Genomic DNA, 144,179 nt, shown 5'->3' with positions numbered 1-144,179 from the left:
CATCTACATCTACATGATTACTCTGCAATTCACATTTAAGTGCTTGGCAGAGGGTTCATCGAACCACAATCATACTATTTGTCTACCATTCCACTCCCGAACAGCGCGCGGGAAAAACGAACACCTAAACCTTTCTGTTCGAGTTCTGATTTCTCTTATTTTATTTTGATGATCATTCCTACCTATGTAGGTTGGGCTCAACAAAATATTTTCGCATTCGGAAGAGAAAGTTAGTGACTGAAATTTCGTAAATAGATAGACGTAAAACGTCTTTGCTTTAATGACTTCCATCCCAACTCGCGTATCATATCTGCCACTCTCTCTCCCCTATTACGTGATAATACAAAACGAGCTGCCCTTTTTTTGCACCCTTTCGATGTCCTCCGTCAGCCCCACCTGGTAAGGATCCCATACCGAGCAGCAATATTCTAACAGAGGGCGAACGAGTGTAGTGTAAACTGTCTCTTTAGTGGACTTGTTGCATCTTCTACATCTACATCTACATTTATACTCCGCAAGCCACCCAACGGTGAGTGGCGGAGGGCACTTTACGTGCCACTGTCATTACCTCCCTTCCCTGTTCCAGTCGCGTACGGTTCGCGGGAAGAACGACTGTCTGAAAGCCTCCGTGCACGCTCTAATCTCTCTAATTTTACATTCGTGATCTCCTCGGGAGGTATAAGTAGGGGGAAGCAATATATTCGATACCTCATCCAGAAACACACCCTCTCGAAACCTGGCGAGCAAGCTACCCCGCGATGCAGAGCGCCTCTCTTGCAGAGTCTGCCACTTGAGTTTGTTAAACATCTCCGTAACGCTATCACGGTTACCAAATAACCCTGTGACGAAACGCGGCGCTCTTCTTTGGATCTTCTCTATCTCCTCCGTCAACCCGATCTGGTACGGATCCCACACTGATGAGCAATAAATGGCTCTGAGCACTATGGGACTCAACTGCTGTGGTCATTAGTCCCCTAGAACTTAGAACTACTTAAACCTAACTAACCTAAGGACATCACACACATCCATGCCCGAGGCAGGATTCGAACCTGCGATCGTAGCAGTCGCACGGTTCCGGACTGTGCGCCTAGAACCGCGAGACCACCGCGGCCGGCGATGAGCAATACTCAAGTATAGGTCGAACGAGTGTTTTGTAAGCCACCTCCTTTGTTGATGGACTACATTCTCTAAGGACTCTCCCAATGAATCTCAACCTGGTACTCGCCTTTCCAACAATTAATTTTATATGACCATTCCACTTCAAATCGTTCCGCACGCATACTCCCAGATATTTTACAGAAGTAACTGCTACCAGTGTTTGTTCCGCTCTCATATACTCATACAATAAAGGATCCTTCTTTCTATGTATTCGCAATACATTACATTTGTCTATGTTAAGGGTCAGTTGCCACTCCCTGCACCAAGTGCCTATCCGCTGCAGATCCTCCTGCATTTCGATACAATTTTCTAATGCTGCAACTTCTCTGTATAATACAGCATCATCCGCGAAAAGCCGCATGGAACTTCCGACGCTATCTACTAGGTCATTTGTATATATTGTGAAAAGCAATGGTCCCATAACACTTCCCTGTGGCACGCCAGAGGTTACTTTAACGTCTGTAAACGTCTCTCCATTGATAACAACATGCTGTGTTCTGTTTGCTAAAAACTCTTCAATCCAGACACACAGCTGGTCTGATATTCCGTAGGCTCTTACTTTGTTTATCAGGCGACAGTGCGGAACTGTGTCGAACGCCTTCCGGAAGTCAAGAAAAATAGCATCTACTGGGAGCCTGTATCTAATATTTTCTGGGTCTCATGAACAAATAAAGCGAGTTGGGTCTCACACGATCGCTGTTTCCGGAATCCATGTTGATTCCTACAGAGTAGATTCTGGGTTTCCAAAAACGACATGATACTCGAGCAAAAAACATGTTCTAAAATTCTACAACAGATCGACGTCAGAGATATAGGTCTATAGTTTTGCGCATCTGCTCGACGACCCTTCTTGAAGACTGGGACCACCTGTGCTCTTTTCCAGTCATTTGGAAGCTTCCGTTCCTCTAGAGACTTGCGGTACACGGATGTTAGAAGGGGGGCAAGTTCTTTCGCGTACTCTGTGTAGAATCGAATTGGTATCCCGTCAGGTCCAGTGGACTTTCCTCTGTTGAGTGATTCCAGTTGCTTTCTATTCCTTGGACACTTATTTCGATGTCAGACATTTTTTCGTTTGTGCGAGGATTTAGAGAAAGTACTGCAATGCGGTCTTCTTCTGAGAAACAGCTTTGGAAAAAGGTGTTTAGTATTTCAGCTTTACGCGTGTCATCCTCTGTTTCAATGCCATCATCATCTCGGAGTATCTGGATATGCTGTATCGAGTCACTCACTGATTTAACGTAATACCAGAACTTTCTAGGATTTTCTGTCAAGTCGGTACATAGAATTTTATTTTCGAATTCACTGAACGCTTCACGCATAGCCCTCCTTACGCTAATTTTGACATCGTTTAGCTTCTGTTTGTCTGAGAGGTTTGGGCTGCGTTTAAACTTGGAGTGAAGCTCTCTTTGCTTTCGCAGTAGTTTCCTAACTTTGTTGTTATACCACGGTGGGTTTTTCCCGTCCCTCACAGTTTTACTCGGCACATACCTGTCTAAAACGCATTTTACGATTGCCTTGAACTTTTTGCATAAACACTCAACATTGTCAGTGTCGGAACAGAAATTTTTGTTTTGATCTGTTAGATAGTCTGAAATCTGCCTTCTATTACTCTTGCTAAACAGATAAACCTTCCTCCCTTTTTTTATATACCTATTAACTTCCATATTCAGGGCTGTTGCAACGGCCTTATGATAACTGATTCCCTGTTCTGCACATACAGAGTCGAAAAGTTCGGGTGTGTTTGTTATGAGTAGGTCCAAGATGTTATCTCCACGAGTCAGTTCTCTGTTTAATTACTCAAGGTAATTTTCGGATAGTGCACTCAGTATAATGTCACTTGATGCCCTGTCCCTACCACCTGTCCTAAACATCTGAGTGCCCCAGTCTATATCTGGTAAATTGAAATCTCCACCTAAGACTATAACATGCTGAGAAAATTTATGTGCAAATGTATTCCAAATTTTCTCTCAGTTGTTCTGCCACTAATGCTGATGAGTCGGGAGGTCGGTAAAAGGAGCCAATTATTAACCTAGCTCGGCTGTTGAGTGTAACCTCCACCCATAATAATTCACAGGAACTATCCACTTCTACTTCACTACAGGATAAACTACCACTAACAGCGACGAACACTCCACCACCGGTTGCATGCAATCTATCCTTTCTAAACACTGTCTGTACCTTTGTAAAAATTTCGGCAGAATTTATCTCTGGCTTCAGCCAGCTTTCTGTACCTATAACTATTTCAGCTTCGGTTCTTTCTATCAGCGCTTGAAGTTTCGGTACTTTACCAACGCAGCTTCGACAGTTTACAATTACAATATCGATTGCTGCTTGGTCCCCGCACGTCCTGACTTTGCCCCAACCCGTTGAGGCTGTTGCCCTTTCTGCACTTGCCCAAGGCCATCTAACCTAAAATACCGCCCAGCCCACGCCACACAACCCCTGCTACCCGTGTAGCCGCTTGTTGCGTGTATTGCACTCCTGACCTATCCAGCGGAACCCGAAACCCCACCACCCTATGGCGCAAGTCGAGGAATCTGCAGCCCACACGGTCGCAGAACCGTCTCAGTCTCTGATTCAGACCCTCCACTCGGCTCTGTACCAAAGGTCCGCAGTCAGTCCTGTCGACGATGCTGCAGATGGTGAACTCTGCTTTCATCCCGCTAGCGAGACTGGCAGTCTTCACCAAATCAGATAGCCGCTGGAAGCCAGAGAGGATTTCCTCCGATCCATAGCGACACACGTCATTGGTGCCGACATGAGCGACCACCTGCAGATGGGTGCACCCTGTACCCTTCATGGCATCTGGAAGGACCCTTTCCACATCTGGAATGACTCCCCCGGTTATGCACACGGATTGCACATTGGTTTTCTTCCCCTCTCTTGCTGCCATATCCCTAAGGGGCCCCATTACGCGCCTGACATTGGAGCTCCCAACTACCAGTAAGCCCACCCTCTGCGACCGCCCGGATCTTGCAGATTGAGGGGCAACCCCTGGAACAGGACAAGCAGCCATGTCCGGCCGAAGACCAGTATGAGCCTGAGACAGAGCCTGAAACCGGTTCGTCAGAGAAACTGGAGTGGCCTTCCGTTCAGCCCTCCGGAATGTCTTTCGTCCCCTTCCACACCTTGAGACGACCTCCCACTCTACCACAGGTGAGGGATCAGCCTCAATGCGGGCAGTATCCCGGGCAACCACAGTCGTAGTCTGCTAACGTTTAGCCCAATGTCCAAGTTCGCTGTACATTATCCGCTACTTTAATAGTAGTAGTAGCAGCAGTAATAATAATAGTAGCCGAGCGGTCTAAGGCGCTGCAGTCATGGACTGTGCGGCTGGTCCCGGTGGAGCTTCGAGTCCTCCCTCGGGCATGGGTGTGTGTGGTTGTCCTTAGGATAATTTAGGTTACGTAGTGTGTAAGCTTAGGCGCTGATGACCTTAGCAGTTACGTCCCATAAGATTTCACACGTATTTGAACATTTTTGAATAATAATAATAATGATACACTAACGGCAAAAATCGTAACACCAAGAACGAGTTATGCGACGTGGACGAAAGTTGTTAGGTTTATCTGTACATCTGAAACATAATGTCTATTCAAGTCTCATAACCGGGTGCTAGTATCGCCAATATGAGTAGCAGGTTTGCTTTAAATTCACGCTGTAACGGCCGCGACCGTTAATTAATTTTGATACTGGACGTGGTGAGTTGATGTTAGTTAAGAATGCTTTTAAGGTGACAAAGATACCATTATCAACACCTCATTGAGTCTGAACGAGGTCTTGTAATAGGGCTACGAGAAGCTTAATGTTTCTTTTGCAGTATTGCAGGAAGACCTGGCAAGAATGCAGCCAGTGTGCGTGATTGCTGGCAGTGGTGATCACGAGAAGGGTACTGGGTTCTGGACAGCAATGTGGCACTACAGAGAGGGAAGACCACCGTGTTTGGCGTATGGCTCTGGCGCATCGCACTGCACCTGCAGCAGCAATCTGGTAAGCAATCTGAACTATTACAATGGGTTTCTTCTAGGATAGCTCTGAGTCAGGCTGCCCTGTAGCGTGCGTTCCACTGACCCCAAAACATTTCCATGTGCGACTTCAAGTGGTGTCAAGTGAGAGCTCATTGGAGGGCACTGCTGAGGTCTATTGTGTTTTGTGGTAAAAGCTGGTTCTCCCTCGGTGGTGGTGATGGCCGAGTCTTAGTTAGGAGGCGGCGAGTTGAGGGCCCGCAACCAAACCGTCTGCGTGGTAGTTACACTGGACCTACACCTGGAGGTGGTATGGTCTTGGGTGCGATTTTGCATGACTGCCGGAGCCCTCCCGTGTTTATCTGACGCATCATGATTCAAAATGTGAACATTAATCTGGTGATTCGACCTGTTGTGCTGCCTCTGTGAACAGCATTCTAGGTGGTGCTTTGGAAGAGGATAATGCTCGCCCACATATCGCTGTTGTAACCCACTATGCTGTGCAGAGTCTCAGAATGTTGCCTCGGTCTGCTCGATCACCAGACCTGTCTCCAATTGAGCACATATGTGACATTATCGCACTCCAACTCCAATTCACCCACAACCATCGTTAACTGTCCTGTATAGACCGATCAAGTGCAAGAGTCACGCAACTCCTTTCCACAAACTGACATCCGGCACCTGTACAACAGAATGCACGCATGTCTGCATGCTTGAGTTCAACATTCTGGCGGTTACGATGATGATTTCAGGTGAGCGGGGTTCAATATCACGATCATCAAAAGTCAGCATTCCAATCTCATGGGTGGGGACGAAGGCTGTCCCCACATGTGGAGCAGTTCATACTGTACTATAGTCTGCTTCCCTTCCCCACCAGTTTAGGGATGAGACCTGATAGTTCATAAAATTTCACCACTCTTGTAACGTTGGTAGCAGTATCGGCGAGGATGGTGTGCACATCTCCATTGAGACTGAGGGCTGCCCTAATATCAGTATATAGGATACACGTTGCCAAAATATCCTCAACTGAAAGTTCCACACCACAAACTTCACAGAGTGGTGGAACCTGCTGCTGGAGGAGGAAGCCGTGTGTTAAAGGGCTCGTTTGATGCGCTGTCTGGTAAGTAGAATCTCCTTTCAGCGGTGAGGCTGACATGAATTCCGCTACGCTTGAGTGATCGATTTGACTGACTGCATTTTGGTTTCTGTCACCTGCAACCATACCGTCTGCCACTGACACATGATGCATCTGCCAGAAAATGCGTCGATGGCATGCAACGGGATGGGTCATTGAGTGGAGCTGCTATAAGGAGTCATGAATGAGTTAAATCAGCTGGTCTCCTGGATAAATTTAGTGAAGAGCTTGTAGTGAACTAAGCGGGTCAGAACAGACGAGAAACCATGTACGGTAATGTCTGTGATCCTCTCCAGAGCCATCAGAATACCATATAATTCTGCATCATAATTTATGGATTGTCCCGGAAGATGCACTTTAAAAACCCTTTAGTGAAAACAGCAGAACAACTGAGGACATTCTCTTGCTGGGATCCATCTGTATAAACAATGATAAAACTGTGGTACTTACTTAAGATGGACGAAAACAAAGTTGTAAAAACATAACATGGAGTACAAGTTTTCTTGAGCAGTGGCAAGCTTAAAATCACTTTGGGCCTCTTTGACAACAAGGTGGAAATGTGTTCCATCCCTGGTTGTGTATTTGGTACTCTGACAGATTCAGATTCTTGAGACAGTCTGTGCTTTGGTCAAATGGCGCCGATTCCTAAACAACCGTTCAGGGTTGGGTTGGACCACTGCACTAAAGGTCAGTTACTGAGGTGACGCTGAGTTTTTGAGTGCCTGTCAAGTCAAAAGGATAAATCGCCGAATCCAGTGTAGTGGCTCGCCAGCCTCTGCATATAGAATCGGAACTGGGATGGTCCAAAATGTTTCAGTCGAAAACTGAATGACCTCATGGTGGACAGGGTCTAACATCTTCAGGTAGGAAATATGGGCTGATTCGTAGACCACGCTGCCATCATCTAAACGTGATCGAACAAATGCCCTATAAAACAGCAGCAGGCGGACCTGTCAGCTTCCAATGTTTTTCTGTTAAGCCATTTCAAAATATTCAATGATTGGAAGCCCTTTGCACATAGGTCTTTTAGGTATGGGAACCAAGTTAATTTTGTGTCAAGTAATAAATCCAAAAAGAGCACATTTTCTTGAAAATGTAAAACATCGTCCCCCATTGTGAGAACTGGGGGACGATGGTGAGAACTGAAAAACAGTTGTCCTGGCCCAAGTTTCCAGATTCTTAATGGTCATCTGTAGCTGATTCGTCGTCGTTGTAAGACCAGAGGAAGAGCAGAGGATTGTAAAGTCATCGACAAGCAAAGAGTATTAAACGGGGCTCCTGACTGCAGAGGAGATGCCATAGATAGTGATGGCAAACAATGTGACGCTTTGGGGGAACACATTCTCTTGAATATAGCAGTCAGACAAGGCATTGCTAACGTGATATCTAAAACTTAGTTCTTGGAGAAAGGATTGGATAAGAAGTGGCAGGTATCTGCGGATCCCCATTCATGAAATTGGCGAAGGATGTTGTACACCCGTGTAGTGTTATATGATTTTTTGAGGACAGAAAACACACAAACCAAATGGTTTCGCCGTAAGGAGGGCTCCTGTATCGCCATCTCTAGTAGAATTAAGTTGTAAACGGTGGAACGGTAGCACCTGAAACCGCACTGGGAGTGGCTCAGGTGACCTTGGGGTTCGAGCAGCCTGACGAGACGGCGGTTGATCTTGCGTTCAGGAGTATTACCCATACAACTGGTAAGGGCATCACTCTGGTGACAGCTGGGGGCGTCACATTCCTTGCCTGGTTTCCAAAAATGAGTTAATATTGCTTCCTTCCAAGTCGTGGGACACTGTCCGTCACTGACTGAAACAAGACAGGAGCTGTCCTTTATCGTCAGGGCACAGATGACGAAGAGTGGCATAATGGACCCAATCAGGTCCCGAAACAGTGTCTCCGGCCACAGACAAAGCTGATTACAGTTCCCACATAGAGAATGGAAAGTTGTAGACTTCTTCATGATGCGAGAAGAAATTGAACTTCCTCATCTCCTGGCATGTCCACCAAGACCGCATTACTTGACGAGACCATTAGGGGATGTGTACTGCCCTTGCCTGAAATCCGCCTTATTAAGTCCCAGACTTGCACAGTGGAAATGGACCGATTAATGAAACTCGTCAATTCCTTCCAGGAAGCCCTTTTCTGTTCTTTTATCACTCGCCTCACATGTGCTCTTTGCATATCTGAAGGCATGAAGGTTTTCTGTAGCTGAACGGTGTTTGAAGACCTGTTCGTCTGGCCCTGACTGCCAGTCGACAGTCGTCATTTCACCAAGGTACAGGCCGTCATCTGAGATGGTTACTAGACTGGGGGATCGATTCTGTGGGGTTCACAAGTGATGTGGGCCACCGTCTCCTGTGCACAATTCTTTTGTTAAACAATAGCCTGTCGACTGTACTGAAACCAGTTTGGTATTTGCATCATCCATCTTTGTGGTGTCCTGTCAGTCAATGTCCTAGTTGGCAGATGGATACACACTGAGGACGGATCAATAGAATTGTTGCGGCCACATGTAGTAAGGGTTGCTTCACACAGTGGATAATGGCAAAACAGAGGCAGCCGGTGACCGAGGCGCTGCGAAGAAGCGCAGCACAGATAACCTTGCTGACAGAAGCAGTCTACCAACCGGCTGACGCAAGGATGCATGCAGACTGAGCGCCGAGCGAAGCCTGGAGAGTGCTGAGTAAGGGGAAGTGAGGCCAGCACGCTAAGTTACGCTGCAATATACTGCGGGAGTAATAACAAAAAGCTACCACCGAGGGTAAAAAACGTCCTCTTGCCGGATATAAATAGTGGAGCACAGGCAGCAAGAGACAGAAGCCATTAGAAAGCAGTTCGGATCTGAAGACGGACGTGATTCGTGTCCGAATGTTCAATCTCCGTAGGTGACGATTCCGGAGGTCTCTTCCAGCTCACAGGAGTCATCTGTTCGTCCCCAGATGTCAAATTCAACTCTGGAGGTCGGCCCGATATTGGTCCGCACCATGTCTGACTGACTACACCGAGAGCTTCCGGCAGTACCGGCCGCTGTTCGGTCTTGGTCACAGGCGCCACCGGGACTGACGCCCGGACTTCACGGCAACCAGGCCACGGCGCGTGGTCCGTCCGTGACTGGACCTCGCGGACATCGCGACTGACGGCTTCCCAGCCGCCGGTGCGGCAGGCGTCGGCAGCTGACCTCACGGCGACGCTGCTCCGTGGGCGTGCCCATACTGGGGCGCCGAGCGGCGACGAGTTCATTTCAACCACTGGGCATCCTGGCTTCAGCGGAGCACTGGTGGCCTGAGGCTCCGAGTGCGATCAGCGGCGCACGTTGTGCGCATTGTCGGAGAATCTACACAGCAGCAGCCAGGCGGAGGGATCCGCAGGGCTGGGCAGCGACGACGAGGGAGAAATTGTAAAGAAAGCTCAATAAATAATTGTAAAACTCCACGCCATCTCAGTCATTGGCGCAGCCACTGTGTTTGCTGCTAACATGTAGCAATCGGGCCGTTATTTCAGTAACTGCCAATGCCGAGCGCCATCTGTTTGCCAACGTGCACACTTCCTCCCCTTCGGTTTTGCGCTATTTGATCGCGAATTATTTGACCACGAATAATGAATACATTGACTACGCGATGTTCGTACTAGCATGTAAATAACTGACGAATAACTACTAATACTGGGCATCACCTGTTTACCGATGAGTGTATTTTTAATTCGATCTCGCTCTATCTGGCCGCAAACAAATTGCAGTGATGTTGCGATATTCGTACTAACATGGAAATTACTTATAGAATAACAGGTTATTTCCAAAGATATACAAATACTAAAGGTTATGTGTCACCGATTAGTGGATAACTGGAGTTTGTAGAACAAATATTTTCTTTTCTCAGCTGCATCATCCCAGAAAATTACACTGTGTACAGTGCTGAGTGACTTTTTCCAGTGTATGCAGAAATGGTAAGTTATATACTAAAATTTAATGCCTCGTCAGCTACACTAGTTTTGCGAGCAAAAGGGGAACTCTTCGTATGTCGCTCTCTGACACAGACGAAAGGGCGAAAGAAGAGCGGAAAAAAGGAATACTTATTTTAACTGAGGTGCCAACACTCATTAGTTTCCGAGGAAATAAAAGTTGAAGTTTCAACGTTAATTTATAGATCTATCAGGCGATTTAGAGTAAGTGGGTTAGTAGCAAAGTAGTTAAAAGCACAGATTCACATTCTTCCGCCTTCAGGTTGAAGTCAAAACTTAAGTTACCTATTCCTTTTTCTTTACTTTTGTTGTTGCAGATGTATGTGACGCCATTATCTTTTGTGATATCGTGAAACACATGGAACTGCTGATAAAAGAAGCAAGTTTTTCAAATCTTATTAAGACAGATTTTACCATCATAAAACTTTTATCATCTTACATCAGTTAACAGTAATTGAAACTGAGAAACATATAAATTCTGGTATTTCAGTTTTTTCTTTGATTTTGCCTTTACACTTCAAGATAACTAATACATCCCCCATAGCGACATGTCCCACAAAAACATTCAAAGTATAAAAAATCGGAGCACCACGAGCAACGTGCGAAGGCGCTTATGGCGCAGTCTCATTTTAAGTGATAATATCAGCAGGAAAAGAAATGTCGTTAATGTTGCTAAATACTTCGCGATCTGGCGATAATCTAGTGGTAAACCACAGTATCGAGGCATTTTCTCGAAAGATGGAGGGTGCAACTGATAATGAATCAAGAGGTGCATTTTAATTGCAACGCTTCTACTTGTGATTTCCCTTTGCTGTGCGATGAGGATAGGGCACGTCTGTAATCAGAAAACGTAAATCTTCAGCTGTCGGTAAAAGTACCTGTATGGTGCAGCGTTGGCATCACGGCGTACACTTCAGCAGAATCACTTTTAATGAACACGTCAGTTTTCTGATTTGATAGACAAACAACCCATCGTACAAGAAAACCGAAATACTAGAATTCGTAAGTTTTTCTTTTTCAATTACTATTGATAATATTAAGTTACATAAGATTTCTGATAGTAAATCTATTTTTAAATAGGTTTGAAATAGTTGATTCTTTTGTCAATAATTCAGTTATACTAGTATTAATGACGTCATGAAAAATATTGGCGTCACATACTTTCACAATGAAAGATAAACAAAAAACTACCTAAGGTTGGATTTGAACACACGTGGCAAAAATTTGAAGATGTGCTCTTACCCACTACGCTATCAACACATGTCCAGCTAGCGTCCGCGAGGAAACTAATACAGTGATGTCGAAATTTTAACCGTTATTTTCTTGGAAGTTATTGACTTTCACCGCGCAATCTTTCGTCAGTGTCAGACACCGACTTACGAAAGATTCCTCTTGTTGTTTTTCCCAGAAGTAAACCCTGTACAGGAAATAACGACTATCTCGTTAGCACTAGTAATTCGATGGTATTTCACTTTGCCAAACTGTGGGAATTCGGCTTCGAATTTTGCCTACATAACCGATTAATCACGCTTCAAAAAGCGCTTATTAAAAATTTCGCTTTTTAGTTGCACAATGAAATTAACTCTCTGAAGCTTCTTACGAAGCTACATTTTACATTACGTCACGATCATCCCCTTATACGAAACACCCATAAACTCGGACGCATCATAAACTGAAAGATTCTGGAAACCTGGTCAATTGAAGATTGCATGTATGTAGTCAACTCAACTTGACAGTATTTACCGGTTCAGCAGATACTGCTGCCCGTCACTAATACCGGCAGTAGTTTCTACATCTTCTGTGACTGCTACACTAATAAATAACCGCATCCATATTAACTTATGACAGATGCAGAGCGATGCTGTTCGTGCATTTGGTAGCACAAGTTGGTTATTTTTAACTGTTATTTATAACCCCATCTACAACCTACTGCCACACAAACGTTCGTAGTGAAAGTCCAGGTTGTGGCCTACTGCAAATAACAATGTGCAACTTAGATTATGGGGATTCAGGTCCCCCTACAACGCAAATAACATGTTTTAGCCCCTTTGTGAAATCATGAGTGTGCACTTTTATTCAGTTCTGTCAAACGTAAACGTGTTTTAAGTAATAAGTAGTCTAACGAAATTAGGTCTAAAAACAGTTTATGGATGTTGTCGTTATTACCGTACTTTTTTATGCGTTGTCTGGTTCTGTAGTACCCTCGGTGTATTACAGACTTTGCTGTATCCTGGTAGCTTACAGTCTGCATTTACATGATGTTACTGTGAGCTTGGTTGGCGAGTGAACGAAATACCTTATACATAAGCGTAATTATGTGTTGCAAAAAATTTTTGAGACTACATTTTGCTATCACTTACAGTTAGTTTCGAAATATCCGTTCACATCTGCACGTTCATCTGTTCTGGAAACGCACACACAAACACGATAAATACTTAGAGGATCTTCAGTCCTTAAGTTACACTTTTTTACTTTACGAAACAATGTTTACTTCCCTACCACGCCACTGTGTGTCCTGTACTAGAGAGCCTACACAGAGAGATTCCAGCCTGCTTGGCTCTATTGAATCCCTGTCCATGTTAGCTTCGCTTGTTTTCGTGTCAGTTTGACGCCAAATTCAAATTTTGTTTCTTTCTATCTCTCTCTCTCTCGCTCGCTCGCTCGTTCGCTCGTGTGCGCGAAATTTGTTAACATCGAGTATAGATTTAAGTGTCAGGAAGTCGTTCCCGAAAGTATTTGTATGGAGTGTAGCCATGTATGGAAATGAAACAAGGACTATAAATTGTTCGGACAAGAAGAGAATATAAGCTTTCGAAATGTGGTGCTACAGAAGAATGCTGAAGATTAGATGGGTAGATCACATAACTAATGAGGAGGTATTGAGTAGAATTGGGGAGAAGAGGAGTTTGTGGCACAACTTGACTAGAAGAAGGGATCGGTTGGTAGGACATGTTCTGAGGCATCAAGGTATCACCAATTTAGTATTGGAGGGCAGCGTTGAGGGTAAAAATCGTAAAGAGGGACCAAGAGATGAATACACTAAGCAGATTCAGAAGGATGTAGGCTGCAGTAGGTACTGGGAGATGAAGAAGCTTGCACAGGATAGAGTAGCATGGAGAGCTACATCAAACCAGTCTCAGGACTGAAGACCACAACAACAACAACAATATTTTCTGCGAAATTTTATTTACTGTGTCCTACTTATAGGCAACCCTAATACCATATTTCTCTAATGCCACATGTAATCCTCAGAGAACTATCCTTGCGCTACGGACAAATAACGATTCTCGGAAAACGATGATACATAATATCCGGAATTTTGTAGCTAATATTGTTGCAATGAGAGACGGAAAATTATCGCCTGCTTTAGGACGCCCCGACACTTAATAATAAGCCACAAGTAGTTATTTTTCATCACATCTCTAATGGCATTTTTTTATATTTTCTTGTTGGCTCGTATTTAGTGTGACCGATGCATTGCAAAAATAACGCTAACACTTTCATTACTAATTTCTTTTATAGCGTTAATAAGTCTTGATAACTTGTATTAATGTGAAGTTTAAAAGTTTTTGTCAAAATTCAAGACCACTCATTTTATGCAGCAAAAGTATGTAAGAGATACAGACAACTGATGCTAACATCACACAACTCTGATAACGAGTGACACACGGCCCACCACACGGTGGAGGATTAAGCCTCACACGCAGAAACTGCTGCTCCGCATCTACATCTACATCTACATGATTACTCTGCAATTCACATTTAAGTGCTTGGCAGAGGGTTCATCGAACCACAATCATACTATTTGTCTACCATTCCACTCCCGAACAGCGCGCGGGAAAAACGAACACCTAAACCTTTCTGTTCGAGTTCTGATTTCTCTTATTTTATTTTGATGATCATTCCTATCTATGTAGGTTGGGCTCAACAAAATATTTTCGCATTCGGAAGAGAAAGTTGGTGACTGAAATTTCGTAAATAGATAGACGTAAAACGTCTTTGCTTTAATGACTTCCATCCCAACTCGCGTATCATATCTGCCACTCTCTCTCCCCTATTACGTGATAATACAAAACGAGCTGCCCTTTTTTTGCACCCTTTCGATGTCCTCCGTCAGCCCCACCTGGTAAGGATCCCATACCGAGCAGCAATATTCTAACAGAGGGCGAACGAGTGTAGTGTAAGCTGTCTCTTTAGTGGACTTGTTGCATCTTCTACATCTACATCTACATTTATACTCCGCAAGCCACCCAACGGTGAGTGGCGGAGGGCACTTTACGTGCCACTGTCATTACCTCCCTTTCCTGTTCCAGTCGCGTACGGTTCGCGGGAAGAACGGCTGTCTGAAAGCCTCCGTGCACGCTCTAATCTCTCTAATTTTACATTCGTGATCTCCTCGGGAGGTATAAGTAGGGGGAAGCAATATATTCGATACCTCATCCAGAAACGCACCCTCTCGAAACCTGGCGAGCAAGCTACCCCGCGATGCAGAGCGCCTCTCTTGCAGAGTCTGCCACTTGAGTTTGTTAAACATCTCCGCAACGCTATCACGGTTACCAAATAACCCTGTGACGAAACGCGGCGCTCTTCTTTGGATCTTCTCTATCTCCTCCGTCAACCCGATCTGGTACGGATCCCACACTGATGAGCAATAAATGGCTCTGAGCACTATGGGACTCAACTGCTGTGGTCATTAGTCCCCTAGAACTTAGAACTACTTAAACCTAACTAACCTAAGGACATCACACACATCCATGCCCGAGGCAGGATTCGAACCTGCGATCGTAGCAGTCGCACGGTTCCGGACTGTGCGCCTAGAACCGCGAGACCACCGCGGCCGGCGATGAGCAATACTCAAGTATAGGTCGAACGAGTGTTTTGTAAGCCACCTCCTTTGTTGATGGACTACATTCTCTAAGGACTCTCCCAATGAATCTCAACCTGCTACTCGCCTTACCAACAATTAATTTTATATGAACATTCCACTTCAAATCGTTCCGCACGCATACTCCCAGATATTTTACAGAAGTAACTGCTACCAGTGTTTGTTCCGCTCTCATATACTCATACAATAAAGGATCCTTCTTTCTATGTATTCGCAATACATTACATTTGTCTATGTTAAGGGTCAGTTGCCACTCCCTGCACCAAGTGCCTATCCGCTGCAGATCCTCCTGCATTTCGATACAATTTTCTAATGCTGCAACTTCTCTGTATAATACAGCATTATCCGCGAAAAGCCACATGGAGCTTCCGACACTATCTACTAGGTCATTTATATATATTGTGAAAAGCAATGGTCCCATAACACTCCCATGTGGAACGCCAGAGGTTACTTTAACGTCTGTAGACGTCTCTCCATTGATAACAATATGCTGTGTTCCGTTTGCTAAAAACTCTTCAATCCAGCCACACAGCTGGTCTGATATTCCGACGCTATCTACTAGGTCATTTGTATATATTGTGAAAAGCAATGGTCCCATAACACTTCCCTGTGGCACGCCAGAGGTTACTTTAACGTCTGTAGACGTCTCTCCATTGATAACAACATGCTGTGTTCTGTTTGCTAAAAACTCTTCAATCCAAACACACAGCTGGTCTGATATTCCGTAGGCTCTTACTTTGTTTATCAGGCGACAGTGCGGAACTGTGTCGAACGCCTTCCGGAAGTCAAGAAAAATAGCATCTACTGGGAGCCTGTATCTAATATTTTCTGGGTCTCATGAACAAATAAAGCGAGTTGGGTCTCACACGATCGCTGTTTCCGGAATCCATGGTGATTCCTACAGAGTAGATTCTGGGTTTCCAAAAACGACATGATACTCGAGCAAAAAACATGTTCTAAAATTCTACAACAGATCGACGTCAGAGATATAGGTCTATAGTTTTGCGCATTTGCTCGACGACCCTTCTTGAAGACTGGGACCACCTGTGCTCTTTTCCAATCATTTGGAACCTTCCGTTCCTCTAGAGACTTGCGGTACACGGCTGTTAGAAGGGGGGCAAGTTCTTTCGCGTACTCTGTGTAGAATCGAATTGGTATCCCGTCAGGTCCAGTGGACTTTCCTCTGTTGAGTGATTCCAGTTGCTTTTCTATTCCTTGGACACTTATTTCGATGTCAGACATTTTTTCGTTTGTGCGAGGATTTAGAGAAAGTACTGCAATGCGGTCTTCTTCTGAGAAACAGCTTTGGAAAAAGGTGTTTAGTATTTCAGCTTTACGCGTGTCATCCTCTGTTTCAATGCCATCATCATCTCGGAGTATCTGGATATACTGTATCGAGTCACTCACTGATTTAACGTAAGACCAGAACTTTCTAGGATTTTCTGTCAAGTCGGTACATAGAATTTTATTTTCGAATTCACTGAACACTTCACGCATAGCCCTCCTTACGCTAATTTTGACATCGTTTAGCTTCTGTTTGTCTGAGAGGTTTGGGCTGCGTTTAAACTTGGAGTGAAGCTCTCTTTGCTTTCGCAGTAGTTTCCTAACTTTGTTGTTATACCACGGTGGGTTTTTCCCGCCCCTCACAGTTTTACTCGGCACATACCTGTCTACGCATTTTACGATTGCCTTGAACTTTTTCCATAAACACTCAACATTGTCAGTGTCGGAACAGAAATTTTCGTTTTGATCTGTTAGATAGTCTGAAATCTGCCTTCTATTACTCTTGCTAAACAGATAAACCTTCCTCCCTTTTTTTATATACCTATTAACTTCCATATTCAGGGATGTTGCAACGGCCTTATGATAACTGATTCCCTGTTCTGCACATACAGAGTCGAAAAGTTCGGGTGTGTTTGTTATGAGTAGGTCCAAGATGTTATCTCCACGAGTCAGTTCTCTATTTAATTGCTCAAGGTAATTTTCGGATAGTGCACTCAGTATAATGTCACTTGATGCCCTGTCCCTACCACCTGTCCTAAACATCTGAGTGCCCCAGTCTATATCTGGTAAATTGAAATCTCCACCTAAGACTATAACATGCTGAGAAAATTTATGTGCAAATGTATTCCAAATTTTCTCTCAGTTGTTCTGCCACTAATGCTGATGAGTCGGGAGGTCGGTAAAAGGAGCCAATTATTAACCTAGCTCGGCTGTTGAGTGTAACCTCCACCCATAATAATTCACAGGAACTATCCACTTCTACTTCACTACAGGATAAACTACCACTAACAGCGACGAACACTCCACCACCGGTTGCATGCAATCTATCCTTTCTAAACACTGTCTGTACCTTTGTAAAAATTTCGGCAGAATTTATCTCTGGCTTCAGCCAGCTTTCTGTACCTATAACTATTTCAGCTTCGGTTCTTTCTATCAGCGCTTGAAGTTTCGGTACTTTACCAACGCAGCTTCGACAGTTTACAATTACAATACCGATTGCTGCTTGGTCCCCGCACGTCCTGACTTTGCCCCAACCCGTTGAGGCTGTTGCCCTTTCTGCACTTGTCCAAGGCCATCTAACCTAAAATACCGCCCAGCCCACGCCACACAACCCCTGCTACCCGTGTAGCCGCTTGTTGCGTGTATTGCACTCCTGACCTATCCAGCGGAACCCGAAACCCCACCACCCTATGGCGCAAGTCGAGGAATCTGCAGCCCACACGGTCGCAGAACCGTCTCAGCCTCTCATTCAGACCCTCCACTCGGCTCTGTACCAAAGGTCCGCAGTCAGTCCTGTCGACGATGCTGCAGATGGTGAACTCTGCTTTCATCCCGCTAGCGAGACTGGCAGTCTTCACCAAATCAGATAGCCGCCGGAAGCCAGAGAGGATTTCCTCCGAACCATAGCGACACACATCATTGGTGCCGACATGAGCGACCACCTGCAGATGGGCGCACCCTGTACCCTTCATGGCATCTGGAAGGACCCTTTCCACATCTGGAATGACTCTCCCGGTTATGCACACGGATTGCACATTGGTTTTCTTCCCCTCTCTTGCTGCCATATCCCTAAGGGGCCCCATTACGCGCCTGACATTGGAGCTCCCAACTACCAGTAAGCCCACCCTCTGCGACCGCCCTGATCTTGCAGACTGAGGGGCAACCCCTGGAACAGGACAAGCAGACATGTCAGGCCGAAGATCAGTATGAGCCTGAGACAGAGCCTGAAACCGGTTCGTCAGAGAAACTGGAGTGGCCTTCCGTTCAGCCCTCCGGAATGTCTTTCGTCCCCTTCCACACCTTGAGACGACCTCCCACTCTACCACAGGTGAGGGATCAGCCTCAATGCGGGCAGTATCCCGGGCAACCACAGTCGTAGTCTGCTAACGTTTAGCCCAATGTCCAAGTTCGCTGAACATTATCCGCTACTTTAATAGTAGTAGTAGCAGCAGTAATAATAATAGTAGCCGAGCGGTCTAAGGCGCTGCAGTCATGGACTGTGCGGCTGGTCCCGGTGGAGCTTCGAGTCCTCCCTCGGGCATGGGTGTGTGTGGTTGTCCTTAGGATAATTTAGGTTACGTAGTTTGTAAGATTAGGGGCTGATGACCTTAGAAGTTACGTCCCATAAGATTTCACACGTATTTGAACATTTTTGAATAATAATAATAATAATGATACACTAACGGCAAAAATCGTAACACCAAGAACGAGTTATGCGACGTGGACGAAAGTTGTTAGGTTTATCTGTACATCTGAAACATAATGTCTATTCAAGTCTCATAACCGGGTGCTAGTATCGCCAATATGAGTAGCAGGTTTGCTTTAAATTCACGCTGTAACGGCCGCGACCGTTAATTAATTTTGATACTGGACGTGGTGAGTTGATGTTAGTTAAGAATGCTTTTAAGGTGACAAAGATACCATTATCAACACCTCATTGAGTCTGAACGAGGTCTTGTAATAGGGCTACGAGAAGCTTAATGTTTCTTTTGCAGTATTGCAGGAAGACCTGGCAAGAATGCAGCCAGTGTGCGTGATTGCTGGCAGTGGTGATCACGAGAAGGGTACTGGGTTCTGGACAGCAATGTGGCACTACAGAGAGGGAAGACCACCGTGTTTGGCGTATGGCTCTGGCGCATCGCACTGCACCTGCAGCAGCAATCTGGTAAGCAATCTGAACTATACAAAGGGTTACTTCTAGGATAGCTCTGAGTCAGGCTGCCCTGTAGCGTGCGTTCCACTGACCCCGAAACATTTCCATGTGCGACTTCAAGTGGTGTCAAGTGAGAGCTCATTGGAGGGCACGGCTGAGGTCTATTGTGTTTTGTGGTAAAAACTGGTTCTCCCTCGGTGGTGGTGATGGCCGAGTCTTAGTTAGGAGGCGGCGAGTTGAGGGCTCGCAACCAAACCGTCGGCGTGGTAGTTACACTGGACCTACACCTGGAGGTGGTATGGTCTCGGGTGCGATTTTGCATGACTGCCGGAGCCCTCCCGTGGTTATCTGACGCATCATGATTCAAAATGTGAACATTAATCTGGTGATTCGACCTGTTGTGCTGCCTCTGTGAACAGCATTCTAGGTGGTGCTTTGGCAGAGGATAATGCTCGCCCACATATCGCTGTTGTAACCCAATATGCTGTGCAGAGTCTCAGAATGTTACCTCGGTCTGCTCGATCACCAGACCTGTCTCCAATTGAGCTCATATGTGACATTATCGCACTCCAACTCCAATTCACCCACAACCATCGTTAACTGTCCTGTATAGACCGATCAAGTGAAGGGGCATGGAACTCTTTTCCACAAACTAACATCCGGCACCTGTACAACAGAATGCATGCATGTCTGCATGCTTGAGTTCAACATTCTGGCGGTTACGATGATGATTTCAGGTGAGCGGGGTTCAATATCACGATCATCAAAAGTCAGCATTCCAATCTCATGGGTGGGGACGAAGGCTGTCCCCACATGTTGAGCAGTTCATACTGTATTATAGTCTGCTTCCCTTCCCCACCAGTTTAGGGATGAGACCTGATAGTTCATAAAATTTCACCACTCTTGTAACGTTGGTAGCAGTATCGGCGAGGATGGTGTGCACATCTCCATTGAGACTGAGGGCTGCCCTAATATCAGTATATAGGATACACGTTGCCAAAATATCCTCAACTGAAAGTTCCACACCACAAACTTCACAGAGTGGTGGAACCTGCTGCTGGAGGAGGAAGCCGTGTGTTAAAGGGCTCGTTTGATGCGCTGTCTGGTAAGTAGAATCTCCTTTCAGCGGTGAGGCTGACATGAATTCCGCTACGCTTGAGTGATCGATTTGACTGACTGCATTTTGGTTTCTGTCACCTGCAACCATTCCGTCTGCCACTGACACATGATGCATCTGCCAGAAAATGCGTCGATGGCATGCAACGGGATGGGTCATTGAGTGGAGCTGCTATAAGGAGTCATGGATGAGTGAAATCAGCTGGTCTCCTGGATAAATTTAGTGAAGAGCTTGTAGCGAAGTAAGCGGGTCAGAACAGACGAGAAACCATGTACGGTAATGTCTGTGATCCTCTCCAGAGCCATCAGAATACCATATAATTCTGCATCATAATTTATGGATTGTCCCGGAAGATGCCCTTTAAAAACCCTTTAGCGAAAACAGCAGAACAACTGAGGACATTCTCTTGCTGGGATCCGTCTGTATAAACAATGATAAAACTGTGGTACTTACTTAAGATGGACGAAAACAAAGTTGTAAAAACATAACATGGAGTACAAGTTTTCTTGAGCAGTGTCAAGCTTAAAATCACTTTGAGCCTCTTTGACACCAAGGTGGCAATGTGTTCCATCCCTGGTTGTGTATTTGGTACTCTGACAGACTCAGATTCTTGAGACAGTCTGTGCTTTGGTCAAATGGCGCCGATTCCTAAACAACCGTTCAGGGTTGGGTTGGACCACTGCACTAAAGGTCAGTTACTGAGGTGACGCTGAGTTTTTGAGTGCCTGTCAAGTCAAAAGGATAAATCGCCGAATCCAGTGTAGTGGCTCGCCAGCCTCTGCATATAGAATCGGAACTGGGATGGTCCAAAATGTTTCAGTCGAAAACTGAATGACCTCATGGTGGACAGGGTCTAACATCTTCAGGTAGGAAGTATGGGCTGATTCGTAGACCACGCTGCCATCATCTAAACGTGATCGAACAAATGCCCTATAAACAGCAGCAGGCGGACCTGTCAGCTTCCAATGTTTTTCTGTTAAGCCATTTCAAAATATTCAATGATTGGAAGCCCTTTGCACATAGGTCTTTTAGGTGTGGGAACCAAGTTAATTTCGTGTCAAGTAATAAATCCAAAAAGAGCACATTTTCTTGAAAATGTAAAACATCGTCCCCCATTGTGAGAACTGGGGGACGATGGTGAGAACTGAAAAACAGTTGTCCTGGCCCAAGTTTCCAGATTCTTAATGGTCATCTGTAGCTGATTCGTCGTCGTTGTAAGACCAGAGGAAGAGCAGAGGATTGTAAAGTCATCGACAAGCAAAGAGTATTAAACGGGGCTCCTGACTGCAGAGGAGATGCCATAGATAGTGATGGCAAACAATGTGACGCTTTGGGGGAACACATTCTCTTGAATATAGCAGTCAGACAAGGCACTGCTAACGTGATATCTAAAACTTAGTTCTTGGAGAAAGGATTGGATAAGAAGTGGCAGGTATCTGCGGATCCCCATTCATGAAATTGGCGAAGGATGTTGTACACCCGTGTAGTGTTATATGATTTTTTGAGGACAGAAAACACACAAACCAAATGGTTTCGCCGTAAGGAGGGCTCCTGTATCGCCATCTCTAGTAGAATTAAGTTGTAAACGGTGTAACGGTAGCACCTGAAACCGCACTGGGAGTGGCTCAGGTGAGCTGGGGGTTCGAGCAGCCAGACGAGACGGCGGTTGATCTTGCGTTCAGGAGTATTACCCATACAACTGGTAAGGGCTTCACTCTGGTAACAGCTGGGGGCGTCACATTCCTTGCCTGGTTTCCAAAAATGAGTTAATATTGCTTCCTTCCAAGTCGTGGGACACTGTCCGTCACTGAAACACGATAGGAGCTGTCCTTTATCCTCAGGGCACAGATGACGAAGAGTGGCATAATGGACCCAATCAGGTCCCGAAACAGTGTCTCCGGCCACAGACAAAGCTGATTACAGTTCCCACATAGAGAATGGAAAGTTGTAGACTTCTTCATGATGCGAGAAGAAATTGAACTTCCTCATCTCCTGGCATGTCCACCAAGACCGCATTACTTGACGAGACCATTAGGGGATGTGTACTGCCCTTGCCTGAAATCCGCCTTATTAAGTCCCAGACTTGCACAGTGGAAATGGACCGATTAATGAAACTCGCGAATTCCTTCCAGGAAGCCCTTTTCTGTTCTTTTATCACTCGCCTCACATGTACTCTTTGCATATCTGAAGGCATGAAGGTTTTCTGTAGCTGAACGGTGCTTGAAGTTCTGCAGACCTGTTAATCTGGCCCTGACTGCCAGTCGACAGTCGTCATTTCACCAGCCGTCATCTGAGATGGTTACTAGACTGGGGGATCGTTTCTGTGGAGGTCACAAGTGATGTGGGCCACCGTCTCCTGTGAACAATCCTTTTGTTAAACAATAACCTGTCGACTGTACTGAAACCAGTTTGGTATTTGCATCATCCATCTTTGTGGTGTCCTGTCAGTCAATGTCCTAGTTGGCAGATGGATACGCACTGAGGACGGATCAATAGAATTGTTGCGGCCACATGTAGTAAGCGTTGCTTCACACAGTGGATAATGGCAAAACAGAGGCAGCCGGTGACCGAGGCGCTGCGAAGAAGCGCAGCACAGATAACCTTGCTGACAGAAGCAGTCTACCAACCGGCTGACGCAAGGACGCATGCAGACTGAGCGCCGAGCGAAGCCTGGAGAGTGCTGAGTAAGGGGAAGTGAGGCCAGCACGCTAAGTTACGCTGCAATATACTGCGGGAGTAATAACAAAAAGCTACCACCGAGGGTAAAAAACGTCCTCTTGCCGGATATAAATAGTGGAGCACAGGCAGCAAGAGACAGAAGCCATTAGAAAGCAGTTCGGATCTGAAGACGGACGTGATTCGTGTCCGAATGTTCAATCTCCGTAGGTGACGATTCCGGAGGTCTCTTCCAGCTCACAGGAGTCATCTGTTCGTCCCCAGATGTCAAATTCAACTCTGGAGGTCGGCCCGATATTGGTCCGCACCATGTCTGACTGACTACACCGAGAGCTTCCGGCAGTACCGGCCGCTGTTCGGTCTTGGTCACAGGCGCCACCGGGACTGACGCCCGGACTTCACGGCAACCAGGCCACGGCGCGTGGTCCGTCCGTGACTGGACCTCGCGGACATCGCGACTGACGGCTTCCCAGCCGCCGGTGCGGCAGGCGTCGGCAGCTGACCTCACGGCGACGCTGCTCCGTGGGCGTGCCCATACTGGGGCGCCGAGCGGCGACGAGTTCATTTCAACCACTGGGCATCCTGGCTTCAGCGGAGCACTGGTGGCCTGAGGCTCCGAGTGCGATCAGCGGCGCACGTTGTGCGCATTGTCGGAGAATCTACACAGCAGCAGCCAGGCGGAGGGATCCGCGGGGCTGGGCAGCGACGACGAGGGAGAAATTGTAAAGAAAGCTCAATAAATAATTGTAAAACTCCACGCCATCTCAGTCTTTGGCGCAGCCACTGTGTCTGCTGCTAACATGTAGCAATCGGCCGTAACAGAATGTAAATCTGTAGCCACTTCCCACTGAACTGAGTCTGCAATATCTGGGGAACAAAAACAAAGGTCATTGGCTGAAAAAGACCCTGTTGCTGCGGCAAAGTGTGTCATCTGACCCGTACTCAGAAGGCTGATATTCTCAGAATGTACGAGCCAGTTGATCATCCGATCCCTGTAGCAAGTGGTAGCCAATACCCACAGCACACTGTGTGCATTGAAGTCCCCCACGAGGAAGAATGGCTGTGGGAGTGCCTGGAAGAGTTCTGTCAGTGCGTCTGCATCCAATGCACCATTAGGTGGAAGATGCAAAGATCACACTGTGATGTTAAGGGGTGCTAGAACTTTCACGGCAATTGCTTGTATGGTCATGATAAGAGGGACAGGAGAGGAGTGGCATCTGTCATTAATGAAACCAGCTACTCCATCTCTAGCCCTGTCTCCAATAATGTCATCCCTCTTTTAGGGGTAGTAACCCCATAGTGCAGGTGTGTAAGTGACTTTAAGAAGAATTTTCTGTAAGCAGATGCAGAAGCATGAACAGCTGGGCCGTGGGGTCCCCACGTTTTCCTGCAGCGTTGACCGTTGTTTCCGCTCAGTTAGCGGGCACAGAGTGGCTCTCCCAGTGTGTATCTGGTTAGGAAGAACATCAGTTAAATGTGGTGTGGTAAATACGCCAAGATGTATGGAACAACTTGTTAGCAGCTACGATCAGGAGTGCATATTATCCGGTGCCTACCTGGCGTCCTGAAGCTATTGGCCTCCTTGGCATTTATTTGAAATTATCCATAATACTGTTGGCGGGCAACGGCCTTGCCGCAGTGGATACACCGCTTCCCACGAGATCACCGAAGTTCAGCGCTGTTGGGCGTGGCCGGCACTTGGATGCGTAACCATCCAGCCACCATGCGCTGTTGCCATTTTTCGGGGTGCACTCAGCCTCATGATGCCAATTGAGGAGCTACTCGACCGAATAGTCGCGGCTCCGGTCAAAGAAAATCATCGTAAAGACTGGGAGAACGGTGTGCTGACCACACGTCCCTCCTATCTGCATCCACAACTGAGGATGACACGGCGGTCGGATGATCCCGATGGGTCACTTGGGCTTGATGACGGAGTGCTTTTATTGTACTGTTGAGTACGTACTGTACTTAAAGACACAGTGTGAGCTGGCCAGGAATCTGGTTCTTTTATGCCTTTCAGTGACTCTTTTTGGGGTTCTACGTGTCAGCTTGGAGGTTTCTGTAAGCGCCAAGCTAGTATTGTGTAATGTTAAGCTGGTACTTGAAATCATTGTTGTCACTGGATATTTGATACTCTGGACTGTAATTTATGTTTGTTGTAGACCTTGTGGCCCTTTCCAGGGTGAGTTACTGGTTTTGGCCTGTAACTAAACTTGAGTGTGCTCAACTGGAAGGTACTCATGTGTAGGTCATGTCTGTCTTTATGTATGCTTGTACATGCACACACTTACTCCGTGTTGAGGAGCCCTTTGGGCTATGGGTGTACATTTTTACTTGCCATCTGCCATTTGTTGCACATCCAAATTGCAGTGTTTATTAGTCCACAAGAGGCCCCAGTAAAGGTTGTGAATTAACGAGCATTTCGCTCTCATTTAAATATATGGTCGATAGAATCAGCCTTCAGGAATTGTGAAACTAACCCTGTCGTCCAGGACCGTGTGCCACAAAGAGCGCAGATTCGCCACCAGGTGGGGAAATTCACAGAGGTTTATTATGCTGAATGAGGTCTAAGCGCCTTTGTGTGTGAGTGAGACAGACGAGAACCTACGCCATAAGGAAATCCCGTAGAAGCCATTCGAGGCCAGGGAGACGTAGCAGTGTTAAATATGGCAGACCTAACTAAAATCGGCAATAAAGGGAAACATTTATGAAAACTGTTTAATTCTGTAGTAATTCAGGGAATGAAGCCTCAGTAATTTCAATCTACCATCCTTCATAAATTTTCATGGTGATCCCAATAAAACTTGGATATTGATCATATCTATAATAGTTTAGGATTTACTGTTAAAGTGAAATTAAAAGGTTTTGTAACAAAAACCTGAATGCTAAAATTTGAACGCTTTGGTCGATCTTAACGATCGACATTTCATATAGGACATCATTAAAATGACAAATGTTGTAAATATCAACTCTGTAACTTAATTTTTTTAAAGATATAGTAAATTTAAATTATCAGTATTTTCAGTTAAGCATCAGATCATCATTTTCCCCACACAAAACGCATTGAACGATGACGGCATGGCAATTTATTGAATCATTAGGTAACAGAATATTTGTTGTAAAGTTTAGTGCATAATAGTTACTTTTGTTCTATATTTATTTATCAAAAAGAGCATTGGTGCAAGGCTACAGGTCGTGGAATTTAAAGCTAAGAAGGAAATTGTATTGGTTTTATGTAAAAGAATTTAACGTTTATTATGTAATGGATGTTATCGTCGCTTTATTTAGAACGTGAAACTGGTCAAGCTTTGTTTCTTTAAATATGTTCAAATGTAATGTAGAATAAGCTGTAGCCAATCAGATGGACGGCTTCAGGGTGGGAACTACACTAGTCAGTTGAGCGACGATGTTCAGCACGCCGGAAACGCGGCCGGGGACGCACAGAGGAACAGTATTGGTGGAGACGCGAAAGCGGGCAGTCGGTCTTTAGGTAGCTAGGAAGTGAAACGACTTAGAAACTTTCGCGTTGTGTGGTATCGTGGAACTTAGTCTCTGAGCGGTGAGCAGCCGCGCCCCTGGTGAAGACTAACTTTTCGCATAGTTAACAGGTGGAATATCGAACTTTTAATTCGCGATGAGGTTGTGAATTACCGAGCTATGTCAAATGGATATGCGCTCGATTATAATAGCATTCTAAATACGACTACTTTTGCTTTGTTTGCTTTCTGAATAAACATTATTCTACCCAAAACTCAGCTGTGTGGCATACATCATTTATGGGTCGTTAATTTGGCACACGATATTGTTATTACTGTTATATGTTGTATTAACGTTGTGTAAACATACAATTTCGCAAACTTGCCATCAGCCAGATAATTTAACCAAAAGGTCACGAGTGTCTAATTTAGGGCGTGTAATGCGACACGTGTGGTTCAAGACCTAGACGGGTTTGAGCCAAGACATTTCGACGAAGAGGAACTGCATGTGAGCCCGAACATCTATGGGATGTTAGCTCGAAAGGTATATCTTGACTTACTTAATCTTGTTTGAATTATTTTGTAATTCTTCTTCTAAATACTTTGTACGTTGTTACTTGTTATTGCTACGAAGGTTTACGTGCAATGTTTATGAGAGAGTCTTAATAGCTGGTTTTCCTTGAACATAATCTTTAATTGCCAGTTTAAGTATTGTCAGTGTATGTTAATTTCTATCAGAATTGTTTGCTGTTTGTTGATTGGTATGTGTTGGCAGCCTTTTATCGGCAGCGGTTGACGCCTTGCTATTCTGCTGGTCCTTGGACAGGGACAGGTTTTCCTTCTGCATCGGCGCTTTTCCCATCTGGCAGGTTGCACGCGCTTCTACGGATCTCACTTTCCCGCCACAGGTTGAGTAGTTTATTTCCATTCTTCCGGTATCGTGCTGCCGCGGGGGTGGTGCCTGATAAGGACTTTACTTTAGTGATTTTGAGGAAGTAATTTACTCAGTGTTTTTGTTGTTGTAAGGTCCTTGTGTGTTGAAAGCCTTTGGGAAAACTGAGCACTGAGTTTCTTGATTTCTCTAAGAAAATGAGGGCTTTTATTGCCATTATCATTTTATAGTGTTTTGGGGGCCCTGTAATTTATTTAAGTACTTTATTTATGTGTAACTACCTTGTGGCCGATCAGTTAAGTATTACTATTTGCCTCGTTTTTTACATGTGGATAGCGTTTGTCCAGCTGCTGTTGCAGTGGACATGCGTGCGTTTTAATGTATTTGGTTTAACGTTTGTTGAACTTATATTCAAGACCTGTTCTGGGACTGCCGCCACAAGTTTATTTAATCCATCAACTGTTCGTAGTCGGGCTGCCATTGTATTGCACAGTCGACATGTTCTTAGAGTACCATATGAAATTTTTTATGTATAATGTAAATGTCCTTATGCATTTTAATTTAAAAACTGTAGCTATTTGTATGAATTTGGCAAGAATCTTGGTAACTGTGTTGGATTATGACAGAATTGTTATTAAATACAAATCTTTGTTTGGGATTGATAAATGACGCATCAAGTTGGACCTCCCTTGGTCTCACTGAGGATGTGTTTTTCCATAAGCTGTTGACTTACCTTGTCCTAAGTTCCTAATTTAAGAAACTTAATACACCACCATTTCAGAATTATTACAATTCCGTCTGTACAACGTGTTAGTGGGGCAACATTGTGCAAACTCTGCTGTATTTTGGCAAAAGAAGCAAATTTTAACTCTGCAACAAGAGAAATGTAGGTTTTACTCAATTCGCTTCTCATGACGCTTCTCTGAAAATAGTTGAAGATGATTAACAAGTACGGTGAAATTAAATCGCTACTTTTGTTGCACTTTCAGCGGAATTCTTTTTAGATACCAACCAAAGAAACAGTAACAGCAGATGTTTTTGATGGTCACCATGCAACTGTAGGCATGGGGGGGGGACTCTACTCAATATTTACAATAAAAATGAGCGTAAGCTCCAGTTTAGAACGGCACTTCGTCTTCAGCGCTCGGGATTTTCCTCTACAGCTTGTTGACCGCCTATTTGCAACCCTCACCACCACCGATCTCCCCACACTTGGCCAGCCGAGTGCGCATCTACCGGCCTCGTTATTCTGTGCACACTCCCCCTGAGGACTTGAGACTGGATGTAACTAGCAGGATCTATGTGGCCAGCTATACAATTAACGAATAAATTACACCATTAAATCAAACTGTTCATGCTGAGCCATCTGCTCATACTTGTGGTGGACTTATTTTGCATAATACACATGTCAAAAAAAGTTTTGCATCACCTAGGTTCCGAGAGTTTCGGAACCCGTACAGAATGGTGGAATAGAATCAACATAAACATTATTTCCGCCCTTTTTATTGCTCATGAAAACCACACGTTGCATGTTGTACGACCACATGGTGAAACCTTCAGAGGTGGTGGTCCAGATAGCTGTACACACTGGCACCTCTAATACCCAATAGCACGTCTTCTTGCATTGATGCATACCTGTATTCGTCGTGGCATCATCAAGGTACTGTTGGTCCAGACTGTCCCACTCCACAACGGCGATTCGGCGTGCATCCCTCTGAGTGGCTGGTGGGTCACGTCGTCCATAAACAACCCTTTTCAATGTATCCCAGGCATGTTCAATGGAGTTCATGTAGGGAGAACATGCTGGCCATTCTAGTCGAGCGATGTCGTTATCCTGAAGGAAGTCATTCACAAGATGTGCACGATGGGGGCGCGAATGGTCGTCCATGTAGACGAATGCCTCGCCAATATGCTGCCGATATGGTTGCACTATCGCTTGGAGGATGGCATTCATGTATAGTACAGCCGTCACGGCGTCTTCCGTGACCACCAGCGGCGTACGTCGGTCCCACATAATGCCACCCAAAACAGCAGGGAACCTCCACCTCGCTGAACTCGCTGGACTGTGTGTCTATGGCGTTCAGGCTGACCGGGTTGCCTTCAAACCCGTCTCCGACGATTTTCTGATTGAAGACATATGCGACGCTCATCGGTGAAGAGAACGTGACGCAAATCCTGAGCGGTCGATTCGGCAGGTTGCTGAGCCTATCTATACCGCGCTGCATGGTGTCGTGGTTGCAAATATGTACCTTGCCATGGACGTCGGGAGTCAAGTTACGCATCATGCAGCCTATTGCACATAGTTTGAGTCGTAACACCACGTTCTGAAGCTGCACGAAAAGCATTCTTCAATATGGTGGCGTTGCTATCAGGGTTCCTCCGAGCCATAATCGGTAGGTACTGGTCATCCACTGCAGCAGTAGCCCTTGGGCGGCCTGAGCGAGGCATATCATTGACAGTTCCTGTCTATTTGTATCTCCTCCATGTCCGAACAACATCGCTTTGGTTCACTCCGAGACGCGTGGACACTTCCGTTGTTGGGAGCCCATCCTGGCACACAGTAACAACGCGGACGCGAGCGGACCGCGGCATTGACCGTCTAGGCATGGTTGAACTACAGACAACGCGAGCCGTGTACCCTCTTCCTGGTGGAATGACTGGAACTGATAAGCTGTTGGACCCCGTCAGTGTGATAGGCGCTGCTCATGCATGGTTGTTTACATCTTTAGGCGGGTTTAGTGACATCTCTGAACTGTCAAGGGGACTGTGTCTGTGATACAATATCTACAGTCAACGTCTATCTTCAGGAGTTCTGGTAACCGGGGTGATCCAAAACATTTTTAATGTGTGTACTTCTCATGAACCAGTTACATCAACTTGTAGAGTATACAGATATATTGGTCAAAACAGGAACAAATACAGGGGTGTGAGATACGACTCTACAACATCTGCTATGAGTGCAACAGTTTACAAGATGAAGTTACAAGAAGGAGAAAGATATCTCGGGGGGAGTTTAAGCAACACTGGGAAAGCGAAAGCATAAGAAAGGAGTTGAAGATAGAACACGGTTCTCATTGCTTAATAACGAAATAAAAATGGTGAAATTCTTATCTGAATATATTACAATGACAACACATCAAAAGGTGCTACCAGAATTACATACACAAGTCATATACTGTAGAAAATAGTTTGTCCAAATCTGTAATGTCAGAGACTGTCGCAGTCCTGGAATGATTACTATTGTATATGTTGAAGCAACTGCAAAAAATTCTGCTTTAATTCGCTTAACAGCGATACACGGTGAGATATCGTCGCAGCAGAAATCACACGGCCGTCGACGCGCCTCGCAGTCCGCCGCCCATCGGCGCTGGAGCGACTCGTGCACTCTAGCGGTGGCTGACCGGCGCGGCTCCACGTCACGGCCAGACGACGGACTCTATCCAGGGCACGAAGCTGGCGACGCGCGTGTACACGGCGGGGTAGCCGGGCTCCGCGCAGCCCTTGCCGAACGAGACGATGCCCAGGATGGAGTAGGTGCAGTAGGGCTGCGTGTTACGCACCTGCAGCGGCCCGCCGGAGTCTCCCTGCGAGAGCACAACACAGCACAGTAACCACCGCTGTAAGCCGACACTTGGTCAGGCGAACGCAAGCTGTGGTGGTAAGTCAAATGAAAGCCATAAATATTTTTTAAAATTTCACCGTATTTTACGGACTATAAGACACTCTTTAATTAAAAAAAAAGCGTTTACCATTTTTAATTATTAGATTGCAAAATCAGGTAAAAAAATCTTATCCATCTTTTTAATTTGCAGCTCCTTGTATTGACCGTGTCTGCAGTTAGAATTTTTGGATGAGAGGTCCGCCAGTTATGCTAAACACCGTTTTTCTCAGTACCCAAACATGTTTCGGCACCACTGTGCCATCATCAGTGGGTTTTCGTTTTTATTTATTCTTTACGTTTGGTGTGCATGAATTTTCTGGATCACTTGTGTGTTAATTACTACAGGTAGCTTGTCATGTTTTCGTGTGGCAAGCAGCTCCATTCTCCCCACCATGCTGAGGTGTAGTGATGCATACGTAACTATAACAAGTATTTTCCACAAATAACGTAGCAAAACACTTTTCACTACACCAGAACGGTACACATTCGACATCGAATAATAAAGCGATGGAAAGATATGTTTTCCTCATGCTCTTGTAGCATTTTCTGAGATATTTTCATTTTGGTTCTCATGCTAAGTGCATGACGCTTCATAAACCTGTAGTACCAACCAACTCCACCCTTAACAGCACTCACACGGTAACGTTTCATTTTTAAGCCATGAAGGATGGGTTGACATGACCTGCGAGATATTCCACGCTGCTGTGATAATCGTCGTGTTGACTTGGCCGCGCGGGATTAGCCGAGCGGTCTGCGGCGATGCAGTCATGGACTGTGCGGCTGGTCCCGGCGGAGGTTCGAGTCCCCCCTCAGGCATGTGTGTGTGTGTGTGTGTGTGTGTGTGTGTGTGTGTGTTTGTCCTTACGATAATTTAGGTTGAGTAGTGTGTAAGCTTAGGGACTGATGATCTTAGCAGTTAAGTCCCATAAGATTTCACACACACACATTTTTGTTGACTTGTAGGGACTTCTTTCACTGTGTTCCATCACGTTTGCCACAACTTCAGGTGTACGTACAGTTGGTACCTTATTTCTCTTTGAATTAACAACACTGCTTGTCGAACGCCACTTTCTCACTAGATCCTGAAACGTTGATTTTGCAGTAATATTATTTTCTGGAAACTTTTTATGCACGAAGAACTTTAATGGATTCAGACCACACATATTCTTCAACAATGAACACACGTTCTTCAATGGAGTAACGCATCACAATGAAGTACACTGTTTATAACGACTACTTTCCATATGAACTACTCACACTTTACTGCTGTTGGAAGATGGCAAAGAAAGTGACAAGCTAGTAATGCTACTCCCACGCGTTCGCAGTCCGGTTCGGACCGGTTTTATGTGCGCCACTGTGTACCAATTGTCAACCAGATGTTCGTTTGATCCAATGGTAGCATCAGGACACACATGAAACGAGATAATGTTTGCTGGGTAGACTCACATCCACAATCGCTGTGTAAACAGTCACAGACGGTGCAATATGGCACAGAGAAGATGCCTACCAGACTATCTGCGGTGGAGGGCCATAGAAAGAACGGAAGCAGGACAATCGGCAACTGATTTGGGTTGATAGTTAAATTTGAATAGTTTTATTGTTTCTCGAAAGTGGCGACTGTTTATAGAGACCGAAATTGTATCCCGAAGATCAGGGCAGGGCCGACCATGTGTGACATCAGATTGAATGGACCGTTATTTGGATGTAATGGCACAACAGTACCACCTCAGTACTGCACGGCAACTGGCATCTGAGCTCGCAGCATCCACTGGACGTGTGCTGAAGGCTTCGGCAGAGTGGTCTTTATTGTCGGAGACATGCTGACGTGTCTTCACCGTAGGGAACATCTAGAGTGGAGTCATAAAACATGCCACCTGGACATTCGAAAAATGGGCCAATGTTTTCACAGATGAGTCCCGATTTAGTCTCGAGGGTGATTCTCATTAGATTCGCATCTGGAGGGAACGTGGAACACGATTTCGGAACTCAAACCTCGTGGAAAGAGACTGATGTAGAGTAGTATTCCTAATGGTACGGGCAGGGATTACGTTTACCACTCAGAACCCTCTTCATGAAATTGTACGGTTGAATCGGCAAGGTTTAACTGCTGTCAGGTATCGTGGTGAAGTCTTGGGACTTCATATGCGATTGTAGCGAGGTGCTGAGTCCAGGCTTCGTACCGATGGACGATAATGCTCGACCGGGAAGAGCACGGGTGGTTGATGTTTTCGCAAACGGAATATGTTGCACCCATGGCGTGGCCTGCTCACTCTCCCGATTTGAATCCCATAGAGCTTGTTTGGGATGCTCTAGAGAAACAGATCACATCACGTCAGCATCCGCCAACCACTCTCCAAGACTGCGAACAGCTCTGCAGGGAGAATGGTCGTCATTGCCTCATCATGAGACCGATGACATCTTTCACACCATGCCCCTTCGATGCCTGGCCTGTGCTGCTGCCAGAGGTAGACAGTCCATGCTGCACACATTATCCAGTTGTCGGAATGTGTGTGAAATCCGTTAAGTTGGAAAAACTGGAGAATATTTTTGTCTACCGTTACGCTTGTTGCAAATGTTTACCTTCTGTGTTCTTAACATTGTTTCTACTTTGCTGACACCTGTTTTTACTGTTTTGTGGCAAAGTAAACGCAACCATTCAAAATTTCCGTTTTTTGCTTTAATTTTGTACACCAGCGTAGTTTTTTCAAAGAGTAAACATTTTTCCGTGATTCGCGTAATATTCTTCATATTAATAAGTATTTCGTACTACACGCTTTCTGAAGCAGTCTTTTTTCTTCCTCAGGGTTCAAGCTCTCCCCATACCCAATTTCACTGAAATCGGTTCATCAGGTTAGTCGTGAAACCATAACAGACAGTTACTTTCGCTTTTATTATACCAATACGGATGAAACTTTCAGTTAAGATATCTTTTTTCCGTAATCAGATTTTGAGGAAAGAAAGATGTATAGGTACCCTAATCTATGCTCAAGTTATATGCGAAAAACCCATGAAAGAAATTACCCTTTTTGAAACAGGCAGACAGACTGATACGAAGGTTTTAGATAAAACTTGAAATCACGATATCTTTTTTTCAGTGATCGTATTTCGATGAAATGAAGCCTATACGGTGCCCCAAGCTGTGCTCAAATTACCTGTGATAAATCTGTGAAAATTCTTCTAGTACTTTTGCAGAAGAGCGTTCAAACAGAGACAGACACTACAGTTTATTGTTAGTATAGCCTATAGAAGATAATCTCATTCATGGTCAAAACAATTTAGTCAACGCTTACAGGGCGCCTTCATTCCTGTAGAACAGATTTATTTTGGGAGAATGCTTAGTCAAACGTTGAGTCTTTCTTCCTCATTCGTGGAAAGTAAACACTGGTAGTCTTAATATACAGTGACTGGACAAAAATATGGCAGCACAGTGAGAAATGCATGCTTCAACATAAATAGAGAGAGTAGCCATGCCTGCTGCTGACGCTGTCGTATTTGACCGGTACATGTGATGTGTCCTCGGTACGTTGCAAGTGTCAATAGTGGTCAGAACAGTGTTAGTGTAGTTGCGAATGCGTTATGCCGGATCTAAGTGAATTCGAACGTGAGTAAATTACTGATGCTCTTATGGTGGAGGCTTCCGTAACTGATGGGACCGAAGTGTTTAGTGTGTCAACTTCCAAGTACGTTTACTCGTAAAAATGCGTACAGAGAAAGGTCGAAAAATATCATCCGCAAAGCCAACAACCAGATACACACACAGAGCACAGAACAGCATTAAAAAGTAACAGCCGTCATTCCACGTTTGCTGAACAACGTATGGACAAGAAACATAGCACAACAGACATTAATCAAAATTCTCAAATGCAGCAACAGCCCCCCCCCCCCATAAAAACTAATCATTTAAAGAAAACTATCAAATACAAAAAGTCATAGTTGAAGGAAAACAAGTAATAATTTAATACACAGCTCCCTGCAATGGAACTCTGTTCTCTGGCCTCAAAGGACTATTACATAACACCAACTTATAGAGCCCTCCCCCCCCCCCCCCTCCCACACACACACACGCATCTGAAAGATTTAGAACAATTGCCAGGAACACCTTCAACTGTTCCACTGTCAGCCATCTTGTTTTTACACCTTCAACTGTTCCACTGACCACCATCTTGTTTTTTCAGCTGGTAAACAGTGAAACAGTGACAGCTCAATATATATAAAGTCACAGTGAAGAAGTTGAGGAAAACAGAACACGTAAGTGAAACATAATGTAAATACACACACGTCTAAGTAGGCTGTTTAGGTTTTTTTATTGGTAACGCCGCCGCCACGTAGCGCTCTGTATAAAAATTACTGGCTGTGCCGTGTGCAGTCTGTGGCTGGTTTGCATTGTTGTCTGCCATTGTAGTGTTGGGCAGCGGCAGCTGGATGCTAACAGCCCGTAGCGTTGCGCAGTTGGAGGTGAGCCGCCAGCAGTGGTGGACGTGGGGAGAGAGATGGAAGAGTTTAGAAATTTGTAAGAAATGGTGTCATGAACTGATTATATATATATATATATATATATATATATATATAATGACTATTAAGGTAAATACATTGTTTGTTCTCTATTAAAATCTTTCATTCGCTAACTGTGCCTATCAGTAGTTAGTGCCTTCGTAGTTTGAATTTTTTATTTAGCTGGCAGTAGTGGTGCTCGCTGTATTGCAGTAGCTTGAGCAACGAAGATTTTTTGTGAGGTAAGTGATTTGTGAAAGGTATAGGTTGATGTTAGTCAGGGCCATTCTTTTGTAGGGATTACTGAAAATCAGTTTGCGTTGCGCTAAAAATATTGTGTGTCAGTTTAAGCAGAGTCTTGTATAATTTTTCTAAGGGGATGTTTCAGATGTCGACCCTTAGCCGAGGATACCTCACTGGAATCTTCTGATTTTTTCTTGTAGTTGGTGTAATTAGTGTAGATTTTGTTTATTGCTAGCGCGTAATCATAGAGAGAATTTCCTTTGTAGTTGCAGTCTTTCATTGTTGTACAGTACAACAGTTGTGGCATGCATGTAGATTTGCACCAAGTATTTCGCAGCTGCTCTTGCAATTAACTAGATATTATTTGCTATGTTAATGTGTTCTCTTATTTTTGCTCTTCAAATTGTGTTTTTCTGTGTTATCGTGAGAAATATTTTGACAATAATGGCGTGTGAAAAACGTAATACTAGGCTCCAAATAAACTGAGAAATGACATTGAAGACGAAAGCAGTGTGTTAGCACCACCATGTAATGAATTAACTAATGTTCAAGGTATTAATTTGATAATAGTGCATAGGGAAATGGAGCGGGCTGCAAATAATGGTGTAGGCAGTGAAACAATTAGTGAACAGGGAAGCATTATCGATCGATCGGTCGGCAACAGCTCGCGTCAGGAATCCGATATGACAGGACACAATCTTGCAAATACTGTACATTCAGGTTTTGCGTCCTCACCGTTTTCTCAAATAAGTCGAGATACATTTTCTGCTTGTCAAACTGTGAATGTTGCCGGTGCAAATGCACTGCCGAAAAGCATAGATGATCAGATTCCAGACACTAATACATTATTATTGCAATTAATGCAACAAATGAAACAAAACCAGAGACAAACACAGCAACAGTTAGACACAATGGAACAAAAATCTTCGTTGCTCAAGCTACTGCAATACAGCGAGCACCACTACTGCCAGCTAAATAAAAAATTCAAACTACGAAGGCACTAACTACTGATAGCACAGTTAGCGAATGAAAGATTTTAATAGAGAACAAACAATGTATTTACCTTAATAATCATAATACATATATATATCAGTTCATGACACCAATTCTTACAAATTTCAAAACTCCTCCATCTCTCTCCCCACGTCCACCACTGCTGGCGGCTCACCTCCAACTGCGCAACGCTACGGGCTGTTAGCATCCAGCTGCCGCTGCCCAACACTACAATGGCAGACAACAATGCAAACCAGCCACAGACTGCACACGGCACAGCCAGTGATTTTCATACAGAGCGCTACGTGGCGGCGGCGTTACCAATAAAAAAACCTAAACAGCCTACTTACACACGCACACACACACGCACACAATTTCAGGCAAAGCCATTACAGGTCCCATATCGTGATTTTTTGCTTAAATAATCTTCCTACATTAAGTGGTATGTGGTTGCAGATAACAAACTGTTAAAGAAATCAGTCAGTGTAAAAAATAACACATCAAGAAAACCACACCATGTGGTAAAAAGGTATGAATTCATAATTTTCTGTTTTTCTTTGAAAATATGCAATTATAATTTTAAAAACTAATATTTAGATGTATACAAACAGTAAAGAACATTCTATATGTTTAACAGCCATAAAATAAAAGCCCACTGATGATGTTGCAACTGCAGTGAAACACGTTTGGGATAAAAAAGGAGAGAGAGGAGAGGAGGAGATTAGTGTTTAACGTCCCGTCGACAACGAGGTCATTAGAGACGGAGCGCAAGCTCGGGTTAGGGAAGGATTGAGAAGGAAATCGGCCGTGCCCTTTCAAAGGAACCATCCTGGCATTTGCCTGAAGCGATTTAGGGAAATCACGGAAAACCTAAATCAGGATGGCCGGAGACGGGATTGAACCGTCGCCCTCCCGAATGCGAGTCCAGTGTGCTAACCACTGCGCCACCTCGATCGGTGGGATAAAAAACAAAAATGTATTTTGCTAAAGGCAGTCTCCATCCAAAAATATATGTAGTAGACTGAAGTGTATGTTGAGTGATCGTGATGGACGTTCAGTGAAGAGAATTCTACATCTACATCCATACTCCGCAAGCCACCTGACGGTGTGTGGCGGAGGGTACCCTGAGTACCTCTATCGGTTCTCCCTTCTAACGAAACATAACAGGACAGCAGCTGCAAAAGTCATTGAAGAAGTCAATGTCGCACTCGCGAACCCTGTCAGCACCAAAGCAACACGGAGGGAGCTCCATAGGTATGGAACTGCATGGCGAGCTGGAGTTCCGAGACTGCTCACCAGTGAAGCAAATGCCTACACCAGGAAAACATGGTGCCGAAGCCATAAAGCCTTGGCTATGGAGCAATGGAATCAACTCATTTGGTCGGACGACTCGTTTCAGACTGGTCTCAACTTCTGGCCCTAGAGTGAAAAATGATGTGGAACCTGTAATGACATGGGGAGCCATATTGTGATATTCCACGGGCCCCGTGGTTGCTCTGGAAGTTTGGACTACTGGCAATGATTATGTGACCATTTTGACTGATCAAGTCCATCCCATTGTACAAGGTTTCTTCCGCAGCGGCGAAGCTGTGTTCCAAGACGACAGGGCCCCTACTCAGAGCTCGCATCGTCCAAGACTGGTTTTTTGAGTACGGGAATGAACTGTCACACATCACCTGGCCGCCAGTCGCCAGATCGCAGTAGTATTCAGCACTAGTAGTTCACTTTGGAGAGAAGAGTGAGTGGTCCTTATCCTCCTCCACCACGTTACGTGCCGCTATTTTTCAGGAAGAACATTACCTAGAATACAGGACTCGTCTCTATCCATTTCGAGACGACTGGAAGCTATTTTGGATGCAAACGGTTTTCCTACGCCGTATGAGCCGCAGTAATGTTTTGTGTTTGTGGTATTCCATATATTTTTATCCATCCTCTGTACACTGCTGGCCATCAGACTGTAACTCCGGGAAGGACAGGAAACGACACAGTCTTTCTTATACTGTGAAAGCATTATATTAGGAAGAATACACGATTAAATTTGTGGGTGATGTATACAGGATGTAACCCAGCTGCGCACTGGGTAGAGCCAAGCTTGGACGGCAGATTGGGGTTCGTCATTTTATTCTGTTTCAGAGTTCGTGAATCGTAGTGGCTGCAGAGTGGTCACGTGTCAGCCTCTCGGCAGCCTAACTGGGTTCTGCGACTGATCACTCATTTTCAAAAAGCCCGCCAAATTGAGGCAGCCACGAGAGAATGTTGCAGCTGTGCTGGCTAATCCTGAATACTTATTTAGTCACCTAATCGCCGTTGCCGAGCGCTACGAGCATCACTACGAGAGAGAGAGAGAGAGAGAGAGAGAGAGAGAGAGAGAGAGAGAGAGAGAGAGGAGGAGGAGGATTGTAATCACTCGAAACTACCGCCAATAAAAGCAAAGATCCAACAGTTATCGGGCAAAGTGATGCAGAGTGTTTTGTCGGGACTGTCCTAGTGCGGCGCTGGTAAGGGAGAAAACGTTGCATGAGCGCACTACCGAAAATCTCCAAACAAAGTTGCAGAAGAAGCGTCGCGGGGAAGCTGTCTGCTGCAGTACTGTTGCTCCACGGCAACACGCCCCAGCTCAGCCTGCACAGAACGCAGCTATACATGCTGCCTCTTTGGGCTATCAAATTTTGGCTTACTCTCGTTATCATCCTGACATCGCTTGCAACGATTGCTTCCTCTTTCATTCAATGAAGCAACCATTGCTTGCCAGGCATTTCCAGAATGACAAGAGGATTTTTGAGGTGGGAAGTTTCCTGAATAGCCTAAATGTTATGGTGTTGGGGCTGTCAAGATCCGTTAAGAGGTCGAATGTTACTGATCGGTCACGAAAACTGACAACGGCGAGGAGAGCAGTGTGCTGATCACATGCCCCTCCTTACCGGCACTCGGTGGCGTGTAAAGGCTGAGGATGACACGGCAGGCGGCCAGTTCCGTTGGGTCTTCAAGACCTGTTCGGACGGTGTTTGTTGGTTTTAAATGTTATCGGTATAAGAAGTGTCACGGACGCTATGAGCAGACTGGAAACTTAAGTAGCAACGTGCAGGCATGGCGCTGGAGGGAGACGCTGGATATGCTCAGAAGGAAATACAGCGAGAAAGCGCAACGGTTAACACATCTCAGGCGTAAGTTCTATGCTGCAACAGCCACGGTCACTGTCAGGACGAAAACATGATGTAAGCAATGGAAATAGCCATGGAAAGCTGACCGCGGGCAAAACAAGGAAATGTTGGACCGTGTGGTGTCTTTGTAGACTGTTTTAAGACCTGCGAGAAGCTTCTGCAAAAAATTTTGGTCACTAATAGGGCTTTCAGGGAAGGAGGAGAAAGCAACACTGCCACTAGAAACTCCTCCAAGTACCTGAAGAAGCAGTATATAAACGGCATTCGAGGGCAGCCTCGGCAGTAGCAGGTGAGTTAAGCAGTCAGAGAGCTGACAAGTGAGTCATACAGTTGGAGGCAGCAGTCATCACTGGGGACCAGCTGAGTCATTGGAACCGGTCACTGTAAAGTTGTAACATTACATGAGTATGTCCTATATAGTCCGATCTACTTTGCGTCACGTGAGTGTAGGGGATTCTAAACCATTAGTGACCTATGACGTCATATCAATTTGCGATTTTTTATACATGTCATTCATTTCTAAAAAAAAAAAAAAAATGGTTCAATTGGCCCTTAGCACTATGGGACTTAACAGCTGAGGTCGTCAGTCCCCTAGTACTTAGAACTACTTAAACCTAACTAACCTAAGGACATCACACACATACATGCCCGAGGCAGGATTCGAACCTGCGACCGCAGCGTCATTTCTAAATTTTATTGCTTATTTATAGAGTAAAGAATTTAATTATATGCAACATTTAATAGGTAATGAGTTTTAATGAGATATATATATGTTTAGCAAATAACCAAGTTGCATTATGCATGATATGTTTTCTCTTTGTAAGAACAAAAACTTCCTTGTTGCTCGAGTGCGCGATCAAGTCGTCGAGTGCACATCTGCTGTAACTTTCATGAGTGGGCATAGAATTGTTAATTTACAACCCGGAGTTGATTTAAAAATTATTCTAGGGAACCACGGCCCCACTCTGGTGCATACAAATGGCGCGCGAATTCTCAAATATCGGCGCGGAGCTTAAGATACGCAGCTGGATATCGGGCGTCATCGTCGCCCATATGTTACAGCAACATTAACCGCAATTTACGGCCGTTAGCTTGATAATAACTATCAAAGACTTATATGAGCGGCATGGTAATCGTCTTGATGCTTAAAGCAAGCGAGAAGCGATTTACTGTCGAGATAAGACAAGTATTAATCATTGTATAGTCAGCTTGTTGATAAGTTGCTTAGCAACTCATAAACGGACAGTGATAGAATTATTGAAACGATCTTTTAAGTATCAACGACCACTACACACACACATCAGAAACTAATTACTCTGTGAGTGACTTCAGGAATGGATGAGTTTTTTATTTTTTTTAATTTTTTTTTTAAATTTCAGCTAACTGGTATTACTAAACTTCTTTCGAGGTTGAAACTCCATCAGTGGTGTCACGCTCATTCGGTTTAGTACAACGATAGATAGTACTAGCTACGCTACTATTTACAGTTTTAAAAGAAAAGAGAACACATATGTTTCTTTCTTTTGAGAAATGTTTGTTCTTCAGTCATCAGTCTTCTCAAATCAGAGGCACGAGTGATGCTCCTTCATAGCACTACGATATCGTGAACCACCACACACATATGCCCCCTTCTCACTACATTTCTGCATTGAAAACCCTGAGATATAGCCGCGGTACGAAGAAGGAAGAAAGAGGAGGAAAGATCAGCGAAAGAAACGTAATTAGCAAACAGAGAAGGGGAGGTCACAAAGTGACAGTTGAATGATGCTGCAGGAAACTACGAGAAGACTGCACACATTCGACAGAAGCACTGATTCTCCGGTAAGTATCCAACCACAGTTCTAACACTGTATTTTGTATCTGTTAGTAAAGAACAAGCTCCTTAGAGACTGTCTCTAGAAGTAGCAAAGAGTAATAGTATTTGTCCGTCAGAATATACAGAGGAACAAGCGGCGCCTTACACTTGTCTCCTAGTGTTTAGTTGCGAGAGTCGCAAAGGGGATTGATTGATTTTTCGGTGTATAAGAAGGAGCGAGTGCTGCCTCGCACTCGTCTTCTTGCCTTGATTCGAGTATTTGATGTTATCAGAAATATTCGCCAGGGAATCACTTGTCTCTGATAGAGAAAGGCAGTACTCAAGAAATCGGGCTTGCTAGAGCAGAAGCATGTAATCACTGATGGATTGAAGTCCATTATAAGACACCTCTCCGAAAAATGTGTTCTTACTTCGTATTGGGAAGTTTTTGCACCCTTATTCACTTCGTAGAAAACAACTCTTCTCCATTCTAACCTAATCTCCGCTAAGTATCCTAGGATACTTTTAAGGTGGCAGCTTTAATGAATGTTAATTTCACACCTTACATGAGATTTTATACGTCGTAATGAGTAGATGGATATGTCACATAACATACTTCGGTGATAGTAAGCAAATTTGCCTATCAAAATGTATAGTATGTAATGTAAAAATGTATGACACTCGATTCAACGGTATTAACACACCGAACCCAAATCCTGCATCTCAATGAGCAAAAGGTGAAAAAAGCTGCTGGAAAAGACGCTTTAGTTTGGGACAGACTCGGGTTGTGCAGCCATGGCCCACATACAACGAAAGGCATTTAACAGGGGATTGGTGACCTGTGGCGAGGGAGACAACAAACACATCAGGCAATAAATTGAATGTAGCACGTGACGCCTAGCGCTGCCTGCGATAGAGAAATTCTTTGAAAAATAGATTGGGTAGTTTTCAGATGGATACAAACAGGCCTGAGGCACAGTTAAAAGAGAGTCGCATTTACTGATCATGTGAAACGTCCATGGTGCTCTCGTGATGGTGTCATGTAACTTTTAGGCGTCAGGAGCGGGCACAAAATGTCCAATTGGCTGAAATAAACTCAGAAAGAGTAGAAGTGGCGAGATTACGGGGCAGTTTGAAAATACTCCCTTTGCGATTGGGTAGGGGGTAGATTTCACGAGATGAGAGGAATGCTCCCATTGGTCTAAAAAGGCCGTAATGCGAAGCGCAAATGGACACAGATAGGGGGACAGTTTGCTACGAAAGACAGAATACCGAAAACTTCAAGTACTCTCCTCTGAACCAGCATCAAGTGTAGAACAAGGCGCATCATGCTCTGCACGACGCCAAAAAAAAGGAATTTTGTGTGAACACTGCGTCAACTTTGGCTGACACTCAGCTAAAAATTAGCTGAAGAGTAGCTGAGCTCCGATAGCGGATAAACGAAACAGCCATATAGTTAATTGTTCTTGTGAGAACTGAGAGGGGTTGAAGTATACACACTGCTCCATGTATGCATGTGTGTATCGCCATATTTCCCAGACTAACAACAAACACAGGGCAGTTTCAGCTGATTCTGATTAGCTTTTTATAGGATTTTCAGAGGGCGAGAGCAGCCTCGCAGCCGACAACACGTCACAGCTAAAGGTAAATGCCGCTAGCAGAAGAGTAAAATTATTGGACCTGGACTACTCTCAACAGAATCCGTACTGGCCATGGCCGATGCAGGGATGCTCTCTTTAAGTGGAAGAAGCTGCCTGATCCAGCCTGTGACTGCGGGGCTCCATACCAGACTGTTCACCACATTGTCAGTGAATGCAGGATTCGAGCCTATCACGGCGCCCAAGAGGACTTCCTGCTAGCAAATCCAGATGCAGTGCGCTGAATTGAAGGACTGGATATTCAGTTGTAAAGACAAACTTAAGTTTCTTGTTTGTCAATACATACATATGTACATGTAATTTAATGTTATGATATGTCTGTATTAGCCATACGCTAAATAAATAATTGGATCACCAGCTTGTGTCTACTCTGAACACCAGCAATCTTGAGTAATCTTTTGCATATCTTGTCACAAAAACTAACCATCCTCTGTAGACTTGATTGTCGTCCTAAATAGTAGCAAGCATAGAACCGAAATCGGATGATTTTACGTAATACTGGCCAACTCAGACAGTGCTTCACTATCTAGACGTAAGAAATACTTTTATAGAACGTTCCATTTAAATTTGATATTGTTGTGTTCAGTGTTATTTCTGCTAATCAGGACGTAATACATTCTCTTGACAATTACACTGAGATTGTCATGTCACAATCTATTAAATCAGAATGCTTCATTGACAACCATACAGAGATTAAACCAATTTTGTACAGATAAGCACTAATGTGCTCTGTCGCAGTATAAGGGTCCACTCCTATCCCCAGTAACTTATTCTAGTGACACTAACGCAATCACAGGGTGTCTCTGCTTATGCCTGACAAATGTGAAAAGGAGTGGAGTGTCAGATACTTTCTCCCTGTATCCGCCAAGTCATCTATCGTTGGGAAAATGTGCCACATTAAAGGGAGGGTAAGGAGAGAAGTTCCAACACCATCACTTAGTTTTATGACTGGGTGATAATTAAAACTTTACGACTATCTCTCGCCTCTACAGCGATTTCCTGTCCACCGTGTTGTGCTAGCCTGGCCGGTGAAACGTCTCCACTACGAACTGGTATGGGTCCGCTAACGGAGGGTGCAGGACTCACCTGACAGCTGTCCTTGCCGCCCTGGGGCTCTCCCGCGCACAGCATGGAGTCCAGCACGCCGTTGGGCAGCACCCTGCGGTAGCCGGCCGAGCGCTCCAGCAGCTCCTGGAAGATGGACACGCACTGCGCCTGCGCCGTCAGTGGCAGCTCCACCTTGAGCAGCGACTGGCTGTAGCCCGCTGCACACACGACACATCAAGCGACTTACAGGAAGCAGAACACCACTGGAGAGGCCAAATTCGCTGTGGCTCAAAGCACTGCTGACCTCGAATGAAATGAAAAGTTGGACAAGAGACAAAGAAAATAGTACTCTTTGCAAAAACAAAAATTTGATGTCGTAGTAATCAGTCTGAAGACTTCAATCAATCCACTCTTCTTGTTTCTCAGAGTATTTCCTATCCATTATTTTAGTCAAGTTGTGTTACAAATCTTTTTTCTCAAATTCTATTAAGTATTTCTTCATTAGTTACTCGATCTACCCATCTCATCCGCAACATTCAAAATCTGCAATTCACCTCTTGTATTTACTGTTTATCTCCAACTTTTGTTCCCAAAGTAGACTACACCCGAGAGAAATACGTAACACTTTCAGGAAAGACTTCTGACAGCTAAATTTATACTAGATATTAACATCTCTCTTCCACAAAAGAGTTTCTTTCCGTAGCAAGTCTAAATTTTAAATCATTAATTACTTACAATCTTTAGTTATTTATTTGTCCAAATAGCAAAATTCGTCTGCTGTTTACAGTGTCATTTCCTAATCCAATTTCATCGACACTATCTTTTATAATTCGACTACATTCCATTTCTCTTATTACTGACAGTGCCTGTTATTGTTCAAGACACTGTTCACTCATTTCACATGATTCGTTACGTCCTTTGCCGTTTCTAACAGAATTACAATGTCACTGCAAAACTTTAAAGCTTTATCCTTCTTCCTGAAAGTTGACAAGCTTAAACAACAACTTATTTCTCAGCATATCCTCGACTGAGTAAATGTACGAGGGTAATCCCAAAAGTAAGGTCTCCTATTTTTTTATAAGTACAGAACTCTGTGTGGCAGTTGGCCACACTGTTACGAAGAGTGCTTCACGCGCTGTGTGTGAAGATGCGCACGCCGCGCTGAGGCGCTCAGTCTTGGCTTGCCAGCCGTTGAGAATGGAGCTCCCGTTGGATGTTACCGCCAAGAGTGAATTGCGCGCACTTATTTGGTATTTATAGCAATAAAGAATAGCCAACCAGAGCTACAAATCACGACCTTAGCTTCGAGACGAGGGGATACAACGTGTAAAAAATTAGGATTTAACGTATTCTTGCACAAGCGTTGGTACTTTTTACGATGAGTAAGAAGCTATTCGGCGTATTATCACAATATATTTGGTATCTGGCATATTCTTCCAACCACTGGGAAGTGCAACGTCGAGGGTGCTTTCCGTGGTAGCAGTTATTAAGACTTCTTGCTTTAACTGCTGAGGGCATACTGGGATTAATGTAATTTTGTCCTTGCTGTCCCTACGGGAATGATACAAAGGGGACTGTAGTATATTCCTAGGTTTCTCTCTTAAAGCTGATTCCTGAAAGTTTGGAAGCAGGCGTTTGTGACGTATGCCTTCAGGCGCCTGTGAATTCACCTTTTTCCGCACTTCCTATTTGGCTCGGGTCTTAGGCGCTTGAGCAATATTCTAGGATTGTTCGCACGCGTATTTTGTAAGTAATCTCCTTAGCAGACTGATTGCAGTTTGCCAGTATCCTACCAGTCTGAATCTGCCACCTGCATTCCTTTCGACCGGGCCTATGTAGTCGTTATATATTTTTCCTTTTTTTTTTGGGTCGTGAGTCACTTCGGAGTATCGTTTACGCCCAACATTGCCAATTATTTGTTGGATACATTCTCATCACTGTGTCCCCCTTCAGATTTTTCACTTTACACCACCCTTTAGTACCACTGATGTTATTCCCTGAAGTATTCTATCGTACTGTCTGTCCCCTCTCCTTGTCGGTGTTTGCCACGTATTACTTTCCTCCCTAGTTAACAGGAGAACCTCTTTTATAATCCTCCCAGTAAATTTTCTGCATCTTTTATAACGCCAAATCTCAAATGATCTGATCGTCTCCTTTTCCGGTTTTCGCACAGTACAGCATTCACTTCCATGCACTTCTATGCCACAAATATATAACGGACAGTGAAACGAAAACGAGACATATGGAAAAAAGTAAGTGAAAAGACGGCCAGTGCCTTCATTGAAATATGTTCGCGGTTGCCTACGAAACCATGATTGCACCCAGACGTACACCTCTTCGTCCGAAGGAAATCGACACCCACGAGTCTTTCTTCGGATCTCCAGAAATATGAAACCCCATGGGGAGGTATCGGAACTCTGTGGAGGATGTGTAAGGGCTTCCCAGGGAAACTTCTGCAGAGTGGTGGGAACAACTTTGGCAACATGTGGGCAGCCCTTGTCCTGCAACAGAATGACATGTCCGTAGACCTTCATGGGCGTTCGGACTTGATGGCGCTCCTCGGCTTTTGCAAATTGTCCAGATACTGTGTCAACCAAAGCGCGCCATCAAGTCAAAGCCCGCAGCTGCTGGAAAACGGCGTCATTCCGTTCGATGAGAATGTTCGTCCACATTTTGAAAATGTTTCGAGTATGTTGCAGAAGCTTAGCTGGGAAGCCCTTACACATCCTCCAAATATGTTCAAATGTGTGTGAAATCTTATGGGATTTAACTGCTAAAGACATCAGTCCCTAAGCTTACACACTACTTAACCTAAATTATCCTAAGAACAAACACACACACCCATGCCCGAGGGAGGCCTCGAACTTCCGCCGGGACGAGTCGCAGGGTCCATGACTACAGCGCCCGCGACCGCTCGGCTAATCCCGCGCGGTACACATCCTCCATGTAGTTCCGGTCTCTAACCATGCGATTTCCATATTTTTTGAGCGGTGAAGGAATATATACATGGGCGTCGAGTTGCTTCAGACGAAGAGCTGCAGGCCTGGGTAAAATGATTGTTGTTCTGCAGGCAGTCGCAAAAATTTTTCCGTGAAGGCGTCGACCGTCTCTTCTCACAGTGGGAAAAAATGTAGAAGCGGTTACGGCTACTGCTTTTGAACTAATAAACAATTTTCTTACTTTTTCCCATTTGTCTAATTTTCATTTGACTCCCCTTTATATATTTTCAGAAATTTCTTTCTCAGGGTGACAATTATTGAACTATATGAAATGAAATCGTCATAACTTATGAACGTTTTGCGTTAGGACGCTCAAACTGCACAGTTGGCCGCGGGGCATGGTGGGGATTAGTACGCGAATGTGTGGTTTGGTTTAGCGACGAAGCCCACTTACATTTGGATGGGTTCGTCAAAAAGTAAAATTGGCGAGTTTGGGGGGCTAAGATTTCGCATTTCGCGATCGAACTGTAACTCACTTATGTTGTCATATGATCCCATATTTCTCGATTCGTACAGTGCACAGTTCTACACTCCTGAACATTCCATGCAAGTTTCCAACCCTTGCAACACACGAGAAGCTGATCAAGACGTGAGTGAGGAGCTTTCTGCAGCCAGTACTGCTTTGCAGTGGGTGGGTAAGCGGCGGCCGCCCACCCCGCCCGCGGGAAGCCTCACCCCGCTCGGTCTTGCCCCAGCCGGTGACGATGGCCCTGGGGTCCCGCGGCTGCAGCTGCGTGCCCAGGCAGGCGGGCCGCACGAACTCGTTGAACTCTGCGTCGGCGTCGAGCCGCAGCAGCCCCACGTCGTTGTCCTTGAGCGGGTAGCGGTAGTCGGGGTGCCAGACGCGCCGCTCCACGCGGAAGTCCTGCGCCGTCACGTGGTCGCCGCTGCCCTCCGGCTCGAGGTCACCCAGGCGCACCCAGCGTGGCGGGCCCCTGTCCACGGCACAGAGCACCTCTACGTTAGTCACAGCTACGAGAAAACGTACGACTACAGCAGCTTTCAACACACGCTTCTAGATTTCATTACATTAAGTATATTTTTTGCCCAATAGATCCGTAGTGATGAGAGCCTAAAGGATGTACACCAGGGGTGTCCAACCTGCAGCCCGCAGGCCGCATGCTGCCCAAAGCAAGTATCAATGAGGCCCAAGAAGTGAGCTTCTGTCACACGATCGTAAAAGAAGTCTTTAAAAATCCGTCCATGTAAACTTTTAATTTCAGACTTCCGCCACACGATGCTATTCTCTTCTCTCATTGGTCCATCCTATTCTTCTCCCCTCTCCCTCTAACAAACAGTGGTTACTGTTAGTGTTAAGTATATTATGTGCGGTCCAAAAATACTCGTCTTCTTCTAGTGTGGCTCAGGTAAGCTAAAAGGTTGGACATCTCTGATTTAGACCATGTCATGAAACAAGACTACATAATGCATAAAAAGATATCTAACGTCCCTGCGACACATTCTGTGTGAATTAGGCCTCATGTAAGTGAAATACAATAAGTTAAAAATATGTTTATTTAAGAAGCAATGAACTTTTCATAACACATAAATGTACAGCATAGCGTGTTTAAAAAAGATGGAACAATCGCATAGCGTCATGTCTGGCGATCTTGGAGGTCAAAAATGCAGGGCAGTGTCGAGGGATCCTGTGCGCCCTATCCAGCGCTGAGCTATCTTTAAACGCTGCAGAAGTGGCTTTTCCCATAACTTCGGGACGTCTCCGATGACTACCTTTTTCCAACGGAATGGAGTTCCAACACAATGGGACCATAACGTACGTCAGTTTCTCAAATGGTGCAAATGGCTCTGGGCACTATGGGACTTAACCTCTGAGGTCATCAGTCCCCTAGAACTTAGAACCACTTAAACCTAACTAACCTAAGGACAGCACACACATCCATGCCGAGGCAGGGTTGGAACCTGCGACCGTAGCGGTCTCTCGGTTCCAGACTGTAGCGCCTAGAACCGCACGGCCACTGCGGCCGGCTCAGTTTCTCAATGACGCTCTGTGTCAACGCTGGATAGGGCACACGGTACCGCGAGACATTGCCCCGTATTATTCGCCCATTCTTCGCCTCCAAGATCGACAGACATGGCTCCATGAGATTTTTTCTTCTGGGGATATGCGAAGGAAACTGTATTCATCTAGTAGTCAGATGAGAGATGTTTAATCGTCTGACTGTTGATCCGATCAGGCGCAGGAGCAGTGTCAGGGCAATGTGCAAGGGCTCTGAGGAGCTCCCCCTTTGTAAATGGGGAGTTATAGGATTCATTGTGGCGTGTAGTGAACAAGAGGACTTTCCCTTCCAGCCGCTGTTTGAGAGTGCAAAAGGCTGGCGGGTAGTTCTCTTACTCAGAGGCGTGAGCATAGTGCTCACCAAAGTGCTCGGCAATCGCGTTTGCGTCGGTAGATAACACGCCATTTATGTCAACACCGGGAACACCAGTTGGGGTCTGGTACCTGAAAACATGTTAGATCCTTGGCCAGACTTGGGAAGGTTGACATATGGTACCCTAGGGTCGAGACGTATCTCTCCCAACACTCCTGCTTCCGTCGTTTGATAAGCTGGTGAACGCGGGCACTCAGCCGTTTAAAGGCTATGAGGTGCTCCTCGGAAGTATGCCGCTTATGCCGCTGTAGAGCTCGCCGACGCTCCTTAATTGCTTCAGCGACTTCCGGAGACCACCAAGGGACTGCTTTCCGCCGGGGGCACCCTAAAGAGCGAGGGATCTCGTTTTCGGCCGCAGGAACGATTGTTGTACTCACCTGCTCAACCATCACATTGATGTTCCCGTGTGGGGGAGATTCAACAGTGACAGCAGAGGTGAAAGTGTCTTAGTCCGTCTTGTTTAAAGCCCATCTGGTCAGGCTTCCATAGGCCGGACGCCAGGGCAGTGACAGGAAGATGGGGAAGTGGTCATTACCACACAGGTCGCCACGTGCTCTCCAGTAGATAGATGGAAGAAGTCCTGAGCTGCAGATTGAGAAATCAATGGCCGAGTAGCTACCATGAGCCACACTGAAATGTGTGGCGGCCTCAGTATTTTAAGATGCAGAGGTCGAACTCAGACAGTAAAGTTTCGACATCTCTGTCTCGGCCAGCAAGCACGGTGCCAACCCACAAGGGGTTATGAGCGTCAAAATCTCCCAAAATTAGGAAAGGTTTAGGGAGTTGATCAGTCAGTGCAGCTAATACATTCAGGGGTACTGCACTATCTGGAGGAATATATACTTTGCAGAAAGGTATTTCCTGTGTCGTTCTTATTCTGACAGCCACAGCTTCAAGAAGGGTTTGAAGGGGCACAGTTTCAGTACAGACTGAGTTTAGGACATAAACGCAAACACCACCTGACACTCGATTATAGTCACTATGGCTCCTATAATATCCCTTATAGCCGTGGAGGGCAGGGGCCCCTATTGCCAGGAACCAGGATTCCTGGAGGGCAATGCAGAAAGCAGGTGTAAGGCTTAACAGTTGCCATAGCTCAGCCAGGCAGTGGAAAAAACCTCCGCAATTCCACTGGAGGATGATGTCATTGTGAGACTGGGAAACCATGGAACATTCAATGAGGCAGTTTACACCTCAGGGTCACCTGCTGCCACCGACTTATTGTCTGAGCAGTCTATATCCATCGTGTCTGAGGGTGTGGCGAGATCTAGGTCCTCAGCGGACGCCAGAATCTCCACCTCATCCACAGACAGAGCTTGTGGGTAGCGGTGGTGTGGGTGTCACAGCAATTCCCTTGGTCTTGGGGTTCTTCATTTTGGATTTCTCTCGCTCCTCCTTGGATTTCCCTGACTTAGAGGACTTCATTGATCCAGTTTCCAGGTCTGAGGATGAGGGTGAATTTGGATGACCAGCTGCTTTTGGGCTCTTCAGCCACTGGCAGGTGTCATCTTTCCCACTATCAGAAACCTCTGCGAGGCACTTAAATGTGATTTGTAGAGTATCCATGTAGATGTAGACGAAACCTGGGAAGGGAGTGACCCAATGGAACCCTTCCTAGCGAGAAAGCCGAAGGCCACTGCCGTCCTTAGCCTGATGTTCGCTCCATGGTGTGGCCAGGGAGGGAAACGATTTGGTATCGCACTTCTGTGCACTGAATTGAGCCCATGAACGCTTAGAGACTGCTGGTGTTTGACCACCAGCAAGAGGTGATGTACTACACTTCACCATGTGTCATCCACCCTGATGCCACCCACTCCAAGTAGGGGGCCCTCCCCATGGGCGCCACTCAGCCGCAGCTGAGGCCACCTGGCAGGATGTCCATTGCCAGGAGTCCCGATGTCCCAGGGTGATGGGCATCTACTCTTCGGCATATGTGGGGAGTTGACGGCACAGGCATCAGCAGAGCGATTCCTGTGTGGTCAGGGACTACAACCAACAGGGTACATAGCAGTCCCACCACAATGGACTGGCTGCCGTGCTGGATGTCAGGTGCAACCAAGCAAACAAGTGCATTATCATTGTCAGTGTAGGAAACTATGCTGCATAGTTGATGGAAAAATACCCAACCAGGAGGGTGACCTTGTCTAGTAGTTGGAGAATGAGCAGAAGTGCAGATCCACGTTGACGAAGGATGCGATAGGTCTCAGCGCATGATGGACACGATTCACCATGTAATGTGCGCTTCCCTAATTGACTCGCTCTTCGGGAAAATTTTGAAAAATGGAGGTCAAACCCTTCACGGGACCATCACATAAAGGCCGAAACGTGTGATACTCCTTTTAGTCGCCTCTTACGACAGGCAGGCATACCTCGGGAATATTATAACCCCTCCCCCCCCCCCCCCCCTTCTCGGACCCGCTGTGGGGCTGCAGTCTCGTTATTGAAAATTTGTGTCCCTGAACCGTGCACATTTTTTTCTGGATCAAAGTGAATGACTAAATCATTATGTGAACTATTTTTATTATTATTTGCAGCACAGAGTCTATGAAATTAAGACTTTTTTATTTTTTTATCTGAAGCTTGTCTTTTCTGACAGCTTCATTAAGTGATAAGTGGGAAACAATAGTTAGTATCTCCAATTCCTTGACAAGGCTTTTGCCGGACGTTAGTGAGCTCATGCCACAAGTAATTCGTATCGCACACTTTTTGGCTAGGAAATTTTTTGTTTTGTTTTTGTGACTTCCGCAAAAGGTGATCTCACATGACACTACGCAGTGACGTACAGCACTTCCCCATTACGTCCAATGCTGGGGTGCTGTTCCAATGTCGGAGAGCCCTGATAATAGTGACAATATAAGGGGAGATGTGGAGTTTGTGTTGGGGGGTGTTTGGTAGTTCGTGCAGCTATGTTCACCATAATGCTCTGGTGGTGTAATTGTCAGCATATCTCCCTAGTAAGGAAGAAGTCCCAAGATCTAGTCCCTGCTGCAGCACAAATTTTAATTCACTTCTTCAGCTTCCAACATTATCTGATGGATTTGTTACCAAATAACATCTAATGACTAATCCACGTTCGAAGCCACTGAGCTCCCCTGACACCCATTCTGACCTGGCTACATCTCTACTGGCAACACATTACTTCCCGCCCGGTTTTATGCTGGCCGTCTCTCGTGACTTCTAGTGGTCAATCCCTCATTACATAGGGTCGTCCAAATACTTGTAATCAGATAGTCAAGGCCGCTCCTGATCCGTCGAGATCACTCAAATGCCACTTGACACTGTCCGAACGACGGGCCGGAGCGTCACGCAGCTGTCGGATGCTGCCCGCCCTCGGGGTACCTGTGGAGACCTGCGCCCCTCAGTGTACTCACACGCCGCTGTTGGTGTAATCGTCGAGGCAGTGCGCCGCCGTCAGCACCCAGCGCTCGCTGATGAGGCTGCCGCCGCACAGGAACTGCACGCTGCTCTCGGGGCCGAAGCCCACCGCCGCCTGCAACAGCACGAAGCACACACAGCCACTCACAGCTCGGCCGTCGACAAGCGTTGCTCCGCGCAGGGAGCGCGAGGCGCTTCGCCACTTGCCTCAGCACAGCAAGCAGTGGCAACGAACGAGCTGCAGGCCTCACCAAAACATTCTAACGTACACCATCTTCACTTCTAGTGCATTCGTCTACTGGACGTTAAATAAGGCAACGTTCTGACTGACTCATCATTGCTTAACCCAAACCATTAAGGATAGAAATTTGAAATTTGTGGAGGGGGGTGATCTTATACTGTAGGCGCTGTTTAAGGCGGGACTTTTCCATATTCCATCCGTAAGAGGGTCAAATAGAGGTGTAATTTTTTTTGAAAATACGCCGTTATTAAGGCAGTTTTGAAGCTAGACCTACGAAAATTGCTATTTCGTTTCTCGGTCAGATAAAGAAGTAAGTGTTTCAGCATTTTTTTTTTAAATTTAAGCCCTGTGAAGGCGAAACATTGGGTGAAAGCTTTTTTGAAAGTCAGTCATTATTAAAGAACTGCTAAGGCATTTTTAAAGCAACAGGGTTGTCTCTGCGAATTCAACCCTTAAGGGTGCAAATACAGGATGAAATATTTCATTATCGAAGCATTTTGAAAGCTAAATCTACAGAATTTTTAGTATGCCTTCTCTGCGAGAAACAAAAAAACCCACTTGTTTAACTGTTTCTGGAAATTCAAAGCCTATGGGGATAAAATAGGGGATGAAAACTGTACGGAAATATTTCATTATGCAAACATTTTTGAAGCTAAATCTATAAAAACTTATTTTGCATCGCTGCTAGAAATAAAAAATCCGCATTTCATTGTTTTCAGAAATTCAACCTCTAAGATGTTGAAATAGGGGTTGAAATCTTTTATGAAAATATTTCGTTACATTAAAAAGTTTTTAAAGCTGAATCTACGAAAATTTTTATGTCACTTCCTGGTTAAACAGAGAAATACGCGTTAGGGGACTAAAGTTTCTGGGGAAATACCACCACAAGAAAGCAAAAGGCATGATTAAAAATTCCTTGGACTCCAGTTACCAGAATAGTTTTTCGGTCAGAAGTACATTCGGAAAGACCATCCTTCCATGGCCTTCATTAACATGAGAAGTTCAGAATGTGTTTGCAATTCATGAATATCATAAAATTAGATTGAAGAAAAAAAGACTTATGCGGGCAGTCGAATTAAATTAGGTGATTCTCAGGAAATTAGATTACAAAATGGGACACTTAAAGTAGTAGATGAGTTTTGCTATTCTGGGAGCAAAATAACTGATGATAGTCGAAGTAGACAGAATAAAATATAAATATAAATATAAAATGTAGACAGAATATAAAATGTAGACTGGCAATGGCAAGGAAAGCGTTTCTGAAGAAGAGAAATTTGTTAACATCGAGTATCGATTTAAGTGGCAGGAAGTCCTTTTCGAAAGTATTTGTATGGCGTGTAGCCATGTACGGAAGTGAAACATGTCAGGAAGTCCTTTTCGAAAGTATTTGTATGGCGTGTAGCCACGTACGGAAGTGAAACATGGACGATAAATAGCTTAGACGAGAAGAGAATAGAGCTTTCGAAATGTGGTATTGCAGAAGAATGCTGAAGATTATATGGGTAGATCACGTAACTAATGAGGAGGTACTTAATAGAATTGGGGAGAAGTGGAATTTGTGGCACGACTTCACTAGAAGAAGGAATCGGTTGGTAGGACATGTTGCTTGGAGATAAAGAAGCTTGTACAGGAGAGAGCAGCATGGAGCTACATCAAACCAGTCTCAGGACTGAAGACCACAACAACAATGCAGATCATACAGTCTACGCTAGCGAAACAGCGGGCGCTATGTTAGTCCGTTCATATTAACACAAGCACCAATGGTAACTGAGGGCAGGTAGATTTAATTAAGGTGACTGAATTAATTAGATTAAAAAATAAGTCAATAAACATAATAAATGAGTTTTGTTATTTGGCCAACATAGTAAATGACAACGGCAAAACTAAAGGGGATATAAATGAAGAGATGTGGAAGGAAAGCAGAAATAAGCAATTACCCACAATGCCCATGTAATTAAAAACCTAACGAAGAAGGTCGCGATATTTATCTCTTCGTCGTGAATGGTCGAGATTCAACCGATCACAATGTGACTAGAAAGATGTGGCCACATCTCAAAGTGGACTTACAGTGAAAGTACTTTTCCTGACTTGTGCGGAGAATTGTATTTTCAAAGTTGGTTTTAAAATCTTGTATGAAACGACAGTTTCTGGGCGCCAAATTTAAATGATTTATAAAATGTTTACGTAAGCACTACAGCCGAAAGGTTAATCAGCTGCAGGAGTCACCTTGATAATACTGTGTAATACAGCTCTACCTTCAAAATGCCTTGTATTCGTCGAGTACAGAAGGCCACAACTTTTCTCAGCTATGACGTACTGAGCTGAAGCAACTCATTCATTATTAGATGCCGTAGAGCTACCAACCTGCGGCGAATTTGCTATGTTTCACCCACTGCTCTAATTAACCCCAGACAGTTTCTGCTGGAGTAGTATCTGGTGACTTAGTCTGCCAAAGTATTGGTCACACCAGAGACGTGGGTGTGTAGCCCTGTGAACACGGCTATTACCTTGGAAGATGGAAATGTATACCGCATACTCATCATGAACAACACGTGGTCACCGACAGCATTGCAGTAAACTTCCTGGTTCGTGGTCAGGGTAGCCTGAATGAGTAGGTCAAAGTCTTTGTACCAGAAATCCCTCACTCCTCCCCCAAAAAACTTCACAGATCCACTTCTGATCTGAACTACTACTTCCACACGCCATGGATTAAAACCGTTGTGACCAGTTGGCGCACGCAGCAACTGTCATCACTGGAAATGAGGAAAACTCGCGACTCATCGGACACACTACAAACCTTCAGGACGCTACAGTCCATTTATTGTGTTTGCCCATTTAATATATGCAAGTAGTGTGCCGATCCCTTTTTTAATGTCATATTACTTGGTTGCGACAGGTAAACTACTCCTTACAGATACGTTGGACAGTCCACATTGATATACCAACAAATAGGAGAACTGAACTGACTGTGTGCTCACAGCCACGTACACACACCATAGCTCCATCCTGCCACCTCTAAATCCATCTTACTAACCTGAGCCATGCAACCAACTGGTACATACACGCTACTCCACTGCCATGATTTACGTTACCAGCTGGTCGTAGGTTGTATTCCAAAAATGAACAGCTTAGAGACAGAAGTGACATTTTCTGCAAGACCTGACATCTTTTTGCAGGACAATGCTCAAGCACGTACAGTGCAAGCTGTTACTGAGTTGTTCGACGGATGGGGCTGCCAAATGCTATGCTATACCACCTACTGCACTCCCCTGACTTAATACCTCGTGATTTGAACTCCATTTGTAACGTGAAGGAAACACTTCACGGCATTCGTTTCAGAACTGCTACAAATTCGTCGGGCAATAGACAGCGCCGCTCGAACTGTCAACACAGCTGGTACTGCTAAGAGTATCCTACGACTTCCACATCGTTGGCAACGGGTTATACATAATGCTGGTGGCTACTTTGAAGGTCAGTAAAACTTTGAAACACGTATCTATTTTGTTCGAGCTGTAAATAAATAGTTGCCACTATTAAAGTTCCAACCCTCATATAATCAACGGTAGTTTCTTTAAATGTGGATGAACGTTTAAGATAATGGCTATAGCAAAGGGAAAGAACCCAACAGTATCTGATTACGACATTTGCAGTGAACATATTGAACAACCAAAATCGTGAAGCATTTAGGGGTTGTATTAAGAAGCAGTATGAAATATGAGGATCACGTACAATTAGTATTTGTGAAAGCGAATGGAAGACGTAGAGCCTTCCGGAGTGGCCGATCGCTTCTAGGGGATTTAGTCTGGAACCGCGTGACCGCTACGGTCGCAGGTTCGAATCCTGCCTGGGGCATGGATGTGTGTGACGTCCATAGGTTAGTTAGGTTTAAGTATTTCTAAGTTCTAGGGGACTGATGACCTCAGATGTTAAGTTCCATAGTGCTCAGAGTCATTTGAACCATTATTTTTAAGACGTAGATTTGTTGGAAATGTTCTGGGAAAATGCAGTGGAGCTATTAAGGAAATAGTGTACAGTATACTAGTGCTATAAACTATAGGATGTTGTTTCAGTGTTTCGAGTGCTAATGAAGTAGACACGACAACAGACATGAAGAGAGCCACGCGGAGTGACCGCGCGGCTAGAGGCACCATGGTCATGGATCGTGCTGCCCCTCCCGTCGGAAGTCCGAGGCTTCCCTCGGGAATGGTGTGTGTGTCGTTAGCATAAGTTAGTTTAAGTAGTGTGTCAGTCTAGGGACCGATGACCTCAGCAGTTTGGTCTCTTAGGAATTCACACACATTTGAACATCGAAAGAGTTATATATGCACTGCTAAGATACGGTTGATATAACACATGGAAGCAAAGCAGAAGTGCTCGGGGAAATTAAATGGGATTCCTTGGAAGATAGAAAACGTGGTTGCGACATGATCTTGCTGTTTAACTTTTGAGAACCTGCATTCGAGGAAGACTGTTCGACCACTATATTGATACCATCAAATATTTAGCAATACGAACTTGAGAATAATATACAAGGACATGCTCAAAAGTTATGCCTCCGAATTTTTTATTCTGTTCTCAATATCGGTTGAGGTATTACATAATATGCATATTGGTCGATTTTCCCGCTTCATTGATACAGGTTGCAAGCCTCTGCCACCAGAGAGCTCTGAATTGTAGCGTTTAATGTGGCGCTGTAAACGTAACTTTGTCGGTGCGTGAGAAACCCCCAAGGAACTGAAAACACAATTTCGAGAAATTTTGTCCACACTTGGAACACCCTCTCCTCCGTATGACAGTGGCAGACCACACACAAGCGCTGCGACATCTGCACCAATCTGACGCCTTGGGTTCCCTGCCGTTGGTCATACTGCATACAGTTCCGACTTGACCCTATCCCGATTTTCATCTGTTTCCAAAACTTCAAGAACACATTCGAGAACTTCACTTTGACAGTGATGAGGCAGCGCAAGCAGATGTGTGAGCGTGGCTCCGTCAGCAGAGTGAAATATTCTACAGTAGGGACTGTCAATTCGGTTCCCTAACCGTGCCCGGGCATGAGTGCCACAGCGCTCAGCCTCCCGACACATTTCCCATTCCGCCACGGCACACTCTGCGAGCACCAGGATGGAGTATATGAGAACATGCTAAGTCACCACATTTAAATGGCAGTGCAATCGCACTGCATATTACTTGGTTTCGTATTTCGCAATGACAAAGATCACAAAACTAATAAATTTACAATATTAGTTAATAATTTTTGGCGTGGTGAAGACATAATTTTTAATCTGGTACAAACTGTTAGCGTACAGACATATGAAGAAAATTTCATATATTTTCACATTCAGGTTGCTAAGTAATTGTGACTTATTTAGTTCCATATTTGAAAAAAGGTCTGTTACACAAGTGTGTCGATCGAAATATTGTAGCCCTTTGGCAACCTCATTATGGAGACTTGGAAGCTCTACCTGAGGAAAGCAGTGCAGACGTCCCGGACAGTTTTGGAATTACGTTGCAGGTCAGTCAGTTCATCTGCACCTGCACATGCACAGGAGAACTGTCAACTGAAATGTAATACAGGCAGTGTCCTCAAAACGTTTAGGAAATTATCCATGTCATTGATTAAAAACCACATTGAATTCTTCAAACCACGCGTTTTCCGTAGCACGAGTGAGCTTAGGAAAATGGACGCCGTTTTTTGCCAGAAATGGTCTCTTCCACATGCAATTTTCATTTAAATGCATCGCCATCAAATCAGAAGTTAGTTGTTTCTCGCTTTGCACTGTCTTAGTGTGCAATCAAATCCACTTGAAATGCAAGGTCTGCAATCCATTCCAAACGTTCTAATATTGTTTCTGCACTCCTTTTTCTCATAAATTCAGCAAACTCTTCGTTTAATTCCTTCGGAAACTGTTGCAACGAACAGTGGAATAACGCGTGCGACATCAGAAATTTTACTGTTCATACCACCAATTTCATCAAGTGCTGCACGCTTACAAATTTGGCTCAAAGTGCTTCGTGATGTACAGAACAATGAGTCCCGTCTGTCGTCGTAAATTTTTGCTCTTTCATTGCCAACTATATCTTTAAATTCTTTCCGCATGGTATTGTAATACCGTTTTAAATTTGCAGCACCCGTCGCTTATGCGGCTGCCTAGCATATGTTGAGAATTCTCATTCCTCTCGTCTGTCACTCCCATTCATTCTTAAAGGCTTGTGACGACTGATCGCCAGCCTGCCTCTTTTTGTACAAACAGCCACTGGACCTGTGAACGTACTTCATACAACGAACAAATAGCAAAGGGTAGACAGAGCTGACACCACGATTTTGCTGAACTGATGAGAGTGCTGCCGACCGTAAAATGCCCCACCGCAGTACTAAATGAAATGTCGCATCGTACCGAGTATTTCCAGGAAAGAAGGAGCAAAGCCGAGACAGGTGGTGCCGCAGCCCGCACACTTGGTCCGCCTTGGTCGGCACTGTTCAACAGTGACTGCATGAACAAACTGATCCCCCGTTCAGAGAAGTGTTCGTCACTAGGGTGACTACGTTGGGAAATAAATATGTAGACATGAAGAATAAATACGTAGAATGTTAACAACGTATGCTTTATTCAGGTAGTTCTGAGAGTTTTCATACAAAAAATCTCTAAGAATTATATTTCAGCTCTTCATCGTAACAGATCGGCGCACGTACAGAGGCATACAGACTGTCATTTTGCCGTCGCTCAATAATCGGATGGAATGGGAGAGATAATCAGTGATTTATGTCGATGTAAATACGATTGATATGAATGGAAAGTGGAAATAAAGATTGTTGTATCGTTGAGACGAGAGGTTTATCTATAAAAGAAAATAAATAGAAGAATTTACTGCGTCAGTCACTTTTTTAGCTTTCCACCCCTCGTTTCGATTGTGCACACCATCATCTTCAGGCGGAAAATTGTGTTGTTACATGCACTGTGTTTGTATAGAGCACAGATGCCTTTTCGCAGCAGTAGACCAAGTAAATGGAAGATTATGTTTTGCCCTTTGCTGGTGCTAAAATTTGTTTTTCAGAAAAGGCGCTGTTAAAGTTAAAAACATGAATTTGTAAGAGTAAAATGTTCTTAAGAGGGAAATTGTACACTGCTACTTGTTGCAAGTGGCCTTCACTGTACGTTCTGTCCAAACTGTTACATGTGTCAGGTTTATGTTTTCTTACACTGTCAAGTGACACCTTTGACCTCGAGCACTCGGAACCACACAAAACCAAGCTTAGAATAACACCCTATCATTAAAAAAACCGTCGTCTGTGTCATTTCCATGCAAAACGTTTTGCGTTCTGCCTCAGGTGAGATTTTAATAGAGAGAAACATAGTAACAAGATATAAGTATCACAGAAGGGAAATTACACGCAGTTCAATGACGTCAGTGTATCATTACTTTTTCCAAATAAAATTGCTGAAGATCCTCTGTTTATAGTGGTTATAATAGCGCAAAACACACACATCCTACACACCTGATAGTGCTTGTATTAGTTCTCATAATGCAGATGCAGAATTTAGTTGAAGTGGGTAAAACGAAGTTGAAGAGAACAATGTGCGCACTTCATTGAAGCCTCTTTTATACATTCGAAGGCACTTTTGTATTCAAGCAGTCAAATATCAAAAGCCACAATAATTACATTGGCAAATTATGATAGGAATATGTCAATATCATAGCCTGTCTTTCGACAAACATATTGCAACAAAGATGTATACTTTGGAGCAGAAATCACACGGTGAAGTTTGATTATGAAATAACGATCGTATATCCTTATTTTTGATTTGCTTTAAGGCACAAAAAAAAAGAAAACGGGGTCATACGCGTCCAAGTCAAAACTATAGAACATGAAGACAGCGAGGAGTTAAACAACTATACACCAGTCCCAATTGACATTAGAGAAGACATCTAAAAACAGGCACGTGGAGAAAGTACTATAAAGACAACATACAGAAACGGAGGTCCTGAACTGAAAATTAAATGGCCTTCACCATATTGCTTCGGCAGATAAAAAGTAAAACGCGCTCGACAGCCCACGTGTCATTTGCTAAAATTGCCGATAACTCAGACGGCAAACCCAAACGGGAACGTAAAAGGTTAAAAAATGGACATCCCATCAGGAAGTGGTGGATAATTAAAATTTGAGTGCAATGTGTACAAAGTGGTAGAGTAGCACCACTTATCAAAAGACAATGCCTAATACGCATCCTGGTTAAAATGACCACCTCCAGGCGGGACCGCCGAGATGAGGTCGTTCAAGCCGCTGGGAGAGGCTTAATAAGCCCTAGCTTATACCCATGAAGGGAGGACCATTGGCGATGACAAAGTGACACCACCTCCGGACAAACGGCAGCACAGAGATCAGAGGGAACATAGGAACCCGTGGGCTGAGGTACGAGGACTGCAGCCTTGACAGCAGCGTCAGCAGCCTCGTTTCCTGGCAGACCTACAGGACCAGGAACCCACATAAACATCACGTGGCTCCACCAAGAGTGAGCAAGTGACAGTTTTCCTGGACCCATTGCACTAACGGATGCGCGGTGTACAGCACACATAGATCTTGAAGGGCAATGAGTAAGTCTGAACAGAGGACAATTGAAAAGGCTATGTCATCGGATGTACTCCATGGCCTGATACAGGGCGAAGGGCTCGGCTGTAAATACGGAGCAGTGTGCTGGAAGCTGATATCCTAGGACACGGGTGCCAATGACGAAGGCACACCCGGCCCCCCTTCGGTCCGTAAGTGTATACAAAGGCACTATAGAGAAGTTCCATGCAAAGGTTATGAAACCTAAGTCTATAGACCGAGGCTGGAGCAGTGTCCTTAGGAAGCGAATAAAGGCCAAGGTTAACATGGACCTTCACGTAGCCAAGGTGGTGAAGGGTTCACACCCATCGGGAAAGTTGCAGGCAGTGTGAAGTTAAGCAGCCGTAGCAAGTGCCGAAAGCGGACTACATGAGGTGACAGAAGAGGGATGCGCCCCATACTGACGATCAAAGGAATCCTCGAAGGAGAAGGCATAGGATAGGTGGCCACGCATGGCAGACAGCATACTGCTGAGGAAAAAGTCATGGCGGTAGGACAGTGGGGTCAGCAGATTCAGCACACAAACTCTCCACAGGGCTCGTGTAAAAGGCGCCAGTGGCCAAACGGATGCACGATGGTGGATAGTGTTGAGATGTCGTAAGAGGGATGGACATGCAGATGCATAAACAAAGCACCCATAGCCGAATTTCGAACGGAAAAGGGACCGGTACAAACGGAGAAGGGTGGTTCGATTGGCACCCCGGGAAGTACCATTGAGGACACTAGGACGTTGAGGAACCACGTACAGAGGGCTGCCAGGTAAGACACATGAGAGGACCAAGAGAGTTTCTTATCGAGCATGAGCCCCAGGAATTTCGTAGTTTCAACGAACGGAAGGGCAACTGGCCCAAGATGTAAAGATGGTGGGAGAAATCAGTTGCTTCGCCAGAAATTCATACAGACGGTTTTGTCAGTGGAAAAGCGAAAGCCATTGTCGATGCCTCAGGAGTAAAGATGATCAAGACATCGCTGAAGACACCGCTCAGTGGGACAGGTCCGTGGAGAACTACAACAGATGGTAACATCATCATAAAAAAAAAAGGAGCCAGAGATGCCCAGCGGGAGACAGCCCATGATAGGTTTAATGGCTACAGCAAAGAGGAGGACGCTCAGGACGGAACGCTGAGGCACACCGTCTTCCTGGATAAAGGTGTCCGACAAGGCAGAACCCACACGCACCTTGAAAACTATCTTTTAAACATGCCTGAAGGAAACAGTGCAGGCGGCCACGGAAGCCCCACGTATAATGAGTATGGAGGAAATCAGTTCTCCAGCAGGTGTCGTAGCCCTTCTCCAAATCTAAAACCACAGTCACAGTCTGGGATTTCCGCAGAAAACCCTTCATGACGTGGATGGTCAACTGCAGAACGCCGCGAGCGAATTTCACACTGTGCATTCGTCAGTGAATTGCGAGACTCGAGCCACCATACCACTGGGCATGAATCATATATTCCATCACCTTGCAAATGCAGCTGGTGAGAGACATGGGGCGGTAGCTAGAAGGAAGGTTTTTGTCCTTACCAGGTTTAGGTGTACGTCAACGGCCTTGCCGCAGTGGTAACACCGGTTCCCGTCAGATCACCGAAGTTAAGCGCTGTCGGGCTGGGCTAGCACTTTGATGGGTGACCATCCGGTCTGCCGAGCGCTGTTGGCAAGTGGGGTACACTCAGCCCTTGTGAGACAAACTGAGGAGTTACTTGATTGAGAAGTAGCGGCTCCGGTCTCTTAAATATACATATGACCGGGAGAGCGGTGTGCTGACCACTTGCCCCTCCATATCTGCATCCAGGGACGCCTGTGGATTGAGGATGACACGGCCTGTTCGGACGGAGGGAGAGTGAGAGAGGTTTAGGTATGGGTATGACGTTGGCTTCACGCCAACGTCTGTGAAATATGCCCTCTGCCCAGATGCTGTTGTATGTGTTAAGCAGAATGTGCTTGCCCACACGAGAAAGGTGTTGCAACATCTGAATGTGGATGGCTTCTGGCTCTGTGGAAGAAGATCGGGGTGAACTGTGAGCATGATCTAGCTCCCTCGTAGTAAAGTTGGCATTGTAGCACTCGATTCGGAGAAGAGAAGGGTATCCCCCGAGAGACATTACTTAAAATAACTAACTTATGCTAAAAATAACACAAATACCCATGCCCAAGGGAGGACTCAAACCTCCGGCGGGAGCGGCCGCGGAGTCCGTGGCATGGCGCCTCAAACCGCGCGGCTAGCAAAGGGAGAGACATGCAGAACGGAAGCGAAAAGATAATGCAAAGGCTGGAGGCAAGTGGCAGCCAGGCACGAACTCGCCAAAATGGTGTATCTTTATTTGTGGTTTGGCACACTGTAGTCTTACAAATTCACCAATTCCTCTGATATAGATCTTATATTACCGAAACCAGTAAACGCCAAGGGGTTGACAATATCTACAGCATAACATCTTTGTTTGCAAAACTTTCATATAGGAGGGTACGATTTCACGAGTAATCATGCAGTAATAGGTTCTTTTCACTTGTTACATGTTCAACAACGTCAGGAGATAGAAAAAGTTTCATGTGTTCTTCAGGGTTTTTTCCAATTTTACTTGCCTCAACATGAATGATTCGTAGGCAGTGTTTTTTTTTAACATATCTGGGCCGAAAGTGCCTTGAGGTACCTGGAAACAGATGTGCAACTTGTTTACTATTCTGTTTGTCGTTGATAAAGCCATTGTGTAGCTGTTGGTAGAGCTACGTACAGACTGCAACATCCTAACTGTAGTTTTCTTTCATCCGTGAGACGGTGTTGATTGTGAAGACATTTCATACTGAAATCCACTCTGGTCACTGTTCCCAACATTTACTTTCTCCGAATCATGCTCTGTCATAAACATGTTTACTTTCTGTAGGAACTGTTGTGCTTTCTGACGCATACTATGATCGTCTTCTATGTACTTAGTAATAAGATTGGATGAAATGCCATATTCAGCCTTACAATTGTTGACAGAAGAAACCGAAGCTTCAAAATTGTTCAAGGTACCATTTTAGAGCTTCTAGAGCCCACATTTGCTAATGCCAATAGTGAACAATCCATATCACCTTGCTCTATCAAACTGCGATATTACATGCTCCTTTATAGTTTTTAATTGCGACAGTCTCTGTCCTTTGAAACGAGCCTCTGCTCGCCTTTTACCAGATAAGTAATTTAGAATTAATCTGAATGTGATTTATTTTTAATACACTTACAGCACCTCAGTAGTTTGCTACAGCAAGTGAAACCACGATTGTAGTAGTTTTCATAAATGTTTTCTACTACGCTATCATCAATATTTAAGAAACTGGCTCTCGACTGTTTGGCTCGAGATAGTTCGTGCTCACTTTGTCTGTTCCGTTCCTGCTCCTCTGTAGATAAAGGTCGTTGTCTGCTTGACCAGCCACCCTCCGATTCAGGTTCTTCCTGTCCTTCAAAATCAGTGTATCTAGCCAACGTAACTTCATATATTTCTGTGTAATCTCCATTATATTTCTGAATTTTTATGTTATCTAATACACTGAAGAACCACAGAAATTGGTTCGCCTGCCTAATATTGTGTAGAACCCCCGCAAGCACGCAGAAGTACCGCAACACGACGTGGCATGGACTCCAATAATGTCTGAAGTAGTGCTGGAGGGAACTGACAACATGAATCCCGCAGGGCTGTTCATAAATCCGTAAGAGTATGAGCGGTGAAGATCTCTTCCGAACAGCACGTTGCAAGGCGTCCCAGATGTGCTTCATAATGTTAATGTCTGGGGAGTTTGATGAACAGCGGAAGTGTTCAAACTCAGAAGAGTGTTCCTGGAGCCACTCGGTAGTAATTCTGGAGATGTGGAATGTCGTATTATATTTCTGGAACTGCCCAAGGTCGTCGGAATGCGCAATGGACATGAATGGATGCAGGTGATCAGACAGGATGCTTATCTACGTTTCACCTGTCAGAGTCGTACCTAGACGTATTAGGTGTCCCATATCACTCCAATTGCACGCGCCGCGCCCCTCACCATTACAGAGCTTCCACCAGCTTGAACAGTCCCCTGCCGACATGCAAAGTCCATGGATTCATGAGGTTGTCTCCATATCCGCAGACGTCCATCCGCTCTGTACAGTTTGAAACGAGACTCGTGCGACCAGGCAATATGTTTCCAATCATCAACAGTCCATTGTCGGTGTTGACTGACTCAGGCGAGGCGTCAAGCTTTGTGTCGTGCGGTCATCAAGGATACACTAGTGAGCCTTCGGCCCCGAAAGCCAAGTGTGTGTGTGTGTGTGAAATCTTATGGGACTTAACTGATAAGGTCATCAGTCCCTAAGCTTACACACTACTTAACCTAAATTATCCTAAGGACAAACACACACACCCATGCCCGAGGAAGGACTCGAACCTCCGCCAGGACCAGCTGCACAGCCGAAAGCCTATATCGATGATGTTTCGTTGAATGGTTCTCAAGCTGACACTTGATGGCCCAGTAATCTGCTTAAGGTTGCACTTCTGTGACGTTGAACGAGTGTCTTTATCTATCTCGTTCTTGCAGGATATTTTTCCGGCTGTAGCGATGTCGGAGATTTGGTGTTTTACTGGATTTCTGATATTCACGGTACACTCCTGAAATGGTCGTACGGTAAAATCCCCACTTCATCGTTACCTCGGAGATACTGTGTCCCATCGCTCGCTTCCGACTGTAACCCCACGTTCAAACTCATTAAAATCTTGGTAACCTGCCATTGTAGAAGCAGTAACCGATCTAACAACCGCTCCAGACACTTTTTGTCTTATATAGGCGTTTCCGACAGCAGTGCCGTATTCTGCCTGTTTACATATATCTGTATTCTAATACCTATGCCTATACCAGTTTCTTTGGCGCTTCAGTGTGTATCCACTAACATTATCCTTGACCGCAATTTTATTTCCATATTCAGCATGTAGCAAATTTGTCCCTATAATTTGGGCTACATTCGTAATATTAATTCTCTTCATGATGTCACTGTAGACAGTTTGCACAGTAACCCACATGCGAACACTCCAAAAGACATTGGTATAGCTGTTATACTTCATGCATCTCGAGCACATGGTAGTGCAGCTACAACATGCGTCTGTCTTATGGCGCTAGCAGACAAGTGCGGAGTTTTGGATGGAAATGACATAGACCCCTGTTTTTATGCTCGAGTGTTAGTCTAAGCACGGTTTCGAGCGGTTTCTAGCGTTCGGGATCAAAGGTGTCCCTTGTAAGTAGAATATTCAAAGCTTTATCCTTTAAGTGAGTACCAGCTTTGAGTAGGTGAGCGACTGCCTTACGACCGTACCAGATAAAGGGAACGGAGATGAAGGTGACTCACCATGTGAGGGAACTCCTGGGGTTCCGCGGGCACGCCGCCGATGATGTAGGGGGCGCCCTCGCCGCCGCACAACGAACGGTTGATTTTGGGCGCCCCGTCCACCAACACGGGGCTGTCCTCCAGCCGGAACACGGCTTTCCCCCACTCCTCGCACTCTGCAACACGAACAGTACAGCAGGTAGTGACATCGCTGTAAGTACAGTGAAGAGAGGTCCAGCCTAAGTCCTCTGAGCTGGGCTCCTTCTCCTCCTGAATACCTACCTCCACATCATACCGAACAAAACGTCGCCTACACGTCGTCTCTCATAGCCAGCCCCTCTTCCTCCTCCTCCTCCTCTACATTATACCATTCTCCAGCCTTTCTCAACCCAATTCAGCCAAAAAGTGAAATAAGTAAAATGAACTTAGGATTATTTTAAATTTTAAATACTCTGTTGAAACGAAATACAATCTTAACTGTGATATCTTGCAGAGATCGCGTTTCAACACCAAAGTAATCAATGTGAATTGGTAACAGACATTAGCCAGGGCAATCTGCAATCGGCAACGATGTATGGGAGGTACTCCTGTAGAGCACTCCTCCCCTCTTAGCACAGCAGCGCCCTCACGCTGAGGTCAATGTAGTGTCGACCTAGCTTGAACTCTGCCCAGTCCATGACCTCATCTGAAGGACTCAGAGTTATAGTATAGGACCAACGTGATGATTGACCTGTTCATTTAAGTGTGACACATTGTACGGGAGAGCAGTTTGTTAATCCGTGCATCAAGTAGTGCTTTAATATTCAATAACAGTGTAGCAATTCTGTGACAAACAAGCGTGTCACAGGTAAGTAAATCTTTTATTCATTTATGTAATAAAGTGAACTAATGTGTATGTTCCAGTGTGATGAACCTTCTCCAGAGCTGTCACAGAACCAACAGTTGTGGTCAGACAAGAGTAGTTTCGCCTGGCCACAACATTAGTAATTTATCCTTGATCCACCCATACATGAAATACCTATTCGTTCATGAATCATTGCACATAACAAATACTGCACACTGATGAAGCTACATTTTAGTTAAATACAAAAACAAACCGTTTCTTATGAGACTCTGCATTTGGCTAACAATAAAACCTGTTTTCGTTAATTAGAAAAAGTATTAAAGTTAATTACAACCTTGAATAATACCATAAAAGTGAAATAACGTCTGACACTACACTGTAAGACAAAACAGAACGAGTAGATGATTTCTAAGCACTACTGTAGCACATCATTCATAGCTCTGTGATGTGAAATAAAAGGCGCTTTATCAATGAGATCGCCTCACACTGGAAGCCTAAATTCAAATTTCACACAGTAAAATCAAATAGCATGGCGTTATGAGTTGATAGGCTAATGATACGGATTAATCAGAGGATTAAAATATGAAATGTGTGTGCTTATTAAAGTATCTTTTGTATAAATACAAATTGCAAGGCTGATTTGACTTGGGGGTGGACACGATTAAGTTATGAAGGGGTCAGAGGGGGGAATGAATCATCTCACTACTTTCCATCATCACTTGTGTGGCTGCACCCACAAGAAAGACAGGCCGTGGCATGCACGTCACATCACTTGACACTACGGTTATTACAAGTGCCAGCAACTGCCTCTGGCAGGGAGCGCCCTACTTAAGGCGGGTTTAATAATTCTTAACAGCATGTTTAAGTGGATGCAAGCTCTCGATAACACACTACAAAGTTAAGATCTATACTCGGTACCTTTTCACTGACATACTGATTTCCTGTCGGCTGTGCATGGAGCCGAGCGTTCACGAAGTGTAGCGAGGAAGCTGTCTAGTGTGACGTCACGAGTCGGTTGTGGAGCCCGTATTTCTCGTGGTCCGCGTCGAGTGGTGGTGTCGTCGGCAAACGTTGGGTCGGTACGGTACGTCGCCTCGTAGCTCAGCTTCGGTTAGTTGGTAGTCTACAGTCCTCATAGGTGTTTCGCGGCTTTGGAAGGTGTTGGGAGGCGTATGATAGGCAAGGAAATTACAGTGTGTAGTCGAGTGCTTAATTCCCAAGCGCTGAATTACCAGGACTCTTCCGTCTAACATGGGCCAGGAAAAAATCGATCACAAAATGACGAACATTCAGATGTGAGTAAGGACAAGAGTCAAAGTCAGCAGACTGTGTAAGCTGTGGGGTTGACGAGCCTCCAGGTCCTATTCTTTTCGCGCTGTCTCGCTCACTGTCCCTTCTCCCCTTTCATGGCCCCTTAGCTTGGCACTCCCCGAAATCTTCGTAGTCTGAACATTGTCGTTGATGGAACAAATTTACAATTCCACTCACTGACTGATCGCCGTCTCCTGACAACGGCTCCCAGTACATGATGGAAACCTCCTGCATTGTATGGACTGGTGTGTGACTCGGCAACCGGCATTTCTCTGTCGGGGCTGTATGCAGCGTTGGTCACAGTCAGTCCAACACATTGTTCCGATGATTTTTCGCATTCCCTAGTCATCCTGAAAGCAGCCACAGGACAGATGGTTGCCGGCCGCGGTGACCGAGCGGTTCTAGTCACTTCAGTCCGGAACCGCTCGACTACTACGGTCGCAGGTTCGAATCCTGCCTCGGGCATGGATACGTGTGATGTCCTTAGGTTAGTTAGGTTTAAGTAGTACTAAGTTCTAGGGACTGGTGACCTCAGATTCCCATAGGGCTCAAAGCCATTTGAACCATTTTGACAGTTGCTTATAACGGCTGTTTCTGTGTGGGAGCTTCATAGTCTTACGTCTGTGCTTCATCTGAGATTGAGGCGATGTCCGTGATTTATAAATATCATTCTTACTGTCCAGCAGCAGGCCCATTCTTCGGATGTTCTGTAGTTTCACCCACCCTGTCTCCCTCTATGCATTTTTGACGCTTTTGCGTCTACGCTCCATCTCAGTTCCAGGAGGAGTCCGCGAATTATCAGCACGTATCTCGCTTTTTAAGGCAGGCCGAAATATTCTGCAGCAAGCCAGAAGTTTCACACCCCGCCTCTGTGATCCACGCATTTTTGTATCTATGGATCATCCCATTTCCTGCATAGGTTTACGACACCGGTTTTTCCAATTGTCCATCATGGTATCTATTCCCAAGAAAGCTCAGGGCGTCCACTAGCCTCCCCCTGCGAGGGTTGCAGAACGCTTGCACGTCCACGCTTCCCAGTGCCGTCTCCATCGCCGGTCCAAGACACACCCCTCGTCCTGAGCCTCTGTCGCTTGGAGGCAGCGAAGTTATTTCAGTGCATAAGTTTGAATGTCCAGGCCTGAATGTAAACTACTAAGGAAATATTCTTTAAATGACCATACAAATCAGAATTTCACTTCCAGTATTTGTATGCTTGATTTTGTTCCACGGGCATTAGGCCTTGGTTCAAGGCATGTTTCTGTACCTAGCAGTCCGTTTCTTAAAGCTCGAGAAATCATCAGATGTTACGGAGGCTGTTTCACTCTTAAACAAGCTCATCAAGCTGAACTGCTTATACCTGTCTGTACCACAGCAGGATCGTGACGTCATCAGACAACTGCCTAAGATCGGGGAGTCGCGTCGACGTGTGTTATGGAGATTTTAGCAAGGAATAATTGGCGCTGCTTGCTGTATTTACCATGAGGCTCACAACTCCTCATTTCAGCTTTACTTTCCCGTAAAAGTAGTTTTTGTGTTCTTGAAGGACTCTTTGTTGAAATTATTTTTATGGTTTTGAAGGACTGAAGTAGTAGGTACGTTGGATGGGGGTGGGGTTCTCGGGCAGAGTCTTTCGCCATTGATGCAATCGATGACGTCATGACATTTCACCTACCCATCCCCCCTCCACCGTCTAACATAGATCAGTTGCCCTGTGTGTAAAAATGGTGGGAAATTTAAATTCAGAGGGAAGTTAAAATTTTAGTGGTTTTTATCCACTCTCGTGTCAGCAGGGATTTTGTCCTGAATCAAAATTGGCGGGAAATCCAAGATGGCGATCTGATATGGCGACCAGGGCATACTGGTCCTACAATGTCAGAATCCAAGAGTTGGAATAATGGGACAGGATCTATGACGTCAAAATCCAAGTTGGCTGACATGGAATACTGGCTCCACAACGTCACAATCCAACACTTGGTCTTCTTGTTTCTTGGCATATTTTATTCTCCAAACTTTCAGTTTCTAGAAATTATTTTATAATGTTTGCAAAGGCAGATCGTGATTGCTTGGCACGATCTGGCTACTGTTCGGTGTACAACCACAGCGCTGCTGTAATAGTTTGGCGACAGTCATCATTAACAGTATTCACTCTTTCGACTGTAGTATGTATTCTGAATGTCTCAATAGCTTTACGGCCAAGTTATCTGATTGTTACAACTGCAGAACATAGACTGATGGGATTTAAGTGCACAGGTAAACACTAAAACAATACCTAAATTGCATATTAACTTGTATTTGGTATATTAGGTCAGACGTTTGTGGGACCTGTTCTCCGGATGGCGGGACAGTGGTTTGCGGCGCTGTTATCTTGATACTAGCTGGTCAAGTCCTATACACGTTATATCGTTGAAACCGTGTTAAAAGCTGCTTTTAAGTGGCGCGGTAAAGAAGTAACTCTATTAGAAAAAGTCCGTGTCGTAATTCGGCTACTATAAATGATAAAAATTATCTGCTAACGTCTTTAAATTCGTCATATTGTCCGATATAAGTTGGCGAAAGCTGCCCCTCGATGTACTTACTTATTCTGCTTCACGCTGTACAGTTGGTTTCTTATATGCTAGCCCAATGCACTGGAATTGACTCTTTAACGTTACCATGGAAGCATTCACGACAAGTTTTTAAATCCTACCAACGCATCATTTAGTGACCAGAAAATGTAGATGTCCTCAACTACATTAAAATACAAGCCTGTTTCTTGATTAGCCTCTACAGCATTTGTAAGGACGAGATTTAAATTGTGACTCAGTTGTTTTTGCACACTATTGTATGCGCCGCGTATCCTCCGTCGTAGCTTTAGGCTAAACATGTACTCATTGTTAGGGCCTTGCTTTCTTTATATTCAATTAACTGATGATTTTATCCCAAAGTGGATTGATCTTTGATCTGGATGAAGGATCTAAACGATTCATATAGCTGCACGTCAGTTTGATATCCAAAATAATCTTACGTTATTTTAACGTAGGGGAAGACTTCTCTTGACTTATGCAATTTACTGTTTTCTTTCCCACTTTTCCTCCTCGTTTCAATTTTTGCTTACTTTCTCCTGTTCTTTGCTTTCCAGAAGTACCTTATTCGCGGGTACATTGCCAGGTCGTCGCAGTCTAGATACGCCCATAGAATTATCGTGGATAGTTTCCTTAATTATTATGATTATTTTCCGCTTTTCCTCAGAGTAAACAACATATCAAGACGCTACGCAGTTCTCAACAATACAGGGGCCCCTGCAGCTGCCGACGCCGTTGCTTAGTAACAGTTTGAGACGAGACGACTGGCGAGCTACGTGAATGTGACTCCATTCTGTGAAGACTTACGAAAACTGTGAAATGCAGGAAGAAAATATAGCAACTGCAGCAGTCAGAAGGTAAGACATCAAATATCTGAATTTTGGCAATCTGGCACACAAATAGTAGGCGCCAAATCGGTTGCATCTTCCTGCGGATGCTTAACAAATTCTCACAGGCATGTATAGTTAACGAATATGGAGGTCTCCAACACTGCAAAAATAAATTCAGAGTAATTAGCTTTTGCAAACAAGACATCAGGCTGTTCATCAAAGTTTGTCTCGGGCAGTTTACGTTGAGGAAGCATTAATTTGAGGTTCAAATGGTTCAAATGGCTCTGAGCACTATGGGACTTAACAGCTGAGGTCATCAGTCCCCTAGAACTCAGAACTACTTAAACCTAACTAACCTAAGGACATCACACACATTCATGGCCGAGGCAGGATTCGAACCTTCGACCATAGCGGTCGCGCGGTTCCGGATTGAAATGCCTAGAACCGCTCGGCCACTCCGGCCTTCTTAATTTTAAGTTTATTGTAATTATCGGAAAATCAGAATAACGTAAAATGTACATTCTCCTACGAAGTTTATGTGTTATCGTTCGCTGCCTCGATGACGAGTTGACAGTCATCTGGTTTTAATCCTGGTAGTGATAAATTTTCGTGGCCAGAATTTGGTAGGGAAAGGAAGGAGAGGTATTTCTGATCTCATTTTACTGCGAGGTTAAATCTTTACTATCTGAACTGTTGAATGGGTTACTGAGTATGTGTGATGCTTTCGGTGATGATCCCACCCGACAGATGGTTGCGAACGTCAGTCTGCTGTGCTACACAAGAAATCACAGTAACACACATCGCACACACTTGTCACAGAACGCTGAGGGATTAAGCATTTCTATGTGCCTCAGGCACCCAGTAAAATGAGTTAAATGTCATGAATGAACAGTCATGCAGTTTTCATATGTTACTTGTAGCGGTTGTAGTCTCTTCTCGTAACTGTGCATAGCCTCGTTCATTCGTTGCTAGCTCTAAACATTACTTACAACCCGCCAATTGTTATACATCTCTATAACAGACGCAGCAATAGCTGTTTCATTTTTGTTGAGATTCAAGGGTTTAGAGACGCAAGTAACTACATCCTTTCAACTCGGGCTTTCAGCAACTATCGCTGGTGACCTCTTCAACAAAGAGAAAAATAGAGGAAATATTTGATTGACATCAAAAGCTACAGTTAACGGAAGCAGCGTTATATGCTTCTAGTGAAGAGTTATGTTTATGAACGGAAAAGGAAAAACAGTAGAAAGACAGTAGAAAGACTAACAATTTAGTCCTTAAAGAAACCTGTAAGGGTGGCTCAGTCTATTCCAAAGAGAGGCGCTGGATACCAGAGTCAAAGATACTAATTTCAGCTGAAGTACAGACACGGAGTACTTAGATCTTACGATGCGTGTTGCAATTGGTAATCTCTTCCGTTTTTGTTTCCGTTGCTCGTAGCCAATCGTGTGATAATATACGATAGCCAGTGAGAATCGCGGATTCTAATGATTTGTTTCGGCGCAAAATACGACTTCACGCAACAAGCGATTTCAGTACTTCTACTTTCACAATGGACACTAGAAGTGATTAGGGCTCTAAGTCCCGCGATAATGGGTTTAGGGTTGATTACTGATTTTCGTAACAATTTTTATTTACGTTTCTTGGAATATTGTGAGATTTTTTGCTTTATTTTTTCGTAATTCAGTGTAGCTGCTTTAACTTGCAGGGCGAGACAGTGAGATGGTGCATAAACTGCGGATTCATTGCCAAACACAGGCTGTACACGAATTGTTCTCGGCCTATGAACCTTGCAGACCGGAAAGATAGAAATAATGATTACAGTGGTTGCGCAAATAGACTTTTGTTATTTGACACATTAATATTCGTCAAAAAAGTTGATTAGATGGAAGCAGTATCACTACGGGAGACATACTGAAAATAACTTGTTTGTGGATTAAAAAGATGTGGAACCAGTTTCACTGCTGACCATGATGTTGACTGTTGCAATTTTTGCAGCGTAGTTTTATTGTGGACTGTGTGAATGGCGACAGGCTTGAGGAGCTGAGTCGGTTGTAGAGACTGGTTCAAATGGTTCAAATGGCTCTGAGCACTATAGGACTTAACTTCTGAGGTCATCAGTCCCCTAGAACTTAGAATTACTTAAACCTAACTAACCTAAGGACAACACACACACCTATGCCCGAGGCAGGATTCGAACCTGCGACCGTAGCAGTCGCGCGGTTCCAGACTGTAGCGCCTAGAACCGCTCGGCCATCCCGGCCGGCCGACTGACCAATCTGTGTTTGGCAAGTAGTGTGGATGAGGTGACAGGCGCTTTTTCGGCAGATGGGTGTTTGGTGGCATGGAGTGAGGAACCACGTAGTGTATCTTTGAAGTTGTTCGCAAAATAACAAAACATGTTCTCCTGAATGTGATAAGCAGTTTCCGACTGTCTTTGGTTTTTTAAAGTAGTTTTACACGACTGAGCCTCAGTCAACGAAATTTCAATCATATGACAAACATTTAAAAACTTAGATCATGTACTTTTTGGAGCAAGCTCACTGTGTTGGTACAAGATCATTTTTCCGCGCATGAACTTCAATAGCTTTTACTTCAACTAACTACGCAGAGGATTAAGTCTTACTTGTTTTGGTATATACATGGAGGAGGAAGTGGAGTCAGGAAACGTTTATTTATGAAGTTCACAGAACGTGTTTCTAATATTTACATTTCGGAATAATTCAATCAGATCTAGTCTTGCTTGTGAGAAATATACATATATTTTTTATGAATATGGTATGATTTTCGAGTATATGGTTAGGCATGAGCGTAAGAGCACAGCTTAAATTGCTGCTAGTCAAATGAGCAGTAGTCCTAATCATATTTACGGTATTATTCCTCGAAACTTCTTTATCTTCTTTTTTGCGACTTTCGAATATGTAGCTAGGCAGTAACCTAAGGGTACACCTTAAATTGCTCCGAGTGAAACGACCAACAAACATTTTTACAGTACTGTTTATCAAACTTTACCGTTGTTTACAAATGTTACGATTTTCGACTATGCGGTTAGCAGGAATCTAAGAGCACAATAATATGTACATAATAATTCACTTACGATATCACAAACCATAACTCCGCAAAAACGCTGCTCACAATGCAGTTCACTTACTACCGTTGCAAATTAGCCCTCTTCATTTGTCAGGATTCACTGCGCCAATAGGAACAGCGTGTCATTCGCTGCCTTTTTTGCTGGAAATATTTCGGTACTTTAACTACATTTCTGACATAATATACAACATTACAACCGGAAAATATCATTCGCTACTGACGCCCAACCCATGTCTTGTCGTATATATTTCCCATCATTCTTGGAGCAGCTACCAACTTCACAACGCAATGTAATATGAGAGTTAGGTACACTGTCACTACACTTTTACCCTGAATTCGGCTATCTAAAGCAAATATTTTTTTTTTTTTTTTTTTTTTGAGCCTTATAACAACTGGACGATTCAGCTGGGCTCCACATACTACACTACTGGGCATTAAAATTGCAACGCCACGAAGATGACGTGCTACAGACACGAAATTATTTAACCCACAGGAAGAAGATGCTGTGATATACAAATGATTAGCTTTTCAGAGCATTCACACAAGGGTGGCGCCGGTGGCGACACCTACAACGTGCTGACATGAGGAAAGTTTCCCACCGATTTCTCATACACAAACAGCAGTTGACCGGCGTTGGCTGGTGAAACGTTATGATGCCTCGTGTAAGGAGGAGAAATGCGTACTATCACGTTTCCGACTTTCATAAAGGTCGGATTGTAGCCTATCGCGATTGCGGTTTATCGTATCGCGACATTGCTGCTAGCATTGGTCGAGATACAATGACTGTCAACACAATATGGAATCCTTGGGTTCAGGAGGGTAATACGGAACGCCGTTCTGGATCCCAACGGCCTCGTATCACTAGCAGTCGAGATGACAGGCATCTGATCCGCATGGCTGTAACGGATCGTGCAGCCACGTCTCGATTCCTGAGTCAACAGATGGGGACGTTTCCAAGACAACAACCATCTTCACGAAGAGTTCGACGACGTCTGCAGCAGCGTGGACTATCAGCTTGGAGACCATGGCTGCTGTTACCCTTGACGCTGCGTCACAGACAAGAGCGCCTGCGATGGTGTACTCAACGACGAAACTGGGTGCACGAATGACAAGACGTCATTTTTTCGGATGAATTGAGATTCTGTTTACAGCATCATGATGGTCGCATCTGTGTTTGGCGACATCGCGGTGAACGCACATTGGAACCGTGTATTCGTCATCGCCATACTGGCGTATCACCCGGCGTGATGGTATGGGGTGCCATTGGTTGCATGTCTCGGTCACCTCTTGTTCGCATTGACGGCACTTTGAACGGTGGACGTTACATTTCAGATGTGTTACGATCCTGCGGAATCTTATATTTCAGCAGGATAATGCACGAGCGCAGGTTGCAGGTCCTGTACGGGCCTTTCTGGATACAGAAAATGTTCGATTGCTGTCCTGGCCAGCACATTCTCCAGATCTCTCAGCAATTGTCAATCGTGGCCAAGCAACTGGCTCGTCACAAAACGCCAGTCACTTCTCTTGATGAACTGTGGTATCGTGTTGAAGCTCATGGGCAGCTGTACCTGTACACGCTATCCGAGCTCTGTTTGACTCAATGCCCAGGCGTATCAAGGCCGTTATTACGGCCAGAGGTGGTTGTTCTGGGTACTGATTTCTCAGTATCTATGCACCCAAATTGCATGAAAATGTAGTCACATGTCAGTTATAGTATAACATATTTGTCCAATGAATACCCGTTTAAAATTGCTACACTAAGAAGAAATGCAGCCAGTTGCTCGGCCACCATTGACCAGACGTTTTCAATTGCTGAGAGATCTGGAGAATGTGCTGGCCGCGGCAGCAGTCGAACATTATCTGTATCCAGAAAGGCCCCAAGGACCTGTAACATGCGGTCGTGCATTATCCTGCTGAAATGTAGGGTTTCGCAGGGATCGAATGAAGGGTAGAACCACACATCTGAAATGTAACGTCCACCGTTCAAAGTGCTGTCAATGCGAACAAGAGGTGACCGAGACGTGTAACTAATGGCACCCTATACCATCACGCCGGGTGATACGCCAGTATGGCGATGACGAGTACACGCTTCCAATGTGCGTTCACCGCGATGTCGCCAAACACAGATGCGACCATCATGATGCTGTAAACAGAATCTCAATTCATCCGAAAAAATGACGTTTTGCCATTCGTGCACCCAGGTTCGTCGTTGAGCACACCACCGCAGGCGCTCCTGTCTGTGATGCAGCGTCAAGGGTAACCGCAGCCATGGTCTCCGAACTGATAGTCCATGCTGCTGCAAACGTCGTCGAACCGTTCGTACAGATGTGGCTGTTGTCTTGGAAACGCCCCCTTCTGTTGACCCAGGAATCGAGACGTGGCTGCACGATCCGTTACATCCATGCGGATAAGATGCCTGTCATCTCGACTGCTAGTGATACGAGGCCGTTGGGATCCAGCACGGCGTTCCGTATTACGCTCCTGAACCCACGGATTCCATAGCCGTTGGGATCCAGCACGGCGTTCCGTATTACGCTCCTGAACCCACGGATTCCATATTCTGCTGACAGTCATTGGATCTCGACCGACGCGAGCAGCAATGTCCCGATTTAAATAAATAAAATAAATACGATAAACCGCAATCGCGATAGGCTACAATCCGACCTTTATGAAAGTCGGAAACGAGATGGTACACATTTCTCCTCCTTAGATGAGGTATCACAACAACGTTTCACCAGGCAACGCCGGTCAACTGCTGTTTGTGTGTGAGAAATCGGTTGGAAACTTTCCTCATGTCAGCACGTTGTAGGTGTCGCCAGCGGTGCCAACCTTGTGTGAATGATCGGAAAAGCTAATCATTTGCATATCACAGCATCTTCTTCCTGTCGGTTAAATTGCGCGTCTGTAGCACGTCATTTCCGTGGTGTAGCGATTTTAATGGCCAGTAGTGTAGTTGTTCGCCAGGGTTGGGGGATATACTCACTCTGTTCACTTTTGGACAAGGCAGCTCGTTGTGTGGTCGCCTTGGTGTCCCTTTGCGTGGTAGCGGTTGCAGCTGTGGTACGAGGTGTCGGAGCACTGTAGGCGGCAGAGGACGCGGCGATGGAGGCGGCGGTGGAGGCGGCGGAGGCGGCGGAGGCGGCGGTGGGCGGCGCGGCGGTGCCGGGGCAGCAGACGGTGTGGCGCGAGCAGGCCGTGGGCTGCTTCCACAGCACGTGCCGGCAGCGGTGCAGCGGCTGGCACACGCCGGACTCGCCGCTGCGTGTGCGGCAAGGCGACCCTGAGGAGCGGCCGTACGATTACTCTCAACTCTCACTCACCGTACCACATGATCACACCTCCACCAAAACAAAGCGATTGACAGACGAGCACGTAAGAGGGCGACGATAGCTGTCCGCCTTGGCAAATATGGTTATGCCAGCAACAGCTCTGCGTTTATATTTCTAGCATTTTAACATAAAATACACTCTAAGATAAAGAAAACACGCACCATGAAGGCATTATCCGAATGGGACGGAAGGTTGGTCTGAGGGCTAAAGGGACCAAACTACAGGGTAATCAATCCCTTGTTCCAGATGAAAACAAGGCTCAGGATAAAACAACTCCCAAAGTACGTTTGGTAAAGGAAAAGGTGGGATGGAAATCTGTAGACGTGATGTACAGTCTTAGACACAAAAACTGACCGCCGCCCGGCCGGCCGCCACTGAGACTAAGTGCGAGTCGTTCACTTAAAGTGTCCAATAAAACCGACCGCAAGTTCGGCAGTCTGCACAACCTCGCAACACTAAGAGGCGGAAGTGTCGGGAGGAAGTGTTGTCTGCTTCCGAGAGGTTGTCGTGGCGTGTGAGCCCGGGTTCTAGTAGCCGACACAGTAGCTCAGCGTATTCGTTCAGAGGGTTAGCTGCCCTCTGTAATAAAAAAAAAAACTGAGTTAATGGATCAACGACGAACTTCGGATGTCTTACGACGTCCGCCCTGAGCAGATGCAACGAACGACAACGAACAAAATGAGATTAAAAAAACAAAAAACGTAATCGTCGTGCATTCTAAACTTGTAGTCGCGTGTTCGCGTCCAAATGTAGCTACCTTTTCTTTTTTTTAATCACGTTTCGGTCCTCGGCTTCAGTTACGAGTTTGACTGAGCATCAAAGATAATTCGCTTCACATTCTACCCATCAGAAATAAATACTTCCAGTAACAATTACGTAGGACAGCTCGCGGCTGCGTCACGATCAGAACAGCTGACGCTCCAGCGTTTCCTCGCGCTGCAGCGGCTACCGGCCACCGACCAGGCGCCACCCGCCGCCTAAAATCGGGCAATGCCCAAGTGATCGCGGCGCTATCCGTGCATGTATCAAAAGTCATTTTCAAATTTGAAGTTCTAGTTATCTTGCTGTTTAGCACTGGATTTTCCATACTTGAAAATCACGAACTACGGTTAAGCGTTGTAAAATTTGGTCGCAGGTCGAAAAACGTGTAACCGCTGAGTTGAAAGTCTTTTCAGTTGACGATACATTGAGCGACTTGCGTGACGATGATGAAATGGTGAGGAAAACACCCAGTTCCCTAGAGGAGAAAATCTCCGACCCGGCTGGGGATCGAACCCAGGCCCGCTGCATGACGGTCGGACGAGCTGACCACTCAGTTAAGGAGGCGGACACTTACATCTCTGTACACTTTGCACGATAGCTAAATATTATTACGTATACTACTGCGTAATTGACATCTCTGGGCTTGACCGTTCACTTACACATCGTGCTCAATCTCCTGGTCACAATTCGACCCCAGCTCCCCGCTTCGCGACATTACTAACGGCAAAAGAAGTGAGTGACGAAACAATTATTTGCATGCATACCACTTAAATACGTTATTTTTCTGAAAGTTTTCAGGAGAATAATGATGGTTCAAATGGCTCTGAGCACTATGGGACTTAACATCTGAGGTCATCAGTCCCATATAACTTAGAACTACTTAAACCTAACTAACCTAAGGACATCACACACATCCATGCCCGAGGCAGGATTCGAACCTGCGACCGTAGCAGTCGCACGGTTCCGGACTGCGCGCCTAGAACCGCGAGACCACCGCGGCCGGCATATAGGGTTCTTTTGAAAGTAAAGTAATATGGAGGACCATTCGATCGGCACCTACCGTGTTGATCACTCGTCTCCCACCTCTCTTTGGCTGCACGATTTGGTGATTTTGAGGTAATGTAAATGTCGTAATTCCAGTAATGCGATCGATATTCCAAGCAGCTGGCTACTTGCTTAATTTATCACGCTACTTGTGTTGCTTAATTTGGTCATAATTTGTGACATCGAGTTGTATCATTAACTTTGATTTTGCGAGCTGCCCAGACGAACATATACTCTTCCACACTTGGTTCTTCCTCGTATTGTTAATGACATTCTGCAATTAGAGTTTTAGAGAATTTTTTCTCTTAATTTTTTGTGATTTTAATGACCCATTAGAGCAAATAAATATCTGTTTACTCTCTGTCTTGATTTATTGTTCAATATCCTTTACATTGACCTAAAACTTTTCCATTCTTAGCCGACCCAGCAATCTTACTTTCTCGCTGTCATGGTGTTATCGTTATGAACTGTGGCCTGATTCAGCGATAACTTATGCTAAGAATTGAGAGAAGAGAACCAGCACTACATTCGCTCGTCGTGTGTGGTCAAAGATTTACTGTATGAAGTAGCATTGCACCTACACTCTTCGGCTCTGATCTACAACTGGGTCTCAGGTTTCAAGCTTCTTTATGGAAGAATTTTTGATTTTTTAGTATTCTGTTTTCTAACGTAAAAGGAAATGAACAAGAAAGTTTGGAAACATTTTATGTTGTAATTTAGTCACTACAGAAAAAAACTGACGTTTTTACGCTTTGCATTTTAAGGCTGTTACCGTAATATCTTTATTTCTTGTGTTTACCGACTCTGGTGTAGTGTTCTCTGAAGTATTATAGTAAACGTGAGATATCTGCTCAGTTTTCGAGGCACCTTTTGACGAAGATATTGTTAACCCACACTAGTAGGGACAATATTAGAAGTAATGATTTTAAAGAACTTAATTTCCTCCCCGTTTAACAAATTACATAGCTAAAGAACAGTGCAACAATTCATAGAAAAACTTACAAAAAACTCAATTGTGATTTACGAATCACAGATGTAACCAAACGTGTAACATCCAATAACTCAAAAAATACGCTCTCGTGTGTTAGCTCTTACTTCCATTGACCCCTGAAATTAGCAGGTCAGGATAACATCCATCAGATCACAAAATTTGAGGTAAGTCTACTGTATGTACTCGTGTACTGTAATGTTCAACGTAAGACTTGTTGTCAGACTACGGCACCAGATAATTACATAATGCTGCATTGTGTTCATGGTAGTGACAGTCCATTGTATTCCTATTGTGATAAATGATGTGCCAAGGCCCAACAGCAGTGAAAGTATATCTACAACATCTTTGCGGTGTAACTGAGAGACATTTAAAGAAGGAAAACAATGACTTTGGGTTAATCGCAGGGACTATGTACATCTACGTAGATGTAGATGACCAGACTGGTATTCACACTTAAGGCCCTGGAAGAGGGTTCATCGAATCACTCTTACTGTTGTTCTCTACCGTTCTATCCTGAACAGCTCGCGGGAAAAACGAACACTTACATTTTTCCGTGCAAGTTCTGATTTATTTGATTACAATGATCATCTCTCCCTATGTAGATGACCGTCAACAAAACATTTTCGCGTTTGCAGGAGAAAGTTGGAGACTGAAATTTCATGGAAACATCTCTTTGCAGCCAAAAACGCTTTTGCTTTAATGATCGTCACCTCAACTCACGTATCAAAATCCATGACGCTCTTCCCTGTTTCACGACAATACAAAACGCGCTGCTTTTCTTTGAACTTTTTCGATGGCTTCAGTCAAGCTTACCTGGTAGGGAACGAATTTAATAACGGTGCATAAATAATTTCGAACAGCATGCGACGAGACAGCATTTTCTTTTTTCTAACGATTTATGTATGTGGGGGAACGTGAGCAACAGAACAACGATAAAGAACACGTTCCGATGAACTATCGCGTTCAGGTAAACAGCTTTCACTAAAGTGACCGGAATACTATCAGCTTTTGATTTATCGTTTGCGTAGAAGTGCCGCTATGTCAATGTCTGAAGTCGTCTGAACAGATAAAGGAGTTCGGACTTCTCTGGTGGGCAGGTAAGTCATACACATATCGCGCCAATACAAGTCGCCAGGTTATGTTGAAACTGTCAACAGCAGTACGTGACATGACGAAGAGAATAGTGACAAAGTTCTACACTTCGTATAGTTTTTCATTAGTTACGCTTTAATGCTTCCGCAACGAACTTCCATGGTTCGTATTGATTAAGGTAACTCAATGACTGCGGACTCTTAACAGCTGGCCGAGATCCGCCCAACAGGAAGGGACAACAATAGGGGAACTGGAACAGGAGTGACGACTGCGTATTGTTCCTCACCATAAACTGTGAGCCGAAGTCTTATAATTAGTTCCATATGTCCATGGAGTACTTCATGAAATGAACATTTACAGCACGGTTGAAGGTAATCTAGATAAACGACTTCACAGAAGACCTCAGAGCACCTAAACATATATTCTACGCTAGAATAATTCCTCTTTCTGAAAAACTTTGTTTTTAGTATTATCTGTCTGCATTTTATATTTCCTCTACTTGACCCACCATGAATTGTTTTTGGTGCCAAAATAACAAAATCCATCTACTGTTTTCAGTGTCTTACGTCCTAGTATAATTCCTTTAGTATCCCACGACATAATTCGTCTACATTTCGTTACCTTTCAACGCACTATCAGTTTCGTTCAATTAATCCATCAGCTTAACAGCTCATGATAATACAACGCGTTTCGAACATGTTCTGTTCATCTTCAGGCGTTTATACGTACATACGTATAAATAAATGTTACTTAAAAATAAAAAGTCTTAAACTAGATTAATCTAGAACTTTTTGTCCATTGTTTGTTACTGTAGCGGCTGGTGTAGCATTTGGAGGTTGACTATGTATGATACTGCAGCCTGAATAGGATGCAGATAGATTTGCATCAGACGTGTTATGAAAGTAGTGTGAAAGGCTATTATATGACAGTTGTTCAAAAGTGAGTGAAATCTTATGGGACACAACTGCTAAGGTCATCAGTTCCTAAGTTTACACACTACTTAATCTAAATTATCCTAAGGACAAACACACACACCCATGCCCGAGGGAGGACTCGAACCTCCGCCGGGACCAGCCGCACAGTCCATGACTGTAGCGCCTAAGACCGCTCGGCTAATCTCGTGATTTGTCCACTGAATTACGTTGGCAATCAGTGACAAAATACACTGTGCAATAGGTCAATGTTAATCAACAGCTCCGCCATTACACCAGTGATGCTAGTGAAGCAGCAAGATGATGAAATCGTAGGTGATCAACTGTCATATAATAGCCTTTCACATTATTTTCGTAACACATATCTGATGAAAATCTATCTGCATCCTATACAGGCTGTGGTATCATACATAGTCAACCACAAGGAAGAAAGCCAGCAGAAGACATCACTGTTTTCGATTTATAGCCAGCCATTGCCCCCTCCGCCTCCAAATGCCACACTAGCCGCTGCAGTAACAAACAATGGACAAAGATTATTCTAGTTTAAGACTGTTTATTTTTAAGCAACATTTATCTAGATGTATGTATGTATGTATGTATGTATAAACGCCTGATGAGAACAGAACATGTTGGAAACGCGTTGTATTAAGTTAGATTAAACATAAAATAAAAAATTGACTGTTAGCTGAAATTAGAAATTAATAACCCCAGGTACAAATAAGGAAAAAGGAGGAGAGAAGATCTGAAGTTTAACATCCCTCCACGACGACGACGGTAGCGTGATGGAGCCCAATCTTCATCGCTGCTTTGACCTTAAGCAATTTACGGAAACCATGGGACACCTACATCTAGATGACAGGAGGGGGATTTGAACCGAAGTTCTGTCAAATACGAGTCCACTATGCTAACCACTGCGTCACATCGCCAGGTTTGAGACTCAGAGTCAGCGGAAGACTGTAGCAGAAGCCGAACAGGCTAAGTGACAGCTGATGGACATACTTTATTGCATACTATGTCCTCAGGTCTTTACGTGTGCTCTTGTTTCGCGTTCACAGTTCGACGTGCCAAGGTTCGAGGCAAACGTCACGTCCTTATCACGAGACTTCCCACAGTTTGGCAACAGGCTACAGTGTAGACGTGACACGAGAGATCCAGAGAATCACTGTGGAATCTGAAGCTAGATAGACACGCAGGTGTAACATTCTGTGTACACTGCAACCAAGTGAAGTTGCCAAATGGCAACGTCACTAGTTCTCGGATTTGGAGGTCTGTCAGTCAAGTAAGAGAGAAATTTGCAGCATTTACGTCTTGGGTGAAATGCAATATTGACAACGTACTACAGATCAGTTTAGAACAAAACCGATACCTTTATGTCATAATTGACTTTGCTCTGTCGTAAATTTCACTGACTGACTTTAAATACCATAAATGTCTGTGGAATGCCTCAGAGGATCCTGAAACATTTATTATACGCTGCACAAGTTCTTAAAGCAAGAATGATGAGAAAATCATCTATGCCGATTATTGAGTCAAATGTATGTTTTCGTGCATAATAGCAGTTCGGCAACTAAGTCAGTTATCTCCGTCGTGTCTATCTTCAAGCTCTCGTTTAAGTTTACGTTCAGGGCTCTACAAATATAGCGCTAGCATCAATAATTTTCCTGAGAGTAGGAATATACCTCGGAATGAAGTCTGACATTACTTCTGTACCTATGCCGTTTGGATGGAGATAATACTACACGATATGTGCTTTCGCTATTATCGTACACGAATCTATTCAACAATCTTAGTAACATTCCTCAGGCGAAGTATATACAGTATACAAAAACGTTTCTTAAGCTTTGCTCGAAAACAGTATCCAACTACTAGAGTTGGACCATTTCTGCAACAATACTTATCTATTCAGATTCTGTTCGACCACTATCCAGGTATTCTTACTGAAATTTATAGGCTATCACCTTGGTGTACGATTTTTGTAGTTTCCCTGAATTACTATCGGCAAATGTCTGGTTGGTTCCTGCTATAATGCTACTGCCAACTATGTGTTCCACCTTCGACAAGCTAGAACTGGGAGTGTACCAGTATTTATGAATGTTTGTTCTTAAACGGCAATACCATGATATCATCGACATCTTTGTAAAAGGACGAATACAGCTAGTATTACTATTACAACTGTACGCTTGTGTAGAATTGCAGACTCGGAAATATGGTGGCGCGTGGTGACCACCAAGCAATGACTAAGAATCTAAAAAACTGAGCGATGACATATAAACACACAACAACATTCCAAAGACTTCGGGTTATCTATTTTTCATTTCAAAGTAAAAGGGTAATAGAATACAGCTGACAAGCATCATGCCAAGCTGAAAATCGCAGCGTTGGCTCAAAAACTCTCAACAAAGAATAACGCACAAACAAAATGCGAGACGTAGTGAAGTGACCGTCAATGGTCTTGCGTGGAAAATGTCTTGCGCCTTGTGGCAATATTGAACAGGGAAGTCAACTTTAAATTCTTGAAGAGTGGGATCTCAGATGTCACGTGAATGAAAACACGACGGAAGTTGGTGGCTGGTGATGTAAGTTGTATTTTAGAGACTTTTAGAGGGACTGAAATTCATAAACATAGATATGGTGGATACTTTTTGATTGGTAATATTGAGCCGGACGCAAATAAACTCAACTTTCGGTAAACGTGCACTTACTGTGTCTCCGCTCTTTTCGTTGCAAGCTGCTGTTGGTAACGATTTCCATTATGAATGATGGGAAGCGAACACGACGAATCGTTAATCGGATGTGGGTAACCAATTTGAATTTTGTTCGTAATTCTCTATGCCTCGTAAATGAAGTTGGCATGCTATTATGTTCCAAACTAACCGCAACCTCGGATATCGTGACACGTTCGGAAAAGAAACGTGACTAGCTTGAGCGATTCTCATTGTCTACCCTATACTATTACCCAATTGGCTACGACCAACGAAAATGAAACGCCAACAACAACATGGGGCTGATGAGGCGCTGACTGCGTAAGCGCACGTTAGCCTTGCTTTGGAACCGTCCCCACGTTCTCAGAAACTGAAGCATACTGTTAGCGTTTAAGGCCGTGCTGTCTTTTTTTCTGAGTGCATTACTCAGCAAATGGCACGCCAGTTGAAGAGATCCTGACTGTACACCAGTCAGATTCCTCTCAGAGTATGCTTATACAATAGCTCCATATTTACCAATCATACACAACCGATCGCTCGTTGAAAGATTTGTACCTGAAGACTGGAAAGTTGCAGAAGTCACCAGTACCCAAGAAAGGAAATAGGAGTAATTCGCTGTATTACAGACACATATCGCTAACGTCGATTTGCAGCATGTTTTTGGAACATGTGCCGTGTTCGAAAATTATGAGTAAACTCTAAGAGAACCATTTATTGAAAAACAGCCAACATGAGCTGAGAAAATACTGTTCTTGCGAAACACAGCTAGCTCTTCATTTTCAAGAAGTAATGAGTGCTATGGACAGGGGATGTCAATTTGACTTCATATTTTTAGATTTACAGAAGTTTTTTGACACCATACCTCACAAGCGACTTCTAATCACATTCCGTGCGTGTGAACTGTTGTCTCATTTGTGTTACTAGATTCTTTATTTCCTGTCAGAAGGGTCGGGGTTCATAGTAATTGACGGAAAGTTATGGGGTAAAACACAAGTAATATCTGGCGTTCCACAAGGAAGCGTTGTAGGCCCTCTGCTGTTCCTGATCTACATAAACGATTTAGGAGACAATCTAAGTAACATGTTGTCTTATAAAGTCATGTGACGAGCAAAATAAATTGCAAAATGATTTAGGAAAGATATTTCCGTGGTACGAAAAGTGACAAGTTCAAAAAATGGTTCAAATGGCTCTGAGCACTATGGGACTCAACTGCAGTGGTCAACAGTCCCCTAGAACTTAGAACTACTTAAACCTAACTAACCTAAGGACATCACACACATCCACGCCCGAGGCAGGATTCGAACCTGCGACCGTAGCAGTCGCATGGTTCCGGACTGCGCGCCTAGAACCGCGAGACCACCGCGACCGGCAGTGACAAGTGACTTAATAGTAAATTGTGTGAAGTAGTCCTCACAACTACCAAAACGACGCCGCTAAATATCGGTAGCACGATAAATCACACAAATCTTTAAGGCTGTATATTCAGCTAAATACTTAAGGATTAAAATTGCGAATAACTTCAGTTGGAAAGATCATATAGATAATGTTGTGGGGTAAAGCACACCAAAGAATGCTATTTATTGGCAGAACACTTGTATGTTATGTTCTGGAGTATTGCTATGCGGTGTGGAATGCTCATCGGATAGGATCTAGGAAGGGCGTCGAAAAAGTTCAAAGAAGGGCAGTTCGTTTTGTAATAACGCGAGATAGGGGAGAGAGTGCCATAAATACGATAGGTGGAGTTGGGTGACAATACCTATAACAGAGGCGTTTTCAACCACTTAGTTTATCCTCAGAGAGTGAAAATATTTTGTTAGCGCCCATCTTCATACGGAAGAATGATCATCGCAATAAGGTATGAGAGATCAGAACTCTCAAAAGATTTAAGTGTTCGTTTTTCCCGCACGCTGCTCGAGAGTAGAACGGCACAGAATTAGCTTGAAAGTCATTCGATGAACCGTCTGCCAGAGACTTAATTGTGAATTCCACAGTAATCATGTAGATGAAGATCTATCCACAAATGTCGCTTTTGTATTCCACAGTGGATGTGTATTTTCCATTTGTACAAGACCGTGTTTTGATATCCGCTGGTGTTACGTTTGACGTTAAAATTCCAACACTAGAAAACATCGATACAGCAGCTACGTGCCTAGTTGCTTATTGGTAAACACAGCATTTGCATACCACAGAAGGGAATAAAAACAAAAATACATATTGAGATACACCTGACGAATGCAACGTAACAGTTGGAGCGCTTAACGAGGACGAGTAACACACGAGGACTGTAGAAGACCGTTCTGTTTACACGTGCGGTGTAGTGTACACTAAAGCAGAGTTAGCTCACCGACGGCAGCGGTGGTCTGCGCGAGCGCGCTGTCCGCGGCAAGCAGCAGCAGCAGCAGCGTCGGCGCTGCACTCCTCGGCGTCGCGGCCATCACTGACGTCAGCCCCGCACCAGCCGGCGCAGCTTCGGTCTGGGTGACGTCACACGGTTACCGGCGTTTCTTCACCGGTATTTCCCGACAAGTGCGCCACCACATGTGAGGATGTGGCGTGTGTCGCAACCTTGGGCTTGTCTGTTGAAGTGACGTGTATTGTACGCCTTTACTAGACCTCGTCTCCCTTTTTCAGACCTACTTTTGATTTTTCGCAATCTCAACGTCTAGGCACAGTTCGTAAGGCGAACTTCTCTCAACATAATGTTACAGTGATAGCACCGAGGTCGAGAAGCTTTTTCCAGTTTTTCTGTTAGTGGCTTGATTTCATGTCATCCTCATCGTATATGCGATGGCATTTTGTTGTTGTTGTCCAGGCACATCAGGTTATCTTCCACAACAAGAATCTTTTACCAGCAGGCGAAGTCAACGTTGCTTCTAACCCACAACGAAAATCTTATTTAGGTCTTTTACATTGTATGAACTCCATGCTAAAGACGTACCTTACTGTTCCCGTCCAATTTACAATCCATTTGACTGAGGAACCTTAACATAAATCTTCTTTCATATACCTGCACACACTTCGGAACCTCTCCCAGAAAAACTGCAGCACACTTTCAGGGTATGAAATCTGCACCATTTATCCATTTATCAAATGTAATCCTCATCGTATATGCCATGGCACTTTTTTTTATTGTCCAGGCACATCAGCTTATCTTCCACAACAAGAATCTTTTACCAGCAGGCGAAGTCAACTTTGCTTCTAACCGACAATTAACAGGAATGGGGGAAAGAAATACAGTAGAAGAAGAATGGGTAGCTTTGAGGAATGAAGTAATGAAGGCAGCAGAGGATAAAGTAGGTAAAAAGACAAGGGCTAGTAGAAAGCCTTGGGTAACAGAAATAATATTGAATTTAATTGATGAAAGGAGAAAATATAAAAATACAGTAAATGAAGCAGGCAAAAAGGAATACAAACGTCTCAAAAATGAGATCGACAGGAAGTGCAACATCAAATGTAACGAGCTTCATTTCTTATAAGTAGAGCACGTATTTTCATACACTATCAGAACGTAAGACATGCATGCATTCATGCAGTAACGTATTGTTAAACATGCACAATAAGGCAGTAAAACAAAAAATGTGCGGTATGAACATTCAGTTCTATATTTTTATTGCTTTAAAAAACTCACACAACAACCTATTTTGCAAAATTTTCTTCACTTGGACTCATACTTTTATCAGACTGAACATTTTTGTACGTAGAAAATGAACATTCTACGTCACAAGAAGTGAAAGATGAAAAAAGGTAGGACAAAATCTGATCAAGTTGAAAGTCCTTTGCATTTCGCCCGCCTCCGTGCCCGAGGTCGTCGGCACGGTAGCTCGACTTAATCGGCCAGAGGGTTACCTACCTCGTAATAAAAAAAGCTGAGTGATTGGACCAACGATGAACTTGCACAAGCGTCATGGGACGTCCACCCCGAACAAATACAATGACCCATAACGAACAAAATGAGATAAAAAAGGTCTGTAGCGCCCGCTTTTGCGATAGTACTTGACGCTGAGATAAGCCGGGTCGCTACCAGTATTTGGCCGGCAATGGGAGAAGAGGTGGTGAGGTTAAGCCTGATCACCACACTTTGCGCCAATAACCTAGTTTAAATACCAAACCTCTCCGCATTGTACGCATTGCCTCACTGTTGATGGTGATCACTCTGTCGGATGGCGACGTTAAGTTTGGCGGTACCAGGTTTCACCCTCTCCCTTCTCTTCATCGCCATATACCACAAACATTACGCTCCACTCCACACACGCATTCACACACGTACACAGTACTTACATGTAGCATTACAAATATTGCAATGGAGCATATTGCAGACAAATCAAAAAGATATATATATTTTTGTTGACTTCATAAACTCAAACTCAGGATTCTACCCGATAAATCTCATTGTAGTAAAAGCTGCAACAAACACTTCTTCATAGGATGACGACAAAGATTTTTCAGCCTCTTCAGATACTGTCAAAGATTCCACCAATCACTTGTAGTCTTCAACTTCGATATTGCCGTAGGGCACTGCGCAACATTTGATTTGATGTAAATCAAATCTTGCTTCAAATGTGTTTTCTTAAATTCCACTTCCAAGTGTTTATTGTAAGTTGCATTACTGACTTAGAAAGTCGATGCAAGACCGAAAAAAGTAGGAAGCAGTAATTTTAAGGCTTTTCGATAGAACGAAGCAAAGAGACGTAAACTACAGTAAATTAAAGGGAATTCACGTCTCTTACTGCTCTCTCAACTTCACCAAAATTATCACATTAAAAATCGGTAGCATTTAAGTAGGTACCCCGCCTGGTTAAAATAAGTTATGGTGGCAAAGCTAAACCTAGGCAGTATCTCTAAATGCTGCAGCACGGACAGACACTTTGAAGAACCTCTTCAATAGTAAAAAATGTCCGCATATGACCTAATTAATGCTGTCAGAATTATCAGACCTTCTTGTTTTGTGCGTCTATTTACCTCGTTGGTGGAGGATATCCGCGTATTCGCATTGTCATATTTTGGGCAGGTGCACTATGTAGAGCAAGGACTAAACATGTAACGTACCTTAAGATAGGATAAAATATTTTCGACTGCTTTCCCGGTTTTCACCGCACACGAGGCATCATTGCTTATCAATAGGTACCTTTTTTATTTAAATTTATTGGCACGAAGTATACTGACATCCACCGAACCGAACTAGGACGCTTGAGCTCACAGTGAAGTTTACAGATTGTAACAAAATTTGCGACCTTACGTTCTGCATTTATGGTGTATATTAAAAAAATATCACGCAGCTTATCGCAATATATGCACCGAGGTCAGCAAAACAGATATAATATGCATTGTAAATGCCTGAATTTACGCAGTTGTATCGATGAAATCTTCGAAATAAGCATTTACTGCCCAAATGGCCAAAACATGCAAAACATTCATGCAACATGCATTTGCATGGAAATTCGTGTTCTTCTTGTAAGTTCTAGTCCATCTCTCGCCATTATTCTCTACATCACGTCTCTCCTCCATTCCCTGCCGCTCTTATCAATTATCTCTCAACAAAGAAGTTTTATAACCATAAACCCTCCAAACAACATCTATCTCGGCACTCTGATCAACCTGTTTCGTTGCTAGCCGACAACCTACATCTACTAACAGCCATAATGATAATTCCCCAGTGGAGGAACTCCCAGCAATTTCCATTCGTCTACCAGTTTAATCTTCACGGTTTCTTCAATATCTTTATCAAACAGTGGGGTCATGCAGCTTTTACATAACATCGACCTGTTATCATCACTGCTCATAAAAATATCGTAGTCTTTATGAAACCCTGAAGAGCCGAAGTCTATGCCGCTGAAAACTCTCATATTTCGATAAAACAGAAATTATTAATTTAATGAAAGCGAGAAATTTCGATCTCGCGGATTTTTAATTGTTCTCTACCATGTAGCCTATATGCATGAAGAGAAACTGAAATGTGAGAACAGTATTTCTTTCCTACCGTTGCTACATAACAGATAAAGCTGGGAACATAAAATTCTGGTCTGATTAGATCACACAGATAAATAATGAAGTGGAATTTTCCTTTACCTTTGCTTTTATTTGAGTGGGTGAATTATTGGAGTCCCAGACGTGCACTCAGATACATTACTAAATATATTTGGCTTTGAAATATTTTCACGCAGTATTATTTAGATAATTATACCTCTTATAATAACGGTTAATTAAATATGGCGGAGCTCTATAAAATACCACGCAGTTCAATGAGCTGATGGACGAGAACTGATCTCTCTGGCGTCCTTTTCGTCTCCGTATAGAGACAGTCAACTGAACACCCCGAGGATAAAATATCCGTGACTTGCAACAAGCATACGACAGACAGTTGAATGTCCAAAGAGTAAAAAGTAAGTATTTGTCTTGGAACAGATCGCAGACGACAACATCTCTAAATTATTTCCTAGTAAAATGAACTTGCTGCGTTGGAGACGTAAAAATGAAACTGAGATGCTGCACAACCTACTAGAACTGAAGGAATGAAGGACTGAAATAACAAGCAAAAAAAGAAAGTGAAATACTAAAATGTCATCGGATAAACTTGATTATATGTTGATAATATTCTCAAATCTGTAGAATGGCGTACTTCATTATCACTACTCGAATTGGTAGATTTCGAATGCTTTCAGGAACCAGAGAAGATGCTAGAACGAAATTTTCACTCTACAGCAGAGCGTTCGCTCTTTTGAATCTTCCTGGCAGATTACAACCATGCACCGGACCGGAATTCGAAGCCAGAACCTCGCTTTTCGTGGATTATTCTCAGTGACTGAGCAGTTCTCAAGACCAACCTTCAAAGCTTTACAGCTTTTTTTTCGCCAGTGCTTCTCCCGTATCTTTCAAACTTCCCAGATGTTGTTCTCCATAGCCTTCAGTACTATCATTCTTCAAGATTTACCATACCTGATACCAGATCAGAAATCTCTATAGAAAATCGTCTGATTGGAAGTAGAGCCTGCAATCTTTTAGTCAACGAACTGTCAGAACACAATATAACGTTAGAAATGTTGTCATAATGCGTTTCTAACATTCCTTTCTTTCAGGAATGCTGTTCCTGCAATGCAACTGCGCTAGCTGCTTACAGTGACCTACGCAGCTACGCTCCTTGCCGACACAGAAGGCAACAGCGCCGTCTTTGCTGATAATTATTATACAAACTTTTAGTAATGAATATAGAAGACATAATGAAATACAGTTTCTAATACATGCACACATCAGGAACCTTAAATGAAAAGAATCTGTAGAATTAATAGAAAAATCATAAAACTAATCGTGCTCACGCCTTCTGCCGTTGATTTGTACCTGAGGTCTGACAAGTACTCTTCAGAGATATGTGCTGATATTGTACTTTATTGCTTGTATTTATACGCCCTCAAGGCTATAATACTAGGTATGTTGAAACAAACTATGTCTTCTGTAAGTTCCTACTTGTGTAGTTGGGCAGATTTAGTATGTTATAGTCAGTATGATTATTTTATTCCTGTTTTATCTACAACACTGAAGATGGTCACGCCGTAACTGAAATAGATTTGCAACAGAAACAGAGATTTCTACTTCAGCGACCGTCGCTAAACCTCCACCTAGTGTTGTGGTGCACGCTACTCTTGTTGGAGTCCTCATTCGATGATAATGTTTCAAGTAATATTGTCAAAAATAAACAAAACACCTACCACGAAGCTTTATTTATCAGGACTATAGTAGACAAGCACCGTAACACACTGGTTGGTTCGCTGACGTGAGACGCCGTTGCGCAGGTCCGACAGAACCAACAATGGCTGCTTTCGACGTAATAAACATCACATACGTGCTCAGACTATTAAGTGCGAATACAAACTCAGTCTGGTTTAACATGACGAAAGTAAAGTGCTTCAACAGCGTTAAGTTGCGAGGCTTTCTTCGTGATTTTGAAGAGAAATTCTTCATCACTGACGGAGAAACATTATTTTGTGAACTATGAGAAGTTAAGTTAGTGTAGTTTAATTTGCAACAGTATTGTAATATCAACAAACACAATAGCTGTATTGAGAGAATGACGAAAATGACAGCAGAAAATCTCTGTTATTTAATAGATGAGCAACTTTAATTGTTTTAGTAAAATCGAAGAAATGGTAGAGTCCGCTGTTATTTGTGCAGACAGGTCCATCTTCAACCGCTCAATCGTTCTTCAAGGACGTGTGTAAGATGATGGTGTCTGGCAACATCTCGTTGGAGAAGCTGAAGAATCCACGCTTCAGACAGTTCTTGGAGAAGTACACAACATATCAAGTTCCAGATGAATCTCCACTGAGAAGGGAATATTTATCCGTGGGCTGCGAGGAGATGCTCAACAAAATACGAATAGTGTTGCTCACCAATAGGTCTAGGTGTCCATGGATGAAATCACCTGTGTGGATGGACGTATTGTTGCTGTTCGTGTTCTACAAGTTGACGGGCCTGGAGAAATGTTCCTCCTACATCTACTTCTACATCCATACTCGACAAGCGGAGGGTACCTCTATCGGTTCTCCCTTCTATTCCAGTCTCGTATTGTTCTTGGAAAGAAGGATTGTCGGTATGCCTCTGTGTGGCCTCTAATCTCTGATTTTATCCTCATGGTTTCTTCGCGAGGTATACGTAGGAGGGAACAATATACTGCTTGACTCCTCGGTGAAGATATGTTCTCGAAACTTTAACAAAAGCTCGTACCGAGCTACTGAGCGTCTCTCCTGGAGAGTCTTCCACAGTTTATCTATCATCTCCGTAACGCTTTCGCGATTACTAAATGATCCTGTAACGAAGCGCGCTGTTCTCCGTTGGATCTACTCTATCTCTTCTATCAACCCTATCTGGTACGGATCCCACACTGCTGAGCAGTATTCAAGCAGTGGGCGAACAAGCGTACTGTAACCTACTTCCTTTGTTTTCAGATTGCATTTCCTTAGGATTCTTACAATGAATCTCATTCTGGCATCTGCTTTACGGACGATCAACTTTATATGATCGTTCCATTTTAAATCACTCCTAATGCGTACTCCCAGATAATTTATGGAATTAACTGCTTCCAGTTGCTGACCTGCTATATTGTAGCTAAATGACAAGGGATCTTTCTTTCGATGTATTCGCAGAACATAACACTTGTCTACATTGAGATTCAATTGCCCTTCCCTGCACCATGCGTCAATTCGTTGCAGATCCTCCTGCATTTCAGTACAATTTTCCATTGTTACAATCTCTCAATATACCACAGCATCATCTGCAAAAAGCCTCAGTGAACTTCCGATGTCATCTACAAGGTCATTTATGTATATTGTGAATAGCAACGGTCCTATGACACTCCCCTGCGGCACACCTGAAATTACTCTTGATACGGAAGACTTCTCTCCATTGAGAATGACATGCTGCGTTCTGTTATCTAGGAACTCCTCAATCCAATCACACAATTGATCTGATAGTCCGTATGCTCTTACTTTGTTCATTAAACGACTGTGGGGAACTGTGTCAAACGCCTTGCGGAAGTCAAGAAACACGACATCTACCTGTGAACCCGTGTCTATGGCCCTCTGAGTCTCGTGGACGAATAGCGTGAGCTGGGTTTCACACGACCGTCTTTTTCGAAACCCATGCCGATTCCTACAGAGTAGATTTCTAGTCTCCAGAAAAGTCATTATACTCGAACATAATAACTTTTCCAAAATTCTGCAACTGAGCAACGTTAGAGATATAGGTCTATAGTTCTGCACATCTGTTAGACGTCCCTTCTTGAAAACGGGGATGACCTGTGCCCTTTTCCAATCCTTTGGAACGCTTCGCTCTTCTAGAGACCTACGGTACAGCGATGCAAGAAGGGGGGGGGGGGGCAAGTTCCTTCACGTACACTGTGTAAAATCGAATTGGTATCCCATCAGGTCCAGCGGCCTTTCCTCTTTTGAGCGATTTTAATTGTTTCTCTATCCCTCTGTCGTCTATTTTGATATCTACCATTTTGTCATCTGTGCGACAATCTAGAGAAGGAACTACAGTGCAGTTTTCCTCTGTGAAACAGCTTTGGAAGAAGACATTTAGTATTTCGGCCTTTAGTCTGTCATCATCTGTTTCAGTACCATTTTGGTCACAGAGTGTCTGGACACTTTGTTTTGATCCACCTACCGCTTTGACATAGGACCAAAATTTCTTAGGATTTTCTGCCAAGTCAGTACCTAGAACTTTACTTTCGAATTCATTGAACGCCTCTCGCATAGCCCTCCTCACACTACTTTTCACTTCGCGTGATTTTTGTTTGTCTGCAAGGCTTTGGCTATGTTTATGTTTGCTGTGAAGTTCCCTTTGCTTCCGCAGCAGTTTTCTAACTCGGTTGTTGTACCACGGTGGCTCTTTTCCATCTCTTACGATCTTGCTTGGCACATACTCATCTAATGCATATTGTACGATGGTTTTGAACTTTGTCCACTGATCCTCAACACTATCTGTACTTGAGACAAAACTTTTGTGTTGAGCCATCAAGTACTCTGAAATCTGGTTTTTGTCACTTTTGCTAAACAGAAAAATCTTCCTACCTTTTTTAATATTTCTATTTACGGCTGAAATCATGGATGCAGTAACCGCTTTATGATCGCTGATTCCCTGTTCTGCATTAACTGATTCAAATAGTTCGGGTCTGTTTGTCACCAGAAGGTCTAATATGTAATTGCCACGAGTCAGTTCTCTGTTTAACTGCTCAAGGTAGTTTTCAGATAAAGCACTTACAAAAATTTCACTGGATTCTTTTTCCCTGCCACCCGTTATGAACGTTTGAGTCTCCCAGTCTATATCCGGCAAATTAAAATCTCCACCCAGAACTATAAGATTGTGGGGAAATCTACTAAAAATATTTTCCAAATTATTCTTCAGGTGCTCAGCCACAACAGCTGCTGAGCCCGGGGACCTATAGAGACATCCAATTACCATGTCTGAGCCTGCTTTAACCGTGACCTTCACCCAAATCATTTCACAATTCGGATCTCCGTGAATTTCCTTCGATACTATTGCACTTCTTATCGCTATAAACACGCCTCCCCCTTCACTGTCCAGCCTGTCTCTGCGGTATACATTCCAATCTGAGTTTAGGATTTCATTACTGTTTACGTCTGGTTTCAGCCAACTTTCTGTCCCTAGTACTATATGGGCGTTGTGACCGTTTATTAATGAGAGCAGTTCTGAGACCTTTCTATAGACGCTCCTGCAGTTTACTATTAGCACATTAATATTGTTATTCGCTGTTGTATTTTGCCTACTCCTACCTTGTCGCGTCTCAGGAGGCGTCTTGTCGGGCCTAGGGAAGGAATTCTCTAACCTAAAAAACCCCCATGTGCACTCCACACGTACTCCGCTACTCCTGTAGCCGCTTCCTGCGTGTAGTGCATGCCTGACCTATTCAGGGGGACCCTACATTTCTCCACCCGACAGCGGAGGTCGAGAAATTTGCACCCCAGCTCTCCGCAGAATCGTCTGAGCCTCTGGTTTAAGCATTCCACTCGGCTCCAAACCAGAGGACTGCGATCGGTTCTGGGAACGATACTACAAATAGTTAGCTCAGATTCCACCCCGCGAGCGAGGCTTTCCGCCTTCACCAACTCCGCCAACCGCCTGTATGAACTGAGGATGATCTCTGAACCCAGACGGCTGGAGTCATTGGTGTGACATGAGCAACAATTTGCAGTCGGGTGCACTCGGTGCTCTCTATCGCCGCCGGCAGGGCCTCCTCCACATCTCGGATGAGACCCCCCGAGAAGCAGACAGAGTGAACACTGACCTTCTTCCCCGACCTTTCCGCTATTTCCCTAAGGGGCTCAATCACCCGCCTAACGTTGGAGCTCCCAATCACTAATAAACCCCTCCCCCCGTGTGCCTGCTCGGACCTTGCTGAAAGCGCGGCCACATGTTCATTCACAGGCAGAGCGGGCGATGCCACACGGCCAGCCTCCACATTGACCCTCCGCCTCGTGCGCCGCGAACGCCGCTGAACCCGCCACTCCCCTTGGGGAGAGGGTGGCCCAACCGCGCCCGGTACCCGCGAAGATGTCTCGACAGCAGGGACAGTGGGTGAAGCATGTAACACCTGGGGTGTACCACGCGACGCACCTGACTCCCCACTGCCGCTACACTCCGAGGCAGCAGCCTGAAGACGGCGGACCGCGGCCATCAACACGCTCAGCTGTTCGCGAAGAGTGGCCAGCTCCTCCTGCGTCCGTACACAGCAGTCACACATCCTATCCATCCTAGGAAATCAATTTACTGTCGAGAGTTAATCAACTTTTAACTAGACTGCTAATTCACTAAAGGCGGCTGATAGTTGACTAAACTGTGGTTACTAGACACTTCTTGTAGAAAACAATGAAAATAGCGCTACCTGTCTCTGGACTGTATTCAAAACAAACACTAGCACTACTGGCACTATGGTCGACTAAAGGGACTCTCTCTGACTGTATTCAAAACAAACACGAAATATATGGAACACTATTAACAGCACTCGACAATTAAAGCTTCCTAAAAGCAAAAACACACAGAAGAAGAAGTGACAAGTAAGAAAAATACAGTTAATACTTAAATTAACGTAGCTCGCTGCACAGCAGACGTGTAGCAGTTGGCAGTTACGACGACTAAGATGTGAAGCCATTGAGAGAGTGAACAACACAATTTCCATTTTGTTTGACCACTCTATGATGCTATTGTGGTCAGTTGGTGTGAACAGAGGAAATGTTTTGGTGCCAGTAACAGATGGTGCTTCATACATGGCTAAAGTAGCCAAGTGGCTTCAGATTTTCTACCCAAACATAGTGTACGTCACTTGTCTCAGACATGCGTTACACAGAGTTGCACAAGAGATGCCATAAAGTTGCCTTGATGTGCGTATAAATATGACAAATTCAGTTGTTTCTCCCTATATCGCTGTATGTTAGTCTTTCTGCCATATTTTTCTTAGTGGCGGGCCTTTTCCTTTCCGTTCCGCCTTGGCCAACTTTGTGTGGTTTGCCCGTTCTACCTGCTGGCTTGTGTACCGTGTCGGATGTCTTGTTGGCAACAGATACGATAACTCTATTGATGGGCGCGATTACTTGCCTGCATTGCTTTCTGCAGGTTGCCAGGTTGCTAGACCAAGCGAGAGAGAAGTACCTCGTGTTAAAAACACCTCGAAATTTTCTAGAATTCCTTGCCATTTTCGTCATATTTAGCGTTATCTCCAATATAGCAGTAAGATGGCTATTTTTTGATGATATTATTGGATGTGTTAATATTTGTAAAGGAAAATGGTGTATTTGAAGAACTGCGTTCAGAGAAACGGTTGTGAGGCAGTAATATCTATGTCTGCTATGGCAGCATTGTGGACACGTAGAATTTTTGACAGTCAGTAGTTGATAGCTGCGGTATGCAGCAGGCGGATTTTCGTTGAGTATGCACTTTAATGCAAGAACGCACTTTTGGAACTATGTGAGATGCAGAGAATGAATTATGACGCAGAACGATGGTTGGATAGCTTACGGACATAAAAACGTTTTGAAATGAAGAACAAGGTATTATTTGATGAGATAAAAAGTTTATTTTTGTAGACTTGTATTGTAGGTCCGCTTCACACTCGTCCCAGTCGAGTTTTTGATAATTATTCTATTGATTGATCTTCTGAATTAATTTACTGTAACATGGAAGTTATTAAGTTAAATGAATTTTCATATTAGAGTCTATAATTGTTTTCTTTGATAAGGTCCTTTCTAACAGAAATTTCAGTACTTAAAGGTTGAGCCATGTGATTCATTGGTATTCTGTCTCAAAATTATGAACTCAATTTACCTGATCAGCTGTGGTTAGTTTTGGGAATTATTTTTTTAGCTTTTGCGGAGTCTGGTTGTATTGCAGTTTCTGCAGTACTTCGTTTTGCAGGTGAGATTCATAATACGTGATTCTTTCGTTTCCTATGTGCAATGTAGGTTCTGTAAGTTTCTTTATTTTAACTGGAGCCATATGTCAATGCAGAATTTTTCGTGAGTGTCGTGTTACATTCTTATACATGTTGACATTAAAATTTGTTTTGTTTTCTGATGCAGTTGCGTTCTTTTATAAACTATTCGCACTGACCAATAGGACGAACTTTTGGAACTATGTGAGTTGCAGATTTATTACGAGGAAGACTGATGACTCAGAACAATGATTGGATAACATAGGGACATAAAAATGTTTGAAATGAAGAATAAGGTATTATTTGATGAGGTAAAAAGTTTATTTTTATTTTTGTAGCCTTATTTTGTTGCTCCGCTTCACTATCGTCACAGCCGAGTTTTTGATAATTATTCTGTTACTGATCTTGTGAGTTAATTTACTATACCATGGAGGTTATTAAATAAATGAATTTTCATATTACAGTCTATAATTGTTTTCTTTGATAAGTTCCTCCATAACTGAAATTTCAGCGTTTAATGTTGAGTCAAGTGTTCCATTGGCATTCTGTGTCAAGATTATGAACCCAACTTCCCTGGACCATCTGTGAGACAATAGTTTGTGGACTATAACATCCCTGAAATGTACTGGCCTCCCCACAGTCCTGACCTGAACTCAATGGAACACCTTTGGGATGTGTTAGGACGTCGGCTTCGCTCCAGACCCCACAGTACAACATCACTACCCTCTCTCGTTTCGGCTCTTGACCAAGAATGGACCGCCATTCTCCCACAGACATTCAGATACGTCACTGAAAGTTTCCCCAGCAGAGTTCAGTCCGAGGCAATGGCGAAGAACGGACACACTACATATTAATGTTCACTAATAGGTGTCAGTATGCTTTTGATCAGACAGTTTGTGTCAAAATAAAAACACTGAAGCGTTAAATATAAACTGTTCAGTGTCGCTTGTTGTGGTCTCTTCTTCAGTGATATTTATGAAAACAACTATGGTGATTTTTTTTCTTTTTTTCCCCACGTCTGGATCCGTAGGACCGAACTGAGGAGGAAATCTCCAAGATCATGGAACATGTCAGTACGTGACATTACAACATAAAAGTAATAACAGATAAAATAAAATGTTTATGAACCAAAAATAAAGTCAAGCCATCAGTTTATGTAAACGCAATCAACAATGTAACACAGAAATCAGCTTAATTTTTCAAGGAACTTCTCGACAAATTAGAAGGAATGACCATGAGGAAACTCTTCAGTTTCGATTTTTGAATTCTTGTGGTAGCTTATTGAAAATGGACGCAGCATTATACTGCACACCTTTCAGCACCTGAGTCAACGAAGTGCGATCCAAATGCAGATTGGGTTTCAGGCTAGTATCAAATGAGTGCAAGCTGCTAATTCTTGAGAATAAGCTGATATTGTTCACAAGAAACGACAGTAAAGTATATATATGTATTGAGAGGCCAATGTCAGAATACCCAGCCTAATAAAAAGGGGTCGACAAGAGGTTCGCAAACTTACACCACTTATTACCTGAAACAAGCTGTTTCTGAACCAAAAGTATCCTTGAAGAGTGGGAAGAGAGGCCCCAAAATATAATACCATACGTCACAAAGGAATGAAAATAAGTAACGTATACTACTTTTTCTTGTCAAACTATCACTTACTTCAGATGGCCCGCCCGGCTAGCCGCGCGGTCTAACATGCTGCTCCAGAGCGGGAAGGCGCGCCGGTCCACAGCACAAATCCACCCAGAGGATTAGTGTCGAGGTCCGGTGTGCCGCCCAGCCTGTGACTCGTTTTTAAGGCAGTTTTTCACCTGCCACGGCGAATGTGGGCTGGTTCCCCTTATCCCGCCTCAGTTACACTGTGTCGGCGACTACTGCACATACACCATTTCCACATATGCGTACACAATAATTATTCTACCATTCAAACACCCGGGGTTACACTAGCCTGGTATGAGACGTTCCCGGGGGCTCCACTGGGGGCCGAACCACACAATAACCCTGGGTTCGGTGTGGGTCGACGGTGGGGTGGGGTTGTGAGCCACTGAGGGCTACAGCGGACCGAAGCCACGTCGTAGTTTCTAGGTCCTCAATACATACATTCAAACATACTTCAGATGTTCGAGTAATAAAAATGGCAGCATTAAGCCTTTGAACAAGATATTGAATGTCGGCTTTCCACGAAAGTTTACTATCCATCTGAACACCTAGACATCTGAACTGTTCGGTTTCATTAATGATTTGCACATTCTGTGAAATTAAAACGTCGGGTTTTGTTGAATTGTGTTTTAAAAACGGTAAAAACTGAGTCTTACTGTGATTTAGCGATAGGTTATTTTCTACAACCCATGAACTTATGTCTTGAGCTAGTCTATTTGAAACAGTGCCAACGTTGCACACGGTATCCTTTCCTACCAATCTATTGTCATCAGCAAACATAAATATTTTAGGACTGCTTTTAATACTAGAGGGGGAATCATTTGTATAAATAAGAAACAGGAGTGGCCCCAGCACTGATCCCTGCAGCTCATTCTCAACACTGTGGAGAATGACCTTTTGCTGTCTGTTATTAAAGTAAGAGCTGAACCAGTTGAGAAATATTCTCCGTATTCCATGATGGTCCAACTTCTGGAGCAATATTTTGTGGTCAACGCAATCAGTGGTATTAGTTAAATCAAAAAGGATGTCTAGCGTTCGAAACCTTTTGTTTAATCCATCTGGTACGTCACCAAGGAATGAGAATATATCATTTTCAATTGTTAAACCACTTCTAAAACCGAACTGTACATTCGATAGCAAATTATGTGAAATAAAATGATCAATTATCCTTACATACACAGCCTTTTCGATAACTTTACCAGACAATGGTGGCATAGAAATAGGTCTACATGTTTCCAGAATGAGATTTTCACTCTGCAGCGGAGTGTGCGCTGATATGAAACTTCCTGCCAGGAAGTTTCATATCAGCGCACACTCCGCTGCAGAGTGAAAATCTCATTCTGGAAACAATCCCCAGGCTGTGGCTAAGCCATGTCTCCGCTATATCCTTTCTTTCAGGAGTGCTAGTTCTGCAAGGTTCGCAGAAGAGCTTCTGTTAAGTTTGGAAGGTAGGAGACGAGATACTGGCAGAAGTGAAGCTGTGAGTACCGGGCGTGAGTCGTGCTTTGGTAGCTCAGATGGTAGAGCACTTGCCCGCGAAAGGCAAAGGTCCCGGGTTCGAGTCTCGGTCGGGCACACAGTTTTAATCTGCCAGGAAGTTTCAGGTCTACATGTGTTTACATTATCCCTTTCTGCCTTTTTATAAAGCTGCTTTACTACTGAGCACTTTCATTGTTCAGGAAACTGACCATTCTTAAAGGAAAAACTACACATATGGCTAAGTACAGGGCTAACATGTGCAGCCCAATACTTTAATATTCTGCTAGGTACTACTCGATATCCACGAGAATCCTTAGTCTTCAGCGATTTCATTATGTACTCAGTCTTCCCCTTGTCAATATCACAGAGGACTATTTCAGACATAAGTTTCGGAAAGGTATTTTCCAACGAAGTTATGTGGTTCCCTGAAGAAACTAAGTTTTTATTTGATGCATTAGTAATGCTCAGAAAGCGATGGTTAAATGCTGTACATATATCTGACTCATCAGTAACAGAAACATTTACTACGATCTAGTTTTATACAGGGTGTTCCACTCAAACCTTCCTGATTTCAAAGCCCCAGGAAAAAAACAACCCGCATTAGATGCGAAAGTGAAAACTGCACCACATTGCAGAGCATCTCAGAAAATTTATTTATTTATCATCAATACACCTCTACATGTGAACCATTTGTATCGTGAAGAATATCGAGTCTATATTCAGTTTCTTGCTATGTTCTTTGTAACATTTCCTCTGTTATTGTTGCAATAGCATTAGTGATATAATGTTACAACGTAGGAATATCGTCCACTTTGGTCGCATACACGTGGTCCTTCACAAATCCCCACATTAAGAAATCAGGCGGCGTAACGTCGGATGAACTTTGTGGCTATGCAATGGGTCCTCCGCGTCCGATCCAACGATTGGGAAATTTCCTATCCAGGAACTTGCGAACAACCGTTGATCAATGCGGCGTAGATCCATCTTGTTGAAAAATGATGATGAGTTGCAAGTCTTGTATCTGAGGGTACACAAACTGCTGCAACATGTCCAGATACGCTGACCCATTCACTGTTTGTTCCGCAAAGAACGGTCCACAATCCTGTCGTGCATTAGCCCGCACCAGACGTTTAGTTTAGGGCTATCAAGAACATGTTCAATGACAACGAGCGAATTCTGCGAACCCCAAATCCGAACATTATGCCTATTAACCATTCCTGATGATGAAAGGTTGCCTCATCTGAAAATAAACATCTTTCCAGAAAGCTGGCATCCATATCAATACGCTGCAGCATATCCGTAGGAAATTGTTGTCGGCGTGGTTTGTCGTTCGGCGTCAGATGTTGCAGAATTTGCATTTTGCAAGCACACATACGAAGACGCTGGTGTACTACACGACGCAATGGTGATCGAGGTACATCAAGTTGCCTAGATGCTTGAGGAATTGACTTACGTGGGCTTCTGAAAAACGTTTGTCTGATGTCCTCCACTGTCTCTTCTGAAACTCCGTAACGTGCTCCGCCAGAATGTATCAGAACACTTCTGTTGCCAGAAACTTCCTATAACATTCCTTAATTGTTTTCACGTCAGGTGGATCACCACGATAATTTATTTGCACAGTAATCAGCGATTTTGTTTCTTCTTGCGCACGCTGCTGTGGAGTCGCCATTTTCAAATGGTTCAAATGGCTCTGAGCACTATGCGACTTAACTTCTGAGGTAATCAGTCGTATAGAACTTAAAACTAATTAAACCTAACTAACCTAAGGACATCACACACCTCCATGCCCGAGGCAGGATTCGAACCTGCGACCGTAGCGGCCGCGCGGCTCCAGACTGTAGCGCCTAGAACCGCACGGCCACTCCGGCCGGACCCACCATTTTCAGTTTATACGACCTTGGTGCACTCTGGCGACGATACTTGGCACTCATGAAGCAGGAATATAAATTCTGTGAGATGCTCTGCAATGTGGTCCATTTTTATTCTCGTATCTACTGTAGTTTCTCTGTCCTGGGTCCTTGAAATCAGGGAGGTTTGAGCAGGACACCCAGTATTGTCGACCTTGCGCTGCTGTCCAGTCACTTCCTTCATGAGTAACAATATGATTTTAATTTTATCTTGTGATTTAACTGTTCTATTTGCACTCCACATGCTCTTCGCCTTCCCAATAACATTTTTAAGCAAACCTCAAACCGACATTAGTTTTGTTATATAGTGACGACGTATTGACTTGTACATTGCTAAGCTTAAGGCTGATGAAAGCCAACGAGGGCACTCCAGAACAGGAAATCAGTGACACAGTGCAAAGGATGAGTAAATGTGTTAGCGTTTAGATTACTGGAGATAAACAGTAACTCTAGAGCCCTGCGAAATGCAGACGCTCTGGGCAGCTGTCTCAGGGAACAAGTTTCACTTCAGAGAGTTAACTGGTAACTCCATCCACCGCCTAGACGCTGTTGCAAGGTATCGCAGTAGAATGTGTTACCAAAAGGCATGTGTCAGCAGAGGCAGCAAGCTTGATACTTGTTCCTGAGAACCACAACGTCAGTGGGTTCACACTGGTTAGAGTGCTACAACAGCTATCACCACTCACGAGCGGCGTCTGGGCGGGACCAAGTGACGTGAAACACTGTTATTGCTGGCCATAATAGGAAGGTCAGTGAAGTTTAGCTTTGAGCTGAACGCTGCTGCTATCAGACTTGGAGTTTGTTGATGTAAAGAAGTGAAATATACCTACCTACCGAGTAGGAGAAGGGGAGGAGCTTGGATGGGATCGGCCAGACACGGCCATGGAGGTGCAGAGCCACTCGTCACATTGAACGAAACCTACGAACTGCCGGGGAAGTGGTGGGCCGACTACAGGAAGGGAGAAATTAGTACTCCCCCACAACCCTTTAAAATGTTCAAATGTGTGTGAAATCTAATGGGACTTAACTGCTAATGTCATCAGTCCCTAAGCTTACACACTACTTAACCTAAATTATCCTAAGGACAAACACACACACCGATGCCCAGGGAGGAGTCGAACCTTCACCGGGACCAGCCTTACAGCCTATTACTGTACCGCCTTAGACCTCTCGGCTAATCCGGCGCGGCAATCCTGTAAAAACCCAAGTTTTTTTGTATTAGAAGAAGTTCTAAGTCAGACCGTTGGAGCGCCAACTCTGTGTCGCTCGTTACCAACCTCATGTAACCTCTGACAAATCTGTTTTTCTCACTTGAAGTACTGCTCTCGTAGTTCTTTCTTTAAAATGGTGCTAGTTGTTATTTCTGTTAGCTTTCCCCCACGGACTCAGAGATTGACTTATGTTGTGCGGCTAGTTGCATCCTTTGCTTTTTCTAATGTTTAGAACTAGCCTACCGTGTAGTAGTTAGCCTTATTGCAGATAAATAATGCTAATCGGTTCCCAGAGGTACTTGTGTCCCCTGCTGCTAGCATCCTTTCGAAATTCAAAATCCACGAACCTCGTCGATGCTAATCCAAACAGTCTACCTGCCTTCACTGGAAGTTTGTCTTCCTGCATTTACTCTGAAGCACTCGGAAATTTTAGACTGACCTGTAACTGTCTTCCCTCTATCTTGTGTTAGGACACGACAGTTTTTTTGGGGGGCTGAGGAGGGGGTTTATGACTTTCACCACTCTTCTTGCATACGCGCTTACCTGCTGCCTCTCTGGTGCTTCTACACTACTGGCCATTAAAATTGCTAAATCAAGAAGGAATGCAGGTGATAAACGGGTATTCATTCGACAAATATATTATACTAGAACTGACATATGATTGCTTTTTCATGCAATTTGTGTGCATAAATCCTGACAAACCAGAACCCAGAACAGCCACCTCTGGCCGTAATAACGACCTTGGTACGCCTGGGCATTGAATCACACTGAGCTTGGATGGCGTGTACAGGTACAGCTGCCCATGCAGCTTCAACAACATACCACAGTTCTTCAAGAGTAGTGACTGGCGTATTGTGACGATCCAGTTGCTCGGCCAGACGTTTTCAATTGGTGAGAGATCTGGAGAATGTGCTGGCCAGGGCAGCTGCCGAACATTTTCTGTATCCAGAAAGGTCCGTACAGGACCTGCAGCATGCGGTCGTGCATTATCCTGCGAAATTTAGGGTTTCGCAGGGATCGAATGAAGGGTAGAGCGACGGATGGCAACGCATCTGAAATGTAACGTCCACTGTTCAAAGTACCATCAATGCGAACAAGAGGTGACCCAGACATGTAACCAATGGTACCATCCCGCTGCGTGATACGCCAGAATGGCGATGACGAATACACGCTTCCATTGTACGTTCACTGCGATGTCGCCAAACACGGATGCGACCATCCTGATGCTGTAAACAGAAATTGGATTCATCAGAAAAAAATGACGTTTTGCCATTCGTGCACCCAGGTTCGTCGTTGAGTATACCATCGCAGGCGCTCCTGTCTGTGATGCAGCGTCAAGGGTAACCGCAGCCACGGTCTCCATGCTGCTGCAAACGTCGTCGAACTGTTCGTGCAGATGGTTGTTGTCTTGCAAACGTCCCCATCTGTTGACTCAGGGATCGAGACGTGGCTGCACGATCCGTGACAGCCATGCGTATAAGATGCCTGTCATCTCGACTGCTAGTGATACGAGGCCGTTGGGATCCAGCACGGCGTTTCGTATTACCCTCCTGAACCCACGGATTCCATATTCTGTTAACAGTCATTGTATCTCGACCAACGCTAGCAACAATGTCGCGATACGATAAACCGCAATCGCGATAGGCTACAATCCGACCTTTATGAAAGTCGGAAACGTGGTGGTACGCATTTCTCCTCCTCACACGAGGCATCATAACAACGTTTCACCAGCCAACGCCGGTCAACTGCTGTTTGTGTATGAGAAATCGGTTGTAAACTTTCCTCATGTCAGCACGTTGTAGGTGTCGCCACCGGCGCCACCCTTGTGTGAATGCTCTGAAAAGCTAATCATTTGCATATCACAGCATCTTCTTCCTGTCGGTTAAATTTCGTGTCTGCAGCACGTCATCGTCGTGGTGTAGCAATTTTAATGGCCAGCAGTGTATCTTTCCTGAAGCACGACGGACCGTCATCTAACTGATCATCAGTTTTATTTTCGACCCCTCTGTGTGTTATACTGGTCAGCTGCTGGGTGCATTAGTTATTACGCTAATGCAGTATAAACTGCTTCGTGTTTTCTGCCCGCACGCGCAGCAGAGGGTGCGCCACTGCGGCCCTGGGCAGGCGGGCGACCCAACCTCGGGCACGGCGCGCGTTGCGCTCGTCTGCCAGGACGCTGGCGGTCACTGCTGCGGCCGATAACCGGTTCCGCTGCGTCTGCGGCTCACTTCTCGCTCTGCTCTTGCGTAATGCGCGCCACAAGGCTACAGTGTTGAGCGTGTTTCGCGTTTCCCACACCGTAATATAATGTTTCAAGTTTCGTCAGAGCTACTGTAGTAATGTGCACTCGTATACCTCGATATTTGTCTGACTCGCTATCTAATAATGGAAGAAGAGCTGTTACGCGATTGGCTCGACTAATATTTCAGTAACAAAACCCAGAGCGCTATAATCGAACATAGAATATTCTACAGAAACGAAAGTAACAGCGGGTGCGGCTCGTGGAAGCGTAGCAGCTTCGCTAAGTCTCAACAAACGTAAACGGTTATCATACAGATCAGATGCACTGTAAGATTGTTCGTTGACGATACTGTTGTGTACAGGGAAGTATCGTCGTTGGACTACCATGGGAAAACGCGAGAAGACTTGGATAAAATTTCCACTTGCTTTAATGAGGAGCAGCTCGCTTTAAATATGCATAAGTGTAAGATAATGGTTATATAAAAAAGAACCCGATAGTATCTAATTACAATATCAGAGGTGAGCATCTCGATCAGGTCACACTGTGTAAGTTGCAAAACCCCATGATGTGTCAATGTGAAATCATACCGGAATGATGGAACCGCCCAGACTCCGTCACCCACTCCTTAAGACTCGGCGTAAAATTTTAATTGCCCAACGGAATCGCTATCGCAAAAATGAACATGACGTAGAACCCTAAGGTGAGGAATTGTTATAAAATCCTACTTACTGACATTTTTACTCGATAGACAAATAATAATAATAATCAATTGAACAAAACGGCATGTTACTTCAAATGAAATACAAATACAATTAAATTGATGTTTTATTATGTTAAAAGCAATGATATAGTAAAAGACCGAGAGACATGACTGTCACGAAAAGTAATTGCAATAAAGGTACAGTATGAAGCAATTGGGAGACCACTGACGCATCATAGCTACACACTGAATCACTGATACGAATACAACCCACCAAATGTTTTAGTTTCTTCAGTGACTGAGTAATAAATGAAAATAATACTGTCTCTGGAATGGTGATGAACGGTACTGTGGCAACGGTACGTCCCATTTGCAGACATCAGTGCGCAACTATCGTTGGTGCTGATGCATACTCTCACTAATCTACTGTGGCGTTAAGTCGATCCGTGCATGATTGCATGTGAAGTACCCGAATCTTGTTCCTAACGACTGGGACACCGTGAAGTCGCATGTTCTGTCTGAGCTCAAAGTCTCTGAGGTCTACAACCAGTGACCTTTCACCTTCCACATTCAAATCAAGAGTGTCCTTCTTCATGTGTCCCTGTCTCCGACTCAGCTGTTTTCGCCGTTCTGGCCACAACCGCCAATCAGTAACATCATTACTCTCTTCCGCCAATAGCGCGAAAACTGCTACGTTTAATAAATTCCCACCACAAAATGTCTCCAGACGAAGGCTGATCGAGTCATATCTTCCTCGCTAGTTTGCTCTAGAAATTCCCGTCTGACGTCAGTAGGTGATTTCTGAATTTCCAGAAACCTGACAACGTCACTGGAACCCCGCGAGGCTTCCCCTCCCACCGCGTAGGCTCAGGCATTCCAAGACTTGAGATTTCTCATCATTAATTATCAGGTGGAAGCCAGTAGTTGAGACAACCGCCCTCAACCTTCTACAGAGCCTAAACGTACCGAATACCGCGAGAGCCGTCTGAACTTGATTGACCGGGGAATTCCGTGAGTCCTGCCATGTCGCTCCTTGACACGCGTAAGCTGGAGGAAAGCCTCTGAATGCCGTGTGGTCTCCCCTGTCACTTTCAGAGTTTTATGCGAACTGAGCGGTTCTCACGCATTCTTAGCATGGAGGTACAAGCCTCGACCGACAAGAACTGCAGTTTCATAAAGTACATTTCCCAGCATTAAATGACGACATGAGACTTTTAAATGACGAAATTGAAGTGTCCTGCCTGTCGCCATGTAATGTTATGAGAGCCTCACTGCCATTTTTTAAAAAAATCTAATTTGTGCCTGATTTTATTCTGAGAAGCTCAGAAATGTATGTAAATACCAAGTGAAGCGCAGTTGGACAGCAAGAAACTCTAGCGCGCAATCCCCGCAACGATAGTAGTTGTGAATCTTTTAAGTAGGGACTCAAAAAAAAAAAAAAAAAAAAAAGGTCCGTCGCTCAGAACGTATTGTTACATTTAATGAAAATTGATATTTTAATGATAAAACTGAGTAAAGCATGTGCAAGAGTTGCCAGACATATATGTACACAAATTTTCTGGAAGTGAAGAATAGAAATATCTTGTTTTTGGAAAAGGAGGTGAACTTAATTGTCGTCGCCGTCTATCAATCGACAGAATTGTAAGTGTGCAAAGTTCACTAAAATACAGGAAAAGAAATGCATTCTCTGTAGTTTTTATTCAAAACATAACAACCTCTCATAATTTCTTAATTACAGTAATTGGATTATGTTCTTGTACAATAGTATGGTGCTGAACTCCACTGACCAATTTTGATGTAGCAGAACGTGTAGTTTGAAGGAAGTTTGTGTGCCAAGCAATCTTCTTTTCTCACGAAAAGCAGATTGCTGTTTGATCTTATTTACTTACAACAGGGGCCCCTTAGGTATGATAAGCTACGAAAACTTGGTCTCAAAGCTATCCGCAATACGGCCAAGTAACCAACAGGGTCGTACTTTAAATCTTAAAGAACAATAACTTCCTCCAAATTATAGTACGCCACCAACTGGTACAGAAGCTGATCATTTAAGAAGGCGGCAACCAAATTTCAGATACCAGTTACGACTTAAGGTAAATTCTCAGTCAAAATCGATCTGTCTCTCTCCAAACACATATATAAATATTCATATTATTAAGATAAAAGTCATTTTATAGCCAGTCGTGACAAGGGACGGATGAATTTGGCATATAAATGAAAGGAGGGAAGCCAGACGGCTTCTCATCTTTCACAGTAGTTAGGAGTAATACTAAGAAGTGATACGAAATGCGACGATCACGTGAAATCGGTATTAAGGAATACGAATGGAAATCTTTGTTGTAACGGTTCACTAAACATGAGGTGCAGCTGGAAAAGAAATCCCATACAAGATGCTGGGAGCAACCAATTCTGCTATATTGTTCCAGCGTTTGGAATCAGGCTTAACAGCTTAAAGGACATCCTTGGATGAAAGATGGCGTAGTTCTCGCGGCACGCTTTTGGGTAAATTGAGAACTTCTATTCGAAGAAGACTGAGGAAGCATTATGCTGCCACCATCGCACACCTCACGTAGCGCTCCTGAGAATATGATGAGAGAGATCAGGTCGCGTACAGAGGTCACATAATCTTTTTCCGTGCCTACTCGTCATCACCGATTTTCTCCCAATTTATGGTATACGCAAGGCTTGTCGAGGAATGAAAGTGACAGAATTGGGAGCTTCAGATCGCCAAGTGTTTAGAAAAAAGTAGCATTTTTGGCGTGGGTCAGACGCATCATGAGCCATGTACGAGCGGCGTTTGAAAAGTCCGTGAGATGGCACCATCGGGGCGTATCGAGGTCATGTTTAGATAGTAGCATCTTTGGAAAGAACTCTCACCAAGTTTCAGCCATATTGGTCTATTTCTTTGTGTTTGGCATTCGTGTGAATCAAGGAAGTCGATTGACTGTCAAAAAATGGACGAAAAAGGATTCCGTGTGGTGATTAAACATTAATTTATGAAAGGCAAAGCGCCTCATGAAAGTAAAGAGAAGCTTGATAAACATTACGGTGACTCTGCACCTTCGATTAGAACAGTTTATAAGTGGTTTCAAAATTTTCGGAGCGGCCATACGGGCACAAGTGATGCTGAACGTTCTGGACGCCCTGTGGAGGTTACGACTTCAGAATTCATTGATAAAATCCGTGATATGGTGGTGGAAGACAGAAGATTTAAGGTGCGCAAGATTGCTAGTGCTGTGGGCATCTTGAATGAACGGGTACATAATATTTTGCATAAATATTCGGACATGAGAAAGCTATCCGCAAGATGAGTTCCGCGATTGCTCACGCTTGACCAAAAACGGAATCGTGTGAAGTGTTGCAACGATGGTTTGCACCTGTTTAGGAAGAATCCGCAGGACTTTAAGAGTCGTTTCGTCACTGTGGATGAAACATGGATACATTACTATACTCCTGAGACCAAACAGCAATTTAGACAATGGGTTACCAAGGGAGAATGTACACTAAAAATGGCGAAGACCATTCCTTAGGCCAGAAGGGTTATGGCGACTGTCTTTTGGGATGCGCAAGGGATAATCCTCATCAACTATATGGAAAAGGGCAAACTATTACAGGTGCATGTTATTCACCGTTTTGGACCGTTTGAAAATCGAGCTGCAAGAAAACCGCCGGCGATTGGACCTCAAAAAAGTCCTTTTCCATCACAACAATGCACTAGCACATACCTCAGCAATTATGGTCGCAAAATTATTGGAAATAGGATTCCAACTCATTTCACATCCCTCCTATTCTCCAGACTTGACTCCCTCGGACTACCATTTGTTCCCCAGCTTGAAGAAATGGCTGGCGGGACAAAGATTTTATTCAATCTTTGAGGTGTTTTTGCAGCAAATAATAGCTATTTTGCAGACTTGGACAATTCCTATTATTCAGAAGGTATCAACAAATTAGAACAGCGTTGGGCGAAGTGTATAAGGCTAAAAGGAGACTATGTCGAAAAATGAAAAAGGTTTACCTGAAACACGTAAGTAGTTCTTATTTTTGCGCGGACTTTTCAAACGCACCTCGTATGTATGCGTAGTCTCTAGGCGGCGGCTGGCGCAGCGGAAACTTAACAGGACGGTCATCCGAAGATCATAGTGTCGACTCCCATCATATCAACTTTTCTTTGTTCTCAATTTTTATGTTACTCACACGACACATAAACCGAAATAATTATGAGTGTATTGTATACTGTCCAGTCACAAGTGCAAGAAGAGTGTCAGTGAGGTTCTGAAAGGTACGGACTGGGATGTGAAGCCACGCCGAGTCCAGTGTGGTGGCCAGCTGAACTTCGTTTTTCGGCTGAGGACCCACGACGCGAACAGCTCGATCGAGGTGCTAACACACAGATTCTCGATTGGGTTTAAATTCGAGCAGTTTAGTTGCCAGATGAGTACGGTAAACGCATTATGGTGCCATTGGAACCACGCACGTATACTGCGAATTGTAAGATAACTTGCATTGACAATATTTTTCTTGATGTCTCCGGTAACACTTCTAGAACACAGTGGAACGGTTGGTGGCTCAGTGAAGTCAGCTGAAGCCGTGAACTTGTTTATAGAGGTAACCAGTGTACGGGAAGGCAGCTGGTGTGACAAGCAGATGCGTTCGGCGTTACCAGTAGAGAAAGGGGAGCACTTTGGCGAACGTGCCTTAGTGTGAAGAAGCAAAACAGAGTGTTACCATTGGCGACTTTACGTCCATATTTCTTTATTTTATTTTATTTCTTGATTATTTTGTGCTTTTTTAAGTGCATTTGTATAAAGTGTTGAACACAGAGGGCCACATACGGGAACGTTATTCCCGAAACGTGTAGCTGCGGATAATACACTACGAACCAACGCCCACTGCTACGATGGATGCCGCCTTGTGGCGTTGCGGGCACGTGACGTGGTAACAAAAGTACGTAAGCGCAGCAGACACTGACGGGGGATCACCCAAGTGGAGATTTGGGCTGCAAATGGGGAAATCCATTGAGATAAGCGACTTTGACAGAGGGTAGATTATTACTACGCAGAGCCCGTGAACGAGTACCTCGAAAACGGCGAAGCTGGTCGGACGTTCACGTGATACTGTCGTGAGCATCTATGGAAAGAGGTAGAAGGACAGTCAAACTACCGTTAGGCACTAAAAGGTTGGACGTCCACGATTCTTCACAGAATGGTTCGAATGGCTCTGAGCAGTATGAGACTTAAGATCTGAGGTCATCAGTACCCTAGAACTTAGAACTACTTAAACCTAACTAACCTAAGGACACCACACACATCCGTGCCCGAGGCAGGATTCGAACCTGCGACCGTAGCAGTCGCGCAGTTCCGGATAGAAGCACCTAGAAAATAAATTGTTCAACTGGATCTGAGCATTATGGGACTTAACAGCGGAGGTCATCAGTCCCCTAGAAATTAGAACTACTTAAACCTAACTAACCTAAGGACACCACACACATCCGTGCCCGAGGCAGGATTCGAACCGCTCGGCCACCGCGGCCAGCTGGTTCTTTACAGAACGTGAAGTTCGGAGTCTTGTATGCTCTGTGATGTAAGATAGATGGTGATAGGTGGCACCTCTGCCAAAAGAGCACAATTTGCATGCACAAGTGTTTGGGAGCGCACCATGGAAAATTGTACTGAAATGCAGGAGGATCTGCAACGAATTGACGCATGGTGCATGGAATGGCAATTTAATCTCAATGTAGACAAGTGTAATGTGCTGCGAATACATAGAAAGAAAGATCCTTCATCATTTAGCTTCAATATAGCAGGTTAGCAACTGCAAGCAGTTAATTCCATAAATTATCTGGGAGTAGGCATTAGGAGTGATTTAAAATGGAATGATCATATAAAGTTGATCGTCGGTAAAGCAGATGCCAGACTGAGATTCATTGGAAGAATCCTAAGGAAATGCAATCTGAAAACAAAGGAAGTAGGTTACAGCACACTTGTCCGCCTACTGCTTGAATATTGCTCACCAGTGTGGGATCCGTATCAGGTGGGAGCAGCGCGCTTCGTTACAGGATCATTTAGCAATCACGAAAGCGTTACGGAGGTGACAGATGAACTCCAGTGGAAGACTCTGCAGGAGAGACGCTCAGTAGCTCGGTACGGGCTTTTGTTGAAGTTTCGAGAACATACCTTTACCGAGGAGTCAAGCAGTATATTGCTCCCTCCTACGAGTAGCTCGCGAAGAAAGCATGAGGATAAAATCAGAGAGATTAGAGCATACCGACAATCTTTCTTTCCACGAACAATACCAGACTGGTATAGAAGGGAGAACCGATAAAGGTACTCAAAGTACCCCCCGCCACACCCCTACAGGTGGCTTGCGGAGTGTGGATGTAGGTGTTGATGTAGATTCATTGTACAGTGTTGAACATGGAATTCCGCAGCAGACTACCCCTACGTGTTCACATGTTGACCTAACGACATCGCCAATTACGATTGCAGTGTGGACGGGACCATCGGGATTCGACTGTCGATCAATGGAAACATGTCGGCTCTTCGGATGATTCACGTTTTTGCTATTCTAGGTCGTAGGTCGTCTCCACAAACGGCGTCATCGTGGTGAACGGTGGATCGAAACGTGCAGCGCTCCACGGACGCAGCCTGGTGGGAGCAGTATTATGCTATGGGAGGCATTCTCCTGCCCTTGTGTGGGACTGTAGTGGTAATCGATGACACGCTGACAGCTGCGAACAACCTTCATGCTTGATGCCATCCCTGACGGAGATGTTATTTTTAGCAGGATAACTGTCCGTTGTCTCGGAGCTATAAACGTGCTGCAGTGGTTTGAGGAGCGGTATAGTGAACTCACGTTGATATCCCGGCGAACAATTCGCCCGATGTAAATCCTATGGAGCCCAGCTGAGTCACTCTCGGGCGGCATCACCGCGTACGTAAATCGGCAGCCCGTTACTTTCGGGAATTATGTGACCTGTGCGTAGACATCTAATGCCACATACCTCCTCAAACTTACCAACAAACTTTAAGATGCTAGATACGTAGAATCACTGATGTATTTCGTTCCAAAGACGATAAACAAGCTGTTAAGCAGGCTGTCATAATGTTTTGGTTCATCACTGTACGTGTCACATTTGTGTGTCTTATGCTACATAATGAAACCTCTCAGGAATTAAGTTCCAAGGATTACAAAATTTTTGTCGGCGTCTGTGTGGGTAAAGATCTAAAGCAAAATAAAAATTAAAAGAAAAATAGCCTTTAGTGTGCCAGATGACTTCCACGGAGGTCGGAAATCAATGGAATGTGGAGCTCAGCAGTTTTTCACAACGGCTGATGCAATGACTCTACTTACTTTACCCTCTCACCTCTCAGGGACGCCAAAGTTAACAAACTCCACCATTTAAGGAAAATATTCGCCCTTTGGTTGGGAGCCTATGACAGAAGGGAGCGCATTGTTGTCAGTCCCCGTATGTACGCATAGGACCAGAACATCCACATGGCATACGTCAAGACCCAAGTGCTATAAACTTATCATCTGGTTGGTGGACATGATGCTGTGTCTCGATAGTGTTGCGTCTTGTTTTGCTTCGGACAGGCCACCAATCCCACAGCAGGAACTTGTCTACTAGGAAATTTCTTCAGAGCGCGTCGAGTTCCCGTGAGAGGCATTGCTTAAACAGATGATTCACACTATCACTGGCACACATGACATGGAATTATGAAGAAAACTGGAGCCAGGAGACGCACATGCTGCAGCGTCGTCTCATTTCTTCCTGCTCTTTTCCTTGATCCTTCTATTTTGTATTTTCATACACGCTTGGTTTGTTTTTTGTGACAGACATACTTTTGTATGCCGAAAACAATTACGAAATGTTTGTTATGTGGATAGATCTCCCTTTAACTGTTTTCCTGAGAAATGAAGACCATTTGATTGTCTTTTTTCCTTTTGGAAACCGTAGGGTTTTCGGCTCTATAGCCATTTTCAAATTACCGATAATTATCCTGTGGTAATTACTGACACTGGATGCCGTAGCACATGTCAACAATATCGAATGCAACCATATTGAACTCATGACTATACAGTGAAACCGTCAACATAGCTTATAGTGTATGTGAAACAAGCATCAGATTCCAATTTAACATCAATCCAGACCGCAATGTAGCACCTGGAACAGCTGTACACATATTTCACCTCCGACATAAATACGCTGACTGACAAAAGATGTAAAGCACACAGAAGAGAGGAGGAAATGAAACGAAATTTCAAGGACTGAGAAGATATAAAATGCTATTGTAATGGTTACAAAATCGAGTCATATTTACAAAGAATTTGGCAATACGCCACCACTTATCAGTATGACGTAGCACTATAATCTGGCCCGGATGACTGCACTGATTCTATTGGGAAGGGTGTCGTACTGCTGTTGCATCCTGTCCAGTGGCAAACTGGGCCACGACTGTTGTAAATGGTCTTCGATGTTCTGGATTACGGCACGAATTAGCATCCGAGCTGATCCCACACACATTCTGTTATGAACAGATGTGGGAAGTTACATCTCACCATGATAACCTTTCGAAGAAGTTCTACTTTAATAAAACAAAAATTATTCGAAATACAATCCTGCCCCAGTAAGACATTAAGCTTCAGTAAGATATTACGAATTGTCTCTATCTACGAGAAAATCCGTCTCATTTCTAGGAGCGTACCGGGGATACCACAGAAGTATATTCACTGAAGAACCGAAGAGACTGCTATACCTGGTGCAGGATCCCCGCGAGCACGCAGAAGTGCCGCAGCACGACGTAGCATGGACTCGACTAATGTCCGAAGTAGTGTTGCAAGGAGTTGACGCCATGAATCCCGCAGCGCTGTCCACACGTCCGTAAGAGTACGAAGAGTTGGAGATCTCTTCTGAACAGCACGTTGCAATGCATCCCAGATATCTTCAATAATGTTCATGTCTGGGGGGTTTGACGTTTAGCGAAAGTGTTTAAACTCAGAAAAATGTTCCTGGAGCCACCCTATAGCAATTCTGGAGGTGTGGGGTGTCGTATTGTCGTTCTGGAATTGCCCAAATCCGTCGGAATGCACAATAGACATGAATGGATGCAGGTAATCAGACAGGATGTTTACGTACGAGTCACCTGTCAGAGTCATATGTAGACGTATCAGGGGTCCCATAACATTCAATGTGCACACGTCCCACACCATTACAGAGCCTCCACCAGCCTGAACAGTCCCCTGTTGATATGCAGGATCCATGGATTACTGAAATTTGAAAGGAGATTCGTCCGACCAGACAACACGTCTCCAGTCATCAACAGTCCAATGTTGGTGTTGACGGGCTCAGGCGTGTCTAAAGCTTTGTATCGTGCAGCCATCAAGGGTACACGAGTGCGCCTTCGGCTCCGAAAACCCCTGTCGATGACGTTTCGTTGAATGCATCGTAAGCTGACACTTGTTCATGGCCCAGCATTGAAATCTGCAGCAATTTGCGGAAGGGTTGCAATTCTGTCACGTTGAACGATTCTCTTCAGTCGACGTTGGTCTCGTTCTTGCAGGATCTTTTTTCAGACGCAACGATGTCGGAAGTTTTATGTTTTACCGTATTCCTGGTATTCACAGTACACTCGTGAAATGGTCGTACGGAAAATCGCCACCTCGTCGCTACTTCGGAGATGCTGTGTCCCATCGCTCATGCGCCGACTATAGCATCACGTTCAAACTCACTTAAATCTTGATAACCTGTCATTGTAGCAGCAGTAACCGATCTAACAACTGCGCCAGACACTTGTTGTCTTATATAGGCGATGCCGACTGCAGCGCCGTATTCTGCCTGTTTGAATATATCTTTATTTGAATATGTATGCCTTTATTAGTTCCTTTGGCGCTTCAATGTAAATATGGCAGAGAGGATAGAACCAAAAGGAAATCCAATTACCAAATTATTCAATTTTACAGATATCACAGATGTTGTGGTCTTCAGTCATGAGACTGGTTTGATGCAGCTCTCCATGCTAATCTATCCTGTGCAAGCTCCTTCATCTCCCAGTACTTACTGCAACCTACATCCTTCTGAATCTGCTTAGTGTATTCATCTCTTGGTCTCCCTATACGATTTTTACCATCCACGCTGCCCTCCAATGCTAAATTTGTGATTCCTTTATGCCTCAGGACATGTCCTACCAACTGATCCCTTCTTCTAGTCAAGTTGCGCCACAAACGTCTCTTCTCCCCAATCCAATACCTCCTCATTAGTTATGTGATCTACCCACCTAATCTTCAACATTCTCCTGTAGCACCACATTTCGAAAGCTTCTATTCTCTTCTTGTCCAAACTATTTATTGTCCATGTTTCACTTCCATACATGGCTACACTCCATACAAACACTTTCAGAAACGACTTCCTGACACTTAAATCTATACTCGATGTTAACAAATTTCTCTTCTTCAGAAAAGCTTTCCTTGCCATTGCCAGTCTACATTTTATATCCTCTCTACTTCGACCATCATCAGTTATTTTGCTCCGCAAATAGCAAAACTCCTTTACTACTTTAACTGCCTCATTTACTAATCTAATTCACTCAGCTTCACCAGACTTAATTCGACTACATTCCATTATCCTTGTTTTGTTATTGTTGATGTTCATCTTATATCCTCCTTTCAAGACACCGTCCATTCCGTTCAACTCCTCTTCCAAGTCCTTTGCTGTCTCTGACAGAATTACAATGTCATCGGCGAACCTCAAAGTTTTTATTTCTTCTCCATGGATTTTAATACCTACTCCAAACTTTTCTTTTGTTTCCTTCACTGCTTGCTCAATATACAGATTGAATAACATCGGGGAGAGACTACAACACTGTCTCACTCCCTTCCCAACCACTGCTTCCCTTTCATGTCCCTCGACTCTAATTACAGCCATCTGCTTTCTGTACAAATTGTAAATAGCCTTCTGCTCCCTGTATGTTACCCCTGCCACCTTTAGAATTTGAAAGAGAGTATTCCAGTCAACATTGTCAAAAGCTTTCTCTAAGTCTACAAATGCTAGAAGCGTAAGTTTACCTTTCCTTAATCTTTCTTCTAAGATACGTCGTAAGGTCAGTATTGCCTCACGTGTTCCAATATTTCTACGGAATCCAAACTGATCTTCCCCGAGGTCGGCTTCTACTAGTTTCTCCAATCGTCTGTAAAGAATTCGTGTTAGTATTTTGCAGCTGTGGCTTATTAAACTGATTGCTCGGTAATTTTCACATCTGTCAACACCTGCTTTCTTTGGGATTGTAATTATTATTATCTTCTTGAAGTGTGGTGGTATTTCGCCTGTTTCAAACATCTTACTCACCAGATGGTAGAGTTTTGTTAGGACTGGCTCTCCCAAGGCCGTCAGTAGTTCTAATGGAATGTTGTCTACTCCGGGGGCCTTCTTTCGATTCAGATCTTTCAGTGCTCTGTCAAACTCTTCTCGCAGTATCGTATCTCCCATTTCATCTTCATCTACATCCTCTTCCATTTCCATAATATTGTCCTCAAGTACAGCGCCCTTGTATAGACCCTCTATATACTCCTTCTACCTTTCTGCTTTCCCCTCTTTGCGTAGAACTGGGTTGCCATCTGAGCTCTTGATATTCATACAAGTGGCTCTCTTTTCTCCAAAGGTCTCTTTAATTTTTCTGTAGGCAGTATCTATCTTACCCCTAGTGAGATAAGCCTCTACACGCTTACATTTGTCCTCTAGCCATCCCTGCTTAGCCATTTTGCACTTCCTGTCGATCTCATTTTTGAGACGTTTGTATTCCTTTTTGCCTGCTTCATTTACTGCACTTTTGTATTTTTACCTTTCATCAATTAAATTCAATCTTTCTTCTGTTACCCAAGGATTTCTACTAGCCCTCGTCTTTTTACCTACTTGATCCTCTGCTGCCTTCACTACTTCATTCCTCAGAGCTACCCATTCGTCCTCTACTGTATTTCTTTCCCCCATTCCTGTCAATTGTTCCCTTATGCTGTACCTGAAACTCTGTAAACCTCTCGTTTAGTCAGTTTTTCCAGGTCCCATCTCCTTAAATCCCCACCTTTTTGCAGTTTCTTCAGTTTTAATCTACAGTTCATAACCAATAGATTGTGGTCAGAGTCAACATCTGCCCCTGGAAATGTCCTACAATTTAAAACCTGTTTCCTAAATCTCTGTCTTACCATTATATAATCTATCTTATACCTTTTAGTATCTCCAGGATTCTTCCATGTATACAACCTTCTTTTATGATTCTTGAACCAAGTGTTAGCTATGATTAAGTTATGATCTGTGCAAAATTCTAAGAGACGGCTTCCTCTTTTATTTATTAGCCCCAATCCATATTCACCTACTATAATTCTATCTCTCCCTTTTCCTACTGTCGAATTCCAGTCACCCATGACTATTAAATTTTCGTCTCCATTCACTACCTGAATAATTTCTTTTATCTCATCATACATTTCTTCAATTTCTTCATCTGCAGAGCTAGTTGGCATATAAACTTGTACTACTGTAGTAGGTGTGGGCTTCGTATCTATCTTGGCCACAATAATGCGTTTACTATGCTGTTTGTGGTAGCTTACCCGCACTCCTATTTTTTTTATTCATTATTAAACGTACTCCTGCATTACCCCTGTTTGATTTTGTGTTTATAACCCTGTAGTCACCTGACCAGAAGTCTTGTTCCTCCTGCCACCGAACTTCACTAATTCCCACTATATCTAACTTTAACCTATCCATTTCCCTTTTTAAATTTTCTAACCTACCTGCCCGATTAAGGGATCTGCCATTCCACTCTCCGATCCGTAGAATTACAGTTTTCTTTCTCCTGATAACGACATCCTCGGGGAGATCCGAATGGGGGACTCTTTTACCTCCGGAATATTTTACCCAAGAGGACGCCATCATAATTTAACCATACAGTAAAGCTGCATGCCCTCGGGAAAAATTACGGCTGTAGTTTCCCCTTGCTTTCAGCTTTATCACAGATATATCAATCATATCGTGTAATGACACAAAAAAAAAAAAAAAAACAACGGAGAAATAGCATGAGCAGAAAAGTGCACGTTTTAAGAAGGGTGGGACGTTGAAATTTCTTAAATTTTTCACCTTTAGTTCCAGATGGTGAAAGTCGAAATTGTGAGAATATTTGATATGGAAAAGTTATTTGCTTACTGATTTTCTATGTGGAAACGTATAGCTCACTAAGAGAATAGACAAAAAACGGACAGTGTCTACATCATCAGCGGTATTGGAACTAAGACTTAAGGCATTTTCCGCTTCACAAAGTGACCACGTTCCCACATTGCTGTCTGAAGTTCATTCTTATCACAATACTGATTGATAACACAGGTAATTTAAAACGGAAAATACACTCCTGGAAATGGAAAAAAGAACACATTGATACCGGTGTGTCAGACCCACCATACTTGCTCTGGACACTGCGAGAGGGCTGTACAAGCAATGATCACACGCACGGCACAGCGGACACACCAGGAACCGCGGTGTTGGCCGCCGAATGGCGCTAGCTGCGCAGCATTTGTGCACCGCCGCCGTCAGTGTCAGCCAGTTTGCCGTGGCATACGGAGCTCCATCGCAGTCTTTAACACTGGTAGCATGCCGCGACAGCGTGGACGTGAACCGTATGTGCAGTTGACGGACTTTGAGCGAGGGCGTATAGTGGGCATGCGGGAGGCCGGGTGGACGTACCGCCGAATTGCTCAACACGTGGGGAGTGAGGTCTCCACAGTACATCGATGTTGTTGCCAGTGGTCGGCGGGAGGTGCACGTGCCCGTCGACCTGGGACCGGACCGCAGCGACGCACGGATGCACGCTAAGACCGTAGGATCCTACGCAGTGCCGTAGGGGACCGCACCGCCACTTCCCAGCAAATTAGGGACACTGTTGCTCCTGGGGTATCGGCGAGGACCATTCGCAACCGTCTCCATGGAGCTGGGCTACGGTCCCGCACACCGTTAGGCTGTCTTCCGCTCACGCCCCAACATCGTGCAGCCCGCCTCCAGTGGTGTCGCGACAGGCGTGAATGGAGGGACGAATGGAGACGTGTCGTCTTCAGCGATGAGAGTCGCTTCTGCCTTGGTGCCAATGATAGTCGTATGCGTGTTTGGCGCCGTGCAGGTGAGCGCCACAATCAGGACTGCATACGACCGAGGCACACAGGGCCAACACACGGCATCATGGTGTGGGGAGCGATCTTCTACACTGGCCGTACACCTCTGGTGATCGTCGAGGGGACACTGAATAGTGCACGGTACATCCAAACCGTCATCGAACCCATCGTTCTACCATTCCTAGACCGGCAAGAGAACTTGCTGTTCCAACAGGACAATGCACGTCCGCATGTATCCCGTGCCACCCAACGTGCTCTAGAAGGTGTAAGTCAACTACCCTGGCCAGCAAGATCTCCGGATCTGTCCCCCATTGAGCATGTTTGGAACTGGATGAAGCGTCGTCTCACGCGGTCTGCACGTCCAGCACGAACGCTGGTCCAACTGAGGCGCCAGGTGGAAATGACATGGCAAGCCGTTCCACAGGACTACATCCAGCATCTCTACGATCGTCTCCATGGGAGAATAGCAGCCTGCATTGCTGCGAAAGGTGGATATACACTGTACTAGTGCCGACATGTGCATGCTCTGTTGCCTGTGTCTATGTGCCTGTGGTTGTGTCAGTGTGATCATGTGATGTATCTGACCCCAGGAATGTGTGAATAAAGTTTCCCCTTCCTGGGACAATGAATTCACGGTGTTCTTATTTCAATTTCCAGGAGTGTATGTGATTAGTTGTAGATTCTTAATGAAATAATCTTCGTGGAATCAAATCGTAAAATGGTTCAAATGGCTCTGAGCAGTATAGGACTTAACTTCCTAGGTCATCAGTCCCCTAGAACTTAGAACTACTTAAACCTAACTAACCTAAGGATATCACACACATCCACGCCCGAGGCAGGATTCGAACCTGCGACTGTAGCGGTCACGCCTCATGCCTCGGGCATGGACGTGTGTGATGTCCTTAGGTTAGTTAGGTTTAAGTAGTTCTCAGTTCTAGGAGAGTGATGACCTCAGCAGTTAAGTCCCATACTGCTCAGAGCCATTTGAACCATTTGCATATGACTTTACAAGGGCACGTACTTGAAGTAGGTGATCAGTAATTGTGGTTTTCAAAGCAGAAAATCTAGAGACTTTAAAGAAGCTGGTGTTGTTAATAAAAATAAACGATATAGATAAAATAGATAGTTGTGGGAGATACTGCTCATAAAAAACGGGTTTGGCGGGCCTTGTTAAAATGAGATTAAACCACATTGTTTCCATGGGAACTGACATGATTTATTTGTTGTGACTTGTGGACTGTTTTTTCTCTCTTTTTGACGGGCTTTCTGAAGCTACACTGATAAGCTACATCATTATGACCCACTACTTAAAAGCGTGTTGGTCTACTTGTGGAGTGCTTTTCAGCCTTGTTTATGCGTTCCATGGATTCGACAAGTACCTGATAGTTTTCTAGAGACTTGAGGCACCAGATGCCTACGGACTGGTCACAAACTTCCCGTAATTTACGGGCGGTTGGCTTGTGCGCGTGGAGCTTGCGCCCGATAGCGTCCCAGATAGTTTTTATCGGAATTTGATAAGCCGCATTTGATGCCGAAGAAATCAACGTGATACTCTGTCATGGTCCTCAAACCATTGCATCGCGATTCTAGCCTTGTGAGACAGACAGTTGTTCTGCTGAAAGATGCCATCGCTGATGAGGAAGACATCAAGCAACAGGTTGTCCCTAATGAAGTTCACATATTCCACAGTTATCATGGTGTCTTCGGTTACTATAGCAGGTTTCTTGGAAGCTCAGATGGATGTCCCCCATAACATAACACTGATCACATGGGCCTGCTGCATGTTTTCAGCACCCGTTTGCCTGGATGACGGCTTTTCTGGACACGACCATCAACCTGGTTTAACAAAAAAGAGAATCATTCGACCAGGAGACACGATTCCATTCATTCGCGGTCCAATCTCGTTGATGCTGTGTCCATTGTAATCACAACTGACGATGTTGTTGGACCAACATCGGAACACGTAGAGGTCCTCTGCTGCGGAGCACCGTGTTCAACTCTGTGCGCTGAACGGTGTGCTCCAAAACACTCGTGCCTGTGCCAGCACTGTACTCTGTCGTTAGATCTGCTAAAGATCGCCATATATCCTGTTTTCGAGAGCGGGCAATCCTCTCATACCTATGCTTTGTGACGAGATATGGACGTCCAACTTTTTGTCGCCTAATCCTGGTTTCAGTATCCCTCAACCACTTTCCAGAGATGCTCACTACAGTAGCACACGAACAGCCGACCAGCTTCGCCGTTTCCGACATGGTTGCTCCCGTGCACTGGGTCACAAGAATCTGGCTTTTGTCAAAGTCGCTTGAGTCTGTGGGTTTCAGCGTTTGCACCATTCATCGTCGCTAGAATGATTCACCATCCGTAACTGCTCCGCTCACATACTTCTCTTACCGCTTCACGTGACGTCATCGCCACCAGGTAGCATACAACTTTGCGGTGGGCAATGGTCATAATGTTTTGGTTTACCAGTGTATATCTTTGCTGAGCATTACGATGAAATTACAGAATGCTACTTGGTGGATATTTTGAGAATGGCAGCGTGCATGTTTCCGGTTACGTAGTAGGAATTTGGAACTTACCTGAAGGCAGTCTGGATCCTACAGAAATGATGAATGGCTCTGAGCACTTTTGGACTTAACTTCTGAGGTCATAAGTCCCCTAGAATTTAGAACTACTTAAACCTAACTAACCTAAGGACATCACACACATCCATGCCCGAGGCAGGATTCTAACCTGCGACCGTAGCGGTCACGCGGTTCCAGACTGTAGCGCCTAGAACCGCTCGGCCACTCCGGCCGGCTCCTACAGAAATGATGATGGTACAGATCTGATGGCTGATTTATCCTTGCATAATGGGTCACGGCGACGCTAGTGAGCTTTATCTAAACTACTTAATAACAAAGAAAGGGATTTGTTCTGAATCCATCAATACACTTTTTCCATAATAGCGTAATTGGATTGCACAGCAAGAACGTACTGCATCGGATCAGGACTGCAAGGATGATAATATCAGATGATAGTAACAGAATAAACATGAAGTCCCTTCGCTACCAACTCGAACAGAGACGGTGTAAGTCGGTCCATGTCAGGTGTCGAAATCCCGGAAAGTAGAACCCCTATCGAATGCAAGCTCCCTTTTAGTTTTAATTTCTTTGGTGAACCAGGTGGCACATATTGTCACTGGATACCTATTTCTTATTTTATTTGATCCTGATATGCTGAAAAGGTTGCTTCTGGACGGGAATTCGACTTCGTATCTACTCTTTGCCAGTATCTGACAAATTTTCTGAACGATTCAATTGCATTTATCGTTGGTCACCCAAATTCCCAAACTCCTCAGGTTCTCCACGAAAGGTGCGTCCTGGGCTCTAAGGCTGATCCAGTGTATCGTATCATTTAAAATCCTGGAACGTGCGCTGGTCAATATTAATAATTTTAGTTTTTTACGTGCCTTCGTTCGTTGATAGTTATATACTTGTCTTGGGGCCAAAATATTTCACATGACGAATTTCTGATGATCACATCGTCAGATCTGTGGTATAAGAATGCAGTTTAAGACAAGACTGAGAAATGTACAACACAATAAAACAAGGAACTAACATACCTTTGACATCAGTATACAATGTCTTGTCAATTTTATTCATCGCACTCAACATCAGTGCCCAAATTGGCTCAGGCAGTGCAAAATGAAGTAAACAATTTTACCACTAGGCGGCGTCAATGACAGCATCATAATGACTATGACAACAGGTATATCTGTATCTAATTTATTATAATGTATATTTCTCAGTTTTGTCTTACATTGTATTCTCATGCCACAGATCTGATGATGGAGTAAACCGAAACACGTCAAAAGACGTTATATAATAAAAATTCTGGCCAGCAAGGCATGTATAGTAATTAACGCCAACGTCGTCGCAGATCGCCAGAAAGATTTCTTGTCTACAGTGACGAAAGGTTTGCTTAGTTAGCGTAGGAAAAGGTGCTGAGTTTGAATATACATCCATAACAAAAAAGTTCGTCATGTCATTTGAAGTTGATACAAGTGCTTAACTAGCTGCTCATGAATACCTTGGATGTTTGATGTCATTTTCTGCCAGGTAACAGGTGTGATAGGTTCAAATGGCTCTAAGCACAATGGCATTTAACATATGAGGTAATTATTTCACTAGACTTAGAACTACTTAAACCTAAGCAACCTAAGGACATCACACACATCCATGCCCGAGGCAGGAATCGAACCTGCGACCGCAGCAACAGCGCGGTTCCGAAGGGTGATGGGTGACCGTTGTACTGAACATTGATCAACGTGGCATCACGAGTACAGTGAAATTGCATGTGATACGCCTTTGATATTGAGGTTTACATGGAGCTCTTGGCGCTGTTAATTGGCGTCTTTCTAACTGTTTACTTCATTAACCAGTTCATGCAAAACCACTCGCGAACGACCGTTAATAGATGACTGAAAAACCTGCTAGAGCGCAAGAACACTTCTTACCGTCATAGAACTTCGGGATTCCAAATATTCTTGTAAAATCTATTATTTACAAAATATTTGCTTTTGACTATGGATGGATGAATGAATGTTGAAATAGAGTTACGTATATTAATTGTCTCAGACTGCAACGGCAGCAGTAATATTTTTGAAATATCACTTACTGTCATAAATTTGTGTTTTCGAGCCTTAAGAACTGTTTCATTTCTAATTACAAGTTTGTGATATTTGCAGTATCGTGGTATTAATACTCATTTGGATTCAGTACCGCGCAAAGCAGTACTCTCGAACTGCCATTTCTTGTAACTAATTTGCGTAGTCAAACGACTATACCGAAAACTGCTTTTTCCTACTCCACATTTAAAGTCGTTTTTATGAGATATATTTACCCTTAAGTGATAATCGCTAGCACGCAAGTTTAAGATGTTACAAAGCCAGTTAAGTTCAAACTCTGTGTAGTTCACACGTTGATTTACTTAACCACGCCGTTCCTCAATGATAAGCTAGGTGACTAACGTCTGGAGGTTTTCGTATAGTTTAAATACCTAGGAGTCATAGAAGGAAGCGATACGAGATGGGATGATCACGTGAAATAAGTATTAGGTTAGACGCATTTAAGAATTAGACAGTTTAGGAGGATTCTGGGAGACTGCTCTCTGCCTAACAAGGACTCTATATTATGACGCTAGTGCACCCGATTCCACAGTACTACTCCAACCTGTACTGTCCATACGGCGTAGGCATGAAAACAGACACCAAACGGGTTCAGAGAGGCTGTGGTAGAAGCGTATCAGCTACGTATAAATAACATGAAATTATAACAGTGATATGAAAGTGTGACAGTGAAGCTCAGATAACTTAAACGGCAGTGTCTGTTGTAAATGCAACTTTGCCCTTACGAAACCCCTTTGGCTAATTTTAGAGAAATAATATTCCAAGGAGACTGTACAAAAATTCAGTTGCCATCGTCGCAGATGACACTTAGTGATAATGAGAATGACATGAGATAGATAAGACGAATATTAAGGCGTTTGGTCGTTTTACCTCATTGCAAACACGACTGCAATAGTTCAGAAAATCATTGCTATCGTTTGAAGTTCCCTTCACCATGTACTGTTATGGAGTATATACAGCTTGAAAAGAAAAGTCAGTTAAGTATTGGTTGTTCAGGTATGTGCGAAAAGTGGCACCCTAAAAATAAAAATAAAAACAAAAGTAAAAAGGAGTTACAGGAAAGCAGTATGTGAACTAGGAAGAAAATCAGTGTTCAGTACACTGAAAAATCTCGAAACCAAGAAGGAGCTGTGTGAGATTGGGAGGTGTTTCTACATCTCAATAATGACGTCTATTCGAATTTCGCACCAGTCGCATAAAAGTGACGCTAGTGGCACCACTGTGAGGATGAAACTCAGGTTTGCTTTAAGGACGCACTGTAACGGTCGTGAACGTTAGTTACCTTTGAGACTGAAAGTAGTGAGCTGATGTTAGTCAAGAATGTCTTTAAGTCGGCGAAGACATCATTATTAACAGGTCACTGAGATTGAACGAGATCGTGTAGTAAGAAGCTAGATGTTGCTTCTGCGATTCTGCAGAAAGTCTTGGCAGGAATGTAGCCGCTGTACATGATTCACTGGCAGCGGTGGTCACGGGAATGTACAGTTGCAAGAAGACAGGGCTCCAGACGGCTACGTGGCGCTATCGGGAGGGAAGACCGCCGTTTTCGTTGTAGGGATGTGGCCATTGTATTGCGCCTGCGGCTGCAATTTGAGCAGCGCAGTGACACAACAAACTTTTAAAAATCGGTTACTTCAAGGACAGCTCCGAGCCGGCGCCCTTCAGCGTGGATTCAACTGAAACCTAAACCACCACTGTTTGTGATTTGATTGTTGTCAAGCGAGAGCTCGTTGGAGGGTGGAGTGGAGGTCTGTTGCCTTTTCTGATGAAAGCTGCCAGTGACGGCCGTGTGTTGGTTAGAAGCAGGCCAGGTGAGCTCCTGCATCCGTACTGTCTGTGTGCTACACACACCGGGCCTACACCTGGAGTTAAGGCCTGGTGTGCGATTTCACATAACAGCACGAGGATTCTCATGGTTATCCCATGCGACCTGGCTAAAAAAAAAAAAAAAAAAAAAAACAGTACGCCACACTGATGATTCGGACTGTTGTGGTGCCATTCACGAAAAGCATTCCAGAGAGTGTTTTCCAATGGGGTAGCGCTCGGCCGCATACCACTGTTGTAGCGCAACATGATCCACAGTATCGACATGTTGCCTTGGCCTGACCGATCGCCAAATCTGGCTCCAGTTGAGCACCTATGGGGCATCATCGGATGACAACCGGCACTAACCGTCCCTGTACTGACCGACCAAGTGCAACATGCTTGGAACTCCATTCCACAAACTCACATCCAGCACCTGTATGACTCAATGCAAGCCCGTTTACATGACTGCATTCAGTATCCTGGCAGGTACACGGTTCTCAACGTACCAGTATTTCAAAAAATGGCTCTGAGCACTATGCGACTTAACATCAGTGGTCATCAGTCGCCTAGAACTTAGAACTAATTAAACCTAACTAACCTAAGGACATCACACACATCCATGCCCGAGGCAGGATTCGAACCTGCGACGAGTATTTCACACTTACAATATAATATAGCAGAAAATTGATGATGATGATGTAATAAAATGTATCTGGACACCTATTAGTAGCCATTAATACGAGCTGTGTCCTCCATTTATCTTTACGACGCCGTGATCTCTGTTGGTGATACTTTCAGTGAGGTATATGAAGGCCTGTGGAGGAATGACAGTCTATTCTTTCTCAAGAACAACCCAGAGAAGGTTGTGATGTTGGACTCTGGGGTCTGGAACAAAGTCGAGTTCTTGCAAAACACAACTAATCCTTTATACTCGTGAGGTAATGAGTGCTATCGACAGGAGATGTCAAATTGATTGCATATTTTTAGATTTCCAGAAGACTTGCGACACCGTTCCTCACAAGCGTCTTCTAACCAAACTGTGTGCATGTGGAATATCGCCTGAGTTGTGCGGCTGGATTCGTGATTTCCTGTCAGAAAGGTCACAGTTCGTGGTAATACACGGAAAGTCATAGAGTAAAACAGAAGTAATATACGGCGTTCTCCAAGAAAGTGTCATAGGCCCTCTAATGTTCCTGATCTACATTAACGACATAGGAGACAATCTGAGTAGCCGTAGATTATTTGCAGATGATGCTGTCATTTACCGTCTTGTAAAGTCATCAGATGACCAAAACGAATTGCAAACTGATTTAGATGCGATATCTATGTGGTGCGAAAAGTGACAATTGACCCTGAATGAAGGAAAGTGTGAAGTTATTCACATGAGTACTGAAAAAAATCCGATAAATTTCGTTTACGCGATAAGTCACACACATTTGAAGCATGTAAATTCAACTAAATACTAATAAAATTACAAATAACCTAAATTGGAACGATCACATAGATAATGTTGTAGGCAGAGCAAGCCAAAGACTGCGATTCATTGACAGAACACTTACAAGGTGCAACAGGTCTACTGAAGAGACTCCTTACACTACGCTTGTCCGTCCTATTCTGGAGTACTGCTGTGTAGTGTCGGATCCGCGTCAGGTGGGACTAACGGATGACATCGGAAAAGTTCAGAGAATGGCGGCTCGTTTTGTATTATCGCGAAATAGGGGAGATAGTGCCACAGACATGATACGTGAATTGGAGTGGCAATCAATGAAAGAAAGGCGTTTTTCGTTGCGAAGGGAACTTCTCATGAAACTTCAATCACCACTTTTCTCCTCCGATTGCGAAAACATTCTGTTGGTACACACCTACATAGGGGTAAATGACCATCACGATAAAATAAATCATGCCTCGCACAGAAAAATTTTAGTGTTCGTCTTTCCAGCGATTCATCCGAGAGTGGAACGGTACAGAGACAGCTTGACGGTGGTTCATTGACCCCTCTGCCAGGCACTTAATTGTGAATAGCAGAGTAATCATGTAGATGTAGGTGTACAATGGCTTTTCTCGCTTTTACATTAACCTGCGAGCTTATAACGTTAATCACTTAAATTTCCCGAAATTTTATTACTCCATATTTTCTCTTAGTGTTGATATTTTTTTGTCGTCAATATATTCATTTCAACGTGAAATACTATGAAAAGTAGGTTTATCTGGCACGAGTGAGATTTTCACTCTGCAGCGGAGTGTACGCTGATATGAAACTTCATGGCTGATTAAAACTGTGTGCCGGACCGAGACTCGAACTGAGGACCTTCGCCTACCTTCCAAAACTTCACAGAAGCTCTCCTGCGAGACTTTCAGAACTAGCACTAGACGAGATACTGGCAGAAGTAAAGCTGTGAGGACGGGGCGTGAGTCGTGCTTGGGTAACTCAGACAGTAAAGCAGTTACCCGTGAAAGGCAAAGATTCCGAGATCGAGTCTCGGTCCTGCACACAGTTTCAATGTGCCAGGAAGTTTTAGGTCTATCACGAGTTTGCTGTGCGCTTTCAGTGTTGGTTGGATGCTACGTAATCCAAGGAATTAACGTATCGAATTCTTAAATGAAGAGTTCAGTGAGGTAAAAATTTGAAAATTACGCTACTGAGGCAGTAACTGCCCACAGAGGGTTCCGGCAGCATCAGGTAACGTACCTCTCCTGAGGTGGTTCGGTGAAGCGTGGGTGGACGCCTGTGCGGCCAGAAGCACCAGCAGCAGCGTCGCCACCTTCGCCGTCAGTTCCATGGCTGCTCTCCTGGCTTCGGTCTGGGACTCGCGGATCTCGCCCGTCTCCCAGCCAGACTTCGCGTGATCGCTCGTCGCGACGGTCTCTTATGCCTTCCGCTGTCGCACGTCACGGTCTTTCACGCCGCAACCTTCCCGTTGCCCACATGTTGCAGCTTCCTGTGTACAACCACAGAGCCTGCAGACGTTTTGTTCCTGGTGGCGCAGGTGAAGCTTAACGGATGCTGAGGCCGTGTACAGGAGCGCTCGTCTATAAACGCGAGAGTCTGTCAGAATGGGTGATGACTGACGAGCCTTTGGGGCGGAGGGAAGGAGGGGAGGGGAGAGGAGGCTTAAGCACGGTTCCTGGCTACCAGGGAAACGGCAGGGCGCGAGGAAGACTGGACAAGTGGTGGCTTTCCCTGCCGCCAACGATACTCCACAGCCAGATGCACGGAACGAAATGGTTTTTACGTCGAGAATACTCACTCAAATAAAACACATCTACAAAGGGCGTTCAAAAAGTTTGGCGCAGTCGTCTCTAATTTTTTTATTTTTTTTCAGGAGGAGAATGAATTTTTTTGTCAACATACTTGGATCATTTAGCTATACATTGAGCCTACTCAATGTAGCCTCCATCAGCTGTGATGCACCTGGTCCAACGTTCTTTCCATGACGTAAATGCACTTTGATAAAATTCTGGGGATTGACTTTTACACCATCACTTGACACAGGAAATAAGGTCTTTCTCACTATCAAATGTTTTACCGCTCAGGTGGGCCTTCAGACGACCAAAGAGGTAAAAATCTGACGGAGCCACGTCCGAACCGTAGGGAGGATGAAACAATTTTCCAACCCATTTTCCTGATTTTTCTCCCGTGTCATAGGGATATCCAACGTACACAGATTTTTCTGTACCCTAGTGACTGTATCAGTGATACCAGGCCGACCGGTGTGGCTGAGCGGTTCTAGGCGCTTCAGTCTGGAACCGCGCTACCGCTACTGTCGCAGGTTCAAATCCTGCCTCGGGCATGGATGTCTGTAATGTCCTTAGGTTGGTTAGGTTTAAGTAGTTCTAAGTTCTAGGAGACTGATGACCTCAGATGTTAAGTCCCATAGTGCTCAGAGCCATTTGATTTGAAGTGATACCACACTGCCCAATGACAAACGAGTCATTTCAGCAAGCTGTCGTGTCGTCACACATCATTTTGGATGATTTTATCAGTAGTCTCCTTATTATCATCACTCACTGCCGTCGATGATCTGACGCATCGTGGATTGTCCAGTAGAGAGAAATGACCTACTTTAAACCTCTGCAACCACCGCTGGATACTGCTGCGATCCACTGTATCCTTCCCTTAAACTGGCAGCAACTTCCTGTGAATCGATGTGGCAGAGTCATCGCCGGTCTTGAAGAGCAAGTCAATCACAGACTGTTGCCTCAACCTGAGATCTACTTCACGGTCCATTATGGCTCACCTGTAATTAAAAAAAAATAATTTTATACACCAACTTATAGCTAAATGTTCCAAGTATGTTCTCAAAAAAATTCATTCTTCTCCTGAAAAAAATAAAGGAATTAGAGACGACTGTGCAAAACTATTTGAACGCCCTTTGTACGTGAAAATCGTAGATATTTACTGTCACGCGATCCACTAACGCTACGTTAGTTCCTAAGCTACCAAACCGGCTGCGTTGATGTGACGAGTCCATCGCCAATTACATCGTTTTTATACCCCAAAAACTACAATAGTTACAGCAATACCAATGATTTTCATTTACGCTGATTTCCTTAGTAAATTAGCTTATGAGAGCCTGAAGTGCTACGAACTCAAACGAGGTGGTAAATGAAACGTAGTTTCTTATATTATAACCTGCGAGCGCCATGCTATGATGTGCTAAATAATTTTAACGTTACAAACAACAAACAATTTTGCAGTTAAAGACATTTAGCCAGAATACGCAATTCTCCACAGTAAGTCAGCACAGAGTAGGCATATCCATTACCTGCGTCCTTTCTTAGCGATTTTGCATATTCGGTGTTTTTTTAATAGTGATATTAACTTTATTCATGTCGCACATTATTGTTATTTATTTAGCGCATGACTAGCATCACACCAAACAAGGAAACAGTTTTTCTTCAAAAGTACATATCCACACATTTAACACATAGAAAAGAAAGATATGATTATAAACTGATTGAATTTAGAATATTTACAAAGCACAGATTTCACAGGTTTATGTTGAATTGCTTAACATATACAACTGATGCCTTAGCTGCTAACAGAAAATCATCTGGATCGACATGAAAGGATGGATTTAGAAAATTAGAAATTTTTGGTTATCTCCTAAGGGACCAAACTGTTGAGGTGATCGGTCCCTAGGCTTACACATTACTTAATCTAACTTTAACTCACGCTAAGGGTAACACACACAGCCATGCCCGAGGGACGACTCGAACCTCTGATAGAGGGAGCCGCGCATGCGGGAGGCCGGGTGGACGTACCGGTGAATTGCTCAACACGTGGGGCGTGAGGTCTCCACAGTACATCGATGTTGTCGCCAGTGGTCGGCGGAAGGTGCACGTGCCCGTCGACCTGGGACCGGACCGCAGCGATGCACGGATGCACGCCAAGACCGTAGGATCCTACACAGTGCCGTAGGGGACCGCACCGCCACTTCCCAGCAAATTAGGGACACTGTTGCTCCTGGGGTATCGGCGAGGACCATTCGCAACCGTCTCCATGAAGCTGGGCTACGGTCCCGCACACCATTAGGCCGTCTTCCGCTCACGCCCCAACATCGTGCAGCCCGCCTCCAGTGGTGTCGCGACAGGCGTGAATGGAGGGACGAATGGAGACGTGTCGTCTTCAGCGATGAGAGTCGCTTCTGCCTTGGTGCCAATGATGGTCGTATGTGTGTTTGGCGCCGTGCAGGTGAGCGCCACAATCAGGACTGCATACGACCGAGGCACACAGGGCCAACACCCGGCATCATGATGTGGGGAGCGATCTCCTACACTGGCCGCACACCTCTGGTGATCGTCGAGGGGACACTGAATAGTGCACGGTACATCCAAACCGTCATCGAACCCATCGTTCTACCATTCCTAGACCGGCAAGGGAACTTGCTGTTCCAACAGGACAATGCACGTCCTCATGTATCCCGTGCCACCCAACGTGCTCTAGAAGGTGTAAGTCAACTACCCTGGCCAGCAAGATCTCCGGATTTGTCCCCCATTGAGCATGTTTGGGACTGGATGAAGCATCGTCTCACGCGGTCTGCACGTCCAGCACGAACGCTGGTCCAACTGAGGTGCCAGGTGGAAATGGCATGGCAAGCCGTTCCACAGGACTACATCCAGCATCTCTACGATCGTCTCCATGTGAGAATAGCAGCCTGCATTGCTGCGAAAGGTGGATATACACTGTACTAGTGCCGACATTGTGCATGCTCTGTTGCCTGTGTCTATGTGCCTGTGGCTCTGTCAGTGTGATCATGTGATGTATCTGACCCCAGGAATGTGTCAATAAAGTTTCCCCTTCCTGGGACAATGAATTCACGGTGTTCTTATTTCAATTTCCAGGAGTGTATAAATGACTGACACACATAATTGTTTTAGTTTATCTTTTATGCCATGAACTGTCGCAGCTTCAAAACAATGTTTCAGTATGGACGACATAAGGCGGTGAAGAATAATAAGTTCACTTTTGGTTTGTGCAGCCTACTTATGCTTAATGTAAAATGTATAAACTATACGTGAAATTGAAAAAAAGTAAAAATGATACGAGAAGAGATATAACTGAAAATAGGAAGAGATATTGGTAAGTCGCCTTCGCTGCAGCTTCTGGTTCTGCTCTTGGATTGTACATGGTCTATAACTAATGGCTAGTAGGTAGCATTCTACTACTGTTTCCACTTGTATGCCGATATGCAGACATGGCTCTGACTGTGAAGGTCTACAGCGTTACTACTACATTTCACACAGAAGATACTGTCTAGATACTGTTATTATAACAGCGTATAATTTTACATCACCATCTGACCTGATAGCAGTGGGTGCTGTCTTATTCCTGACTACATCATGAAAGTAGCCTAATGCATCAACTGTTCTAGATAATGCCAGTGGCTGAGAATTTATTTGTTCAACACATCATAAGCTATTAACTACAGCGCTGCAAGAAGCATCTGCAGGGTGTCTAAGGAGGAATGGTCAATATTCAGGGATATGACATCAATGATAATTCGTAGGAAAAATGTCCAGTAACCAATGGCTCTCAAATGCATACCTCAAGAGGTATGAGCAGTTGTTCACTTCGATATTTAGGAACAAATCTCTTTCACTGCCAGCTCTTTGCTTTCCGTTTTTTCACAGGTGGTAGCATCGAGGAAAAAAAACCTGGACTATGTTGTGCATACGTCAAGAATTATGTAAGCCGAAAGGTGCCGATTTATGTAGTTGAGTTGACAAGCACTGTACTGGTGAACAAATGCATTGCAAACTTTCTCTGTAACTGGCCAAACAATTGCCTTCTTCACAGGTCATGCAGTAACTCTTACTGCTGAATGAGAGAGTCTGTGAAAAGAGGAAATTGCTTGTTTGTGAAAATCTGTGGTAAAGTGCATTTCCCCCTGTGGCGTTTGTGCGTCGCCACGTAGAGTTACGTTAGCGCACGTTATTCGAATACGTCAGAGCTGTAAGCCTGGCGACGTTTCAATGCATGAATTAATTTCACTGTCTCCTCCCGGGTCCTTGCCAAGTGCTAATAAGTACAGTTCCTTCGTGACACTGCCGATGCGAGATCGTGGATCTGCTGATTCATTTTGCTCACCATCAACATAGAGAATACCCGTAGTTAGTTGGACAATGAAGCCCAGATGCTGCGATTGGCTCAGTGATCCCGTATCTGGCTTCTGATGGAAAGTGAACACAAGTGCCTTACAGTCTGCGGTAAGTGTAAAAGATCGACCTTCGGGCATGTGTTTACACTTTTTGATTGAAGTATATGCCACGTAGAGCTCGCAGTCATACAGTGACCAATTTGTTTGTGAAGGTGATAGTTTTTTTTCTTGAAGGCAGTTAGAGGTTGCCCGTAATATTGCACGTGTTACTGTAACACAGGTCCAGTTGCAGTTGATTATGCGTCAACCATAACTGCCAGAGGTGCGTCATGAAGAGGATGAGCTAACAATGTAGCCTCTACAATAGTAGCTTTCACTCTGCTGGAGGATGCTTTCTTTTCATCAGTCCACTCTCGTGTCTCACGAAGTTTAGGCGAACCTTTTAGCATTTCACTGAGAGGTGCTGCCAAAAATGCATGATTGCCCACAAAACGCCGACAAAAGTTTGCCAAGTTTGGCAAGGACCCGGGAGGAGACAGTGAAATTAATTCATGCATTGAAACGTCGCCAGGCTTACAGCTCTGACGTGAGCTGATGTTAGTCAAGAATGTCTTTAAGTCGGCGAAGACATCATTATTAACAGGTCACTGAGATTGAACGAGATCGTGTAGTAAGAAGCTAGATGTTGCTTCTGCGATTCTGCAGAAAGTCTTGGCAGGAATGTAGCCGCTGTACATGATTCACTGGCAGCGGTGGTCACGGGAATGTACAGTTGCAAGAAGACAGGGCTCCAGACGGCTACGTGGCGCTATCGGGAGGGAAGACCGCCGTTTTCGTTGTAGGGATGTGGCCATTGTATTGCGCCTGCGGCTGCAATTTGAGCAGCGCAGTGACACAACAAACTTTTAAAAATCGGTTACTTCAAGGACAGCTCCGAGCCGGCGCCCTTCAGCGTGGATTCAACTGAAACCTAAACCACCACTGTTTGTGATTTGATTGTTGTCAAGCGAGAGCTCGTTGGAGGGTGGAGTGGAGGTCTGTTGCCTTTTCTGATGAAAGCTGCCAGTGACGGCCGTGTGTTGGTTAGAAGCAGGCCAGGTGAGCTCCTGCATCCGTACTGTCTGTGTGCTACACACACCGGGCCTACACCTGGAGTTAAGGCCTGGTGTGCGATTTCACATAACAGCACGAGGATTCTCATGGTTATCCCATGCGACCTGGCTAAAAAAAAAACAAAAAAAAAAAAAAAAACACAGTACGCCACACTGATGATTCGGACTGTTGTGGTGCCATTCACGAAAAGCATTCCAGAGAGTGTTTTCCAATGGGGTAGCGCTCGGCCGCATACCACTGTTGTAGCGCAACATGCTCCACAGTATCGACATGTTGCCTTGGCCTGACCGATCGCCAAATCTGGCTCCAGTTGAGCACCTATGGGGCACCATCGGATGACACCCGGCACTAACCGTCCCTGTACTGACCGACCAAGTGCAACATGCTTGGAACTCCATTCCACAAACTCACATCCAGCACCTGTATGACTCAATGCAAGCCCGTTTACATGACTGCATTCAGTATCCTGGCAGGTACACGGTTCTCAACGTACCAGTATTTCAAAAAATGGCTCTGAGCACTATGCGACTTAACATCAGTGGTCATCAGTCGCCTAGAACTTAGAACTAATTAAACCTAACTAACCTAAGGACATCACACACATCCATGCCCGAGGCAGGATTCGAACCTGCGACGAGTATTTCACACTTACAATATAATATAGCAGAAAATTGATGATGATGATGTAATAAAATGTATCTGGACACCTATTAGTAGCCATTAATACGAGCTGTGTCCTCCATTTATCTTTACGACGCCGTGATCTCTGTTGGTGATACTTTCAGTGAGGTATATGAAGGCCTGTGGAGGAATGACAGTCTATTCTTTCTCAAGAACAACCCAGAGAAGGTTGTGATGTTGGACTCTGGGGTCTGGAACAAAGTCGAGTTCTTGCAAAACACAACTAATCCTTTATACTCGTGAGGTAATGAGTGCTATCGACAGGAGATGTCAAATTGATTGCATATTTTTAGATTTCCAGAAGACTTGCGACACCGTTCCTCACAAGCGTCTTCTAACCAAACTGTGTGCATGTGGAATATCGCCTGAGTTGTGCGGCTGGATTCGTGATTTCCTGTCAGAAAGGTCACAGTTCGTGGTAATACACGGAAAGTCATAGAGTAAAACAGAAGTAATATACGGCGTTCTCCAAGAAAGTGTCATAGGCCCTCTAATGTTCCTGATCTACATTAACGACATAGGAGACAATCTGAGTAGCCGTAGATTATTTGCAGATGATGCTGTCATTTACCGTCTTGTAAAGTCATCAGATGACCAAAACGAATTGCAAACTGATTTAGATGCGATATCTATGTGGTGCGAAAAGTGACAATTGACCCTGAATGAAGGAAAGTGTGAAGTTATTCACATGAGTACTGAAAAAAATCCGATAAATTTCGTTTACGCGATAAGTCACACACATTTGAAGCATGTAAATTCAACTAAATACTAATAAAATTACAAATAACCTAAATTGGAACGATCACATAGATAATGTTGTAGGCAGAGCAAGCCAAAGACTGCGATTCATTGACAGAACACTTACAAGGTGCAACAGGTCTACTGAAGAGACTCCTTACACTACGCTTGTCCGTCCTATTCTGGAGTACTGCTGTGTAGTGTCGGATCCGCGTCAGGTGGGACTAACGGATGACATCGGAAAAGTTCAGAGAATGGCGGCTCGTTTTGTATTATCGCGAAATAGGGGAGATAGTGCCACAGACATGATACGTGAATTGGAGTGGCAATCAGTGAAAGAAAGGCGTTTTTCGTTGCGAAGGGAACTTCTTGAAGTCAAGTGAACAGTTGCTGTAGTTGTGATAGGTGCTCTGCCTCGCTGGATGACATTACAAGTGGGTGATCACTGCAGGTATAACAAACTCCAAGACTCTAATTACTTCATCCATGAAATTCTGGAAGTCTTGTAATAGATTGCACAGTCTGAAAGCCTTCACAAGAATTCGTAAAGTGTGAACGGAGTGCAAAGAGCGGTTCTGGGTCTATCTTCCGGTGCAATTCATATGTGACAAAAAACACGGACGATGTCGATCGTGGATAACACGTTTTACCATGAATGTGCGTAGCAAAGTCTTCGATATGTGTCACAGGATAATGATCAGGTATCGTTCTGGCGTCGACGCCACAAAGGCGTCACCCATCACTCTTCATAGGGGAAATATGGGATGTGAGCCTTGGCTACTATGTGAAGCGGACAGATCTCCTGTGCTGACCTGAAAGAGAGCTCTTGCTTTGCGGTCTTTAGTTTTTCTCCACGCAGAGGAAGAGGCCATACATGAACTGGTAATTCTGGCACGGTGACAATATGAAGTACTGTTGAATATTTTACTGATGCCGGAGAAGGCGATGGACTAGTGACTTAGGGGAACTGGCGAAGCAATTTGTTCTTTGGTAAATAACCTGCAACGCTTTTATGCCAGCATGGCTGGCATGGCATAAGTGCTCATGACTGATTAGACAACTCTGTTGTAGAGGCTGGCAACAATGAATCTCTATAAGAATTAACGTCCTGGACTGAAGTTTAGATGAAAGTTGATGTAGCCGTAAGTATTGATGGAAGACGCTTTCGTAGTACACTGGTTTTCCGACGTGTAAGACGAGAGTAAGGGTAAAGTGAGAAATTAGCTCCTATGTATCAACCAGGAATTGTAGCTTGGTATAGTGCTCACTTATGAACAGTCGACCGCTGTCAGGTTTGAAATCAGGCGCCGTCGCTTCTGATTCCCGGTGGCGTTTCCCTCGTCACAGGGTCGTAGACGCTGCCGAGCTGCAACTCCAGTTTTTTGTGATATCGCAGATACTCTACCTGGTGAGAAAACCCGTGTTATGCTTGAAAAGCGTCGCCGTCACAAAGCACCTGTGGAGCGCCGTATCTGTAGGGCTGTGACTTGCTAATGTGGTTCAGTTATTTGTGTTTCTAGAGAAGTCTCTGTTCTGGCGGAGAAGGCTGCTACGTCCGTCGATGGATACATCTCGAGTATTGTGTCAGCAGTTTGAGCGAGAGCGCCGCGGTCGTCAGCGCAAACTAAATTTCCTGTGCGTCCGCAGGCAAGCGTGACAGCCATATATTCCACAAAATATCGTCGTTAATTGCGTTGTCTGCGAGCGTACTAAGTAGCCGAGATGGTTTGCAGTCGCCGAGTCCTTTACTGCGAAGCAATTTTTCAAGATGCTTCGCTTCTGACTGCGACAAGCGCGTTACAAGTGCATGCTTGCTAGAAGTGTGTTTTGCAATGCTTGGCGGGGGAGCTAGAATGACTTGTACTACTATAGCTATTCGCTCGTTAATTACAGTTACCTCATAATTACATTTAGTTTCGTCTGAGGTGACGTGGACCAAGACAAATTGTCTCTGAAATTGTACGAAACACATTACTAGACTATCCGACCCGAAGGGCGGGGTTTTCACCTCAATTGGACTTGAGGATCACATTTGTCACTGTTAAGTCAGCGTGTGTCACGGTATGCGTTGGTTAGGCGACGCGGCTGTTCACGAGTGGTTTTGCACGGCGCAGCTGATAGAAAAACTCACGAAACTGTGTTTTTGGTTCTGGCGGGCGATGCGATCGTTCCGTTGTTGTTCAACACAACATAAGCGAAAATTTCAGCGCTTCATACTAAGACTGAACAAAGCATATATATCATTTATTTGTGTTCAGACGTTGCGAAAAGGTTTTGAGAGCGTACACAGTGAACATAAAATGACTATTCCCTGCCTACAAATCTGTATGTAACATGTACCGTAACGCTGCCTATGATGTATATGTGATGTTAAATATTCTATATATCGTTTATCAGTTATCTTCCCGTACCATATTGTGCAGTATTCGAGGTACGTATCTGTGCTCACAGTTTGGGGACGTACCTCAAGTCTTCTACATCTACATCTACATATACAAAGTTACTCTGCAATTCACACTTAAGTGCCTGGCAGAGGCTTCATCGAACCATTTTCATACTAATTCTCTAGCATTCCACTCTCTAATAGCACGTGGGAAAAAGGGACTCCTAAATCTTTCTGTTCGAGCCCTGATTTCTCTTATTTCATTACGATGATCATTTCTCCCTACGCAGCTGGGTGCCAACAAAATATTTTCGAATTCGCAAGAGAAAGCTGGTGATTGAAATTTCGTAAATAGATCCCTCCGCAAAGAAAACCGCCTTTGTTTCAGTGACGGCCTCCCCAACTCGTGTATCATATCAGTGACACTCTCACACCTATTGCGCTATAACACGAAACGAGCTGCCCTTCTTTGCACTTTTTGGATGTCCTCCGTCAATCCTACCTGGTAAGGATCCCACACCGCGCAGCAATATTCCAGCAGAGGACGGACAAGTGTAATGTAGGCTGTCTCTTTAGTGGGTTTGTCGCATCTTCTAAGTGTTCTGTCAACAAAGCGCAGTCTTTGTTTCGCCTTCCCAACAATATTACTTATGTGGTCTTTTCAATTTAAGTTGCTCGTAATTGTAATTCCTAGATATTTAGTCGACCCTTAGATTTGTGCGATTTATCGTATACCCAAAATTTATCGGATTTCTTTTAGTACCCATGTGGATGACCTCGCACTTTTCTTTGTTTAGTGGCAATTGCCACTTTTCGCACCATACAGAAATTCTCTCTAGATCATTTTGTACTTGGAATTGATCGTCTGATGATTTTACTAGACGGTAAATTTTAGCGTCATCTGTAAACAACATAAGGGGGCTGCTCAGATTATCACCTAGATCGTTTACGTAAATCAGGAACAGCAGAGAGCCTATGACACTACCTTGCGGGACGCCAGATATCACTTCAGTTCTACTATA

General features: G+C 44.3%; 1 protein-coding gene and 1 pseudogene across 2 annotated transcripts; one reads left to right on the top strand and one right to left on the bottom strand.

Annotated features, from left to right (window-relative positions):
- Positions 1-30,519: 30,519 nt before the first annotated feature.
- LOC126268728 (trypsin-1-like) lies at positions 30,520-133,694 on the bottom strand. Of its 2 annotated transcripts, none has more exons than XM_049973934.1 (7): positions 133,331-133,694; positions 79,022-79,318; positions 67,424-67,578; positions 53,230-53,348; positions 48,144-48,403; positions 44,509-44,687; positions 30,520-31,004 (listed from the first exon to the last, which is right to left on the bottom strand). In XM_049973934.1, the coding sequence occupies exons 1-7, from the start codon at positions 133,419-133,421 to the stop codon at positions 30,837-30,839; spliced, it is 1,269 nt and encodes a 422-aa protein (XP_049829891.1). In that variant the 5' UTR covers positions 133,422-133,694; the 3' UTR covers positions 30,520-30,836. The 2 variants fall into 2 exon arrangements, with proteins under 2 accessions (XP_049829891.1, XP_049829890.1); XM_049973933.1 differs by lacking the exon at positions 133,331-133,694 and adding an exon at positions 89,235-89,373.
- LOC126287570 (5S ribosomal RNA) lies at positions 63,619-63,736 on the top strand (annotated as a pseudogene).
- Positions 133,695-144,179: the final 10,485 nt, after the last annotated feature.

Source organism: Schistocerca gregaria, chromosome 1, assembly GCF_023897955.1.
Source record: "Schistocerca gregaria isolate iqSchGreg1 chromosome 1, iqSchGreg1.2, whole genome shotgun sequence".
In the NCBI taxonomy this organism is placed as follows: domain Eukaryota; kingdom Metazoa; phylum Arthropoda; class Insecta; order Orthoptera; family Acrididae; genus Schistocerca; species Schistocerca gregaria.
Note: the sequence above shows the minus strand (reverse complement) of the source record. Positions and strands in the feature narration are given on the sequence as shown.

Excerpts from the sequence above, each read along its gene's own strand:
- LOC126268728 (XM_049973934.1), bottom strand. The coding sequence starts at position 133,421 with ATGGAACTGACGGCGAAGGTGGCGACGCTGCTGCTGGTGCTTCTGGCC. Across the intron at positions 67,579-79,021 it reads CTTGTCCAAAAGTGAACAGA|AGTGCGAGGAGTGGGGGAAA; the intron begins GTGAGTATATCC and ends TTCGTGTTGCAG. Across the intron at positions 44,688-48,143 it reads CTGGGGCAAGACCGAGCGGG|CGGGCTACAGCCAGTCGCTG; the intron begins GTGAGGCTTCCC and ends TCGTGTGTGCAG.